The sequence below is a fragment of the Patiria miniata genome, unplaced genomic scaffold, assembly GCF_015706575.1.
Source record: "Patiria miniata isolate m_02_andy unplaced genomic scaffold, ASM1570657v1 HiC_scaffold_22, whole genome shotgun sequence".
NCBI lineage: Eukaryota > Metazoa > Echinodermata > Asteroidea > Valvatida > Asterinidae > Patiria > Patiria miniata.
Window position 1 is genome coordinate 2,417,339 of NW_024037061.1, and position 144,179 is coordinate 2,561,517.

The 144,179-nt window shown below is 40.9% G+C and overlaps 1 protein-coding gene and 1 non-coding gene across 2 annotated transcripts; both read right to left on the minus strand.

Annotated features, from left to right (window-relative positions):
- Positions 1 to 46,676: 46,676 nt before the first annotated feature.
- LOC119730625 (dystrophin-like) lies at positions 46,677 to 119,448 on the minus strand. Its single transcript, XM_038203612.1, has 36 exons — positions 119,332 to 119,448; positions 119,150 to 119,192; positions 109,958 to 110,019; positions 103,231 to 103,326; positions 102,473 to 102,550; positions 99,829 to 99,921; positions 91,270 to 91,364; positions 90,737 to 90,817; positions 87,203 to 87,318; positions 83,888 to 84,060; positions 82,882 to 83,037; positions 81,632 to 81,813; positions 80,392 to 80,536; positions 79,544 to 79,634; positions 78,184 to 78,422; positions 77,035 to 77,217; positions 75,871 to 76,209; positions 74,264 to 74,351; positions 73,003 to 73,244; positions 71,972 to 72,298; positions 70,828 to 71,043; positions 69,968 to 70,081; positions 66,659 to 66,832; positions 65,689 to 65,841; positions 64,832 to 65,140; positions 64,559 to 64,711; positions 63,502 to 63,663; positions 62,190 to 62,318; positions 61,500 to 61,673; positions 58,439 to 58,771; positions 57,574 to 57,756; positions 55,873 to 56,016; positions 54,478 to 54,636; positions 50,606 to 51,601; positions 49,684 to 50,041; positions 46,677 to 46,705 (listed from the first exon to the last, which is right to left on the minus strand). The coding sequence occupies exons 1-36, from the start codon at positions 119,446 to 119,448 to the stop codon at positions 46,677 to 46,679; spliced, it is 6,732 nt and encodes a 2,243-aa protein (XP_038059540.1).
- Positions 83,251 to 83,323, minus strand: Trnaa-agc. Its single transcript has one exon. It is a non-coding gene; the product is annotated as a tRNA-Ala (tRNA).
- Positions 119,449 to 144,179: the final 24,731 nt, after the last annotated feature.

Genomic DNA, 144,179 nt, shown 5'->3' on the forward strand with positions numbered 1-144,179 from the left:
GGACGATATGGACTAATAACGAAACCTTTGTCATCAACTGCATTCAGTCAAACGTTCATCGAAAAATTGGGTTGTTTACTGATCTGTTCAATAATAATCGATGATTGTGAATTTAGACTTGACTTTGTAAGAAGCTTTTGTGACCAGCTCTATAGACGACCACAAGTATTGGCAGAAGAGGAATAAAAACAGCTGTGGGATTCTTGCACTACTTCTCTGTTAGGAGGAACTTTCAGATGCCGCTCACCATGCAGTTACCGAATACGCTGTTCTTTGCACTGGTCATTACAGCAGTGCTCTATCAAGCACGCTGTGAAATGTTCACACTCAATCCAGCCAGCCAGACAGTATATGAGGGAACAAATGTGACACTGACTTGCTGGTCAGACAACATGACTGCAAGTAATTCAAGGAACTGCACTCGACCCAAATTACTTTGGATGAAGACCACTGATTCTGGTGCTACAGAAAACTATGTTGCTCATTGCTATGATGTAGGATACCTTGTCATCCATCGCATGATGGTTGAACTAGATGAAAGAAACAGTAAATATCGTCTCACGATACTTAATGTACAGCCACAGGACAGTGGGAAATACTTCTGTCGAATGTACTATCCTAAGGACGATCATTATAGACAAAGAACATACAATTCTGGCCGGGCAATACTGATAGTCAACAGGTCTCCTTCTCATACTCCTACATGTCAGGTGCAAGCCCAACATTTTTGGGTGGGTACACTTGTTCTATTAAAATGTACACTCTCACCTCAAGATCCTCCGAGCCTTTTAACTTGGTTGGATTCCACTCAAAATCAGCTTGAAAACTCAATGATGACACAACCAGGTTATGTGTTTTCAGTAGAGAGGGTCTTGCAAGAAGCTGACAACATGAAAAACTTTACCTGCGTGGCCGGCCATGATTTAATCAATGGTCCACGCTGCTCGGTGAGGCCTCTCAACATTCCAATAAATGTTACGGTCTCACCAAGTTTACAGACAGTATTTGAAGAAGAAACGGCAGTGTTCACGTGTCAATTAACAGCTATACCCTCGGTGACACCTACTAAATATGTGTGGTTGGTGAACAAAGGTGATCAGACATCAGTGAGAGTTGAGCAAACAACATTAGCAAACCAAAGTGGACTGTACAGCCTCAGTCAAAATGGTCAAACACTGAAAATTCTTCAAGTATCAGCCATGGAATTTAACAACTCTGAAATAAGTTGCTCTGCATTTCTTAGCCAACAATCTTACAGAGGTGTTGCTTCTCTGATGGTTCAACGTGTTTCTGTAACAACAGCAGCCCCAGATCCAGCAGTTACAATGACTGCTTCTGTTAACAATGACATCAGTGACACCACAACCGAGACATTGTCACTGGGTCTCATCAATGGGGTCATTGTAACAACAGCAGCCCCAGATCAAGTTGTAACAATGACTGATTCTGTTAATGATGACATCAGTGAACAAGTAACCAAGAAACTGTCACTTGCAGTCATTATTGGGGTCATTGTGGGGGTCATTTTGCTTGTGATCATCATTAGTCTACTCGCCCTGTATCTGATCAGAAATGCCCGAAAGGATCGCAGACCGAGGAACGTGGAAGGCAGGAGCATGCAGGAATCATCAAGGGATGCTGGCTCCTTAGCCTTAACAGAGACTAATCCAACTGATGAAAACCTTCCACAAGAGACCACAAGTCAACCCGAAGCAACAACAGATCAAACTCTTTTAGATTCATCAGAACCCCAGGGAGACTTGTACGCCATCCCTAACAGGAGAGGAGGCGACATTCGTCACTTCACCATGATGCCCCAAACCAACAAAGCCACGACTCAGCCTGGATTCTTGAGTCTGCCTAGGAACCTGCAGCCCCCATCTTCTGCCAGACAATAACATCCTGAGAGTGCCGGCATGGTCTATGCCAAGCTTAACAAAGACATCCGGAAGCACCCCAAACCTATTCCAGAGCGGTACGCCCCGGAGAGTTCGACATCAACAAGTGATGTCGCAAGTGCCACTGAGATGCTGCAAGGCTCCTTAGCCTTAACAGAGATTAATCCAACTTATGAAAACCTTCCACAAGAGACCACACGTCAACCCGAGGCAACAACCGATCAGACTCTTTTAGATTCATCAGAACCCCAGGGAGACTTGTATGCCATCCCTAACAGGAGAGGAGGCGTCATTCGTCACTTCACCATGATGCCGCGAACCAACAAAGCCACAACTCAGCCCGGATTCGTGAGTCTGCCGAGGAACCTGGAGCCCCCATCTTCTGCCAGACCAAAACATCCTGAGAGTGCCAGCATGGTCTATGCCAAGCTTAACAAAGACATCAGGAAGCACCCCAAACCCATTCCAGAGTGGCACGCCCCGGAGAGTTCGACATCAGCAAGTGATGTCGCAAGTGCCGCTGTGATGCTGCAAGAACGTGGATCACAAGAGGAGGAATCGAGGTACGCACACTTGAACTTTGACCATCCCACTCAAGAAAGAGCTGCTGGAATTGAAGCACTCTATGCCAAAGTCCACAAAGGAGCCCAGAAACTCTCTACTCAAGACATCTAAGGTAGCAACCAATATCTTTGTTTTACATGGGAGTACCCTACATTATTACATTGTATTTCTGCAGTGTTGTAGTCGAGTCCACCACAACCCAATCACAATTTCTTTAATTAGTTAATCACAAATCCAGTCACAAGTCCAGTCACAAGAAACAGGAGATGAACAATAAGAAAGTTGAATACCTTTGCCGAAGCTCATTTGAATATTGTGATGAACTTGACTACATCGCTGGTATTGAGGCAACTTTTAATACTAGGATGCTGACTTTTTAACCCCTTTGAGTTGAGATTTAGAATTTCAAACTTGAAATTTAAATCATGGGTGTTCAGTTTAGGATGTTGCTTTTTTTACGAGCATCTGATCTAATTACAGTGACTGGATGTACATGTAGATCAACACATTTGTTGACCATTTGTGTGAGAGAATGTACGTGTTCTACATAACCCCCGAGGACAGACACACAAAGGGAGAACAACAGATCCTTTCAGTCCTCGGGAGTTGGGTCTTTTGCTCAAAATGGTCCTCTGTAGTAGGTTTGGGTGCTTAGTCTATGGGAGAGTGTTACATTACAGGGACAAAAGGAAACACAAAGGATTGTCCTATGGAGTATATTAAAACAAGAGTGTATGCGCAAGGACTGAAGAGCTGAAATGTGTCTGCGTAACTAAAGCATTATGGGCGGATGCTTTTCTGAGTGATTTTTGCCCTCGATTGACAACCACATGAGACAGTGACATAGAACATTTGTTTTTGCTGTTATTTTCAGAAATGGGTGGATTTGGGGTTAGTATTTTATAACAAATATTGTTACAACTGACTTTTTTAAAGGTTTGTGTTCATAGATGCTGGAAAAACCGAGGAAAAAAATGCTGTTCTTGTAGTCTGGTTCCCTGACGCTAATTCAGATGAAATGGAGCAATTTATAGAAATCAAGCAAATTTCAGGTCAGGGAAACAAACCAGCTGGCCCGCACCTGTTCAAGATTTGTTACCGATTGCAAACAAAATGTGAAATTACTAAATTTGGTAAATTAGGGGCAGTATTTGCAGAAAAAAAGTCCTTTTTCCCAACAATGGTCAGCCGACCAACATTGGAAATTGATACAAAAATTCCACATTTCTTGAAAAAGACAGCACACCAGGTGCCATGATTGCACAGAATGCTTGAGACTATTATTCACTTACAGTCAAGACAGGTATTTCATAATAATTTGGTTTTTTTTTTTGGTTGTTGGATGTTTGCAAATGTTCTATATTGCCTTTAAAACTCACTAGGGGGTGTGCAAAATCATATTAAAATTGGAGGATTCAGGACTGTTAGGGCTATTGTCAGAAACATAAACTCCATTGTTAGATGTCTAAACAAGGAAAGTGAAAATATTATTTTCTGTGGGGAAGTTAAAAAACCAATAACGAAAGGAAAAGTTGTATTTTCTTCTAAGACGTTTTTTTAAAAACAAACAGTGGATTATAAGAGGAAGTAACATTCAATATGTGGTCAATAATATTCACAGTGTGTACGCATTGTGAGCTGTGATTGGTTAGGGAAAAATCATGTGATGGATTATCTTTGTTTCAGGACGCTATGGACTAATAACGAAACCTTTGTCACCAACTGCATTCAGTCAAACGTTTACCGAAAAATTGGGTTGTCTACTGATCTGTTCAAAAATAATCAATGATTGTAAATTTAGACTTGACTTTGTAAGAAACTATTGTGACCAGCAATATAGATGACCACAAGTATTGGCAGAAGAGGAATAAAAACAGCTGTGGGATTCATGCACTACTTGTCTACTTCTCTGTCAGCAGAAACTTTCAGACGCCACTCACCATGCAGTTAACGAATACGCTGTTCTTTGCACTGGTCATTCCAGCAGTGCTCCATCAAGCACGCTGTGAAATGTTCACACTCCATCCAGCCAGCCAGACAGTTTATGAGGGAACAAATGTGACACTGACTTGCTGGTCAATCTACATGACTGCAAGAGATTCAAGACACTGCACTCAACCCAGATTCCGTTGGATGAAGACCACTGAGTCTGGTGCTACAGAAAACTATGTTGCTCATTGCTATAATGTAGGATACCTTTTCAGCCATCGCATGATGGTTGAACTAGATGAAAGAAACACTAAGTATCGTCTCACGATGTTTAATGTACAGCCACAGGACAGCGGGGAATACTTCTGTCGAATGTTCTTTCCTAAGGACGATCATTATAGCCAAAGAACATACAATTCTGGCCGGGCAACACTGATTGTCAACAGGTCTCCTCATACTCCTACATGTCAGGTGCAACCCCAACATTTTTGGGTGGGTACGACTGTTCTATTAAAATGTACTCTCTCACCTGATGATCCTCCGAGCCTTTTAACTTGGTTGGATTCCACACAAAATCAGCTTGAAAACTCATGGATGACACAACCAGGTGGTGTGTTTTTAGCAACGAGGGTCTTGAAAGAATCTGACAACATGAAAAACTTTACCTGCGTGGCCGGTCATGATTTAGTCAATGGTCCACGCTGCTCGGTGAGGCCTCTCAACATTCCAATAAATGTTACGGTCTCACCAAGTTCACAGACAGTCTTTGAAGGAGAAACGGCAGTGTTTACGTGTCATTTAACAGCTATACCCCCAGCGACACCTACTAAATATGTGTGGTTGGTGAACAAAGGTGATCAGACATCAGTGAGAGTTGAGCAAACAACATTAGCAAACCAAAGTGGACTGTACAGCCTCAGTCCAAATGCTGAAACACTGGAGATTCTTCAGGTATCGGCCGTGGAATTTAACAACTCTGAAATAAGTTGCTCTGCATTTCTTGGCCAACAATCTTACAGAGGTGTTGCTTCTCTGATGGTTCAACGTGTTCCTGTTCCAACAGCAGCCCCAGATCCAGCAGTTTCAATGACTGCTTCTGTTAACAATGACATCAGTGACACCACAACTGAGACATTGTCACGGGGACTCATTATTGGGGTCATTGTAACAACAGCAGCCCCAGGTCAAGTTGTAACAATGACTGATTCTGTAAATGATGACATCAGTGAAAAAGTAACCCAGAAATTGTCACTGGCAGTCATCATAGGGGCCGTTGTGGGGGTCATTTTGCTTGTGATCATCATTAGTCTGCTTGCCCTGTATCTGAACAGAAATGCCCGAAAGGATTACAGACCGCGGAACGAGGAAGGCAGAAATGTTCAGGAATTATCTAGCCAGGAGAGAGTTGATGGCTCCTTAGCCTTGGCAGAGACTAACCCAACTGATGAAAATCTTCCAGAAGATACCAGCGGTCAACCCAAACCATCGACAAGTCAGACCCTGGTAGGATCATTGGAACCCCAGGGATACTTGTACGCCATCCCTAACAGGAGAGGAGGAGACACCCGTCACTTCACCTTGACGCCGCGAACAACAAAGCAATGACTCATCCTGGATTTGTGAGTCTGCCTACATGTACGTAGGAACCTGGTGCCCCCATCTTCTGCCAGACAAAAACATCCTGAGAGTGCCGGCATGGTCTATGCCAAGCTTAACAAAGACATCCGGAAGCACCCCAAACCTATTCCAGAGCGGTACGCCCCGGAGAGTTCGACATCAACAAGTGATGTCGCAAGTGCCGCTGAGATGCTGCAAGGCTCCTTAGCCTTAACAGAGACTAATCCAACTTATGAAAACCTTCCACAAGAGACCACACGTCAACCCGAGGCAACAACCGATCAGACTCTTTTAGATTCATCAGAACCCCAGGGAGACTTGTACGCCATCCCTAACAGGAGAGGAGGCGTCATTCGTCACTTCACAATGATGCCGCGAACCAACAAAGCCACAACTCAGCCCGGATTCGTGAGTCTGCCGAGGAACCTGGAGCCCCCATCTTCTGCCAGACCAAAACATCCTGAGAGTGCCAGCATGGTCTATGCCAAGCTTAACAAAGACATCAGGAAGCACCCCAAACCTATTCCAGAGTGGCACGCCCCGGAGAGTTCGACATCAGCAAGTGATGTCGCAAGTGGCGCTGTGATGCTGCAAGAACGTGGATCACAAGAGGAGGAATCGAGGTACGCACACTTGAACTTGGACCATCCCACTCAAGAAAGAGCTGCTGGAATTGAAGCACTCTATGCCAAAGTCCACAAAGGAGCCAAGAAACTCTCTACTCAAGACATCTAAGGTAGCAACCAATATCTTTGTTTTACATGGGAGTACCCTACATTATTACATTGTATAACAATGTATTACATTGTATTTCTGCAGTGTTGTAGTCGAGTCCACCACAAGCCCATCACAATTTCTTTAATTAGTTAATCACAAATCCAGTCACAAGTCCAGTCACAAGAAACAGGAGATGAAAAATAAGAAAGTTGAATACCTTTGCCGAAGCTCATTTAAATATTGTGATGAACTTGACTACATCGCTGGTATTGAGGCAACTTTAAAATACTAGGATGCTGACTTTTTAACCCCTTTGAGTTCAGATTTAGAATTTCAAACTTGAAATTTAAATCATGGGTGTTCAGTTTAGGATGTTGCTTTTTTTACGAGCATCTGATCTAATTATAGTAACTGGATGTAGATAAACACATTTGTTGACCATTTGTGTGAGAGTATGTACGCGTTCTACATAACCCCCAAGGACAGACACACAAAGAGAGAACAACAGATCCTTTCAGTCCTCAGGAGTCGGGTCTTTTGTTCAAAACGGTCCTCTGTAGTAGGTTCGGGTGCTTAGTCTATGGGAGAGTGTTATATTACAGGGACAAAAGGAAACACAAAGCATTGTCCTCGGGAGTATAGTTAAACAAGAGTGTATGCGCAAGGACTGATGAGCTGAAATACAACAGCTGAAATGTTCGGCATATCTGAAGCATTATGGGTGGATGCTTTTCTGAGTGATTTATGCCCTCAATTGACAACCACGTGAGACAGTGACATACAAAATTTGCCTTTGCTGTTATTTTCAGAAATGGATGCATTTGGGGGTTAATTTTGTTACAACTGACTTGTTTAAGGTTTTGTGTTCATAGATGCTGTAAAACCGAGGGAAAAATGCTGTTCTTGTAGTCGGGTTCCCTGACGCTACTTCAGATGAAATGGAGCAATTTATAGAAATCAAGCAAATGTCAGGTCAGGGAAACAAACCAGCTGGCCTGCACCTGTTCAAGGACTTGTTACCGATTGCAAACAAAATGTGAAATTATTAAATTTGGTAAATTAGGGGCAGTATTTGCAGAAAAAAAGTCCTTTTTTTCCAACAATGGTCTGCCGACCAACATTGGAAATTGATACAAAAATTCCACGTTTCTTGAAAAAGACAGCACACCAGGTGCCATGATTGCAAAGAATGCTTGAGACTATTATTCACTTACAGTCAAGACAGGTATTTCATAATAAATTGGTATTTTTTTGTTGATGGATGTTTGCAAATGTTCTATATTACCTTTAAAACTCCCTAGGGGGTGTGCAAAATCATATTAAAATTGGAGGATTCAGGACTGTTAGGGCTATTGTCAAAAACATAAACTCCATTGTTAGATGTCTAAACAAGGAAAATGAAAATAATATTTTCTGTTTGGAAGCTAAAAAACTAATAACGAAAGGAAAAGTTGTATTTTCTAATGCGAAGTTTTTTTTAAAACAAACAGTGGATTATAAGAGGAAGTAACATTCAGTATTGTTTCCATAGTGTGTACGCATTGTGAATTGTGATTGGTTAGGGAAAAATCATGTGATGAATCATCTTTGTTTCAGGATGATATGGATTCATAACGAAACCTTTGTCACCAACTGCATTCAGTCAAACGTTCATCGAAAATAGGGCTGTCTTCTGATGTGTTCAATAATAATCTATGATTGTAAATTTAGACTTGACTTTGTAAGAAGCTATTGTGACCAGCTCTATAGATGACTACAAGTATTGGCAGAAGAGGAATGAAAACAGCTGTGGGATTCATGCACTACTTCTCTGTTTTTAGGAGGAACGTTCAGATGCCGCTCACCATGCAGTTTCCAAATGTGCTGTTCTTTGCATTGGTCATTACAGCAGTACTCCATCAAGCACGCTGTGAAATGTTCGCACTCAATCCAGCCAGCCAGACAGTTCATGAGGGAACAAATGTGACACTGACTTGCTGGTCACACTTCATGACTGCAAACAATTCCAGACGCTGCACTCAACCCAGATTACGTTGGATGAAGTCCACTGAGTCTGGTGGTTTGGAACGCATTGTTGATTGTTACAATGTGGAGGAACCTTTCCACTATCGCATGATAGTTGAACTGGATGAAAGAAACACTAAGTATCGTCTCACGATGTTTAATGTACAGCCACAGGACAGCGGGGAATACTTCTGTCGCATGTACAATTATTATAGCCAAAGAACATATGATTCTGTCCGGGCAATACTGAGAGTCAATAGGTCTCCTTCTCATACTCCTACATGTCAGGTGCAAGCCCAACATTTTTGGGTGGGTACGACTGTTCTATTAAAATGTACACTCTCACCTCAAGATCCTCCGACCCTTTTAACTTGGTTGGATTCCACTCAAAATCAGCTTAAAAACTCATGGATGACAAAACCAGGTAGTGGGTTTTTAGCACCGAGGGTCTTGAAAGAATCCGACAACATGAAAAACTTTACCTGCGTGGCCGGTCATGATTTTGTCAATGGTCCACGCTGCTCGGTGTGGCCTCTCAACATTCCAATAAATGTTACGGTCTCACCAAGTTCACAGACAGTCTTTGAAGGAGAAACGGCAGTGTTCACATGTCATTTAATAGCTATACCCTCGGCGACACCTACTGAATATGTGTGGTTTGTGAACAAAGGTAATCAGACATCAGTGAGAGTTGAGCAAACAACATTAGCAAAACAAGGGGGACTGTACAGCCTCAGTCCAAATGGTGAAACACTGGAAATTCTTCAGGTATCGGCCGTGGAGTTAAACAATTCTGAAATATCTTGCTATGCATCTCTTGGACAAGGTAGTTACAGAGGTGTTGCTTCTCTGATGGTTCAACATGCTCCTGAAACAGCAGCCCCAGGTCAAGTTGAAACAACCACTGCTTCTATTAACGATGACATCAGTGACAAAACATCCCAGAAAATGTCACTGGGACTCATCATTGGGGCCATTGTGGGGATCATTTTGCTTGTGATCATCATTAGTCTGCTCCCCCTGTATCTGATCAGAAACGCCCAAAAGGATCGCAGACCACGGAGAGTGGAAGGCAGAAACAATCAGGAATCATCAAGGCAGGAGGGAGTTGCTGGCTCCTTAGCCTTGGCAGAGACTAACCCAACTTATGAAAATCTTCCAGAAGATACCAGAGGTCAACCCGAACCATCGACAGATCAGGCTCTTGTCGGATCCTCAGAAAACAAGGGAGATTTGTACGCCATCCCTAACAGGAGAGGAGGCGACATTCGTCACTTCACCATGATGTCGCGAGCCAACAAAGCCACGACTCAGCCTGGATTCGTGAGTCTTCCTAGGAACCTGGAGCCCCCATCTTCTGCCAGACCAAAACATCCTGAGCGTGCCAGCATGGTCTATGCCAAGCTTAACAAAGACATCAGGAAGCACCCCAAACCTATTCCAGAGTGGCATGCCCCGGAGAGTTCGACATCAGCAAGTGATGTCGCAAGTGCCACTGTGATGCTGCAAGACCGTGGATCACAAGAGGAGGAATTGAGGTACGCAGACTTGAACTTGGACTGTTCCACTCAAGAAGAAGCTGCTGGAATTGAAGCACTCTATGCCAAAGTCAACAAAGGCGACACCCAGAAACTCTCTACTCAAGACATCTAAGGTAGCAACCAATATCTTTGTTTTATACGAGTGCACATTATTCTTAGTCTGAAGACAAGCTACTGGTTGAGTGACATATGGACACATTGAGGGAAATTTATGTTTACTGTTTACCCCTTCTGAGATTAAATTCTAAATTTCAAATCCAAAATCTACATCTCGACATTTCCCCCTACAATGCCATTTTTTTTAAAGTGCCTTCAATCTGTTCAAGTAAGAATCAATAGGATTCAAGATCAAACAATTTTAATCAATCCTAACCCCTAGGCTCTTTTGGCTGGGCATCATCCTCAATCCTGCAAAATCCTCCAATTGCCACCATGGAAACATTGGAATCAGCTTCAATCCTCCAAAATCATCCATTATTTCTTGAATTTGTTCAGTGGAGGGGTGACCTGGATTGCCTCAATCCTTCAAAATCCTCCAACAATCACTGTTAATGGGTTGCAGCAGTGCCGATGACTTTCAGAAGCAGTTCAGATGATATCGAGCATAAACGCAGGGCTCAGTTATGCATGACTGAACATAAACAATGCTGGGTGCAGCCTACAAACTTGACAAGATGCATCCTCCAAAATCAACCGACACTTTTTGCCATTCAGCCTCAATCCTCCAAAATCGTCCTACACAGAGGGATTTTGAAGGACTGAGGGTTAGTGTTAATATTTGTAATACATTGTATAACAATGTATTAAACTGTATTACATTGTATAACAATGTATTACTTTGTATTTCTGCAGTGTTGTAGTCGAGTCCACCACAAGACCATCACAACTTCTTTAGTAAATCACAAATCCAGTCACAAGTCCAGTCACAAGAAACAGTAGATGAACAATAAGAAAGTTGAATACCTTTGCCAAAGCTCATTTGAATAACTTGTGATTTGAGGTGGGACTGGAGGGGAACTTGTGATGGATTTGCAGGGACTTGTGATGAACTTGACTACATCTCTGGTATTGAGGCAACTTTAAAATACTAGGATGTTGACTTTTTATCCTCTTCGAGTTCAGATTTACAATTTCAATGTTAAAATTTAAATCTTGGGTTTACAGTTTAGGATGCTGAGCATCTGATCTAATTATAGTGACTGGATGTAGATAAACACATTTGTTGACCATTTTTGTGAGAGTATGTACGTGTTCTACATAACCCCCGAGGACAGACACACAAAGGGAGAACAACAGATCCTTTCAGTCCTCGGGAGTTGGGTCTTTTGTAGGAAACTGTCCTCCGTAGTAGGTTCATGTGCTTAGTCTATGGGAGAGTGTTATATTACAGGGACAAAGGGAAACACAAAGCATTGTCCTTGGGAGTATAGTTAAACAAGAGTGTATGCGCAAGGACTGAAGAGCTGAAATGCAACAGCTGAAATGTGTCTGCGTATCTGGAGCATTATAGGCGGATACCTTTCTGAGTGATTTATGCCCTCAATTGACAACCATGTGAGACAGCCTCATACAACATTTGCCTTTGCTGTTATTTTCAGAAATGGATGGATTTGGGGCTAGTACCGGTATTTTATAAAAAATATTGTTACAACTGACTTGTTTAAAGTTCTGTGTTCATAAATGCTGGTAATACAAGGGGGAAAAAAGGCTTTTCTTGTAGTCTGGTTCCCTAACGCTACTTCAGATGAAATGGAGCAATTAATAGAAATCAAGCAAATGTCAGGTCAGGGAAACAGACTAGCTTGCCTGCACCTGTTCAAGATTTGTTACCGATTGCAAACAAAATGTGAAATTATTAAATTTGGTAAATTAGGGGAAGTATTTGCAGGAAAAAAAGTCTTTTTATTCCCAACGATGGTCAGCTGACCAACACTGGAAATTGATACAAGAGCTCAAAATTTCTTGAAAAAGCCAGCACACCAGGTGCCATGATTGCACAGAATGCTTGAGATTATTATTCACTTACAGTCAAGCCAGGAATTCTTAATAATTTGGTATTTTTTCGCTGTTGGACGTTTGCAAATGCTCTACATTACCTTTAATGTCGGAAACATAAACTTCATTGTTAGATGTCTAAACAAGGAAAGTGAAAATATTATTTTCTGTGGGGAAGTTAAAAAACCAATAACGAAAGGAAAAGTTGTATTTTCTTCTAAGACATTTTTTTAAAAACAAACAGTGGATTATAAGAGGAAGTAACATTCAATATGTGGTCAATTGTATTCATAGTGTGTACGCATTGTAAATTGTGATTGGTTAGGGACAAATCATGTGATGGATTATCTTTGTTTCAGGACGATATGGACTAATAACGAAACCTTTGTCACCAACTGCATTCAGTCAAACGTTCATCGAAAATAGGGCTGTCTACTGATGTGTTCAATAATAATCTATGATTGTAAATTTAGACTTGACTTTGTAAGAAGCTATTGTGACCAGCTCTATAGATGACTACAAGTATTGGCAGAAGAGGAATAAAAACAGCTGAGGGATTCTTGCACTACTTCTCTGTTAGGAGGAACTTTCAGATGCCGCTCACCATGCAGTTTCCAAATGTGCTGTTCTTTGCATTGGTCATTACAGCAGTGCTCTATCAAGCACGCTGTGAAATGTTCACACTCAATCCAGTCAGCCAGACAGTATATGAGGGAACAAATGTGACACTGACTTGCTGGTCAGACTCCATGACTGCAAGCAATTCAAGAAACTGCACTCGACCCAGATTACGTTGGATCAAGTCCACTGAGTCCAGTGTTTCAGAAGCACGTCTCGTTCTTTGTAATGATGTGCAGTCCCCTTTCAGCCGTCGCATGACTGTTGAACTGAATGAAAGCAGCAGACAATATCGTCTCACTATCTTTAGAGTACAGCCACAGGACAGTGGGGAATATTTCTGTCGAATGTTTTATCCTAGGAATTATTACCATTATGATTCTGAGCAGGCAGTACTTCAAGTCAACAGATCTCATACTCCTACCTGTCAGGTGCAACCCCAACATTTTTGGGTGGGTACGACTGTTCTATTAAAATGTACTCTCTCACCTCAAGATCCTCAGAGCCTTTTAACTTGGTTGGATTCCACTCAAAATCAGCTTGAAAACCCATGGATGACACAACCAGGTGGGGTGTTTTCAGCAACGAGGGTCTTGAAAGAATCTGACAACATGAAAAACTTTACCTGCGTGGCCGGTCATGATTTGGAGACCGGTCCTCGTTGTTCCATAATACCCCTCAACATTCCAATAAATGTAACGGTCTCACCAAGTTCACAGACAGTCTTTGAAGGAGAAACGGCAGTGTTCACGTGTCATTTAACAGCTATACCCCCCACGACACCAACTGAATATGTGTGGTTTGTGAACAAAGATGATCCCTCATCAGTGACAGTTGAGCAAACAGCATTAGCAAACCAAAGGGGACTGTACAGCCTCAGTCAAAATGGTGAAACGCTGAAAATTCTTCAAGTATCAGCCATGGAATTTAACAACTCTGAAATAAGTTGCTCTGCATTTCTTAGCCAACAATCTTACAGAGGTGTTGCTTCTCTGATGGTTCAACGTGTTCCTGTAACAGCTCCAGGTCAAGCAGTTACAATGACTACTTCTGTTAATGACATTAGTGGAAAACTAACCCAGAAACTGTTACTTGCAGTCATCATTGGGGCCATTGTGGGGGTCATTTTGCTTGTGATCATCATTAGTTTACTTGCCCTGTATCTGATCAGAAACGCCCGAAAGGATTGCAGACCACAGAGCGTGGAAGGCAGAAACAATGAGGAATCATCAAGGGAGGAGGGAGTTGCTGGCTCCTTACCCTTGGCAGAGACTAATCCAACTTATGAAAATCTTCCAGAAGACACCAGAGGTCAACCCGAACCATCGACAGATCAGACTCTTGTTGGATCGTCAGAAAACCAGGGAGACTTGTACACCATCCCTAACAGGAGAGGAGGCGACATCCGCCACTTCACCACGACGCCCCAAACCAACAAAGCCATGACTCAGCCTGGATTCGTGAGCCTGCCTCGCAACTTGGAGCCCCCGTCCTCTGTCAGACCAACAGATCCTGGAAGTACCATCATTGTCCATGCCAAGCCTGACAAAGACATCAGGAAGTACCCCAAACCCATTCCGGAGTGGTATGCCCCGGAGAGCTCATCATCAGCATGTGATGCCGCAAGCGCCGCTGCGACAACCCAAGACCTTGGATCGCAAGAGGAAGAGGACTTGAAGTATGCACACTTGAACCTAAACCATTCCACTCAAGAAGAAGCTGCTGGATTTGACACCCTCTATGCCAAAGTCAACAAAGGCGACACCCAGATAGCCTGTACTCAAGACATCTAAGGTGCCAATATCTTTGTTTAACCTAGGTTTACAGTTTAATTCATTTCAGTCTTATGTCAAGCTACTGGTTAGGTGAGATATGGATATACTGAGGGAAAGTTTAATAATAGATGTTGACTGTTAACCTCCCCTCCCCCTCTTCTGAGATCAAATTCTAAATTTCAATTTCATAATCTATGTCAAGACCATCCCTCCTTCTGCAATGCCATTTTTTAAAAATTGCCTTCATTGTGTGCGGGTCACACAATTATGATTTAACACAGATCAAACCATTTTAATCAAATAATATTTGTATTACACTGTATTACATTGTTTTTCATTGCAGTGGTGTAGTAGAGTCCAACCCAAGTCCAGTCACAAGAAACAGTGGATGAACAAAGGAACGCCTTCGCCAAAGTTCATTTGAATAGCTTGAATTGGGACTGGAGGACTTGTGATGGACTCGACTACATACTTGTTATTGAGAGCAACTTTTAAATATTATGATGTAGACTTTTTAACCCCTAAAATCTAGATTTTGGCTGTAGATTTTAGGATGTTAAAAATTTGAATCTAAATTACAACCACTCCTCCCTGCAGAGTTGTAACAAGTCACTGATTTTTGTGACTCGGGTCGAGTCAAGTCATTAGGTCAAGAAGATCGAGTCGAGTCACAGTGTGTAGTCGAGTGGAGTCGAGTGGAGTGGAGTGGAGTCGAGTCAAGTCAAGTATTTAGCTCGAGTCAATTCGAGTCACAAATATTTAAACACTACATGATAAATAAACACAAGAGAGAAGAAAGTCGTTTTTTTAATTTTTTTATTTTACATTACGGCTACTACATCTGGTGACGCCACATTTGACTCTCAATGAAAATAAAAACGGAGTGCCAGGTGATCGCCATTCAACTAATGTATGTATATGTATACATTCTTCGCGAACACTCTAACATGACATGAACAAAAACCGGCACCAGCGTAGTAAGTCATTGCAAATATTTTTCGCAAGTTTTGCTTTTATTTTTGGGAATCGAGTTGAGTCGAGTCCAGTCCAGTCATTTGCTCGCAGTGACTCGAGTCGAGTTAAGTCATTTGCCCTTAGAGACTCGAGTCGAGTCATTGACTCAAGTCATTACAACTCTGCCTCCCTGATATGTCGTTATTCTAATCAGAGAGACTGGATGTACATTTATTGCTATACTTGTGTGAGGGCATTCACAACGACTGTAGAGCTGAAACACATCAGTTGAATGCATCAGCATATCTGAAGCATAAAAGTGAATGCTATTCTTAGTGAAGTACATATCCCCTCAATTTATGCCCAAGTGAGGCAGAGACCTAATATCTGAAACATAAACTCCATTGTTCACATTACAGACATTTTTCCTGGTTCACAGCGAGCTCTTGCGTAGATTACACAACTATAAGAAAAAGTCAATGTAACAAATCACAGACAAAAGTTATAAATTACGAGTACATTTAGATGATTCACTTGTCCAAACAAGGAAACGGAAATTGATATTTTTTTACAGAGAAGTTTTTTTTTTAAACAAACACTGGATTATTAAGGAGGAAGTAACACTGAATGTGTGGTCAAGTATTGGGAATAGTCATGTAATGGATTGTCTTGATTTGAGGAAGTCGTGGGAAAATAATGAAACATTTATTAGCGACTACATCTGTCAGACGTTTACCAAAAAAACTTTATCTGCTCTGGTGTTCAATTCTCACCAACAAAAATGATTATAATGTGGACTTAGCTGTGTCAAATGTTTTTTGACCAGCTCTTGGGCAAACACTTTGTAGATGACCGCGAGTATAACACAGAGAAGGAATAAAAACAGCTGTGAGATTCATGCGCTACTTTTCTGTTAGGAGGAACTTTCAGACGCCGCTCACCATGCAGTTTCCAAATGTGCTGTTCTTTGCAATGGTCATTACAGCAGTGCTCTATCAAGCACACTGTGAAATTTTCGCACTCAATCCAGCCAACCAGACAGTTAATGAGGGAACAAATGTGACACTGACTTGCTGGTCAGACTACATGACTGCAAGCAGTTCAAGAGACTGCACTTATCCAAAATTACGTTGGATAAAGTCCCCTGAGTCCAGTGCTTCAGAAGCACGCCTTGTTCTTTGTAATGATGTGCAGTCCCCTTTCAGCCATCGCATGACTGTTGAACTGAATGAAAGCAGCAGACAATATCGTCTCACTATCTTTAGTGTACAGCCACAGGACAGCAGGGAATACTTCTGTCGAATGTTCTTTCCTAAGGACAATCAATATAGCCAGTCAAGAACATACGATTCTAACCGGGCAATACTGAGAGTTAACAGGTCTCCTCATACTCCTACATGTCAGGTGCAATCCCAACATTCTTGGGTTGGTACGACTGTTCTATTAAAATGTACTCTCTCACCTCAAGATCCTCCGACCCTTTTAACTTGGTTGGATTCTACCCAAAATCAGCTTGAAAACCCATGGATGACACAACCAGGTGGGGTGTTTTCAGCAACGAGGGTCTTGAAAGAATCTGACAACATGAAAAACTTTACCTGCGTGGCCGGTCATGATTTAGAGACTGGTCCTCGGTGCTCGGTGAGGCCTCTCAACATTCCAATAAATGTTATGATCTCACCAAGTTCACAGACAGTATTTGAAGGAGAAACAGCAGTGTTCACGTGTCATTTAACAGCTATACCCTCGGCGACACCTACTAAATATGTTTGGTTTGTGAACAAAGGTGATCAGACATCAGTGAGAGTTGAGCAAACAACATTAGCAAACCAAAGGGGACTGTACAGCCTCAGTCCAAATGGTGAAACACTGGATATTCTTCAGGTATCGGCCGTGGAATTTGACAACTCTGAAATAAGTTGCTCTGCATTTCTTAGCCAACAATCTTACAGAGGTGTTGCTTCTCTGATGGTTCAACGTGTTCCTGTAACAGCTCCAGGTCAAGCAGTTACAATGACTACTTCTATTAACAATGACATCAGTGACAAAACATCCCAGAAAAAGTCACTGGGACTCATTATTGGGGTCATTGTGGAGGTCATTTTGCTTGTGATCATCATTAGTCTGTTCACCCTGTATCTGATCAGAAACGCCAGCAAGAATTGCAGACAGTGGAGCGTGGAAGAGAGAAACGTTCAGGCATCATCAAGGGAGGAGGGAGTTGCTGGCTCCTTAGCCTTGGCAGAGACTAACTTAACTTCTGAAAATCTTCCAGAAGATACCAGCGGTCAACCCAGACCATCAACAGATCTGATGCTTGTAGATTCATCAGAACCCCAGGGAGACTTGTACGCCATCCCTAACAGGAGAGGAGGAGACACCCGTCACTTCACCTTGACGCCGCGAACCAACAAAGCCACGACTCAGCCTGGATTCGTGAGTCTGCCTAGGAACCTGGAGCCCCCATCTTCTGCCAGACCAAAAGATCCTGAGAGTGCCAGCATGGTCTACGCCAAGCTCAACAAAGACATCAGGAAGCACCCCAAACCTATTCGAGAGTGGCACGCCACGGAGAGCTCAACATCAGCAAGTGATGTCGCAAGTGCCGCTGTGATGCTGCAAGACCGTGGATCACAAGAGGAGGAATTGAGGTACGCAGACCTCGACTTGGACAGTTCCACTCAAGAAGGAGCAGCTGGAATTGAAGCACTCTATGCCAAAGTCAACCAAGGCGACACCCAGAAACTCTCTACTCAAGACATCTAAGGTAGCAACCAATATCTTTGTTTTACATGGGTGTACATTGTTACTCATAGTCTTATGACAAGCTACTGGTTGAGTGACATATTGACACATTGAGGGAAATTTATGTTTACTGTTTACCCCTTCTGAGATTAAATTCTAAATTTCAAATCCAAAATCTACATCTCGACATTTCCCCCTACAATGCCATTTTTTTAAAGTGCCTTCAATCTGTTCAAGTAAGAATCAATAGGATTCAAGATCAACCAATTTTAATCAATCCTAACCCCTAGGCCCTTTTGGCTGGGCATCATCCTCAATCCTGCCAAATCCTGCAATTGCCACCATGGAAACATTGGATTCAGCTTCAATCCTCCAAAATCAACCGTTATTTCTTGAATTTGTTCAGTGGAGGGTGACCTGAATTGCCTCAATCCTTCAAAATCCTCCAATATTAATGAATTGCAGCAGTGCCGATGATTTTCAGAAGCAGTGCAGATGATATTGAGCATAAACGCAGGGCTAAAGTATGCATGACTGAACATAAACAATGCTGGGTGCAACCTACAAACTCGACAAAATGCATCCTCCAAAATCAACTGACACTTTTTGCCATTCAGCCTCAATCCTCTAAAATCGTCCTACACAGGGGGATTTTGAAGGACTGAGGGTTAGTGTTAATATTTGTAATACATAGTATAACAATGTATTACACTGTATTACATTGTATAACAATGTATTACATTGTATTTCTGCATTGTTGTAGTCCAGTCCACCACAAGACCATCACAATTTCTTTAATTAGTAAATCACGAATCCAGTCACAAGTCCAGTCACAAGAAACAGTAGATGAACAATAAAAAAGTTGAATGCCTTTGTCGAAGCTCATTTGAATAACTTGTGAGTTGAGGTGGGACTGGAGGGGAACTTGTGATGGATTTGCAGGGACTTGTGATGAACTTGACTACATCTCTGGTATTGAGGCAACTTTAAAATAGACGCTAATTCAGATGAAATGGAGCAATTTATAGAAATAAAGTAAATGTCAGGTCAGGGAAACAAACCAGCTGGCCTGCACCTGTTCAAGATTTGTTACCGATTGCAAACAAAATATGAAATTATTAAATTTGGTAAATTAGGGGCAGTATTTGCAGAAAAAAGTCTTTTTTTTCCCAACGATGGTCAGCCGACCAACATTGGAAATTGATACAAAAATTCCACATTTCTTGAAAAAGACAGCACACCAGGTGCCATGATTGCAAAGAATGCTTGAGAGAGACTATTATTAGCTTACAGTCAAGACAGGTGTTTCATAATAATTTGGTATTTTTTTGTTGTTGGATGTTTGCAAATGTTCTATATTACCTTTAAAACTCCCAAGGGGGTGTGCAAAATTATATTAAAATTGGAGGATTCAGGACTGTTCGGGCTATTGTCGGAAATACAAACTCCATTGTTAGATGTCTAAACGAGGAAAGTGAAAATAATATTTTTTGTTGGGAAGTTTAAAAAATAAATAACAAAAGGAAAGTTGAATTTTCTACTGAGGTTTTTTTTTTTTTTTAACAAACAGTGGATTATAAGAGGAAGTAACATTCAATATCTGGTCAATTGTATTCAAAGTGTGTACGCATTGTGAGTTGTGATTGGTTAGGGACTAATCATGTGATGGATTATCTTTGTTTCAGGACGATATGGACTAATAACGAAACCTTTGTCACCAACTGCATTCAGTCAAACGTTCATCGAAAATAGGGTTGTCTGCTGATCTGTCCAATTATAATTATTGATTGTAAATTTAGACTTGACTTTGTAAGAAACTTTTGTGACCAGCAATATAGATGACCACAAGTATTGGCAGAAGAGGAATAAAAACAGCTGTGAGATTCATGCACTACTTCTCTGTTAGGAGGAACTTTCAGATGCCGCTCACCATGCAGTTTCCAAATATGCTGTTCTTTGCATTGGTCATTACAGCAGTGCTCTATCAAGCACGCTGTCAAAGTTTCACACTCCATCCAGCCAGCCAGACAGTTTATGAGGGAACAAATGTGACACTGACTTGCTGGTCAGACAACATGACTGCAAGCAATTCAAGGGACTGCACTCGACCCAAATTACGTTGGATGAAGACCACTGAGTCTGAAGCTAGAGAAAAATACGTTGCTTTTTGCTATAATGTAGGATACCTTTTCAGCCATCGCATGATGGTTAAACTGGATGAAAGAAACAGAAAATATTGTCTCACGATGTTTAACGTACAGCCACAGGACAGCGGGGAATACTTCTGTCGAATGTACTTTCCTAAGGACGATCATTATAGGGAAAGAACATACAATTCTAGCCCGGCCATTCTGATAGTCAACAGGTCTCCTTCTCATACTCCAACATGTCAGGTGCAATCCCAACATTTTTGGGTGGGTACGATTGTCCTATTAAAATGTACACTCTCACCTAATGATCCTCCGACCTTTTTAACTTGGTTGGATTCCACTCAAAATCAGCTTGAAAGCCCATGGATGACACAACCAGGTGATGTATTTTCAGCAACGAGGGTCTTGAAAGAATCTGACAACATGAAAAACTTTACCTGTGTGGCTGGTCATGATTTGGAGACCGGTCCTCGTTGTTCCATAATACCCCTCAACATTCCAACAAATGTTACGGTCTCACCAAGTTCACAGACAGTCTTTGAAGGAGAAACAGCAGTTTTCATGTGTCATTTAACAGCTATACCCTCGGCGACACCTACTAAATATGTGTGGTTTGTGAACAAAGATGATCAGACATCAGTGAGAGTTGAGCAAACAACATTAGCAAACCAAAGGGGACTGTACAGCCTCAGTCCAAATGCTGAAACACTGGAGATTCTTCAGGTATCGGCCGTGGAATTTAACAACTCTGAAATAAGTTGCTCTGCATTTCTTAGCCAACAATCTTACAGAGGTGTTGCTTCTCTGATGGTTCAACGTGTTCCTGTAACAACAGCAGCCCCAGATCCAGCAGTTACAATGACTGCTTCTGTTAACAATGTCATCAGTGGGGTCATTGTAACAACAGCAGCCCCAGGTCAAGTTGTAACAATGACTGATTCTGTTAATGATGACATCAGTGAAAAAGTAACCAAGAAACTGTCACTTGCAGTCATCATTGGGGTCATTGTGGGGGTCATTTTGCTTGTGATCATCATTAGTCTACTCGCCCTGTATCTGATCAGAAATGCCCGAAAGGATCGCAGACCGAGGAACGTGGAAGGCAGGAGCATGCAGGAATCATCAAGGGATGCTGGCTCCTTAGCCTTAACAGAGACTAATCCAACTGATGAAAACCTTCCACAAGAGACCACAAGTCAACCCGAAGCAACAACAGATCAAACTCTTTTAGATTCATCAGAACCCCAGGGAGACTTGTACGCCATCCCTAACAGGAGAGGAGGCGACATTCGTCACTTCACCATGATGCCGCAAACCAACAAAGCCACGACTCGGCCTGGATTCTTGAGTCTGCCTAGGAACCTGCAGCCCCCATCTTCTGCCAGACAAAAACATCCTGAGAGTGCCGGCATGGTCTATGCCAAGCTTAACAAAGACATCCGGAAGCACCCCAAACCTATTCCAGAGCGGTACGCCCCGGAGAGTTCGACATCAACAAGTGATGTCGCAAGTGCTGCTGAGATGCTGCAAGGCTCCTTAGCCTTAACAGAGACTAATCCAACTGATGAAAACCTTCCACAAGAGACCACACGTCAACCCGAGGCAACAACCGATCAGACTCTTTTAGATTCATCAGAACCCCAGGGAGACTTGTACGCCATCCCAAACAGGAGAGGAGGCGTCATTCGTCACTTCACAATGATGCCGCGAACCAACAAAGCCACAACTCAGCCCGGATTCGTGAGTCTGCCGAGGAACCTGGAGCCCCCATCTTCTGCCAGACCAAAACATCCTGAGAGTGCCAGCATGGTCTATGCCAAGCTTAACAAAGACATCAGGAAGCACCCCAAACCCATTCCAGAGTGGCACGCCCCGGAGAGTTCGACATCAGCAAGTGATGTCGCAAGTGGCGCTGTGATGCTGCAAGAACGTGGACCACAAGAGGAGGAATCGAGGTACGCACACTTGAACTTGGACCATCCCACTCAAGAAAGAGCTGCTGGAATTGAAGCACTCTATGCCAAAGTCCACAAAGGAGCCCAGAAACTCTCTACTCAAGACATCTAAGGTAGCAACCAATATCTTTGTTTTACATGGGAGTACCCTACATTATTACATTGTATAACAATGTATTACATTGTATTTCTGCAGTGTTGTAGTCGAGTCCACCACAAGCCCATCACAATTTCTTTAATTAGTTAATCACAAATCCAGTCACAAGTCCAGTCACAAGAAACAGGAGATGAACAATAAGAAAGTTGAATACCTTTGCCGAAGCTCATTTGAATATTGTGATGAACTTGACTACATCGCTGGTATTGAGGCAACTTTAAAATACTAGGATGCTGACTTTTTAACCCCTTTGAGTTCAGATTTAGAATTTCAAACTTGAAATTTAAATCATGGGTGTTCAGTTTAGGATGTTGCTTTTTTTACGAGCATCTGATCTAATTATAGTAACTGGATGTAGATAAACACATTTGTTGACCATTTGTGTGAGAGTATGTACGCGTTCTACATAACCCCCGAGGACAGACACACAAAGAGAGAACAACAGATCCTTTCAGTCCTCAGGAGTCGGGTCTTTTGTTCAAAACGGTCCTCTGTAGTAGGTTCGGGTGCTTAGTCTATGGGAGAGTGTTATATTACAGGGACAAAAGGAAACACAAAGCATTGTCCTCGGGAGTATAGTTAAACAAGAGTGTATGCGCAAGGACTGATGAGCTGAAATACAACAGCTGAAATGTTCGGCATATCTGAAGCATTATGGGTGGATGCTTTTCTGAGTGATTTATGCCCTCAATTGACAACCACGTGAGACAGTGACATACAAAATTTGCCTTTGCTGTTATTTTCAGAAATGGATGCATTTGGGGGTTAATTTTGTTACAACTGACTTGTTTAAGGTTTTGTGTTCATAGATGCTGTAAAACCGAGGGAAAAAATGCTGTTCTTGTAGTCGGGTTCCCTGACGCTACTTCAGATGAAATGGAGCAATTTATAGAAATCAAGCAAATGTCAGGTCAGGGAAACAAACCAGCTGGCCTGCACCTGTTCAAGGACTTGTTACCGATTGCAAACAAAATGTGAAATTATTAAATTTGGTAAATTAGGGGCAGTATTTGCAGAAAAAAAGTCCTTTTTTTTCCAACAATGGTCTGCCGACCAACATTGGAAATTGATACAAAAATTCCACGTTTCTTGAAAAAGACAGCACACCAGGTGCCATGATTGCAAAGAATGCTTGAGACTATTATTCACTTACAGTCAAGACAGGTATTTCATAATAATTTGGTATTTTTTTGTTGATGGATGTTTGCAAATGTTCTATATTACCTTTAAAACTCCATAGGGGGTGTGCAAAGTCATATTAAAATTGGAGGATTCAGGACTGTTAGGGCTATTGTCGGAAACACAAACTCCATTGTTAGATGTCTAAACAAGGAAAGTGAAAATAATATTTTTTGTTGGCAAGTTTAAAAAATAAATAACAAAAAGAGTTGTATTTTCTACTGCGAAGTTTTTTTTTAAACAAACAGTGGATAATAATTGAGGAAGTCACATTCAATATGTGGTCAATTGTTTTCATAGTGTGTAGGCATTGTGAATTGTGATTGGTTAGGGAAAAATCTTGTGATGGATTGTCTTTGTTTCAGGACGATATGGACTAATAACGAAACCTTTGTCACCAACTGCATTTAGTCAAACGTTTATGGAAAATAGGGTTATCTGCTGATCTGTTCAATTGTAATTATAATGATTGTAAATTTAGACTTGAATTTGTAAGAAACTATTGTGACCAGCTCTATAGACGAGCACAAGTGTTGGGCAGAAGCGGAATAAAAACAGCTGTGGGATTCATGCACTACTTCTCTGTCAGCAGAAACTTTCAGACGCCGCTCACCATGCAGTTACCGAATACGCTGTTCTTTGCACTGGTCATTACAGCAGTGCTCTATCAAGCACGCTGTCAAAGTTTCACACTCCATCCAGTCAGCCAGACAGTTTATGAGGGAACAAATGTGACACTGACTTGCTGGTCAGACAACATGACTGCAAGCAATTCAAGAAACTGCACTCGACCAAGATTACGTTGGATGAAGACCACCGAGTCTGAAGCTAGAGAAAAATACGTTGCTTTTTGCTATAATGTAGGATACCTTTTCATCCATCGCATGATGGTTGAACTGGATGAAAGAAACACTAAGTATCGTCTCACGATGCTTAATGTACAGCCACAGGACAGCGGGGAATACTTCTGTCGAATGTACTTTCCTAAGGACAATCGTAATAGCCAAAGAACATACGATTCTAGCCGGGCAACACTGAGAGTCAACAGGTCTCCTTCTCACACTCCTACATGTCAGGTTGAACCCCAACATTTTTGGGTGGGTATGACTGTTCTATTAAAATGTACTCTCTCACCTGATCATCCTCCGAGCCTTTTAACTTGGTTGGATTCCACTCAAAATCAGCTTGAAACCCCATGGATGACACAACCAGGTGGTGTGTTTTCAGCAACGAGGGTCTTGAAAGAATCTGACAACATGAAAAACTTTACATGTGTGGCTGGTCCTGATTTAGTCAATGGTCCACGCTGCTCGGTGAGGCCTCTCAACATTCCAACAAATGTAACGGTCTCACCAAGTTCACAGACAGTCTTTGAAGGAGAAACGGCAGTGTTTACGTGTCATTTAACAGCTATACCCCCGGCGACACCTACTGAATATGTGTGGTTTGTGAACAAAGGTGATCAGACATCAGTGAGAGTTGAGCAAACAACATTAGCAAACCAAAGGGGACTGTACAGCCTCAGTCCAAATGGTGAAACGCTGGAGATTCTTCAGGTATCGGCCGTGGAATTTAACAACTCTGAAATAAGTTGCTCTGCATTTCTTAGCCAACAATCTTACAGAGGTGTTGCTTCTCTGATGGTTCAACGTGTTCCTGTAACAGCTCCAGGTCAAGCAGTTACAACGACTACTTCTATTAACAATGACATCAGTGACAAAACATCCCAGAACAAGTCACTGGGACTCATTATTGGGGTCATTGTGGAGGTCATTTTGCTTGTGATCATCATTAGTCTGTTCACCCTGTATCTGATCAGAAACGCCAGCAAGAATTGCAGACAGTGGAGCGTGGAAGAGAGAAACGTTCAGGCATCATCAAGGGAGGAGGGAGTTGCTGGCTCCTTAGCCTTGGCAGAGACTAACTTAACTTCTGAAAATCTTCCAGAAGATACCAGCGGTCAACCCAGACCATCAACAGATCTGATGCTTGAAGATTCATCAGAACCCCAGGGAGACTTGTACGCCATCCCTAACAGGAGAGGAGGAGACACCCGTCACTTCACCTTGACGCCGCGAACCAACAAAGCCACGACTCAGCCTGGATTCGTGAGTCTGCCTAGGAACCTTGAGCCCCCATCTTCTGCCAGACCAAAAGATCCTGAGAGTGCCAGCATGGTCTACGCCAAGCTCAACAAAGACATCAGGAAGCACCCCAAACCTATTCGAGAGTGGCACGCCACGGAGAGTTCGACATCAGCAAGTGATGTCGCAAGTGCCGCTGTGATGCTGCAAGACCGTGGATCACAAGAGGAGGAATTGAGGTACGCAGACCTCGACTTGGACAGTTCCACTCAAGAAGGAGCAGCTGGAATTGAAGCACTCTATGCCAAAGTCAACAAAGGCGACACCCAGAAACTCTCTACTCAAGACATCTAAGGTAGCAACCAATATCTTTGTTTTACATGGGTGTACATTATTACTCATAGTCTTATGACAAGCTACTGGTTGAGTGACATATTGACACATTGAGGGAAATTTATGTTAACTGTTTACCCCTTCTGAGATTAAATTCTTAATTTCAAATCCAAAATCTACATCTCGACATTTCCCCCTACAATGCCATTTTTTTTTAAAGTGCCTTCAATCTGTTCAAGTAAGAATCAATAGGATTCAAGATCAAACAATTTTAATCAATCCTAACCCCTAGGCCCTTTTGGCTGGGTATCATCACCAATCCTGCAAAATCCTGCTATTGCCACCATGGAAACATTGGATTCAGCCTCAATCCAACAAAATCATCCATTTTTTCTTGAATTTGTTCAGTGGAGGGGTGACCTGGATTGCCTAAATCCTTCAAAATCCTCCAATATTAATGGGTTGAGGCAGTGCCGATGACATTCAGAAGCAGTGCAGATGATATCGAGCATAAACGCAGGGCTCAAGTATGCATGGCTGAACATAAACAATGCTGGGTGCAGCCTACAAACTTGATAAGATGCATCCTCCAAAATCAACCGACACTTTTTTGCCATTCAGCCTCAATCCTCCAAAATCGTCCTACACAGGGGGATTTTGAAGGACTGAGGGTTAGTGTTAATATTTGTAATACATTGTTTAACAATGTATTACATTGTATTTCTGCAGTGTTGTAGTCGAGTCCACCACAAGACCATCACAATTTCTTTAATTAGTAAATCACAAATCCAGTCACAAGTCCAGTCACAAGATACAGGAGATGAACAATAAGAAAGTTGAATACCTTTGTCAAAGCTCATTTGAATAACTTGTGATTTGAGGTGGGACTGGAGGGGAACTTGTGATGGATTTGCAGGGACTTGTGATGAACTTGACTACATCTCTGGTATTGAGGCAACTTAAAAATACTAGGATGTTGACTTTTTAACCCCTTCGGAGCTCAGATTTTAAATTTTAAATTTCAAAATTTAAATCATGGGTGTACAGTTTAGGATGTTGCTCTTTTTTACCAGCATCTGATCTAATTATAGTGACTGGATGTAGATAAACACATTTGTTGACCATTTGTGTGAGAGTATGTACATGTTCTACATAACCCCCGAGGACAGACACACAAAGGGAGAACAACAGATCCTTTCAGTCCTTGGGAGTTGGGTCTTTTGTTGAAAATGGTCCTCTGTAGTAGGTTCGTGTGCTTAGTCTATGGGAGAGTGTTATATTACAGGGACAAAAGGAAACACAACGCATTGTCCTCGGGAGTATAGTAAAAACAAGAGTGTATGCCCAAAGACTGAAGAGCTGAACGCATCAGCTGAATTGTGTCGGCGTATCTGAAGCATTATAGGCGGATACTTTCTGAGTGATTTTTGCCCTCGATTGACAGCCATGTGAGACAGCGACATACAACATTTGCCTTTGCTGTTATTTTTAGAAATGGATGAATTTGGGGGTTAATTTTGTTACAACTGACTTGTTTAAAGTTTTGTGTTCATAGATGCTGCAAAACCGAGGGAAAAAATGCTGTTCTTGTAGTCTGGTTCCCTGACGCTACTTCAGATGAAATGGACCAATTTATAGACATCAAGCAAATGTCAGGTCAGGGAAACAGACTAGCTGGCCCGCACCTGTTCAAGAGTTGTTACCGATTGCAAACAAAATGTGAAATTATTAAATTTGGTAAATTAGGGGCAGTATTTGCAGAAAAAAAGTCTTTTTTTTTCCAACAATGGTCTGCCGACGAACATTGGAAATTGATACAAAAATTCCACATTTCTTGAAAAAGACAGCACACCAGGTGCCATGATTGCAAAGAATGCGTGAGACTATTTTATTCACTTACAGTCAAGACAAGTATTTCATAATAATTTGGTATTTTTTTGCTGTTGGATGTTTGCAAATGTTCTATATTACCTTTAAAACTCCATAGGGGGTGTGCAAAGTCATATTAAAATTGGAGGATTCAGGACTGTTAGGGCTATTGTCGGAAACACAAACTCCATTGTTAGATGTCTAAACAAGGAAAGTGAAAATAATATTTTTTGTTGGCAAGTTTAAAAAATAAATAACAAAAAGAGTTGTATTTTCTACTGCGAAGTTTTTTTTTAAACAAACAGTGGATAATAATTGAGGAAGTCACATTCAATATGTGGTCAATTGTTTTCATAGTGTGTAGGCATTGTGAATTGTGATTGGTTAGGGAAAAATCTTGTGATGGATTGTCTTTGTTTCAGGACGATATGGACTAATAACGAAACCTTTGTCACCAACTGCATTTAGTCAAACGTTTATGGAAAATAGGGTTATCTGCTGATCTGTTCAATTGTAATTATAATGATTGTAAATTTAGACTTGAATTTGTAAGAAACTATTGTGACCAGCTCTATAGACGAGCACAAGTGTTGGGCAGAAGCGGAATAAAAACAGCTGTGGGATTCATGCACTACTTCTCTGTCAGCAGAAACTTTCAGACGCCGCTCACCATGCAGTTTCCAAATATGCTGTTCTTTGCATTGGTCATTACAGCAGTGCTCTATCAAGCATGCTGTCGACGTTTCTCACTCCATCCAGCCAGCCAGACAGTTTATGAGGGAACAAATGTGACACTGACTTGCTGGTCAAACTTCATGACTGCAAGCAGTTCAATAAGCTGCACTTATCCAAAATTACGTTGGATAAAGTCCACTGAGTCTGGTGGCTTACAACGCATCGTTGATTGTTACAATGTGGAGGAACCTTTCAACAGTTGCATGACTGTTGAACTGAATGAAAGCAGCAGACAATATCGTCTTACTATCTTTAGTGTACAGCCACAGGACAGCGGCGAATATTTCTGTCGAATGTTTTATCCTGGGATTCATCATCCATATGATTCTGAGCGGGCAATACTGCGAGTCAACAGATCTCCTCCTCCTACATGTCAGGTGCAACCCCAACATTTTTGGGTGGGTACGACTGTTCTATTAAAATGTACTCTCTCACCTCAAGATCCTCCGAACCTTTTAACTTGGTTGGATTCCACCCAAAATCAGCTTGGAAGCTCACAGATGACACAACCAGGAGATGTGTTTTCAGTATGGAGGGTCTTGCAAGAAAGCGACAACATGAAAAACTTTACCTGTGTGGCCGGTCATGATTTTATCAATGGTCCACGCTGCTCGGTGAGGCCTCTCAACATTCCAATAAATGTTACGGTCTCACCAAGTTCACAGACAGTCTTTGAAGGAGAAACGGCAGTGTTCACGTGTCATTTAACAGCTATACCCCCCGCGACACAAACTGAATATGTGTGGTTTGTGAACAAAGATGATCCCTCATCAGTGACAGTTGAGCAAACAGCATTAGCAAACCAAAGTGGACTGTACAGCCTCAGTCAAAATGGTCAAACACTGAAAATTCTTCAAGTATCATCCATGGAATTTAACAACTCTGAAATAAGTTGCTCTGCATTTCTTAGCCAACAATCTTACAGAGGTGTTGCTTCTCTGATGGTTCAAAGTGTTCCTGTAACAGCTCCAGGTCAAGCAGTTACAATGACCACTTCTATTAACGATGACATCAGTGACAAAACATCCCAAAAAATGTCACTGGGACTCATCATTGGGGCCATTGTGGGGGTCATTTTGCTTGTGATCATCATTAGTCTGCTTGCCCTGTATCTGAACAGAAATGCCCGAAAGGATTACAGACCACGTAACGTGGAAGGCAGAAATGTTCAGGAATTATCTAGCCAGCAGAGAGTTGATGGCTCCTTAGCCTTGGCAGAGACTAACCTAACTGCTGAAAATCTTCCAGAAGATACCAGCGGTCAACCCAAACCATCGACAAGTCAGACTCTTGTAGGATCATCAGAACCCCAGGGAGACTTGTACGCCATCCCTAACAGGAGAGGAGGAGACACCCGTCACTTCACCTTGACGCTGCGAACCAACAAAGCCACAACTCAGCCTGGATTCCTGAGTCTACCTAGGAACCTGGAACCCCCACCTTCTGCCAGACCAAAACATCCTGAAAGTGCCTGTAGGTGCTGGCATGGTCTAGCCATCCCTAACAGGAGAGAAGGAGACACCCGTCACTTTACCTTGATGCTGCGAACCAGCAAAGCCATGACTCAGCCTGGATTCCTGAGTCTGCCTAGGAACCTGGAGCCCCCATCTTCTGTCAGACAAAAAGATCCTGAAAGTGCCAGCATGGTCTATGCCAAGCTTAACAAAGACATCAGGAAGCACCCAAAACCCATTCCAGAGTGGCATGCCTCGGAGAGCTCAACATCAGCAAGTGATGTCGCCAGTGCCGCTGTGATGCTGCAAGACCGTGGATCACAAGAGGAGGAATTGAGGTACGCAGACTTGGACTTGGACAGTTCCACTTATGAAGAAGCTGCTGGAGTTGATGCTCTCTATGCCAAAGTCAACAAAGGCAACACTGAGAAAGCCTCCACTCATGAAATCTAAGGTAGCAACCAATATCTTTGTTTTACATGAGTGCATTATTCTTAGTCTTATGACAAGCTACTGGTGGAGTGACATATTGACACATTGAGGGAAATTTAGTACTAGGATGTTTACTGTTTACCCCCTTCAAAGATTAAATTCTCAATTTCAAAATCTATGTCAAGACCATCCCTCCTCCGACAATGGCATTATTTTAATATTGCCGTCAATGTGTTTCAAGTCAATAAATTATGATTCCAAGATCAAAAAATTATAATCAAGTCGAGTCCACCACAAGTCCATCAAAGGTACTAGATCCAGCCACAAGTAACAAGGGGGGGGGGTTGAAAAAAGGGATGCCTTTGTCAAAGCTCATTTCAATAATTTGTGATGTAAATTTGGGACTGGAGTTCTGATAGACTTGCAGGGACTTGAGATGGACTCACAGAGACTTGTAGTGGACTCGCCTACATCCCTGGCATCGAGGGCAACTTTAAAATACTAGGATATTGACTTTTAACCCCTCCCGAGTTTTTTGAATGTCAAATTTGAAAAATCTCTATCTTGGGTGTACAGTTTAGGAAATTAACTTGTAACACCTCCCCCACCTCCGAGTTAAAATTTGAAATTTAAATTACAGCCGACCCTTCCCAACAAGCTCATTATTTTAAAATTGTTCTCAACGTTTTCATGCCATAGTTATAATTTAAAATCAATGATTGAGGTATTTTAATCAATGGGCTCCGTGCACAAGTACCCCCTCAACGGCAAAAAAGAGAGAGTTAGGGGAGACCATCGGGAGAGACATTCGAAAGCAGCGCCAACGATGCATGACGCTTACGATAAGTCAGGGGTACTTCGGGCCATACGCGCCCAAACCAGTACACACTCGCAGTATGCCCCCTCCCACTGGAACTCTCAAAAGTAGTCAAAAAGCGCCCTCTCTTGATGGTGCACAGAGCCCATAACCACTTGTATTGTGTTACCACTAGTATTGTGTTTTATTACACTTGTACATTGTATGGGCTCGTGCGCCAACAAATGAGGGCGCGTTTTTACCACTTTCAAGAGCCCTGTGGACACGACGCACAGCGTGCGCGTACTGTAATGTACTGGTTCGACAATGAAGTAAGCACGATTCCTTGAATGTGCCAAAGCTACTTGGCCACCATGTCTTCGTGTGAGCGTCAGGCGGTGTCGGTGCGCCAATATGTACGTTTAAATTTAACTTGCGATGGTCTCCCAGACTAATCCCCGCCCCCAATAACTTTGGATCATTCGAAATACGCAGTGGGTAGACCTGGAACCAGTCTAGGTCTCCCCCAATTCTCCTTTTCTGGCCGTTGAAGGGGTACTTGTGCACGGAGCCCATTACATAGTATTACATTGTATTACATTGTACTCAATCCCTGGTGCATCCATAAAATGATACAGTGCTTGAGTGGTTTGGGTGGGATAGGGAATAACAGGCAGGGTAGTAGCGGAACTACTGTGATGACAATGCTGAAGAGGAAGTCAAAGTTGTTCCTCACGTCCCTCCCTTGGTCTAAGAATAACCTCTTTTTTTATTACACCCACAAATTCCGTAAGAAAAAAATCAATGACGTCAGTCAAATCAGTAATAGATTCCTTTAAAGTATAAGAGGAAGTTCTGGTATTATAGTCAAATCACTTCCTTCGGTCTATAACAATAACAAAAAATTATATAAACTTGTACGATGACGTCATCATGACGTCACCTCAATTTTTACCTATAACACATCCCAGTCTATCTACATACCGAGTTTCACCCAATCTGGCAGTTCTCTGGATAGGACTTTACAATATGCACATTTAGGATGACGTCACGTGACCCATGATGACGTCATCATGACGTCACCTCAATTTTCATCTATAACACATCCCGGTCAACCTACATACCAAGTATGGAAATGCGGAAAAGCCAAAAAAAATAAAAATAAATAAATTCTTAACAAAAACAAGAGCTGTTTCAGCTGAAGAGCCGAAACAGCTAAAAAAGTTCATGTGATAAATCACAGACAAAAGTTTTATATTAAGACTAGAGTACACTTAGATGTTTCACTTGTCCAAACAAGGAAACGGAAATTGATATTTTTTTACAGAGAAGTTTTTTTTTAAAACAAACACTGGATTATTAAGGAGGAAGTAACACTGAATGTGTGGTCAAGTATTGGGAAGAGTCATGTGATGGATTGTCTTGATTTGAGGAAGTCCTGGGAAACTAATGAAACATTTATTAGCGACTACATCTGTCAGACGTTTACCAAAAAAACTTTATCTGCTCTGGTGTTCAATTCTCACCAACAAAAACGATTATAATGTGGACTTGACTGTGTCAAAATGTTTTGTGACCAGCTCTTGGGCAAACAGTTTGTAGTAGAACGCGAGTATAACACAGAGAAGGAATAAAAACAGCTGTGAGATTCATGCCCTATTTCTCTGTTAAAAGAAACTTCCAGATGCCGCTCACCATGCAGTTTCCAAATGTGCTGTTCTTTGCACTGGTCATTACAGCAGTGCTCTATCAAGCACACTGTCAAAGTTTCGCACTCAATCCAGCCAACCAGACAGTTTATGAGGGAACAAATGTGACACTGACTTGCTGGTCACACTTCATGACTGCAAGCAATTCAAGACGCTGCACTCTACCCAAATTACGTTGGATGAAGTCCACTGAGTCTGGTGATTTGGAACGCATTGTTGGTTGTTACAATGTGGAGGAACCTTTCAACTATCGCATGATGGTTGAACTGGATGAAAGAAACACAAAGTATCGTCTCACGATGTTTAATGTACAGCCACAGGACAGCGGGGAATATTTCTGTCGCATGTACTTTCCCAGGCATTTAAATCCAACAACATATGATTCTAATCAGGCAATACTGATAGTCAACAGGTCTCCTCATACTCCCACCTGTCAGGTGCAACCCCAACATTTTTGGGTGGGTACGACTGTTCTATTAAAATGTACACTCTCACCTCATGATCCTCCGACCCTTTTAACTTGGTTGGATTCTACCCAAAATCAGCTTGAAAACCCATGGATGATACAACCAGGTGGGGTGTTTTCAGCAACGAGGGTCTTGAAAGAATCTGACAACATGAAAAACTTTACCTGCGTGGCCGGTCATGATTTTGTCAATGGTCCACGCTGCTCAGTGAGGCCTCTCAACATTCCAATAAATGTTACGATCTCACCAAGTTCACAGACAGTATTTGAAGGAGAAACAGCAGAGTTCACGTGTCATTTAATAGCTATACCCTCGGCGACACCAACTGAATATGTGTGGTTTGTGAACAAAGGTGATCAGACATCAGTGAGAGTTGAGCAAACAACATCAGCAAACCAAAGGGGACTGTACATCCTCAGTCCAAATGCTGAAACGCTGGAGATTCTTCAGGTATCGGCCGTGGAATTTAACAACTCTGAAATAAGTTGCTCTGCATTTCTTAGCCAACAATCTTACAGAGGTGTTGCTTCTCTGATGGTTCAACATGTTTCTGTAACAACAGCAGCCCCAGATCCAGCAGTTACAATGACTGCTTCTGTTAACAATGACATCAGTGACACCACAACCGAGACATTGTCACTGGGACTCATTATTGGGGTTGTTGTGGGTGTAATTTTTCTTGTGATCATAATTTGTCTTCTCACTGTGTATCTGATCAGAAACACACGGAAGAATCGCAGACCTCAGAGAGTGGAAGTGGAAGGGACTGACTTGACATATCAGAGCCTTCAAAAAGATGTCAGAAATCAGGGAGCCACTGAATTAACGTATATGGACCTTCAACAAGGTGGTCAAAATCAGCACAAACCACAAGGGGAGACGGACTTAACGTACGAAAACCTCCCAAGAAATGACCCAAGTTATCTCAACTCGTCGGCAGGAAGAGAAAGACCTGGAGACATCATAGAGCACGAGACAGTCCTGTATGACACAGTTCCTGAGTAGAGTGGACACAAAGAGGAAAAGAGATCATGGAACTTCCCAATAGACCAATGCATGAAGCCCCACCACCTGATGTGCTGACCAATCACAGTGGTGATTATTGTCCGACATGTGCGCACATAACTCTGATACACATGCATTTGCGTTCAACGCGTGCATTTGCGTTCAACGCGTGCAGCTGGAATATGCAAAGTGGCATTGAAAACAGGTCTAACATGTTGTTACCCACGTCCGCAGTGGGCGGGGCTTAATAGATAGATACCGGTATAGTGATGTCATCAACAGTGCTTTTGCTGTCAGAGTGTTTGAAAATCTTTCTTAAGCTTTAACCCTAACTCCCTAGTGTCTTTTACATACTGGACCAAGTCCGCCAAAAGCCATCACTGACCCTGCTTTACATAATGCTTCAGGACCAAATCCTCTTGAATCCACCACAAGACCACCACTACCAGTACTATACCGGTAGGTGAATTTTGATGGACTTGGTACAGATGGCGTTGGGAAGGTTAGGGTTAAAGGCTGAGTTAGAGGGAAATGGTTTTGTATTGCTGGGATAGACATTCTACGAGTAAACCTTTGTGATTTGTTGTAAATAAATTGAAATTGCTGAGCACCCTCAAAGATACCTGCAATGCATCAGGAACCAATTTCATAGAGCTGCTTAAGCACAAAATTTGCTTAAGCACAAAAACGTCTTGCTTAATAAAATCAGGTTACCGGCCAAAACTCCATGCGATTGTTATGCTAAGTAAACAACAGCTAAATACCAGTCACAAGCAATGTACATCACATGGAGTTTTGGCCGGTAACCTAATTTTACTTAGCAATGTTTTTTTCGTGCTTAAACAAATTTTGTGTTTCAGCAGCTCTATGAAATTGGGCCCAGGTCTAGAAACAGGATAATACAGCAAAAAATGTGATAAGCGTAACTTGTAATTAATGGGAAAATGTAATGAGATACTATTCATGAAAATGTAGCATGATCCCTAACTCCCTACTGTCTTTTACTAAGTACTGGACCAAGTCTGCCAAAATCCATCAATCACACTGCTTCAAATGCATGCTTTGATTTAGGCCTCCAGGCCTTAGTCCATCATACTCCATCAATATTTAGTCAAACCAGGCCTGCAGGACCAAGTCCCTCAAACTCCATCAAAATGGGGGATGGATTTTGATGGAGTTGGGGAAGTTGGGTTAAGGAAAGTAATTAGTTAAAAATCAAATCTCAATAATGACTTGTGAATAGAAACGTCTTATCACCTTGACACAAATCAAAATAGAGTGAAAAAAGGGTACAGGTATGAGGCTAGTTTCAAACTCAAAGATTTGTGACAAAGAAAAGGGAAGCTCTTTGTGGCAGGAAGCAAAAACTTTAAAAATTAAAGTTACAAATTCAAAGAAGGTCATTGTTTTAGAGTGTACATTTTTGGACTTTGTTTAGAAGTATCAAACAAATGAAAATGAGTCAATTAGTCTGGTCGCTTGAACTCTTAATCAGTTTTTAAAAAAATATGTTAGAAGAGGAAATCAAAGTTGTTTTTAGACATTACTTCCCTTTTTTTATATTGTTAAAGAGGAAATTGAAGTTGTTTTGTACAGCAATTTCCTTTTTCTTAAAATACACTTATAAAAAACAGTCAACCTCTTCCTTGATTCCTGATAGGTTGTGATGCCTGATTGGATAAAATATCACACCATGGCTATGATGGGAGGGTCTGTGACAAGGAAGCAGACAACTAAAAAAAATTATATTCAGTCACATCTTCTTCCAGCACTTTAAAGCTTGATGCCTGATAATAGTGGAGGCACATGGATACTGTGAGCACATTTGTCGCCTATTTCAAGCTCTGAGTGAGGGTATGCATTAAGGACAGTGGTGCTGAGATGAATCAGTTGATACTTGCTGCATAAGGTGGATGCTGTTCTTACTGACCAGACAAGCTTGATGTAAATTGCCACTTTCGGTTGTCTACTGAACTGGTTTTCATTTGCAACATCTCTTCAGACTTGTCCTAGGGAGAACAATTTGTTGGAATTACCAGGAAAAGGATGTCTCCGAACGTAATGTATCTGGTTGTCTTGGTTTTTGTGGAGTTTCTCTATCCAGCTTTAGGTCAGATAAACTTGACGCACAGTTCAATAAATCAGACAGTATGTGAAGGGGAAAATGTCAGATTTACTTGTGAATCTGCTTTCATGAATGCATGTAATAGTCCATATTTCAAATGGTTTAGATCTACCACAGGCCATTCATCTTGGCAACACATTTCGGAGTGTAACTACGTGGAATCAAATTTCCAGGAATATATGACTGTTCAACTTGTTGGGAGCGAAAAACAGTTTCACCTGGATATCCAAAACGTGCAGCTTCAGGATGGTGGACAATACTGGTGTCAATTATTCTACGGTCCAAATAGTCCAAACAACAGAAACACTTCAAAAGCGTTACTAACAGTAATTGCACGGGCAAAACCTCCTCCTTCTTGCATGATAACAAGTCCACTAAACCCCAACGTGGGTGAAACTGTTTACTTAAAATGCACTCTCCCAGAGGATGATTCACCAAACATTTTAAATTGGTTTGCAAGTTCACCAACTGGCCTCAATCGTCTTAATCCCTCACATGAAACCCAACCAAGACGTGTGGCATGGGTTATTCAAGAGCTGCAAGCAACTGACAACATGAAGGAGTTTGTTTGTGTGGCTGGTGCAGATTTTAACACTGGCCCAAGATGCTCAGTTACACCACTGCAGATACCAGAAAGGGTCTCCATCTCCCCAACTGTACTATCTGTACATGAGGGAGACAGAGCAGTGTTCACGTGTGAAGCAATGCCCCCACTGACTGTTGATGAGTACAGGTGGCAAATATATCAACTTGACGGCTCAAAGGTGATGGTTAACAGAGACACAATGAATGGTTTTTATGGACAATTTAACATGACAGGGAACACTCTGGAGATCCTTGCAGTGTCAGCTGATTTTCATAACTCCACTATAACATGTACAGCCATTTATCCTCAAGGTTCTTCCAAAAGCATCTACAGATCTCGTCTTACAGTTCTTAGTCTTACAACTATGCTATCCCCTACACCATCCACAGCCGCAACAACAGTTCAAGAAACAGAGGATCCAAGTGTCCCTAAAACTGAAGAAACTCACTTTGGGACGAATATTCCCAACCAACAATCCACTGGCAGTAGCATCATGGCTGCCATTACTCAACATGTACCAAAAGAGGATGATGATACTAAAACTCAAAAGTTACCCATTGGTGTTCTCACTGCAGGAGTGCTGGCAATTCTTTTCCTACTGGTTACCATCATCCTCCTTGTCTGCTTCTTGGTCAGAAAAAAGAAGAATGTCAAGAGACCGAGACAGGTAGTGGCTGGGAGTCCCACACAGGAATCAGCAAGGCAAGACACTGTCACCGCTGGGTCTTCAGTGGAGACTGTTTTGACATCCTTAAACCTTCCAAGAGATGACCAGAGTCACCCAACCCAACTCAACTTGTCGTCTGAAGAGACTACCAAGTGCGAGACGGTCCTGAACGCCATTCCAGACAAGACCGGGAGCAGAGAGGTAAAGCATTTCACCAAGACGCCACCGGCCAACAAGACCAGCACCGGCCACGGGTTAGTCAGTCTTCCCCGCGACTTGGAGCCAGCATCTTCAAAGGGCAAAAACGGACATGATAGCCACGAAATGGTAGTCTACGCTCAGGTGACGAACACAAACATCAAGAGGTACCCCAAACCCAATGCAGACAAGTCTGCATCACAAGATGAGGACACCGAGGAACTGGACTACGCAGACTTGGACTTTAATCCAAGTCCTCAAGGAGCAGCTGGAATCGACGCCATCTACGCCAAACCCCACAAAGGCCCCAAGAAGTAGCCCAAGACTACCTCCACTCCTAATAAGTAAAGGTACTGTACACATAGCATCTTAAATACATCATCACAAAGTAAATCACAAAGATGAAGTCAGAGGGCAATACAAAAAAAACCCAAAAAACCCTTAATAACTGGGATTCGTAAACAGGGATGTATATGGGCTATGACATTTGGAAACTTTTTGAGGTATAGGGCCTACCAGAAGAGAATGTTGATTAAGAAATATTTTAGTATCTACAGTTTAATGAAGGAAAAGATGTCATTACATGTAATTGAGGACATGTGTGTCCTTGAATTGAAAGGGGAAATTCAGAGATCATGCATAATGAGAACGTTCATAACTATAATTCTGAGTTCCTCAATCATTAAGTTCATATTGATAATGTCAACATTTTCTTTCTGTTTAATATCACAATAACCTAAAGAATTGCAAAGATCAAATAGTACGGCAGATAGGTGATGGGATTGTGCCTTTGATGATACAAGCATGAAATTTGGCACACAGTCAGAGGATGTCATGAGAAAGATATCTGGCTACAGGGCCATTGCAGAGTTGTCCTTTAAAAAAATATAGGTAGAATAACAAGCAACGGCAGCCATTTTGAAAATTTTGAAATTGCTTGTTATTCTACCTATATTTTTTTCAAAGGACAAATCTGCGATGGCCCTATAGCCAGATATCTTTCTCATGACATAGTCTGACTGTGTGCCAAATGCCATGCTTGTATCATCAAAGGAACAATTCCCACAAATATTTCCCGTATCTTCCCCACTAAAAATGACAATCCACCAATAACTGCTGATCAGTTTTACAGCAAAGTTCCTCTTATACATGTGTGCAAAATGCACATGTACTTACACAAATGTACATAGTATGTAAACGAAATTGTTCAATTTTTATATCTTTAATACACATCTTATTTTTTTTCTTTTTTCTCTTAAAAGTAAATGTACATACATGCTCAATATTAATGCAATAATTTCATTTTCTTTTCTTTTTTGCAATGTTAGAAACAAATGCATACAAGGAAGTTGATATAAAAAAAATAGATTGACATGTTTTAACAAGAAAATTTATCATAGCCGGATGTGGCAAACTCATGTTCTGGCATATTTACTGGGCTTTTAAAAATCAGACAACAGAGTAACAGTGTAGTTTGTGTGCTGCATGAGGAACTTAAAGCTGTACACATAAAATTGAAAACCTTAATTTCCTTGTTTTTAAACTTGCTTGTTCAGTGGGAAAAAAATGTATTTATTGGTTTAAAAAAATATGTACATAATATGAGGATATTGTGTAGTGTAAATACAGGCCTACATGTACATTGTGGACTTCACAGTGACTTGTTTTCACTTTAAAAGTACATGTATAAAAACGAAACTGTTATTAAATGTATTACTAAACTGAGATCAACTGATTTCAGAGCAAGCTAGTGGTGTGCATTCATGGGTAGTACGGAAACCCTGTACCCTATTGAAGCAAAACACGGATACCCGGGTATCCATCAAAAAATATTGTGAAACCCAAAATCCTAATCCAATTCCGCGAGCATCATCTGTCACGTATTAAAATGCAAATAAAACGTGACATCTGTTTTGGTTTTCCACATAGCCAGGTTTTCATTATGAAAATTCCCCACAAATGGCATCAAAACATTTCTTTTTCATTGTCTGAGAAGCTAGTAATTTGTAAAGTTGGTTACGGGTACCCGACCCCATAATCTGGAAGCTGTTCCTGACATCAGCGGTTGGGTACTTGGGCATCGGGTTCCAATGTACACGCCTAGAATAAGTCACTTTGCTTTGAGACAAAACAAAGTGGGCTCTTTTTGGCAGGAAGCAAGAACTTCAAAAGTTTCAAGTTTGAAGGAGGTTTGTCTTAAGTGCACACATTTGGCCTGCCTTGTAGCATGAGACAGGATGAAAATGTGACAGTTTTTCAGTACAATTTTAACAAGGCTAATTTGTTGATTAAATTCCTTGAATATGTGAACAGAGGAAATCTACATGGTTTCCTGACATCACTTATTACAACGAGTAAAAAAGGGCGTTTCATAAAAATAGTAAACCACTTCCATGATTGTGGGTATTTTGTGATGTACATGTTTGATTGGATAAAATTTTGATAAAAAGGGAGAGACTAGGACAAGGAAACAGACAACTGAAAAAAAAAAAAACATATTCAGTTGTACCTTCCTCTAGCGCTTCAAAACTCAACAAGTAATCGTAGTGGATGTACGGTACATAGATATTGTGAGTACAATTGCCACCTATGTCAAGGTCTGATTGGGGGTAAAGCACAAGGACTGTTGAGCTAAAACATATTGATTCTCCTGCTGCATAAGGTGGGTGCTGTCCTTTGTGATGCACAAGCCTTCCATCACACAAGCTTGACGTGAATTGCCTTTTTCGTTATTCCACTGAACTGGTTTTCGTCTGCAACTGATCTCCTCAGACTAGTTCGAGGGAAACCGATTTGAAGTAATCGTCAGTCAAATGATGTCATCCAACATGCTATATTTGGTTATCTCGGTCTGTGTGGTGCTTCTCTATCAAGCTGAAGGCCAACATTTCACAGAAAGTCCAAGAGGTCAGATAGCATATGTGGGGGGCAATGTCACATTTACTTGTGGATCCAATCACATGACTGGATGTGGGTTAAAATGGTTTACATGTAGATCTACCGCAAGTCACACACAAAACGTTTCTGTTTGCAACCAAGTTAATCCAAATTTACAGAAACGCATGACTACCGGTACTGAGCTGAATATGCAAAGCCAACAGTTTCACCTGAATGTCCACAATTTAATGCTACAGGATGACGGAAAATACTGGTGTCAATTATTTTGTGGAATAAATGACCCAAAAAATATGAACTCTTCAAAAGCGTTACTGAGAGTAATCCCAATACCAAGATCTCGTCCTTCGTGTGTGTCACAACCATCAAACCCCAGTGTGAATGAGACTGTTTCATTAAATTGCACGCTAACAGGTGATGACCAACCAAACATTATAATCTGGTATAAAGATTTGCCCAGTGGAGAGTTTGAACCCCTTCCCCCATATGGAATCCAGAGGCAAAGTGAGGCAAGTTTAACTTATGTGCTGCAAGACAGTGACGAGAATTTTACTTGTGTAGTTGGTCGAGATGCAGCCACTGGCCAGACATGCTCGGTATCATCTCTGCAGAGACAGACACCAACACTGAGGTACATGTATATCTCACCACCTTCAGTGACTGTGATGTCCCCTACATCATCCACGGCCACCGCCTTGGCAACAGTTCAAGAGGACGGCGATACACCTCAGAAATTACCCATTGGTACACCGAGGTATATCTCACCACCTTCAGTGACTGTGATGTCCCCTACATCATCCACGACCACGGCCTTGGCAACAGTTCAAGAGGACGGTGATACATCTCAGAAATTACCCATTAGTGTTATCTTTGGAGGAGCATTGGCAATTCTTCTCCTACTGGTTGCCATCTTCATCCTCATCTGCTTCTTGGTCGGGAGAAAGAGGGAGGTAAAGAGACCACGTCAGGTCCAGGGAGGAAACCCAGTGCAGGAATCCAGAAGGCAAGACAGGGTCATTGCTGGATCCTCAGTGGAGGATGATGTGTCATACTTAAACCTTCCACGAGATGACCAGAGTCACTTAACCCAACCCAACCTGTCTGGAGAGACTACCGAGTGCGAGACGGTCCTGTGCGCCATTCCAGACAAGACTGGGAGCGGAGAGGTGAAGCATTTCACCATGCCGCCACCAGCTAACAAGATCAACAGCAGCCACAGGCTTGGCAGTCTTCCCAGCGACTTGGAGCCAACATCTTCACAGGGCAAAAATGGACATGGTAGCCACGAAATGGTAGTCTATGCTGAGGTAAACGAAAACATCTTGAGGTACCCCAAACTATCTGCAGACAACCGAGAGATGGCATCATCATTCCAAGATCAAGCATCACAAGGTGAGCACACCGAGGAAAATGAGTACGCAGACATGAGCTTTAATCAAGTTTCTCAAGGAGCAGCGGGAATCGACCCCAAACTATCTGCAGACACCCGAGAGATGGCATCATCACTCCAAGATCAAGCATCACAAGGTGAGCACACCGAGGAAAATGAGTACGCAGACATGAGCTTTAACTAATCAAGTTTCTCAAGGAGCAGCGGGAATCGACGCCATCTACGCCACACCCAACAAAAGCCCAAAGAAGTAGTGTCTGTCTCTACTCCTATTGACTAAGATAACATATACACACAAGGCAACACTTACACATTACAAAATGAATCAGACAGATGAAGTCAGGTTGAAACAGATTATCCACACAATTTGATCAACCCTTACGCTGCTAAATGCAACGGATAGCAACAAAGGTAAAAAGCTGTTGCTTTCTTGCATCTTCTTGCATTTAGCAGGGTGTTTGGTCATATTTTCAAGGCGATACAACATAATCCACTGTTGCATTTGGTTGCAAAATAGTAGGGCAACAGCGCGGTGCCAAGGCTGGTGGCTACTGTGTTCACCTTACAATGCAACAGAATCCACTGTTGCAGTTTGTTGCATTTAGCATGGTTCTTACATTTGTATTTCAGTTGTGTTAGATAATGTTGCATTTCACAGGGTACCTGAAGAAAACCTAACAGAGGTTAGGGTTAATACACAGAGATGTAAATGGGCTCTTACTTTTCGTAGAATATTTGAGGCATGCCAGAAAGTGTAAATACACGCCACTAGAAATGATTTTGTCAATATTAAAAAGCTTCAAATCCTGTAATTTGGCAACTTGTACATTCCCTGAAAAAAAAAACACTGGAGAATATTCAGAATATGTACATAAAAAGTATAGATGTACATGTAACTAAAATTTGTAAACTGTACATGTAAGTTTATAAACATGACGTAGGAAAGATTCTTGTGAGTATACTGTCTATTGCCGTAAAGCAAGTATTGCCGTAAGTCACTAATTCAGCGGCAGCAATTTTCTGAGGTGGCACCAGGCTCGATCGCGCAAACTGGCGTTCAGGTAGCAAGCACGCACTCCGGGCTCCTTCGACCAATAGGATTACCAAAATGCGCGCGCCTCGTCTGTAAGAAAACGTGCATGTATCCACCTAAAAAGTAGCTTCTATCTGTATTGGCTGTGTTAGTCCTATACAGGTTATTTCATATAGAAAACACCACGTAAATGAGATTGTTTTGTTAAAAATACTAATTTAATTAGCACAAAGACAAAAGATTTGAATGTAAGAATCAAATTTGTACTCAAAACAAAAGTGTTTGCGAGTTCAGAAGAACTTCTCAACTCTGACCACACTGATTTTTAGAAATCCCAAAACCTGATTTTCTGAGAAAAAATGTGATTTTACAAAGATAAACAAAAAACATTTGATACCGGTATTTCTTACTAAGAATTGCAAAGATCAAATGACACTGTTTTAACCGCAGATCAGGTTTTAAGCCAAGTTCCTGTTAAACATGTACTATGTATGGTACATGTAGATGAGATTGTTCACCTGTAATGCCTTTTACCCTAACAATCCCCATCCAGTCAAACTCCAACACCAGAGTTTGTTGGCATCTGTTGGAGTGAGTACTGCACTCGTAAATTGATTATGCTTTCCATGGGGTTAGGCATACCATCATAATCAGAGTCCAACACTTTGGGTGTTGAGTTTACAATACGGTGTTGAGATTTGCAGGAGTGAGGAAGGTTCCTAGTAAATCACTCAAGGGGGATAGAGTCATAACAAATTTTCCTGGATTTTAATTTTAAAAAATTCTTCATTTAACCCTTTAGTTACTGTAGCGCCTGAAACCGCCCTACATGTACCTATTACTCACTGTAGTGCCCTAAACTACCTGAGCACTCAATTGTTTTATTGATTTTTCAGTGACTAAAAACAATGTAATACAATGACATTCTGGGGCCAATTTCACCGTGCTGCTAAGCACAAAAACTTGCTAATCACCAAAAAAATTTACTTTATTAAAGCGGGTAACTAGCCCAAACTCTGCATGATGTATAGGCCTATTGCTTGTGATTAGAATTCAGCTGTTGTTAACCCTAACAGTCCTCAATCCTCCAAATTCAATACGATTTTGCACACACCCTAGGGAGTTAGCATGAAATCACACAGAGTTTTGGCTGATAACCTGTTTTTATAAGCCAGACTTTTCTTGTGCTAAGCAAATTTGCGTGCTTAGCAACACTGTGAAATTGGGCAATGCAGGTGCTTATGGGTAACATGTTATATTGATGCAATGATTTCATAGTGTGTTTTTTTTCAATGCATGTATGTACAAGGAAGTTGATGTTTAAAAAATAGTTGATGTAAAAAAAAAAAAAAGTTTTGACAAAGAAAAATCATTTCCTCAAGATTGTTATCTGTCTGGCTAGCCAGATATGGCAAACCATTATTATTGCCTTTTTAAACGGAGAAAAGAATAACATTAGTTGTTTTGCTAAGTAAATACGTACAAATGTATGTCATTGAGTGTATGAAATATTTGTGCGCTCTAAGAGATACTTGCAGCTGTAAAAAAAAATTAAAACCTTCATTTCCTTGTATTTCAAACTTAACTTGCCATGTAATGGTAAAAATATGTACATAACTGATGTGTGGATAAACAGAAATGAAATGTGCAGCATATTTTCTGTACTAGTATTTTGCTTTTTAATGTACACATTGAATGTAGACACAAAGAGGTACATGTACTTGTTAATATTAATCTTATTTTTGAACTAAAATCTAAATTTTAAGAGAGATTGACTTTTGTTTTGTTAAACATTGTACAGGTCTTTCCACATCAGAGGGGTACAAAAGTGTGTCATTGGATTGGAAAATGAAGCAGGATAATAATATCAAGCTGTTTGTCCTCTGTTCCCCTTGTACATTGCCATCAAATTGTTGAGGATTGTGCTCACCAAGAATTTACACATGCAAGACTTTCGAGACAGATGTTACAAGATGCTGATTATGTCCATACTTAAGTAATGATGTATGATGACCCCTGTATTAAATTGAGTACACAGAAAGTTTTCTGTATTTTTTTGTACGCATAATCATTAATGGGCCAATGTCATGTAATATTTTTAATGCAATCCTTAAAAGTAGACCTTTTCGTCCCATTTAACCTTACTTTCAATTTTCATTTTGCCATTTTTAAGGGTATTTTGGTGCCTTTTTGGTTTTTATGCTAATGAAAATTTGCAAATTCATGAGCAAAAGTGTGATGTCATTTCAGGCAGAAACCTCAATGTTACGGCTATTTCAGCACCAACATTTGCCAGAATATTGGATACTTTGCTGTTGTAAATTTTCTTTTATTTGGTGATTCGTTGTTCTTTCAGTACATGGCAGTACGCCAATGAGCAAAGTTTTCTCAAAAATGGTTTCAATGAGCAAATATTGGGTTAACAATTTGAACAGAAAACCTATCAATTGAAGAGTGTCTTCCTGAAATGACATCACAGCAATAATGCCCTCATTTGTCAGGATACTTTCCACTAAAATTGACCAAAACGGGCTGTCAACTAGATTTCATACATTTAAGAATAGCAGGGTGCACAAATTATGTTTCCAAGTAAAATTCAAGTCATGGCCCCTTTAAGGCCTTAGGAATGTACCCAAAAAAATGAACACAATGTATTTGTTTTGCTGGACCCTTCAATGTCCCACTCTTAAATCCCAACTTTGCAGCCAGTAGTGAGGAAAGACCCACATGTAAGACCAAGAATGGCAGAGTATGTGTACAAATTCAATAGAACAGCCTGTAAATAATTGCAGCTCGTAATTAAATGCTAATTGCCTTGTATTTTTATACGTTTTTGTATGTACTTATATATGGAAAATATTAATGTGCCAATTGTAATATACTTTTTTGGGATGGCAATTGTAACAAGTGTATTACACATTGGCAGTCTATGGGTCATTCTATTAATTTGTGGTCAACTACATAATTTGTACAAATTTGGGGTCCCTGTTACATCTGACGTCTAAGAGTTTGATGCACTCCTTACTTAACGCAGTTGTGATTATGAATAATGATAAACCACCTACCCAAGAAATGTAAAAAAAAAAGTTGGAAGTCATTCTTAACGATCCTTGAATGACAACTTACAAACTACAGAGGTGACAGGGACAGAAAAAAGGTCACACTTTGGACCCTTAATAGGGCTTGTTCAATGACGGCCATCTCTGTAGGAGAACTGCAACTGCGTATTTTAAGCAATCAAGTACGCATTGCGCAGTGTTGGAAAATGTTCCAAACACGCAGGCTTGTTGCTCGAGATGTGTTCGAAATACCACGCAGCTGATGCGCGTTATGCAAGTTGACGCTCAAAATGCCGATGCACGTGGATGTCTGTCGGAAATGACATCATTTGAACGAGACCTATTAAGGAACGACCCATACCATGCATACAAGCTGATTTGTGCCAGATACATAAGTTACATGTTCCTTTATTTCGTTCACATTGTATTTACAATGTCATTAATCTGTAAATTATACAATTTGTTGACTGACAATGTATGTTGTTCTGTCTGCTCAACTGTAGCACGCATATACATGTACTATATTCGATAATTTGCTGTTAACGGTCGTCAAGATTTGTCTTTCTGCTCTGTGCTATAGGTGAGGTATTAAACCTATGTTGTTGTTTATTGTACAAATTTCAACCATACATGGACAGTTGGGAAAGACTTCCATACCTGGACATCACTTGACACCCTGTGCACAAACCCTATGTGACTGGTCTGAAAAATTTAAGTGTTTTCTCAGTAAATGCTTCAAGATTGTCCCTGCTAAATTTGACTTTTTAGGACATGTCATCGCTTACAGATGGATGATAGGTCACTGCAGGGAAAACTAGTGATGTTCATGTATGGAATTTTTTCTGAAAGTTGCATCGTTACTTTTATCTGGTTGTATATTGACTATGAGGCAATGATTTTCCACAACCCTTGTGTTTTATGTTTCAAAATTAATGAATCTTCGTAGCCATATTTACTAAATCTACCCTATCACAGAGGGCAAAATTTGACACAGTTTTTTTGTTCCTAAAATGAAATATCAAAATCAAGTTTGAGATGTCAGGTTCTGAATGTCAAATGCTTTCACAGACTAGAATGCAGAAAATTTGAGATGAGCACTCTTTTTTAGCCCTGACAAATACCGGTAGGGTACATATAAAAAAATCTGTCTTCTGACCACAACTTCACCCTATGTAAACATGCCAGGCCACAAACTTCAGAAATAATTGTAAGAAAATATTATTATCTATATCACCAAGTTTATACCCTACTGCTTGTATGCACATGTTCATGTGGTATGGAAAAAAAAAGAGAAGAACAAGTTCACAAATGCCATATTTTGCGGAAAAAAAATTCTTGGGGGCTTTTATTTCGCAGAGCTCCTCAAGTTTCCCGGGCAATAAAAACACAACCAGTGGAATGGTGCGTAATTCAATTACGCAATCTCCTCGGGATATTTTATTAACTTTTTGAAGAAGTTGAGAGGACAGATTTTCGGGGCATGTACTTGATTCAGGGGAAAGATTTCCATATACGAAGTTCACTCAACACCCTGTGTACAAACCCTATTAGATTGGACTGAAAAATTTTAAGTGTTTTCTAAGAAAATGCTTGTATTTTCTCACTGCTCAAATTGACTTTGATGACATGAAATTGCTATCTGGGGGCTTGTTAGTCAATACAGAGGAAAATTAGTGAACTTCGTATATGGAAATCTTTCCGATTCAGGTTTCACTTTTCATTGAAAGCAAAATGTAATAAGGAATGTAGGGAGCATTGATGAAAAAATTTAAAAAAAAAAAAAAAATTTAAATCACAGAATTTTCTGATTAAAATTAAGAAATTTGTCATCTGTAATAGTTAATTTAGCTTCCTTTTGTAGTTGGCATTTTGGAAAGAATGTTGCAACCTGACGCCACTTTTTTCATCATATATTATCTCAATCAAGGTCAGTCATTGCAAAAATGTTGAAAAGGCATGAATTTAGGACTGAGAAACATTACCAATGTTGTTAGAAAATACTCTGAAAATGCACTCAACTGTCCATAGACTTGGTATACAACCACAAAAGTGGCGTCTGGATACTGCATTCTTTCTGGCATTTATTAGCATAAGGTACTTGGACATTACTAGGAAATGCACATAAGGATGCAAGAAAAAAGCTCACAATTTGTGGTGCAATGCTTTGATAAAATAAAAGAATGCATGAAAAAAACCTTGTTTACATTGAGATTTTTATGCAAGAATTTGCGTATGAAGTTGAAGAAACTTTCTTTTCACTTGAGAATCAATGGGGTTAGTGGTTCAGTACTAAATTTGAAACCCCTGAGATTTTTTTTGTTAAAGATATAGTCCATCATTTGTAATTTGTGCATTTTGTTCGTTTGAAGCAACAAAAGTGTTCAAAATCTAATGAAGGATACTGAACAACTAACCTGATGAAGTTTCAGCTCAGCTTCAGCTGTATATTCCGAGAAAAACAGCATTCTAGGATCTCAATTTCAAATCAAAAGTTGCTGAATCATGTTTTGAATTGTTTTGAATTGCAGCTATATGCGATGTCGCGCACTGATCCAACGAATTATAGCAACCGTGCGCGCCTGTGCGTCATGCCAATGCTTGCGCGCGCTGCGCCGAATAACAAAAAGAACTACCAATTTAAATTTTACTACGGTGCGTCTTAAGATGCACCGTTGGAAAGGCCTTCTTTCGTTGATTACTTCAAAATTACAGCTTGCCAGAAAGAATAATTTCACAGGGAGTTTAGTCCACTTACTATCTTTCAACCAAGTATGTTTTTCAACAATAATACGCCAGTTACTTTTTCGGATGGCTGCAAATGATGGACTATAGCTTTAACCAGTTCACATCGGAGGACGTGATAACACGCACTGGCTGTTTTTATACACAGGCACGGCTGATGGGTTAAGACGTCCAGATTGCCTCGACTCGCCTCCGGGTGACGTCTAAACATGCTAATCCCTCGTGCCTTTTGTACACGCACACAATATCTGTGGAGGCGGACCGTGTGTTGATCTTGAATTGGCCGTTGTGCACGGCCTATTGTACAATTTGTTCTGTAAAATTGGCCAACGGTTGTAAACAAAAATGTTTGTCTTACCTTGATGGTGTCTTCATCTTCCTTCCCCTCATCCGCCCTCCGCCCCAGTTCCTCTAGCCACGCCCCCATCTCGCTGACCTCCTTCTCGTAAGCGGTCCACCGAGGCACGACCTCCCTCAGCGCGTCGTTGCGCTGCTCGGCGTCGCCCTGCAGCGTGTTCCAGCGATTGCGCAGTGTGCCCAGCCTGGCCTCCAGGTGTCGCGACTGTCTCGGGTCGCGTTCCTGGACCTCGCTGATCAGGGCCTCGCCTTGCGATATGAGGTTCTCTACGTCGGGCTGCAGGGCACCGATTGCCTCATCGGTATCCTGAATAATTACAATAGAATAATTAACCTTGAAGTCACAAGCCTGAGCACTAAATTAACGAACATGCGTTGTCACTCAATTCGATGTAATAGTTAAAACGCAGTCATTGTGACGTCATGCATATTAAAATAAAATGCTGCCGCCAACTACTAGCTGATCGGAAAGTAGCATGGAACTAGAAATTAGAAAGCCTGACTCTTTAATCCTATCATTCTCAATGGCAAAATAACATGGGAACCGTAACCAAAAAAATACTAGTATTGAATCATTAGACTCTGTTACTTTTACAATTTACGATATTATTTATTGTTTTAAAACAAGAAACACAAAGTTTCCAGGTTAATTCACAGAAACCGTAAATCTGTTCAATTGAGAGCTAAAGAATCCTTTTCAAAAGAACACACATTTGGCGATGGCATTTCTTTTGATATTTTACGATGTCACAAAAGGACAAGAAAGCCAATAATATTTTTACTTAACAATCACTCTCTAATATGCTAAGGATTGTTGCATACATTTTGTGATATTCACAAAGCCATCTATAAATGAAACAATGAATCCTACCTGCACACTCTGCTCGGCATCCTGGTCAAAGTCCTCCGGTCGCAGGTCCATCCCGTCCACCAGTCTATGATCACACAGGTCAATGGCTTGGTAGGTCTGCTCCAAGACCACGTGGAACTCTGCAACGTGCCTCTCCGCCTCCTCATCTTTAACTTCCTCATCGTCCTTTCCAGCGAACATCTCGTCAAAATTGACGGCTGCTTCGACGGTCTCCACGATCTGCTGCTCACACTGCTCTTCGATCAGAGAGTTGGTCTTGTCAGAGTTTTCCTGCACCTCCTGGGCCAGCAACTCGCCGGGGGTGACCCACTGCAAGGATGAAAGGTCGGGCTGAGTTTCCAGCTCGTCGATGGACTCGCACTGCACCGCCTCGTCAATGATGTCTTCCGAGATTTGCGCAGAGGTCTCTGTGTCGTCAGGGACGTCCATGTGATCGGGGGATGACTGCACAACGACTTCAGTTTCCATGGCTACCAGATGCTCATCTTCCTCCTTGGGCATTGCTTCCACAGCAGCAGCAGCCTGGCGTTCCTCCTCTTCCCGTTTCAATCTCTCTTGTTCTCTTTCTGCCTCAAGTCTTTCTTGTTCTTCCTTCAATTCTTGTTCTTCCTTCAATCGTTGTTCCTCCCTGAGTCTTTCCTCCTTCAATCGCTCTTCCTTCAACCGCTCTTCCTCCTTTAGTTGCTCTTCCTTCAATCGTTCTTCCTCCCTTAGTCTTTCCTCCATCAATTGCTCTTCCCTCAACTGTTCTGCCTCCTTCAATTGCTCTTCCTGCAATCGCTCCTCCTCCCTCAGTCTTTCCTCCTTCAAGCGTTCTTCCTTCAATCGCTCTTCCTCCTTCAATCGCACCTCCTCCTTTAGCCGCTCTTCCTTCAATCTTTCCTCCTGCTCTTTCCTCTTCTCCTCTTCCTCAGCGCGCCTCCGCTCTGCCTCCTCTAGTTGCCGTGCCGCCTCGTCCATCTCAGCAACGATAGTCTTCTGCTCCAGCTGCTTCTCCTAAATAACAGAACCAAAGGCATCGGTGGAATGTTACTGCCCCTCGACCCTAATCACGGAATCCTCAGAGGACTTTTTCTTTTTTCGTATTTAGCAACCTCCTCTTCCAGGGCACCTCGGTATTATTTACATTTTTAGAAATTCATAGTGTTGAAATATCACTGAGGCCTGCATCAAACTTGTCAACGTTTCTCAAACCATTACAGGCTTGTTTTTTGGCATCCTAAATTTTTATATTATTTTCACCAAAAGGGAGAGCAATTACATTGTTTAAATTCAGAGTAAACGTCAACTCTTCCGTAGTTAAAGAAATTTAATCGCAAACCATCCACTTGCAAGTCGAGTGGCAAGCCTTTCAAGAAAGCACATTTTTGACGAGCAAACTTGAGAAACAATTCTTTCTTGACTGTTTGTAAATATTTTGCCTGTGGTTATAATAACCAACCGGTTACATCTGGCTGCGGAAAGGGTCGTTCATCATCGCGCACCGCAGACAGAATTCTGACATAAGAGGCGGGCGTGTTTAGATTCCCACTACACACAATAACATCTGGTCGTCAAGACCCTCGCGCCCTAAATGAGGCCATAGACATTCACTTCAATGTGTTCACTCTGTAAATTCTTCGGCACTTTATCTTCACCGCATTCTTTCAATGATAACACATTCCAGAGATAGCGACATGGGCGGTTTCTGATTTCATTACGTTCTGGAAAATAGTTGACAATCTGTGTGTTGTTGGTTCCGTGCATTCTGTCAATGATTTCACTCACAAACTTCAATTCGACCTTTTTTTTCACAGTTCAACAAAACTTCATCAAATAGGGGCGTGATTAACATTTACACTTATTGTACGTTGCCAATATATCTGGGGGGTTTTCTCTAGATCTTATACTTCTTAGATAAAAAACATTTCAAGAGTTGAACTTTGAAAATTAAAGAGGTTGTGGAATGCTCGAAGACACTTCCGTCATTTTTCGGGTATATGTAGCCTAAGGTGTGATGAAATAAAAACGACTATTGTGTCTGTCATGAAATGAGTACAAAAGGTACTTTTGAGGCTGTTTTTCAGGTCCTGTTTCGACGCGAACGTGCAATTTGTGTAAAAGTTGTTGTTGGGGGCAGCAAACAAAATAGTAAATCGTGACGTAATAAACAGGACTCCCGATGCAGCCTAGTATAAACGAGTCCTGTTTATTACGTCATGATTTACTATGTTTTGTTTGCTGCCCCCAACGACGACTTTTACACAGATTGCACGTTCGCGTCGAAACAGGACCTGAAAAACAGCCTCAAAAGTACCTTTTGTACTCATTTCATGACAGACACAATAGTCGTTTTAAATTTCATCACACCTTAGGCTACATATACCCGAAAAATGACGGAAATGTCTTCGAGCATTCCACAACCTCTTTAAGCCAAAATTGTCAATATTCAAAGCCGCTAACAATTCGAAGGAGCAAAAATCAAAAATTCAAGCACTTTTCTCTGGAACTTATAAATCTGTCTGTTTTTTCTTTTTTTTAAATCGTTCACAAAATTACTTGCTCAATATTTCCATTTGTTTAATTTCTTGTACACTTAAGTGTCTTCAGATAACTGGTTTCCCTCTTTGTAATGCAAAACTGTTTTCTCTGTTCATGAGCTATTACTTACAAAAAAATTACTCACCAAACAAAAGGCTTAATGTATCAAATTACAAACAACTTAGTGAGCCTAAGTGTATGCATTTTAATCGACTACTAAAAAAATGTTACGAGTTGACTTCTAGCAAAACATTTGCACTTTAACTTAAACCCTCCAAAGAAACTTCAAGGTATATACAACATTTGCTTTTGCTGCAATTTTCAGAAATGGACAGATTTGGGGGTTAGTATTTCATTTATAGTAAATATTGTTACACTGACCTGTTTACAGTTTTGTGATCATAGATGCTGGAAAAACCAAGGGGAAAAAATGCTGTTCTTGTAGTCTGGTTCCCTGACCTTACACTTCAGACGAAATGGAGCAATTTATAGATGTCGGGGAATTGTCAGGTCAGGGAGCAAGACTAGCTGACTTGCACCCACTCACGGATGTGTAAGCGATTGCAAACAAAATGTGGACTAGCCAAATTTGGTAAATTGGGGGCAGTATTTGAAAGAAAAAAAAAAATCAATTTGTTTTCAACGATGGTTGGCCAACCATCGTTGGAAATTGGTACACAAATTCTACTTTTCTTGAAAATGACAGCACACCAGGTGCCATGATTTCACAGGATGCTTGAGACTTTTAGTCACCTACAGTCAAATAAGGTATTTCCTAATAATTTGGTAGTTTTGTTTTTTGATATTTGCAAGTGTTGCATATTGCCTTTAAGGCCAAAAAAAAAAATAAGTCGGTCTCTGGTCAGCGCGCGCGTCGATTTTAATCATGCGCGTCGATCTTTTTTTTTTCCAAAATGTTCCATGGTAGCTCCAACAGCGCCCTCTATTTCCACACATCCTCAATGTTTTTTACCAAAGAGCACCAAGGAATGGGAAATTGCACCAAGGCAAATGATCGAAAGCACCAAGGTAAATTATGGAGGACACCAATGTACATGAGGACACCAAAAAAGCAAAATAGTACCCACCTTGTCTGTACAATCCAAGCTTGAAGAAAGAAAAAAAAAAAGCCAAAAAAAAAAAAAAAGCCGCGTGGCCGCGTCAATTCCGGAACTTTGGTCTAACCAGAGACCGAATATTTTTTTTTTTTTGGCCTAAGGTTGAGGGTTTATTGACATATATTTTTTTTTCCAAATTCATCTGGCATCTATGCCATCTTTTATCCGAGGTTATGTCCTAGTATGGAAATGAAATGTCATTCAAGCATTTTCTTGGGAATTTATGTCCTTTACCTTAGCCCTTTGGCAGACGTCCTCCCATCTCTGATTCAGGCTGATGAGGTCCGGCTCGGTTGAGCGCCGGCAATCACCGCCCAGGCGTAAGAGCTCCAAGGCCTGGTCACGGATCTCCTCCACCCTGGTGGCTAGGTCCTCCGATTCCTCTTGTAGTTTCTTCAAAAAAAAGAAGGAAATGAGTGTCACATAAAGAAGATGACTAAGAAGTTAAATCATCAAGTCAGGTTAGGTTGGCAGTACTTTTCTTACTGTCCACCATTGTGTCCAGGATTCAAATCTCGACCATTCTGGAACAATTCATAATATGGAATTTTGCGTCGGGGTGATGTAAATCAAATTAGGTTTTGCCCTTCAAAAGAGTGGTGAGACGTCTGCACTAGAAAGCAGGAGGTTGTGGGTTCGAGTCCCACCCGAGTGATTTTTTCCAACTTTCACTCGGGAGGTAACACACTGAGTATACAGTGTTTATACGTCGGTGAAGGGCAAAAACCTAATTTGATTTACATTAAAGAACAAGTTGATGATTTTGGGGCCCTGCCTGATTTATTCTGGAATGTTATGCCGAGGTTTCTTCGTGGTTTCATTGTTGCATTATTCTTTTTTTCTAAATTTTTTCCCCATTTTTTTTTTATCTTCAGACAATTATTAAAGTCCATCTCAAAACAAAAATTGTCCTGGCCTAGCTAGAAGTTTGTTAAAACTGTCATCAAACTTCTGTCAACTTGGGACAATTTTTCTGTTTAATGGATTTTTAATAATTGTTCAAAGATATACAGATAAAAAAAAATAATTTCTTCAGGCTTACACATGAACACACATTTGGTGGACCATAAAATACAAAAACTGTTTTATAGTACAGAAAATGAAAGAAAACACATGCTCCAAAAGTATTTTAAAATGCCAAATTGAACGGGTTAAAGAATAGCTGCACTAAGCAATTAAAGTAGCAAACAATGCAATAACATATGACAAGAATTTGGAAAAAGGGAATAAAATCAGTAAATATCTGGAAGAAAAACGTAGAACTCGGATTATGCAAAAATGTACTTGGAAGGTCTCCGAAGAGAATTTCACAACATTTGAGTCAATCCGCTCCGTTCACAAGTACCCCCTCACCGGCAAAGGAAGTACAGTTGGGGGTGACCGATTGACACCATCTTGCCTGACTGCAATTCATTTGCCACGAAGCGCGACCACTGCATGTACATAGTAAAAATCCCCTGGTGTACGTGCCTCACACACAAGTAACGGTGCGCGTCAACCAGCGAAATGTCCCGCCCATGGGACGTCGTTGCTAGGTAAAAGGCCGCCCTCTTTTGTCGGCGCACGGAGCCCATAACCTGAAGAGTCTAAAATGTCCTCAAGGTTCTAGGATCAGAGGTAGATACTCACCATGCATCTAGCCACCTCCTCCTCACTGACTTTCTCCTCTCTGGGAAGTTTGTCCGAGGCGTCTAAGATCTTCTCAGCTTCGCTAAGCCACGGCTTCACCTCGCTAAGACTTCTACGGAACTCTGCTATCTGATCTAAGTATTTCTGGGGAAAAAGGGGGGAAGAATCATCAAAAGGCATTTAAAAAAGATCAAAAATAGAAATATAAAAGTTTTAGCATCTCACGAGGAGATTGTCTCCTGATTGGCCGAGAATGTGTCACATGAAATTTGGTATCGGCCAAAACGACTATACTACATTGTACAATACTCAGCGCGAACGCGAACGCGAACGCGAACGCGAATTTGCGAAGTCAGGGCAAGTTTTCACACTGCAAATTCGTAAAAGTTGAACACATTTCAACTTCGGCGAATTTCGCAGCGAATGCTTCGTGATGTCAAATTCGCATCACATTTGCATGAAGTATGAACCGGCCTTCACTCTGGAAAAAGTATGACACACATTGCAACCAACGCAGTTAACAGATGTCTATGAGAACATGCTTACGGAGTGTGTTGCATGTGCTTTTTCCATGGGTTACAAATTTGGGTGCAAAGACTTCATTTTGGGTTAGATTGGAAAAGTCTATGCAAATTTCCAACTACTTTTAAATCGAAATAGAATTCCGTTCGAATTGGATTTTGGTTAAATCAATAATTTATCTGTCAAACTAAGCAGAATCTGTGAGTGAGGCACTATGAAACAAATATTTACTGCTTAACAAATGCAGACAAATGGGACAATCATGACAAGGATCCACTACGCGCCTACATCAGTTCGTCCAGGACCACACCAACATCATTGGAATGGGTCTAACACGCAAGGCCTGGACAAGACTAAACCGCCTTCGAACTGGCGTGGGGCGCTTCAGAGCCAACAAATGGGGCCTCGCGGACAGTACCACCTGTGAATGCAGGACTGCAGACCAAACTGCAGACCATATTCTATCCCACTGCCTCATCTACCAATCTCCACATGGTGCAGACGGTCTAACTAACTTGGACCAGGAGACCAAACTATGGTTGACCCAACTGCAAGCTGATATCTGAACTGTCTACCCGACAAACGATAGAAGACTGCTTAACCCTTTAGTCACTGTAGCGTCCAAAACCGCCCTGCATATTACTTACTACAGCACCCGAAAGCGCACAAGCACTCCATGGTTTTAGTGCTTCTTCAGTGAATAAACACAATGTAATACAATGTAGTACAGGTGCTAATGGGTTACCTAGCCTCATTAAGTGATCCATGGAGCGTTCCAATTCCCTCAGCTTTGCCTCGGGAAAACAAAACGCTCCATATATATATGGGTCACCTGAATAAATACAATGTAATACAATGTAGTACAATGTAGTAAAATGTAGTACAATGTAGTACAATGTAGTACAATGTAGTACAATGTAGTACAATGTAGTAAAATGTTGTACAATGTAGTACAATGTAGTAAAATGTAGTACAATGTAGTAAAGGTGCTAATGGGTTACCTAGCCTCATTAAGTGATACATGGAGCGTCCATTTCCCTCAGCTTCGCCTTCGGAAAACAGAATGCTCCATGGGTCACCTCAGGAAGCTAGTTTTACTACACCCCTTATGGCAGTCAACATTTGTATATTTGAACGGTTTCCTCAGAATTTGACCAGTTCATCAGCTACTCCACTCACCTTGAGTTGTATGTGCCTGTCCCTGATCTGGCCGGACAGCTTGGCCAGCCGTCCCTCGATGTCTTCGCAGTCGTCCTTGATGGCGCCCAGGCTGCCTTCCTCAGCTAGGCCAATCAGCTTGTCGGCAAGCTTCTTGCACTCGCCCATGGAGGTCTGGTGCTTCTTGATGTCATGCTCTAGTTTCTGTTGACATGTATTGCCAAAAAAACAAGCCTTCTAAATTTTCTTCACAAATCCCTTAAAACGACTTTACAATTTTTTCGAGGCGCTTTTGGAGATTCTCTGGATTCTAAATAGATGAAGGACCTTTTTTCTTCTACACTTCCTGATTTCGTTCTCCAGTTTTTGATGATAAGTGTCGCAAAAACAACCTTTGAACTTTTCATTTTCGATCTCTAAATTTTTAGGATCTTTTCCTCACGGCACATACCGGTAGGAAAGTCGACGAATAAAGACCTAATCACACAGAAGCATGGTACCTCAATCCTCCAAAATCCTCATGTGCTTCAACACCATTCATCCTCAATCCTCCAAGATCCTCATTTGCTTCAACACCATTCATCCTCAAACCTCCAAAATCCTCATGTTTCTCAAACACCATTCATCCCCAATCCTCCAAAATCTTACAAAACCACCATGAGGATTTTGAAGATTGAGGTGGGTTAGGGTTAATGTTCACTAACCCATGATATGTTGCTTTTGATTACTGAGCAGGACACAGTAGATGCTGCACGCCAGAGAGGAAAGGATTCACATTGAGACCCCCAACCACCCCCTCAACAACCCCCCCCCCCCCCCCCCTCCTTTACCCCCTCACCCCCTACCTCTTAAGTCTCAGGTCAGAAAACAGACCCAAGCCACTCACCTTGCACCACTCGATCTCCTGGTTCAAGCTCTGCGGCGTCCCCTCCTTGTCCTCCTCGCACCGCCGGCCCAGCTCCGTCTCCTTAGTCTGGCACCATTCTCCCTGGCTCACCAGCTCCTTCTTGACCTTGCGACTCAGCGACAGGGCCTTCTCAAGCTCGTCCCGGCCCTCCGTCACCCGCTTGCCGAGCTGGTTGTACAGGAGCTTCAAGGTGTTCAGGCGTTCGGTCAGGTCGGCCGGGTTGTCTAGCTGATGGCGCTCGACCACGCTGCGGCCGGTCTTGATGACGTACTCTACTTCGTGCTTGATCTCACTCAGTGTCTTGTAGAAGCCCTAAAAAAAATTTAAAATTCATCAATATTAGAAGAGAGACGATGTTAAAGGCTCGGCAAATTGTTACACCTAGTTTTTAGACTCATTATGTAACCAGTTTCAAGTGGCCCTGACTAGATCTAATCTACCAGTCAACAAACCATGCCAGACAGAACTGGTTTAAACTGGTTCAAGCCAACAATGCTATCACAACCAAACCAGATAAACTAAGCCAGTTCTTGAGGGTCCTGACTACATCCAATGCCAAACGCACCCAAATGGGGTGAAACCTGTTCTGACCAGTTCCGGCTGGATCCAAAACTACCAAGCATGCATCCTGCATGCTTGTCTTTAGGACCACAGACCCTCTGAGGCCAATTTCACAGCGCTGCTAAGCAAAAAAAATTTGCTTAGCACAAAAAAAGTATGGCTTATAAAAGCAGGTTACCAGCCAAAACTCCATGTGATGTTTATTGCTCGTGATTGGTATTCAACTGTTGTTTGCTTAGCATGAAAACCACATGGAGTTTTGGCTGATAACCTGCGTTTATAAGCCAGTCTTTTTTTGTGCTAAGCAGCTCCATGACATTGGCCCCTGTTCTTGATCAAATGGGGTGAAACCTGTTCTGACCAGTTCCGGCTGGATCCAAATCTACCAAGCATGCATCCTGCTCTGTCTTTATGACCACGGACCCTCTGTTCTTGATCACCAACACGAACATCTCAAAACAAGTTCCAACCAGTACTGACTGTATCAATGCCAACAATGCTATTACTATCAAACTGGTCTAAACAAGATTCAACCAGTCCCGACTGGATGCAGCTCACCATGCATGCATCCTGCTGTGTCTTAATGACCACCGACCCTCTGTTCTTGATCACCAACATGAAGGTATCAGTCAAAACCAGTTCCAACCAGTACTGACTGGATCCAATGCCAACAATGCTATTTCTATCAAACTGGTCTAAAGAAGGTTCAACCAGTCCCGACTGGATGCAGCTCACCATGCATGCATCCTGCTGTGTCTTGATAACCACCGACCTCTATGTTCTTGATCACCAACACGAACATATCAGTCAAAGCCAGTTTCAACCAGTACTGACTGGATCCAATGCCAATGATGCTATTACTATCAAACTGGTCTAAACAAGATTCAACCAGTCCCGACTGGATGCAGCTCACCATGCATGCATCCTGCCTTGTCTTTATGACCACCGACCCTCTGTTTTTGATCACCAACACGAACACATCAGTCAAAACCAGTTCCAACCAGTACTGACTGGATCAATGCCAACAATGCTATTACTATCAAACTGGTCTAAACAAGATTCAACCAGTCCCGACTGGATGCAGCTCACCATGCATGCGTCCTGCTGTGTCATTATGACCACAGACCCTCTGTTCTTGATCACCAACACGCACATCCCAAAACCAGTTCCAACCAGTACTGACTGGATCAATGCCAACGATACTATTACTATCAAACTGGTCTAAACAAGGTTCAACCAGTCCTGACTGGATGCAGCTCACCATGCATGCATCCTGCTGTGTCATTATGACCACGGACCCTCTGTTCTTGATCACCAACACGCACATCCCAAAACCAGTTCCAACCAGTACTGACTGGATCAATGCCAACAATGCTATTACTATCAAACTGGTCTAAACAAGGTTCAACCAGTCCCGACTGGATGCAGCTCACCATGCACGCATCCTGCCCTGTTTTTATGACCACCGACCCCCTGTTCTGGATCACCAACATGAAGGTATCAGTCAGAACCAGTTTCAACCAGTACTGACTGTATCAATGCCAACGATACTATTACTATCAAACTGGTCTAAACAAGGTTCAACCAGTCCCGACTGGATGCAGCTCACCATGCATGCATCCTGCTGTCTTGATGACCACCGACCTCTAAGTTCTTGATCACCAACACGCACATCCCAAAACCAGTTCCAACCAGTACTGACTGGATCAATGCCAACGATACTATTACTATCAAACTGGTCTAAACAAGGTTCAACCAGTCCTGACTGGATGCAGCTCACCATGCATGCATCCTGCTGTGTCATTATGACCACAGACCCTCTGTTCTTGATCACCAACACGCACATCCCAAAACCAGTTCCAACCAGTACTGACTGGATCAATGCCAACAATGCTATTACTATCAAACTGGTCTAAACAAGGTTCAACCAGTCTTGACTGGATCCAGCTCACCATGCATGCATCCTGCCCTGTCTTTATGACCACCGACCCTCTGTTCTTGATCACCAACATGAATATATCAGTCAAAGCCAGTTCCAACCAGTACTGACTGGATCCAATGCCAACAATGCTATTACTATCAAACTGGTCTAAACAAGGTTCAACCAGTCCCGACTGGATGCAGCTCACCATGCATGCATCCTGCCCAGTCTTTATGACCACGGACCCTCTGTTCTTGATCACCAACACGAACATCTCAAAACCAGTTCCAACCAGTACTGACTGGATCCAATACCAACAATGCTATTACTATCAAACTGGTCTAAACGAGGTTCAACCAGTCCCGACTGGATGCAACTCACCATGCATGCATCCTGCTGTGTCTTGATGACCACCGACCTCTATGTTCTTGATCACCAACACGAACATATCAGTCAAAGCCAGTTCAAACCAGTACTGACTGTATCAATGCCAACAATACTATTACTATCACACTGGTCTAAACAAGTTTCAACCAGTCCCGACTGGATGCAGCTCACCATGCACGCGTCCTGCTGTGTCTTGATGACCTCCGGCTCTCTGTTCTTGACCACCAGGACCCCGATGCCTTCCTGTACGTTGTCCAGGATCCCCTTGACGTGGGCCATCTTGGGCTCAAAGTCCGACGGCTTCTGGAACTTGCGGAACTTGTGCTGCAGCTCGTCCATATTTTTCTGTGATAACCAAGACACAAAATTTACATTAAAAGCAATCCCAACAGGTCACAGATGTAGCTTTTCTTAGGATCAGGCATGCAACTGGGAAATCACAAAAAAAAGAGGAAATTCAAATTTTTCCCAGACTTTGAACAGTGTTTTCTATTTTCAATGGCACACATGGGAAGTAACAAAAGAGGAAATCAGCTGATCCGAGGAAAAGTTGCATGTCTGTAGGATGTTATGAAAAGAATGCCACACAGAAGGCAATATTGACTACTTGAGAATTTTCAGAATTTGAAAAAGAGGTCAAACTTGGGGGAAAAAATGTAAAACCTCAATCTCCAATCAATATCGAAATGAATCTCAAACCTAACAACTCGTCCCAACCATCTTGTTTCATATTTAGCCGGTGGGCTCAACACTGAGTTTTTGAGTAGGGCAGAAAAGTCGATTTCTGTTTCAGCCCTCACAGCCCAACTGTAAATCTTGTAATTGTTTTCTTCTTGGTTCTGATTCAACCAATCAGCTCACCCGTAGTATCTCCACTTGCTGGTGGAGTCTCTGATTGGCCGTGCTGCTGGTCTGTTCCATCAGGGCCGTGGCTCTGTTGTTGATGTTGGACAGCACGGTCTCGTGGGCTTCAAACTCTGACTTCATTTGCTGTTACAAAAATAAGAAATTAGATAGCTAGGGGACAGTCAGAGTAAGATATCCTGCCTAAGGACACAATTCTCCGTGTTGCGACACAAGACACTGTTGAAGGAGAGCAAAGCAATATTTTGTCTTAATTTTCTGGAGTGCTGTGGCCTCGTGGTTAAGGGCACTGATTCGTGGTCTGTGGGTAAAGCTGCAGGTCGTGGGTTCGAGTCCTGGCGGGGTCATGGTGCGTGTGCCCTTGAGCAAGGCACTTTGTCACTCATTGCTTCTCTCCACCCAGGAGTAAATGGGTACCTATGAGGGCAGTGATGGTTATTGTGATTGAATTAGCTTCCTTGCGCCTAACAGGCAGCATCGAGCTGTATACTCCCCAGGGAGCTGAGATGGTATATGGAATGTTTAATTGGCCCAATGATTAGGGGTAATAATAATGTAAAGCGCTTTGATCTTAGTTAAAAGCGCTATATAAGAACCTGTTATTATTATTATTATTATAATGGCAAGTCCATCTTTAAAAATGTCCAGATACAAGTGAAGATTGCCCCAATACAAACAGTTCATCGACAGCTGAATAATAGGCCCAAACGATCAGCAAAGCATTTGAGCCTCGACTTGCCATTGTTAACCAGTTCGCGCCAGGATTTTTTATTGACATCGACCGGACCCAGGCGCGGGATTGTTTTTCACGAACCTCGATGCCATACAAATTCAATTCGTCATCTGTGGATAGCACACCCTGATTTTTCCGGCCTCTCTCACTGCGAACAGGTCGCTGACAGATATTTCCAACCTCGCTGGTTGGTGTACATCCGTCACCCGTTCCGAATACCACAAAACACTTGCGTGTATACACGTCATCTGACGTGAACTGGTTAAAGTCCCCAAAATGATGGTCTTTTTCTCTTTCAAGCTAGGTCAAGTCTTGAAAAAAAGGAGTACATTTTAGCCCAATTATCTACAGCTGGTTATATTTTTCTCTGAACTGCGAAGCAGTGCTCTTCATTTTCAACCGATCATTTGGTAGTTCTACTTACCATTAACAATCCAAAATCTTCCACAGTTAAAAGCACTTCTGATGTCAGCACAGACAGCAACGCCAAAAATAAACAGTCAAAAGGTTTCCAATACACTACCAAGAGATTACAAAGAAACTAGAGAAACTTGAAACTAGAGATTCAAAGCCTACCTCAAATTCACTAGGGACATCTAGAGCCGAGACCCGCGATGCCAGCCGGTTGTTGAGTGTCCTGTCCACCACAGTGATCCAGCTCTGTAGCACCAGCATGTCCTTCTCAAGTTGCTGCAAGAGCTGGACGTTGTTCTCCAGACGCTGCTGGCATTCTTTAGCCTGTGTTGGGAATGAAAAGGGAAAAAAAACAATCAGTTTTTACAAAGTTTTCCTTCAGTTTCAATTTACTCAACTGAACAAGCACATGAATGTCCATACTTCCCCATTTCCTTCTTCCCAAAAAACAAAAACACGACACAAAAATAATCCCTTCAAACAAGGGATTTTATTTATTTTTAAATTTTTTTGCAGTCTGTTTGTCATAATTTTTCAATTACTCTAAAATTTCTGCGTCAAAACAAAAATTCTATTTCACAAGTTCCTCATTCAAACATACCGTTAGGTAAATAACATGTGCGAGCCCCTTTAAAATCAACTGAACCATTGATCCAGAATTTCCTAGCCAAACACCAGCCCCACTTTCAAGAACCATCTGTTTAATGTTCGTTGCTCCCTGTCCTGTCTTCAACCTTAGCTCCCTAGACATTTTTGCTAGGATGCAACCTCAATCCTGCAAAATCCTCCAACTGCCTCCATGTCAAAATTGCATACAGCCTCAATCCTCCAAAATCATCCATTATTTCTTGAATGCGGTCCTTGGAGGGCTGACCCCTGCCTCAATCCTGCAAAATCCTCCAGCAATCACTGTCAGTATGTTGAGGCAGAGCCAGTGACATCCTGGAGCAGTGCGGAGGATTTCAAGTATAATCTAGGCCTAAATTCATGCATGGCTGAGCATAAACAACACAAGATCCGGCCCAAGACCTTGACACAGTGCATCCTTCAAAATCAGCCACACTGTTTTGCCACAGAGCCTCTACTTTGCAAAGAACGTTTTTGAGGATTTGGGAAGGTTGGATTAATTGATTTAGTTGGCTCATTTGGGGGTAACCGTGTAGGGAGGAATGAGCCTTTACATGTTTATTTTCTCCAATTTAGCATTTATATCCGTTACCTGAGTAACAATTTCCTTAGCTTTCTGGTTGTACATCTTGGTTTCGCGTTCCACAGCAGACACCATGATGTCATTGGAGATCAGACTCTGGCTTAGCTTATTGATCTTCGCGGAGTTGTCTACGGCGTGTTTCTGAACAGCCAGCTCCAAAGTCTGTATAGAAGAGAGAGAAAAGGGGTTTCACAAAGACTTAACAGGAATGCTTAACGCAGCTAACACGTGAAATTTTTAAAACAATGTTAAATAAAATATAGAAGTATTCCCGAGACTAACATCAATCTCTTCCGAAATTTCCTCCGCATCCAGGCTCAGTGATGGATTCTTCAGTTTCTTCTCGAACCCTTCCATCCACATAGTCTCCTCCTCCAGCAGCACCTTGAGCTGCCGCCAGTTGTCGGCGGCTTCAGTCAGCGTCTTGTGGGCAGAGGCTAGCTTGTCCTGGTGGGTTGTCCAGCGAGCGAGGAGGGTCGTGTACTCGGAGGAGAGGGTGGAGTCTTGGGGCGATTTGGCGGTCAGGGCTGTGTGGCCTTTGGTTGCTGAGGTCACGATGGGCTCTTTGGCTGTAGTGTCTTCCTGGACTTTCTGCAAATTATTAAAAAATCATCTTGAATATTGGAAATCAAGCCGAGTTTTAAGCATCAGTGTTGTATAGAGACATTATGCATTAGAGACAATGGTTTTGTATTGCGTGGATAGGCATGAGTAAAGCTTGTGTGCATTCATTGTTACTCAAATAAAATCACAAAGACCAGCCTCTGAGATACCTGCAATGCATATGGTCTGCTGCAAAAGTTAGAGGGCGTGATAATCCTATTTGAAGCTTTCTTTTTTCTTTTGAGAATAATATCAGTCTTGCCTACTTAGTGTCATATACCCAAGGGGTCAATATGAAATGGGTGGTATGCATATTAATTAACAACATAAATTTGCATAGCAGATTCAGGATACCAGCCAAAATATATATGACGTCTGCATCATTTTGACTGGTTCTCCTTTTTTTTTAATGAGTATGCTTAGTAATAATTTTCTGTTTGGCAGTTTCATGGAAATTGGACCAAGAAGCAGCAATAAGACTCTGTCTGAAGCATATTATCATCATATAGAATTTCTAATTGAAACACCCCACTGACCTTGACTTTCTTGAGTTTGTTCTGTATATCGGCGGGGTCTTGGATGGACGCGTCTTTGCTGATGTAGTCCGTCTCCGTCACGTCCAGCCAGTCGTTCAGTTCTTGCATCTCGCCTTTCAGTTTCTTGCAGATGCCGTGGGCCGTCTCCAGACTCTGAACAGGAAGGAAGCACGGCCAAAAAAAAAATTCACCTTTTTATCCCTAAGGATGTTTGAGCAAGGAATTGACTTCTGACTAAGACTGTTGCTTTCATGTCCATCTGAAGCCTATTCACAAGTTAATCACAAGTCCATTCTTTGCTCTTTGCTTGTGGCAGAGTTCTTTTGAATAACTTGCGATGACTTGGGACTGGATGATTGACTTGTGATTGACATGTGATTGACTTGTGATTGGCTTGTGGTGGACTTGTGATTGACTTGTGATGGACTTGTGATTGGCTTGTGATTGACATGTGATAGACATGTGATGGACTTGTGATTGGCTTGTGATAGACTTGTGATTGGCTTGTGACTGACTTGTGATTGGCTTGTGATTGACATGTGATTGGCTTGTGATGGACTTGTGATGGGCTTGTGATGGACTTGTGATTGACATGTGATTGACATGTGATTGGCTTGTGATGGACTTGTGATTGACTTGTGATTGGCTTGTGATAGACTTGTGATAGACTTGTGATCGACTTGTGATTGACTTGTGATTGACATGTGATTGACTTGTGATTGACATGTGATTGACTTGTGATGGACTTGTGATTGACTTGTGATTGACTTGTGATTGACTCGTGATGGACTTGTGATGAACTTGTGATGGACTTATGATGAACTTGTGATTGACTTGTGATTGACATGTGATTGACTTGTGATTGACTTGTGATTGGCTTGTGATAGACTTAAGATTGACTTGTGATTAACTTGTGACCCATCACAAATACATGGACTACAATACTGAAGATACAAGCCACTTCACAGACCTGTCTCTGTTCCTGAGCCAGCTTGGTGACCCGTGTCCACTTGGTCTGCAGCTGCTTCAGCTCGGCGGTGATGCGGGCCGCAAACGGCGGGTCGCCCTCTTTGGCCAGCTTCTGTCCAGTCTCGGTGATGTTGTCCATGTTCTGCTGCAGGGTCTGAATGTCGTCGGTCAGGGCCTGGGAACATCACAAGACAAATGGGTTGTGGGTTGAAAGAAGTCATTACAGGATCGGACTTGTCCGTTTTCAATCATCTAGTTGGTCGAAAATAATTTAAAGGGAAGATACAACATTTGCAAACATCACAAAACGAAATGGTCAAATTATCACGGCATACCTAACTGGATTGTTAGGGAATGACAGCCTAAATCATCCTGTAAAATCGTTTTTCCTGGTGTGCTGACATTTTGAAGAAAATGGTATTTTTCCAACGCTGGTCGGCCGACCAGCGTTGGAGAAAACTGGTTTATTTTCTTCAAAAACTGCTCCTATTTTTTTCTAATTCCGCATTTTCTTTGCAGTTGATTACACACCTGTGAAGGGGTACAAGCCTTCTAGACTGATTCTCTGACCTTACAATTCCCCAAAGTCTATAAATTGCTCCAATTCATCTTAAGTTGGGTCAGGGAACCAGACTACAAGAACATGATTGGTTTTCCTGGTTTTTCCAGCATCTTCAAGCCCAAAATGTGAAACAAGTCGTTTTAACAATATTTGCTATAACATACTAATCCTCCAAATCCATTTATTTCTGAAAATTGCAGCAAAAGCAAATGTTGTACATTCCCTTTAAGAGGATCATTTGCATTTATCCAACAAGTAACCTACATGTACCAGTTGTTTTTATCAAAAAGCTTACTTGGAGTAAAGATCGCACTGGTACTTAACACCCTATGAAATTATTCCGTCTGTTCAGGTTTACCCATTTTGGGTTAACCTGTTTTACCTGAGAAACTATCTCTTTCTTTAAACACACTGAACCATCTTCAAGGCACTACAAACAATCGTCATGCATTCCCTAACTGACAGTACCACGTATTATAATAATAATCGGCATTTACCCGGTAAGAACGCTCTTATTAGTGAACTAAATCACTGCGCTTACAGTATTATTATTACCCCTGATCATTGGGCCAATTAAACATTCCAAATACCATCTCAGCTCCCTGGGGAGTATACAGCTGGATGCTGCCTGTTAGCACAAGCAAGCTTATTCTATCACAACAACCATCTCTGCCCTCACAGGTACCCATTTACTGGGTGGAGAGAAGCAATGAGTGACAAAGTGCCTTGCTTAAGGGCACACGCGCCATGACCCCGGCTGGACTCGAACCCACAACCCGCAGCTTTACCCAAAGACCACGAATCCAGTGCCCTTAACCACGAGGCCACAGCACTCCACACAGATGTATTATGACAGAGACAGACAGAGTTTTCATTTTTGTCGTGCTGTAATCAAAACCCAGAATTACGCACACAGGAGCATTTACTCCATCAACAGCTGTCACAAAAAGCCGAGTGCAATCAGTCAAAATGTTCAAGTACAAAATGTGAAATGCCTCTTTTCTAATTTCCTGTTTTCTTAGCAGGGTTCATATATCAGTTTTTCTGTACGGTGACATAAATTACTCAACAACACGAGAGAGAGAGCATTTCAAGCTGTTTTTGTAAATGAATCGTAAGTTGTTTGCACGCAAGTTGTGGGGACTGAAACAATGATTTACAGATTGAATTTTCCATAATTTACTGAGCGTTTAAAGCTATAGTCCATCATTTGCAGCTATCCGAAAAGTAACTGGCATAATTATTGTTGAAAAACATACTTGGTTGAAAGATAGTAAGGAGACTAAACTCCCTGTGAAATTATTCTTTCTGGCAAGCTGTCATTTTGAAGTAATCAACGAAAGAAGGCCTTTCCAACGGTGCTTCTTAAGACGCACCGTAGGAAAATTTTAATTAGTAGTTCGTTTTGTTATTCGGCGAAGCGCATGCAAGCATTCGCACGACGCACACGCGGTTGCTATAAATCGTTGGATCAGTGCGCGACATCGCGTAGCTGCAATCGGCTCAGCGAGAACGTGTCTCGGACGCTGAATTCAGGCGCAATTCAAAACACGATTCAGCAACTTTTGATTTGAAATTGAAATCCTGGAATGCTGTTTTTCTTGGAATGATACAGCTGAAGCTGAGCTGAAACTTCATCAGGCTAGTTGTTCAGTACCCTTCTTTAGATTTTGAGCACTTTTGTTGCTTCAAACGAACAAAATGCACAAATTACAAATGATGGACTATATCTTTAAAAGGCAGATTAAATACCTTTAGTTCACTGACAAAAAGGCTGGAGTTTTTAATCAATTTTTGAGGTGTTGTTAACTGGAGGTGCTCACTGATATGCTATTTGTTTTTCTAAGCTCAATTCACTCTTTCAATCAATTTCTAGATTTAGCAACCATCTGCTGTGAACCAGTGAATAGCAATAGGCATCGCACGACGTTCCGACCGGTAACCTGCTTTCGCTTAGCATAATTCTTAGCATAGCAGCTTCAAGGAATGCACCCATTGTTTCTCTTTGTGGTTACTGAAGATAAAAGTTGTTGAAATAACAAAATAACTTAACCGTCAAAAAACCATCCCTAATGTTATCCCCCAAATCACCAACCTCGTCCCCAGTGCTTACTTTATTTCCAACCTGGTTTCCAATAGTAAACCCAGGATAGGAAACTTTCTTCCTGTATCCTGATTGGATACCGCAATTGGCTAGTAATGGATTTTTATCGTGTACTTGGTGCTATTATTCACAACGTGCAGTACGTATTTTCGCGATCATTCGTCCACGCCTTCTCGAAAATACTAATTTCCTTGCCAATTTGCTCATATTAATATGAAATATGATACTGCATGTTGTCTCGATAAGATCGTAACAGTTTGATTTCAAAAATCGTGTTTTCGTAACTCACGCCGTGCTCGCGCTGCTACGAATCGACTCTGTTTTCACCCCAGACACCGCATACAAAAGCAAAATCCAGGCACCAGACTGTTCCTCATTTGCATACGTGTGTAAAATCTTGCACATGCAAATGATCCAATACCAGGGTGAGAGAGCAGGTAGTGGTGGGCGCGTTCTGCTCGACACCCTGGGGACGAGGTTGCCAAATCACCCAACTGTATGGTTTTCTAGATTCATATAGAAACAAATACACTGTAATAAAAAATACTACAGGTTCTAATGGGATTAAAAAAATTATAGATTATATGTCAGGAAAATTTCAGTCGAACCGCCTTTAATGATTTTTAGAATTTTGAAAATCTTACCTGTCCCTGCTCGAGCTGGGCCTGTAGTACTTCCATGTCGCCTAAGGCAATTTCCTCAGCCGACAGGAACGTGTCAACTTCGGCCATCCAGCTCTTCAGACCGTTCACTTCATCCTGCGATAATCAAAAGTTGTCAATAGAATATATCGAAATATTTTTGTTTCCACCTTGAGAACAGTATGAAGCTGATGGGATACCCTGCTAGAATTATGGCAAATTTGAATGAGCCATGTTGTCCCCTCACCGTAATAGAATTGAATCGATGAAATTTCGACTCCCCTCCCCCCAAAAAATACTGATGAGGGACTTATCCCAGGTTATTCATTATGAATATGCCTTTATTGAGTAGTTTTTTAAAATCTTTTAGGTAAAGAAATCAAGGTCCTCAGCGGTACTGTAGGCTTTGGAGTCTGAAAAAATCTAACGACAGCGGCCATGGAAGAATTGTTTGGTTTTAAGGGATGGAGGAAAAACCCTGGAATCACATTCTGGGGGGGGGAAACCCATAGAATTACATTAGGACGCAAAAACACCGTCATCTTTTTGCTTACGAAACACAGGCACAGAGTCAAGTCAAAGTTACAATTAATTTTATCAATTTATCCGTAAAACTGAGATAACTAACACTGGTTTCAGATCAGCGTTGCCAAGTCACACTGAATCAAATAATTGCCAGGAGTGACTTAGGCCGACCCAATCAGATTTTAGTTCCAAAAAACTGCAACAATTGACCTTTTGACGTACATGAAGTCACTTCCATTTTTTTCTGACGTCAAAGTTTCACACTCTTAAATCAGATCTTTAGAATAAATTGTTTCAGAACGATTCAGGAATGCCAGATTGAAACTGGTGTGACTGACCTGCCAGAGTTTGAGTTCGCTGAGCGCCCTCTCCAGTTGACCTTGCCGCTCTTCTACTAAAAAGGTCACCTCGCTCCAGCCCTGGTTCATCTTGCTCAGGTCGCGCTGCAGGGTCTCCGACTGTGCGGGAGACGGGGCGCCAGACACCAGGTCCTTCCCAGTCTTGTTGACAAAGTCGTAGTTGGGCCGCTGCTGCTGTATGGTGGTCTGAAGTTCCTGAAGAGAAAAAACAAAATTGCAATTTTCAGAGTTTTTGGAGTGAAATTTCCTCTTTTATTATTAACCCTATCAATAGGAAGACCTTATTCAATCAACTCATTTTCCAATATCTCAGAGTCTAAAGGCTGGTTTAATGGCACGAAAAATGAACGTGTCACAAATTTGTAACATCACGACAGGTGTTAACGCTGTGGATTTTGCAAAATTTGAACACATTTCAACTCCAGGAAATTTCACTGCGGTTTTGTAAAGTCAAATTCCCTTCGCATTCCCATTCGTGTGAAGTATGAACCCGCCTTAAGACTGGTTAAAATCGGCTCAAGCTCAAAGCGCCCCCTATTGACCATGAGGAAATATGATCATGTGACCTTACATAGCTGCTCATACCCAAGGCCAATTTTCTCAGAACAAAAAAAATGCTAAGCACGAAAATATTTGCTTAGCAAAACCGCTTACCAGCCAAAATGTTAAGCAAAATATACTGCTCGTGATTGATGCTCAGCAGATATTTCAATTTGCTAAATAAAATTTTTGAAATTTCGCCCTGGCAACAATTGTTTTCATAAACTTCTAAGGGATTTGAAAAAATCTTCCTGATCATTTATTTTAAAATGTTAAGCTGTGTTTGTTTCTGTGCCACTATCATTTGCCTTTAAGAAAAGGTCCTGCTTTGGATCAAACCGTCAGGCCTTGTAACAACTCACCTGGCATTCGAACCTTCATTGTTTTCCTTACCTTGTATTTTTGCAGCTGGTCTTCCGAGGGATTTGAAAAACTCGTCCTGATAATCTTTTTTTAAAATGTTAAGCGAGTTTGTTTCTGTGCCACTTTCATTTGCCTTTCAAGAAAAGGTCCTGCTATGGATCGCACAGTCAGGCCTTGTAACTACTCACCTGGGATTCGAACCTTAATTTTTTTTTCTTACCTTGTATTTTTGCAGCTGGTCTTCCAGCTCGTCCACCTCTGTCACACAGAACTCCTCGGAGCGCAGCACGGCCTCTACGCTCTGCAGCCACTGCGTCAGCGCCCTCATGGCCTCGATGTAGCGCTGGGGCGGCGCGCAGTCCAACGCTTTTCCCAGGAGCTTCTCTCTGTCCTTCAGGGCGGTGGAGGCGGCCTCCCAGGACTGCTTGAAGGCCCTGATGTCGCGCTGCGCGGTGCGGGAGATGGTGGCGTCGCCGGTCAGGTCCCGGGCGGTGGCGGTCAGGCGCTCGATGCGGTGGCTGTTGATGGTCATCTCCTTCTGCTTGGCCTGGACAACAGCAATGTTCAGACGAATGATATTAAGAACCCGTGCCTTTTGAGGAAAACTTCCGGCTAGCACTTACTCTTTTTTTAAATACTTACAGTGTTTAGATTTATTGTTGGGACTGGTTGCTTATGGTATAAAAAAAACGAAAAAAGGAGCTTTGTTTTTTAGTACAGCAGAACTTTTTTGTTAAACTTTCAACCCAAATTATTGGATTTCCATTATGTTCTTGGTGTTATGCAGGGCTCAAACGTCAGGTTAAAAAAAACATACAGAGGTAGTTCCTTTAAAAAATTACCAGAAACGAACTATCTTTAGAGACCAGTGCAAAATTGAGAATTAAATTAATTATTGGACCTGTATGTTTGAAAAGGATTTAAGTCATGTCATATAACAAAAACATGCCTGTTGTAAATTGTAAATACAAAAAAAAAACTTAATAAATACAACCATGACTTCACGTAGAATAACAAATGACTTGGTCAAATTGAACCCTTATAAACTATTTAACAAAAAGCAATGATCAGATATTTCACAAAAACTACCAGACCACAGTCACGCTCAGTTGAGAGCAGCAGACGATTCCCTCTCAAATATGGGTTACTTAAGAAAAACAAAATCACCATGAGCTTCATTTGGGAATAAAACAACTTAAGAAGCCAAAATAAAAAGAATGCTGAGATTTAACGGCTACATTAGTGCCTTACCCTGCACTGATCTAGCTGTGCCTGTATCCCCTGTACGCTATCAGCCACCGTGGCTTGCTCGTCCAGCCATCCCTGGACCGACTGCACCACCTCCTGTAGTCTCTTCAGCTCGTCGGTGAACTGCTTCCTCTGAGAGGACTGGTCCAGGTTGCGCTTGCGGCCGTCCACCATGACCCGGACGTCCTGCCAGCGCTCCTGGAGGTTCTCTAAGGAGTGTCGGATGGGCTCGGTCGAGGTGCCCTCTGAAGGAGCGACAAAGAACGATAACAAAGGCAGTCAGGTTGGCGTAGCGGTACTTTCCTCGCCTTCCACCGCTGTGACCCGGGTTTGATTCCCGCCCGGGCCAATATGTGGATTGGGTTTTCAGTCCCTGCCTGATTCTGTGGGTTTTATCCAGAATATTCTTCTGGTGTTTTCCTCCCACCTCTAAAACTGTAATTGCTTTCTGTAAAACTGTAAAAAGTTTCTTCAGGCTTGCGAGCTACAGTGCCTAGGGCGCTTTTGAGGAATCCTTGGTTTCATTACCAGAAATAATTAATAATAATAAATACTCAAGTAAGCAGTTTGTATTTCAAAGCTATACACTCTTATTTTGGTCAAAGTTCCTAGCGCCCCAGGCAGCACACAAAGCTGACTACCAAACGTGCTTGTACTAACACCCTGCCTGCCGGTAGTGCAATGCAGTCAGTAGATCCCTGGAAATATCGGTGAAATCCTAGACTCTGAATTCTGGAACGGTAACTATCATAGGTTGCTTTATTAACCCTAACTGCCTAGCATGATTTACGAGGAACCATACCCATCCTGGCAAATTCTAACACCATATGGGAAACTGAACACACATATTTCTGACTTTGTTTCTGGAGGTGTGCCAACCCAATGTAAAAGACTGTCAGTTTAGGGGTACTGTACCCATCCTGACAGATTCCAACAAAACATGCTGTTGGGGTTTGATGGGGTAAGTTCTGTTAGGGTCAATGGGAAAATACTTTGACTCTCACCAAAGATTTGATTTAACTGTAAGGTATTCTATTTACTATGCTTGCATCCTCCAGGATGTATATAATGTGCTCAGCTGAAAATGTTGTTAATCAGATTTTCTTGATCAGCAAAAATCAGCTAAGAAGATGTAACAAATGATATTCACCACAGGAAAGTTTGGCTAGCAACTTGTTCCTGCAGGGGCAAGCTTCCCTGTGCTAAGCAAATATGTGTGCTTAGCCACTAAGCAGATTGGGTCAATGAGACAAAGCAGTCTTACCTAAGCGGGTTTGAGTGATCAGCTTGTTGCCAAGCTCCGATACATTCTTCACCCGGGCTTTCCTCTCGTTCAGGTCTCGCTCCAAAGTCTGCAACGGAACAAAATGAAGTCAAACAGAAAATCATTCTACAGCTATTCTGTCACTTAAAGGGAATGTACATCATTGGCCTTTGCTGTAATTTTCAGAAATTAACTACATGTATTTGAGGGGTTAGTATAACAGATCAAATATAAGTTTTGTGTTCAAAACTGCTGGAAAACCAAGAAAAACTAAAAGGTTCAAGTAGTCTGGTTCCCTGACTCCACTAAGGATGAATTGGATCAATTTATAGATGCCAGAAAATTGTAAGGTAAGGGAACCAGTCTAGCTGGCCTGCACCCGTTTATGAACATGTAACCAATAAGCAAAGAAAATTTGGACTGAAAAAATGGTAAATTTGGAGCAGTAGTTGCAAAAAAATAGGTTTTTCACACCAGGTGCCATAATTTTACAGGATGCTTTAGACTGTCATTTATCAATATCCTAGTTAGGTATTTCGTAAAAATGTGTTAGTTTTGTTTTTCAATGATTGCAAATGTTGTATATTCCCTTTAAATCTGTGCAAAGTTGTAATATTTTTTTGAGTGCCATTTTGAAAGAGTGCGCACACTCGGTTGAAATACGCTCCTTTATTGAAGCAATTTAAAACCACCCGTTAACAGTCGATGGAAATATGTGATTGCTCGTGATCACTCAGTTCATGGGAGCCATCCTTTGCATGCATAAATCAAAGAGAACATGTATGTATGTTTGCATGAACTCAGTGTTAACAAGATATGAAAAGAATTGATAAGGACTGAGCAATTTGAATCAGATACGCACAGGGGTCATGCTATAAATTTGGGGTCCACTTTCTTTCTTGTCCCTGTTACATCTCACATCTATGATTTCACAATTCTGATGCACTTTTTAATGCAGTCGTCCTCCCAGAGTGCTTATGAATAGCAAACTACCTACCCAACAACAGATATCGTTTGAGGTCATTCTTAATGATACTAGAGTGGAAAAGTACGAAGGTACCAAGGTAACAGGGACGGGAAAAATGTCACACTTTGGAACCTAAAATTATAAAATGACTCTTATAAGAAGGAATTTTGGGTCGGGGTGATATAAATCAAATTAGGTTTTGCCCTTTCACCGACGTTTAAACACTTTATACTCAGTGTCTTACCTCCCGAGTGAAAGTTGGAAAAAATCACTCGGGTGGGATTCGAATTCACGACCGATCCCGTTAGCTCGGTGGTCGAGTGGTAAGACATCTGCACTAGAAAGCAGGAGGTCGTGGGTTCGAGTCCCACCCGAGTGATTTTTTCCAACTTTCACTCGGGAGGTAACACACTGAGTATACAGTGTTTAAACGTCGGTGAAAGGGCAAAACCTAATTTGATAAAATGACTCACAAACCAATAGTGCCTCCACATGAGCACCAAGCTTATGTTGGTGTCCAATCGCTTTCAGTCATCACTGCGGGGATGCTTGTGAACTTGTCCATAAGTTTGTGCAATTCAACTCAAAAATGGTCACGTATAAAATTAACCCATGATGGGCAAGTGTTTTTGTCACTTACACTGTAAAATTTTCTCTGTTCGTCCAAGTTTGGATCCTCAGGCGACGGCTCGTTGGAAGTCATCAACTTCTGCTCCGTGTCCTCCATCCACGACACCAGGCTGCCCAGCTCGCCGTCAAACTGCCTCTTGAGCTGGCTGTCCTCGTGGGGGCGCTTGTGCGGCTCGCTGGCGGCTGACGACGGTGACGGGGCGACGTGGACGGTTTGGGTGATGGTCTTGGTGACTTGGGTCTCGGTGACGGTGTTGCCCGAGTCGCCGCGGTAGGTCTTTGTTGTGGTGGTGGTGTTGATGGAGTCTGTGATGGGGATGGCATCCAGGTTGATGCCGCTCTCGGCGATCTGACGGACGGCAAACACAGAAATGGTTCAAGTTCAGAGTCGTATTTCTGACTCCGCTTACCATCAGCATAGAATACTTGCTAACTTTACAAGGAAACTGTGTGTTCAGAGTAGTATACTTCGTAAGGAATTTTGGCTCGTGGGCATCTGTACAGACACTTGAAAGCAATCATTGGCGCAGAATTTTCTGCTAAAGTAAGCAAAATTCTTCACTACGATTCTTCACAAATTGTAAGCAGATTTGGGCCTTGGCCTCACTTTTTGTTAATTACAGTCATGATGATATTCACTTTTTTCCCTAGGTGCTATTCTTAAGAGCATTATTATTTGGAATGTAAACCCAATGCAGGCTTTGCTCAGACAAAGATGATTGGTACAATACAGGAAATATGCGCAACAATAATACAGATATTTATTTAGGGAAATTAAAGTATTACTACTGTGCAAAGAAAAAACAGTTTGCATTTCCAACGGCAAATGACACCATGGGTGGCACAGTGCGTCAAGCACTTGCCTCTCTCCGCTGTGGCCCAGGTTCGATTCCCAGCTCAGGTCATATGTGAGTAGAGTTGTTCGTTGATTCTCTCCTGTGCCATGAGGGTTTTTCTCTGGGTTCTCTAGTTTTCCTCCTTCAGAAAATATCAACACTTTCGTTCTGGCTGTGCAACGTGGTAAGACATGGGTCATATGGCAGCTACCTAAGGCACCTTAAGATGCTTTTGGCTCGACCACGTTGAAGCTGCGTCCTTTGCAATTCAGCTTCTGCTGCAAGTGTCCAAGACCTCAACTACAGCCCAAGACAAGAGATTCAGGACTAGGCCTTACCCATTTGGAGTGCATCTCCATCTGCTGGACGACGCTGTCCCATCGCTGAGAGAACTCGTCCAGGACCAGCTGGATGTCTTCCACGGCCCGGTTGTTCTCGTCGAGATGCTCCACGATGTTCTCGGCGCTCCGGTTCAGCTTGTCAAACTGGTTGCGCTGGATCTCCAACTCCTGCTCCAGAATCTGGAATGATCACAATGATGTAGATAGAAGTCTCACAAGGAATATTCACTCGGTGCTGGGGAGATTAGAAATGGCGGCTTAGACAAAATTGCGGGTGGGAGAGTTTTTCTGTAAGGGTGAGGGAGGTAAAACAATTTATAATAACAATAATGTATCCACCGGTATTGGTGCTCAAGGCGCTACATCATTATTACCCTTCTTATTGAGCCAACAAAACCTTCCAAAGACAATCTCGGCTCCCTGGGGAGTATACAGCTCCATGCTGCCATTTCGGCTCAGACGGCTAAAATCAATCACAATAACCATCTCTGCCCTCACAGGTACCCAATTTGGTGGGAAGAAGCAAAGAGTGACAAAGTGCCTTGCCCAAGGGCACACGCACCATAAACCCCTGGCTGGACTCGAACCCACAACCTGCAGAATTACCCACAGACCACGAATTCAATGCTTCAGACCACGAGGCTACGGCAAGAATGACAACAGGTATCCAAGAACGAATAGACGTATCCAATTGCAAATACGAGAATGACTAGTGTTTGAGACTGCCTCACAAGTACTTCTTCCCTCTGAGTATTAGAGTGGAGTGTCATGGCCTAGCGGTTAAGAGCACCGGACTCATGCTCTGGTGTTTCAGAGGCAACAGCGGCGTGGGTTCGAGCCCGGGTCTGGACACTTGTGCCCTTAAGCAAGGCACTTAACCATTATTGCTTCGTCCTTCGGATGGGACGTTAAGCCAGAGGTCCTGTGTGTTTTGTAATACAATGCACGTAAAAGAAACAGTAACACTTACCGCTAAGAGAAGGGGTTTGCCCCGGTGTTTCTGGCCTCCTGGTTATACCCCCTTGCGGAGTCCTTAGGAGAACCAACCAACCAAACATTTGCCCCGGTGTTTCTGGCCTCCTGGTTATACTCCCTTGCGGAGTCCTTAGGAGAACCAACCAACCAAACATTTGCGACGTGACTCACCTTGAGTATCTTGACCCTCTCGATAGCCCCCTTGACGTCCTGCACATCTGCCAGTCTCATACGGGCTAGCGTGGACTCCTTGTCGCTCAGCCAGTCGCTGAACTGCCGCTGTTCCTCCACGAAGCGCTGCCAGTGGGCCGAGACCTCCTGCAGGATGGCCCAGCGCTGCTCGGTCCACTGGCAGACCCGGGCCCAGCGCTCTCCCAGGCTGGTCAGCTGCTCCTCCAGCAAGGCCGTGGCTGGTGGGGAGAGAAGTGGGAGTTGCTACATTCATATCGAGGCATCGACAGGAAAAGGCTTTACAAACGAGTTGAGTGTTAAGAGGCCTTACTGGATTTTAAAAAACAGCAGGGGTGTGAGTGACCTCTGATAAAAATAGCTGAAAACAGCTGAAAAAGGTGTAAAAAAGCTGAACTTTGGAAATCTCCTATACTTTTGTACACGGCAAGTGAGGGGAAAAAAGCTGAAATCCAAAACAAAAGAAGCTGAAATCAGTTTTAAAGCTGAGATCTCACACCCCTGAAACAGGATGCATCTACGCGACTTTTTTTTAAATATTTTTTGAGGAATAAATAGCTTTTTGATAACTTTTTACAAATACTAATTGATGTAATATGAACAAGGATTACACAGAAATGTGAATGCAAAAGTTTGGTCACCGTTATATGGTCTTCCACAAACTTAAGTGCAGTAAGCGAAAAATGATGCCATTGTGTTGTTTGTTTCAGAGCTACATTTTGAAACTTCCACTGTTAGAGAGTCTGTGTGCATGGAGCGGATACAGTATTTAACCAGTTCGTGCCGGAGGCCCTGAATACACACAAAAGTTTTGCGGTATTCAGAACGGATGACAGATAAACATTCAGGGAGCGAGGCCGGAAATATCTGTCAGAGACCAGCTCGCAGCGAGCGGGTCCGGAAATATGAGTGTGCTGCCCGAGGGTGATGGCTTCAACCCGCCGGGCTTGAGGTCAAGTGAAAAGTAATCCCGCACCTCGTTTTCGTTCTTGTCAAAATAATCCCGGCGTGAACTGGTTAAAGGTTTAGCAATGAAACGATTGTGACCCAACTCAACAAACGAGAGCTACTCTTCAGTAAAAGGCCTCATATTTTAAACCGCATCTTGCACGATGGACATCTGTAGAACAGTCAGCATGTTTGCATATCAAAATAGGTGATATTTTTTCCCTGATTTTTTTATCAAATTCAGAGTATGCATTTGAACAACAAACCAGTGAAACAATATTTTAAGACCGTTTTGTGGAATCTGTTTTTTTTTCTAATTTCCAAACAAGCAGACAGACAGGCAGATAGTTGACTGACGAAATAGACAAACAGAAGCAAGTCCACATACATGTACCATTTTCTGGACTGCTCTCGTCCACCACCACCACCATGTGGGTCAGGGAGTTGACCTGCATCTGTTGCTCCTCCAGGGATTCTTGAAGCATCTACGGTAAAATTGGGCAAAAATAACCAAAACACAGTGATAAGCAAACTGCTTCTTGATAACAAGTTTAACTTTGAGTCAATGCGGGGCGTGCGGTCTCCTGGTTAGGGTTCGTGACTCATGATCAGAGGATCAGGGGTTCGAATCCAGCTGCTGGACATATGTTGTGTCCTTGGACAAGCCACTTCACCTCACTTGCCTCTCTCCACCCAGGAGTATAAATGGGTACTGGCACGAGCTGGGAGTAACCTGCGATGGACTAGCGTCCCATCCAGGGGGAATAGAAATAATTTCAGTCCTTTCATGCCAAGGGAACTGGAAATGAACACCGGCCTGGTGTTTTTACCACTTGAGAGCCCCTTGGAGGGGACACCCCGTGTGAGTACTGTTCTGGTTCGCACCCAAAGTACGCACGACTTGTTTATCCTGCATATGCACAAAGCTAAGCCATAGCGTCTTCACGCGTGAGAGTCAGACGTCGTCAGCGCGCGAATAAGTTCAAATTTAACTTGCGATGGTCTCCCAGAATAATCCCTGCCCCCAATAACTTTGGATCATTCGAAATACACTGGATGGATCGGGAACCAATTTAGCTCTCCCCAACTCTCTCTTTTTTGGCCGTTGCAGGGTACTTGTGCACGGAGCCCGTAGCGACCATCGGCAGTGCGTTTGGATTTCGCTTCCTACTGGTCTCCCCCAACTTTCTCTTTGGAACCGCTGAGGGGGTACTTGTGCACTGAGTCCCTGGACTGACTCACCCTGTGTTCCTCCACCTGCTGGCTGACCTGGTCCAGGTTGCTGCCCAACCCTTCCTGTCTGCTGATGACCTCCTCCGTGCGGTCCAGCCAGGCAGCTAGGTCGTCCAGCTGCTTCTGCTGCAACTCCATCAACACTTCATGCAATCTGGAATTAAAAACAAAGGCAAAAATTCTTTTTCCACGAAATCTCAACCATCAAACTCCAACCATATCACTTTGCAAACACTATTTCGTCGTAATCTATTTCACTTTTTCGTCGTTTCGTCGTAACACTATCTCGTAAAATGGCGTGTGACGTCATAAGTTTTCAATTTCAAAAGGCCGTATCTCACTTAAAATAACCCGGATGAACACTTAAAGTCAACTGATGTCGCGATATGCGCGATACGACCTTCTTGCACGGAGCGTATTTGCGCAAGATATGGCTTTGTTGCAGAATTCTGAGGTTTTTCAAAACTGAACTCCAAACTCAAAACTACATCAAGTGTAACAGGGCTGGGTTGTTTCTTAAACACAAGAACCCTCTTGGAAGAATTTCACAGGGTGTTCGGTACGATCCCTATCTTCACTTTAATTGAGCAAGGTTTTCTCATTAAATAATTTGCAGTTCCCTTTCCAGGTAATAATGTGTATCAATAAAGCTCAAGGCGCACGGCGCTACATCATTATTACCCTGCTCATTGGGCCAATGAAACATTCCAAATACCATCTCAGCTCCCTGGTGAGTATACAGCTCAATGCTGACACTTTGGTGCAAGGCAGCTTAAATCAACCACAATAACCATCTGCCCTCATAGGTACCCATTAACTCCTGGGTGGAGAGAAGCAATGAGTGACAAAGTGCCTTGCCCAAGGGCACACGCACAACAACCCCAGGCTGGACTCGAACCCACAACCTGCAGAATTACCCGAAGACCCCGAATTCAATGCTCCAGACTGCAGGGCCAAGGCACTCCACAATAACCAATGTTCCTACGTTCCTTTAACCCTAACTCCCTAGCATGATTTATTTAGGAACCACACCCATCCTGGCAAATTCCAACATTATGGGAAACTGCACACACATATTTCTCACTTTGATTCTGGAGGTATGCCAACCCAATGTAAATGACCGTCAGTTTAGGGGTACTGTACCCATCCTGACAGATTCCAACAAAACATGCCGTTGGGCTTTAATGGGTTGAGACCTGTTGGGGTTAGGCAACTATGTTTCTTCAGATTTCATGATCGCCCAACTTACTTGGTCTGCCTCTCCATAGCTGATATCCTAAGGTTCTCCCAGCGGCTGTTGAGTAGGCTCATCTGCTCCCTAATCTCATTCTCCTCGTCCTCGGTCACCTTGTTCTCTAAGATGAGATGGTTGCCTTCCTGGAGGGCATTGCCGACGCTGTTCTGGTGGGACGTCAGCTCCATCATAAACTCCTGTTCATTAAACAATTGGTTATTAAAGACAACAAGATTTACACTAACTAAGGGCAATTTTGAAGCTGTTTATGGATCAGTTTTGTCACCCATATTCTTTACCTAGCTTCAGTGACTTTCAAACAGTAGACATCTTGAGGGCTATTCACTTTGTTAATACTTGGATGACAGTTAAAAGCATTTGTGATGCGATCACGCTAAATGAGTCGTTTGTCGACCCCGGTCAAATTTTTTTGTATTACAGATTTGAAAAGAGCACAATCTCAGCATTACTGCTGTGAAAACTGCATGCTGATACCATTTTTAGTTCAAAAATTATGGAAGTCGGAACACCAAGAGATGTGATGAAGTGATGTGATGAAGTGGCCCTATTTTGGCCTGTATCTCCAAATGAAAATTCCCGACAAACGACTCATGCAGCTTGATCGTATCACATATAGGATCATTTGCTTTTCATGCAGTTTGCTCGTTTGCAATAGATCTCTCTCAAATGACCTCACTTCCTGCAGACTGTCACATGCATCGACATCTTGGGCGTCAAATTTTCATGACGCGCATCAGCTACGCCATATTTCGAAGAAATTTCGCGCGACTTGCGCAAGTGTTTAGAACATTTTGCAGACTGCACACACACGCACCTGGTGGCATTGAATACACAGTTGTAATTTTCCTACAACGATGGTTGTCTGTGAGAGAATCTATAATAACACCACTCAAAATCCAAGGACAAAAGTTCAAAGCCTAACCTGTTGAAGTTTCAGCTCAGTGGATATTTCACTTTCGGGAAAAGCAGTGAAACACAAAACACCATTTTGATCACGAAAAACGATTTCGTTGACGGCACTCTATATTTCCAAAAATCAGTAAACTGGACGATCATTGGAAATCACCTACACTTTTATTTCTTTTAAATGACAGCTAGCCAGACGGAATAATTTCACGGGGTGTTTAGTACCAGTACAATCTTTAATCCAGGTAAGCTTTTTGATAATAATTCATGGTTGAGTGGATACATATGCACAGATTTTATATAACTTTTTTTTTTATTTTTCTTTCTAGTTTCCTCACCTCGTGTGTGTGGAATTGATCCTTGACTTTATCCACGTTGTCGGAGATGGCGCCCTGGTGGCCGAGATGGTCCTCGGCTTCCAGGAGCCAGGCCAGGACGTTCTCCATGTTGCCTTGGTAACTCTCCAGATCCACCTCGCTCATGTCGGAAAAGGACTGTCGGAGAAAAACAAGCCAGAAACATTCTTTGAATATAGTTGAAATTAGCTCAAACTCCATGTAAATGTGCACAAAACAAAAATTCTTTGACTTGACTAACCTGATCTCACTGTAGCAAACTTTGATTTACTTCTTATTTTTTTTAAGAAACCACAAAGGGAAACTGACTAGGCGCATACTAACAATTTTTTCAAAGTTGAACAAAGAAATTGACAGGAGCAGGGTTCGAACCTGCGACCTCCGGATTGCTGTTCCGGTGCTCTACCAACTGAGCTATCCAGCCCTATGTTGGCGGTTCCCTAATTTGACTTTGTTCTAGGGGCGCTAGTCAGAAGCCATAAACCCCTAAATGCAATGCAGCCAGGGATCATGCCCAAAGTTATGGTGCCAGCAACATCAGCAATGCTGCAAACCCGGGAAATAGCAAACGGGGATCAATCAAAGAGGATACGGCATTGTAATTGCCATCTCCCAAATCAATTCTGTCAAACTGTTAGGTTTTTCTCGACTTTTCGAAGACCTACAAAATGGATTTATTTCCCATCAGAAAATTCATTCTATCCGATGAACTAAAATCTCAAAATTGATTTGGACACAGCTTTCACTTTGCGGTTAGAAGTTGTACATCATTCAATGTTCTATCCACTGAGCTGAAAGTTCAACAGGATATGTTTTGAACATTCTTCTTTGGATTCTGAGTGTGTTATTATTGGAAACGAACAGAATGCATGAAAAAGCAAAGGATGCTACATGTATACACCTTTAACAGAATCAGACATGTTAAAATCTCGACTGCCAATCTCAAAAGGACACCAAGCGAGGGCGTATGCACAATTAATGAACTCACCGTTTCTGATGAGGGAGTAACTGGGGTGTGCTCTGACGAAGAGGTCTTGCCGACCCCTGACCTCGCGTGACCCGATCTACTCGAAATGACCTCGGTTTGCTGCGACAGGATTTTGTACATATCGATCACGTAGATCATGATAGATTTCTTGTCGGGGAGCTCAACATTGATATCTGAAGTTAAAAGGAAATTTGTTAAGAATGTAAAATAAAAGACACAACTTCTTTTATATGCGTTATGGCCACCTAAGAGGGAGTCTTTTGTTCTTTTGAATCAGTAGCAATGATTGTTATACCTCTGTCTTGAATACTGTATTTTCACTGGCCTAGAACGATCACGTGTTCAGTTTATAAAAAGTCATGGCACACTTCCTGTGGGATATCACATACGTGATATCCCACAGGGAGTGTGCTATGACTTTGTACGTACGTACGGTCGCGGTACGTACGGTGTGAAACGCTTATATCGTTGGTACCCACGCTTTTTTCACAATGTTTTCACACATGAGTGGGAGCAAGGAACTAGCAGACGATCAGCTGTTTCGAGCACGCGACATGCAGTTGGCATTTGATTGTCATGATTGTTGTGTTAACTGATGTTTGTTTTCGTGATTTTTACATCTAAATCCAAAGAATCCAAGACAGAGGTTTGCCTCAGGTGCTATGCGCCCCTCGGGTGTTCTAAACGTCATATCCCACATCACAGCAGTCAACCATTGTTAAATGTACAAAAGGTTCACTCATGCATACATCCCAGCAAAAAAAAGGCATTGCCCTCTAAGACTGCTGCTACGCTAAGGTCTGTTAAACCAAATGCCAAAAAAATGTTGACTTCTACTCAGCCCCAGCCACCCCCTCCCACCACCCCCCCCCCCACCCCAAAAAATGAAGCCAAGAAAATATTTCCTCAGATTGTTCTTGTTTCTTCAGAGATGTTTTTGTTTTTTAATTTGGCTCCGCTCGGCTTTAATAAAATATCGGTGCGCCAGGAAACATCATGGCTTTTAATGGCGATGAACTTGGGGACATTGATGCAGTAGGAGGGATTACATTGCAGACACATGATCCCTGCCCTGTCTGGGTTATCAGCACAACAAATCAATCAACGACGCCGGGTAATTTGTCGAGAGACTCCCGGCCAATTCTGTGAAACTCTTAAGCAGGGAAATCTGCTAACTACGGAAAGTATTCGCTTAGCAAAAACAGATTTTAAGCAGCCAACGTGTCACGCATGATCCCCTTACTGTCTGGGTTATCAGCACAACAAATCAATTAACGACGCCGGGTAATTTGTCGAGAGACTCCCGGCCAATTCAGTGAAGCTCTTAAGTAGGGAAATCTGCTAACTACGGAAAATACGTGCTGAGCAAAAACAGATTTTAAGCAGCCAGCGTGTCACGCATGATCCCATACTTTCTGGGTTATCACCACAACAAATCAATCAACGATGCCGGGCAATTTGTCAAGGGATTCCCGGCCAATTCCGTGAAGCTCTTTTGCACAGAAATTTATCGGGCACAGAAAACATTTGCTTAGCCTCCAGGCTACAGTTTTGGAGGATTTTAGAGGATTTAGGCTGAAAGGCCAAAAGGTGTCAGTTGATTTGGAGAATGCATTGTGTCGAGTTCGTCGGTGTACCAAGCATTGTTTATGTTCAGCCGTGCATAATTGAGCCCTGCATTATGCTTGATATCATCCGCACTGCTTCTGAATGTCATTGGCACTGCCTCAACCAATTAACACAATAACAGTGATTGTTGGAGGATTTTGAAAGATTGAGGCAATGGTCACCCCTCCACTAAACAAAATTCAAGAAACAATGGATGATTGTGGAGGATTGAGGTTGAAACCAATTTTTACATGGTGGCTATTGGAGGATTTTGCAGGAGGAATTGGGGCAATGTTACGGACGTTACATTCAGAGCCTAAGACCAATGTGAAACAACGTAAAATATTTGTAGGGGGAGTTATTTTTATATACATTTGATACAACTCTAGCTTAGGCCTTAAACTGGTTCCCTGCACAGTTTTGCTCAGCACGGAAATTACATTGTAGTAAGCAACATTTTCTTGAAAGGCAGACTACGAAATTGGACCCTTATAACGAGTTCACCTTGCTGACTCCCAGAACCCACCATAAAAAAAAAAATCTTTAATAAAAAAGAATATTCCAATATCATCTCGGGTTTCTTACTTCCAAGTCTTAAAAAAAACTGTGTAGGCGGACTGCCTCGTTAATTTGATCATAAAAAAAATTGGTCTCCCTTGGTATGAAGTGAAACTGGGCCAACTTTTTTATTCTTTAATAGTCTCCCTCAGGATTCTGGACTTTGAGAAATGGATACAGGACAAAGTTTTGGCGATCGAAATGTCTCTGTAGAGAGGTCGGAAGGTGGGGATGTCATTCGAGATCCGCATTTTTTTTATACCAGGATATTGCCTGACATAAAAAAAAGAACATGAAACTGTGTGATTCCGCTTAGCCCATGGGATAAAAATGTTATGCGACTTGTGCCGAGTGGAAAGTGCATTTGGGTCAAACCATGCTTCTCAAAATAAAAATTGTGAATTATTTCAAATCAATTTTTTGGAAAAGGTTATAAATAAGTGTGTATTTGACTTTCAGAACTACACTCTCCACAACATATTACAATTAAGGAACAAAGTGAACTTCAGAAAATTATTAAAAAAAAAAAATCACCAATTTTTTTTTTGGGGGGGGGGGAGGGGTGGGGTGGGGTTGGGAGGGTGGCCAATTGGTGTCAGTTGATTTGGGGAATGCATTTTGTCGAGTTCGTAGGTGTACCCAGCATTGTTTAGCAATTTCTTTTGGGGGGGGGAGTAGGGTGGAGGGTGGTGGGTAGGGTGGCCATTCCTTGAAGATTTACCTTTTGTGCTAAACCATTACACACTTAATCTTAGGTAATCTCTAAAGAAATCTGAAAACTAAGGCAAGTCAGCAGGTAAACTTCGCTAAGCAGATTTTATCTGCTTAACCAAAAAACAGCCGGGAAACAGTCGCAAACACTACATATTGCATGAACTTTTAGCTGGTAACCGGTTTTCAATAAGCAGTTTCTGTGCTTAACAAATTACTGTACTTAACAGCTCAAAGAAAGTAGCCTCTTTCTCAATCTAAACAAACTTTTTAGCGGCTGTAACAACAAAAACATATAAAATACTGCAGGACCGACGTCTTTTTTTCTCAGAAATGTTTCTCCCGTTGCCTCTTACTTGGAGTGGCTTTTAGCCTGGTAATGGGGACATTCCTTTTAGTAATGCGTACATTCTGTTTGTATCGTGATAATCTACTTACCCTCGGGTTCCAGATATCGGTGGACGTTGAACTCCTCGTGAGCGATGCGGAATGCATGCTCCAGTCGGGCCTCGGGGTCGAGCTTCAGGAGGCCGTCATAGTCAAAGAGGTTAGGCCTGGGCGGGGAGAATAAATGAGGATCTTTCAATGAAACCGAACGGATAAGATCTAGATGAGAGAATGTTAGGGAGAGTTTCAAACAAAAATACATGTAGAGTCTGTAGAGTCCTTTATTAAAGGTACAGTCCATCATTTGTAATTTGTGCGTTTCGTTTGTTTGAAGCAACAAACGTGCTCAAAATCTAAAGAAGGGTGCTGAACAACTAACTTGATGAAGTTGCAGCTCGGTGAATGCTGTATATTTTGAGAAAAACAACATTCTAGGATCTCGATTGCAAATCAAAAGTTGCGGAATCATGTTTTGAATTGGGCCTGAATTCAGCATCCGAGACCCGTTCTCACATGAGACAAGTTACCTACGCAATGTCGCGCACTGATCCAAAGAATTACACGTATAGCAACCGCGCGTGTATGCATCGTGTCAACGCTTGCGCGCACTTCGCCGAATAAAAAAAAAAACTACTAACGGAAATTTTTAACGGTGCGTATTTAGACGCATCATTGGAAAGGTCTTCTTTCGTTGATTTCTTCAAAATGACAGCTTGCCAGAAAGAATAATTTCATAGGGAGTTTAGTCCCCTTACTATTTTTCAACCAAGTATACATGTACTTTTAAACACTAATTACGTCAGTTACTTTTTGGACAGCTGCAAATGATAAGACTGTAGCTTTAACCACTGAGCTTGGGAAGTAGGTCAAGATGATGCACATTTTGGGCAGGCTTCAATGTTGACCTGATATTGACCCTACGTTGACCCTACATTGACCCTACTGGGTATGCTAGGAGAAACTTTCACATTTACTTACATGTATGCTTACCATACTGTGTGCAAATTTTTAGATCAATCTGACAACATATTTTTTAAAGGTAGAGTAGATCATTTGCAGCTATCCAAAAAGTAACTGATTAAATTATTGTTGAAAAGCTGACTTGGTTTAAAGATAGCAATGGCACTAAACTCCCTGTGAAATTATTCTTTCTGGCATGCTCTCATTTTGAAGAAAACAATGAAAGAAGGCCATTTCCAATAATGTGTCAAGTGACACATCGTTGGAAATTTTGGTAAGTAGTTGGTTTTGTAATTCGACGCAACCGTGAATGGGTGCGCGCAAGTGTTGACACGACGCACACTCACGCACGGTTGCTATTATTGGTCAGTTCAGCATGTCACATCACATTCGGCTGAATGAGAACGTATCCCAGACGCTAATTACGGGCGCAATTTGAAACATGACTCAGCATATTTTGAATTGAAAACGAGACCCTAAAAATATTGTTTTTCTCGGAATGTACAGCATTCACAGAGCTAATACTTCGCCAGGTTAGTTGTTAAGCACCCGTCTATAAATTTTGAGCACTTTTAAAGCTTCAAACAAAAAAAATGCACAAATGACAAATGATCTTCCCTACCTTTAAATCATGGGTTATTGTCACTTCAAGCTAGGGTCTGTGCATGAGCACGTTTTCGACACAGCTTTATGAAAAAGGCAAGAGTCCGTCTGTAATCCGTTCGAAATCTTCCTTTTTTTTCTACAACTAGTTAAAACCTCCCAAAGGTTCAGCATGGAAAAAATGTGGGGCAATGATATTGGAAAAAAATTAACATCAAATTTCTCTTTCAGGGTTAAAGTTTTACGGTAAAATAAATGGGCTTCAGTTTTCTGGCAAAGTACGAAAACAAGTAATCAAATTCCTTCTTTTCATGGCAGAACAGCACATTTCGATTCAAGGCAAGCCAAACTCACAATCAGCGCAATTCTTTTCTTCTATGAAGAAAAAAGACCAATTCTTTTCTTCTATGAAGAAAAAAAGACCGAGTCCCGTTGCACTATCAAAACGGATCAGTTTACATGTATCAGTTCATTCCCCTCCTCCAGAGGAATTTGATTTCATTAGCGTGGCCAAGGACTGCAGAGTGTCCTCGTTATCAAAACCCTGGCCGTGCCTGTCAGTAACTTGATATCGTTATTACTACATGCCAGGAATTTTAGTCGTAGAACGGTGTTGCAGTCGGGATACTTGTGCAGGACATCGCAAGGACATCGCAAGGACATCACAAGGACATCGTAAGTCTAGTCACAAGTCATTAACCCTAAAGGGGGGCGGAATCATAAAACATAAAAATCGGACCACAGGTTGCTGCACAGCGAAAAAAATTCCGGCGCTTTTTGTCACTCAATGGCCGAGATTTTAGGGGGGGGGGCGGAATCCCCCCCCCCCCCCCCAGAGATGGTCAAAATAACCTGGCCCTTTTAGGGTTAACAGAGCAGTGGATGTTGTAGTGAAGCTTCTTATAATGGGTCGTAAGTGCATCACAAGACAATCACAAAACCATCACAAGTTGTATAGTGCAAGTCAAGTCACACGCTATTCATAGAGCAGTTTTGTAGTGGAGATAATTGCATTGCATCGGAAGTGCACTTACATCTTACATGTAAGTCCATTGCAAGTCAGTTAAGAGTCGTCTAATCCCAAGTCAGGTCACATGTTATCAAAAGAGCAGTTTTGTAGTTGGATCGTAGGTACGTCACAAGTCCAACAAAAGTCAATCGCAAGTCCTCACAAGTCACCCAGTCCCAAGTCAAGTCAAGAGCTACTCAAATGAACTGTGACAAAGGGATTCCTTTGTTGTTCTGTGATGGAATTGTGACTGGACTTATGACTGGACTTGTGATGGACTTGTGACTGGACTTATGACTGGACTTGTGATGGGCATGTGAGTGGACTTCTGATGGACTTGTGACTGGACTTGTGGATGGACTTGTGATGAACGTGACTACAACAATGCTTGTGGTGAATCACAAGTACATCACAAGTGCATCACAAGTACATCACAAGTGCATCACAAGTACATCACAAGTGCATCACAAGTACATCACAAGTGCATCACAAGTGCATCACAAGTACATCACAAGTGCATCACACGTACATCACAAGTACATGACAAGTGCATCACAAGTACATCACAAGTGCATCACAAGTGCATCACAAGTACATCACAAGTGCATCACAAGTGCATCACAAGTACACCACAAGTCCATCACAAGTACATAACAAGTACATCACAAGTCCATCACAAGTACATCACAAGTGCATTGCAAGTACATCACAAGTCCATCACAAGTGCATCACAAGTGCATCACAAGTGCATCGCAAGTACATCACAAGTGCATCACAAGTACATCGCAAGTGCATCGCAAGTGCATCACAAGTACATCACAAGTACATCACAAGTGCATCACAAGTCAATTCATAATCTACTCAAATGAACTGTGTCAAAGGCAGTCCCTTGTAATGTTCATCCCTTGTCACTTGTGACTGGACTTGCGATTGACTTGTGATCGGTCTTATGATCTACCTATGATCTATCACAAGAACCTGGATTACACTGTCATACAATGTAGATGACTTACCTGTACTTGTGCAGTAAGGCATTGAAGGCGAGGCCGTCACGCCAACTGGTTGTGAAGTTCCGGATGTCTACATTTCTATACCTGTATAGAGGCAGATCCGAAAGATGTTTGCAGTTTGGTGATGTGGTCAACTTATTGTCAAATTGACATACTAGTACTCAAAGGCAGCTGCACGGCATAACCCCCTCAAAAATGTATCTAGCTCCCCTTTTCCTTCACCGGCTTTGCCCCTCCCACCCCTCTGCCCTACTGACCCTCCCCCCATTCCCAACCCTCTCCTCCAACCCAACCCCAACAGGGCCCCCCCAAAAAAAAAAATCTAAAAACGAAAACTGTTTGGTTGTAACAATTATCTTAATTATTTCAAGGCTGGCAAAACTACCAACTGCTTAGAAATAAATGTTGCATAGGCAGATTTTCTTTTTTAAATTCGACTTCATCTCGAGATCATTTAGAAACCTTTCAACGAAACTTAAGTTCACCAATCTTTCGCCTCAAACTAGGATTTGGTTGACCCCGCTATTCTGTCTTACCCCTGGGTTGTCTCCCGACACCAGTTCAGGACCGTCTTCTCGGTGCTGGTTTCCCTGCTGCTGTCACTCATCTCTGTGTTCAAAAGTTCTTGTGCCTGCCAAGCCAAGCAAATCATTGCGAACATTAAAGCACACAATGTTATCAGTGAAACACAAGTATCATTTTCCACTGATAAAGGACGGCAAAATTGTGAGGTGGTCTGGCAACATGAGACGGAGCTGGGGAGAGGTCGAAATGACGGTTCGCCGGTATTAGGAAAGAGAACAAATTTTCCTTGCACTTCACTCAAACATTTTGTTGACAAGTTATGGCTGTTTAAAGTTTGCATGTATTGATATGCCCCAAAAAAGTTAAAATGCTGAGAACAAGGCCTTTCAGGTTTCAAATTTTGTAGTTGTGAAAATAATAGATGCCAATTGTTCTTATTTAAAGAGGTTGTGGAATGCTCGAAGACATCCGTCATTTTTTGGGTATATGTAGCCTAAGGTGTGATGAAATAAAAACGACTATTGTTTCTGTCATGAAATGAGTGCAAAAGGTACTTTTGAGAGCTGTTTTTCAGGTCCTGTTTCGACCCGAACGTGCAATTTGTGTAAAAGTCGTCGTTGCGGGCAGCAAACAAAACACAGTAAATCGTGACGAAATAAACAGGTCTCGTATATGCTACTCTACATCGGGAGTCCTGTTTATTACGTCACGATTTACTGTGTTTTGTTTGCTGCCCGCAACAACGACTTTTACACAAATTGCACGTTCGGGTCGAAACAGGCATGACAGGACTTGAAAAACAGCTCTCAAAAGTACCTTTGTACTCATTTTATGACAGAAACAATAGTCGTTTTTATTTCATCACACCTTAGGCTACATATACCCGAAAATGACGGAAATGTCTTCGAGCATTCCACAACTTCTTTAAAAACATGTTTACTTCGCGATTTTTATACAGTTTCTTTAAAATATGTGTCAGGGATAGTCAGGCTGCCAGTCAGACAGACAGACAGACACCACGACAGACAGAAAGACATACAGTGAGTCTGTCAGGGGCTCAGTCAGTCAATTAGTCGGGGAGCCAGTCAGTCGGGGAGTCAGTCAATCAGTCAATCAGTCAGACAGACAGTGATGAGTCTGTCAGGGACTCAGTCCCTCAGAGTACAAGACTGTCCCTTCCCGTCCAGCAAAAACAAGGAAAACAGTGCATGTATTTATTATATATTGATTTAATTTTGAAAGAAAAATTGAAAGACTGTAAAGGAGTACTTCCACATAAGCGCAGTTCATCTACTACCTGCAGAGTCAAAACCATGCAATTTACATCAAGTACAAATAAAGATTAACCCATACAATACGCAAAGAAATTATCTCATCTGAAAAATAAAAGGTCGGCCCGTGCCTTTAAAGATACAGAAAGTAATATTTCACTGCAGGAGATCCTACTGGTTTTGCCTTGTGGGAGCGTCCCGGGGAATGGGAGGAATGCAAGGATGAGAGATTCACCGCTGACCCGGCGAGGATGTCAACCGCGCCGAGGAAAATTAATATCCCCGTTGAGATCTTAAGGAGAGAAATAGTGCGTGACTTGATCCGTGTTCCCAATATTAAGACTGATATCACTTTTGATTGAGATGTTTTAGTGTTATACTTGAAGGCGGTTACATTACTTCTCGTAAAAAAATGTGTTGTGGAAAGTTAATATCCACGTCCAGATATTCAGGAAAAAACTGGTTCATGTCTTGATATGAGTTAGGGATGGGTCGGATGTTAAGATTGCGTTGTTTACATTGTTGATGTTTTGGATGTTAGAGTTAAGGAGAGTTACTTAAAGGCAATATGCAACATTTGCTTTTGCAGTAATTTTCAGGAATGGATGGATTTGGGCGTAAGTACGGTATGTTATTGCAAATATGGTACCAGTAACACTGACCTGTTAAAAGTTTTGTGTTCATAGATGTTGAAAAAAACCAAGACAAAAATGCTGTTCTTGTAGTCTGGTTCCCTGACACTACTTGAGACGAAACGGAGCAATTTATAGACGTTGGGGAATTGTCAGGTCAGGGAACCAGACTAGCTGGCTTGCACCCATTCACGTTTGTGTTTATTGCAAGCAAAATGAGGTCAAACTAAATTTGGTAAATTGGGGGCAGTATTTGAAAAAAGTCAGTCAGCTGACCATCGTTGGAAATTGACACAAAACTCCACTTTTTTTGGAAATGACGGCACACCAGGTGCCAGGATTTCACAGGATGCTTGAGACTATTAATCACTTACAGTCAAGTAAGGTATTTCATAAATAATTTGGTAGTTTTGCTTTTTGATGTTTGCAAATGTTGTATATATTACCGGACCTTGTGTTGTTTATGCTCAACCGTGCTTAAGTTTATGCCCAGATTACGATGTACGTGTATACTTGAAATCTTCACACTGCTCAGGGATGTCACTGGCTCTGCCTCAACATATTGACAGTGATTGCCGGAGGATTTTGCAGGATTGAGGCAGTGTTCACCCCTCCGAGGACCTCATTCACGAAATAATGGGTTCTTTTGCAGGATTGCGGCTGTATGCAATTTTTACATGGAGGCAGTTGGAGGATTTTGCAGGATTGAGGTTGCATCCTAGCAAAAATGCCTAGGGAGTTAGGGTTTAATTTAATGTCTAGAAAAGAAATAGCGTGTGACTTGATACCTGTTCCACACGGTTGGACATGAAATCTGCTGTCGTTTATGTTTGGGATGTCATGGAGATCGAGGGAGGTTTTGTAGTGTACCCAGAGGAGTCATTTGAGATGTTGTCAAAATATCAACATGCCAGTCAAGTTACTGTCAGAGTTTGGAAAAATAAAAGGATCGGGTTTGTGTTAATCTTTGTTTAGAAGAGGGCGGTGACAGCAACTGCTTGTCATTTGGTGTTTGGTTTTATACAGAGATGGATGCCGACCTTTATGAGATGTCACGTCAGAACATCAGGGGGTAATGGGATCAGTGTTGAGAAAAATGAAGTCACTCACGTGTCACTCATTTGGAACATTATTGATGTCTTTAATCAGAATGTAGGGTGCATTTATGCGCATTGTGATGTCACCAGAAACGATAGGCTACTATTAATTATGGCTATTATAGGCTTTCCTATTCAATTTAATCAAATTATCACCCAAATCAGCTTCAGAGTAATCCACTTTAGCGCGAATTTTAATGCTATTTAAGATTAACTAAAAGGAAAATTCAATTTAGTTTTTCAAGCACGTAATCGGTAAAATATGTCCATCAAATTTATGTCCATCAAATTTAACAGTACTAGGCTCATTCAAATCAATTGAAATTATCAGCGAAGAGCATTCAAATTAGCCGAAGCCATTAGCCAAGAACAAATGATCAACTGAATTCATGAATGGGCAAACAATATTGACATTTCGGTACTGGAATTCAAACACACCACTTGCACCTTTTTCGAGAACAATCACACAAAATTTTAAAGAAATTTACATAAAACTACAAGTACTGATATATCGGTAATTCCAACAAGATATATGTATAGATTTAAAAATGGATAAAGAAATTAATCGAAACTGAAATGTACCGGTAACAAAATAACAACTTTCGAGGTAAATTATGGAAAAGTTCAATGATGTACATGTATTCATCACATCTGTATTTGAACAAGTGAGATAATTTGTAATTTACATTATGTGTAAATCAACTCCATCTTCTTGCAAATTGCATTATGAATCTGAATACGTGTCCTCCACATCCTCTGTAAACACTGGTCTGTGGAAATTCATACTTAGTACATCCCCCGGTGTGCGGGCGGAGGATTTCCAGTAATGTCACGCTAGATCCCGAGTGACGCTGCAAGAATTCGCTGCGGCATTCACAATGAAGTCGCGCCGGAAATCAACAAAATCGTGTCAATAATCCCACACCGAGAAACGAAGATTATTAATGAGTTAACTGAGGCCAGAGATTTTTTTCTTCTTTGTTTCTTCTTTTTTTTTCCCCCAAGGAAAAAAATATTTTAATTGTTTGCAGGGGCAGGTTCGTGTAAATAATTGACTTGAGATCTGCAGGGATGTTGTTGATTTGGAGATGTTTTTGCGGAGCGATTCGGGCTTTCATTTGTAATTTACATGTAATGGAAAATGAGGCTTCTGAAAATTCAAACTATTATTTTGTGACTTGAGGGCTTCAGTTTAGATTGAAATAATAAGCTTTTGGAAACTTTGTTTTCACGAAGAAAGCACTTTCCAGAATTTGTCGTGATTTTTTAGCTTCAAATTTTGATGATTTCCATTCAACTTTGGCTGGCAAATTTCAACAAGGCCAGCCCAGCAGTCAAAATAAATCAAGTGACTGTTTTTAACAGTTCAGTGCTCCCTGCCTTCATAAAGCAGGATTGACTGGCTGTGATTGTTATGAAACCTGATATAGTTTTTGGCACAGCGTTCGCGAAGAGATATTCGCGCTAAATCGATCGCGAAAAGTGCCCGTATATTTTAGCGGTACAGTAGCTGTGCTTTGACTGTAGGAGATTGATAAGTCAGCTGTGCCCATCGTTTATTGTCTGTTGATGGAATTTGACTTGTCACAGTGCCTGCAAGAAATATGATCTGACTGTTGGTGACTAGCCTGTGTAAAAGGCACAGCAGAGGAACAGGATTGAATTTTTGACTGTCTGTGTCTGATGAAACAAAAGGGGGGTTGTGTCAATACTGCTCTGTTCATACTTATCTTTTCTCTTTTAATCTCATACCTTTCAATTGTTTCCAATCATTTTCATATTAGTGCAATCATCAGCCTTATTGTAATGTCAATAGTAGATTTTGTTACTTTTCTATTTTATAATTTTGTAAACCCTTCTTTCTCCTAAACCAGATTCTGTAATGGGCCTCGATTATTTTCACATCATCAAGTCATTACTAAAACCTAATTCTCTCTTTCATCTTTTTTTCTTTCTTAAATTTCATTGAGAAACACTTAACCTCTCTCACAGTTAAATGTCACCGACAGTGAGAGACGAAGAAAAAAAAACCTGGATCTGAGACTATTCACACACTGCAATGACACACTGATCGCCCTTAGGCCGCCAGCGTCTTCAAGTGCAAGACGAGACGTTTAGTCTTGACAGATTCAAGAACATTCCTGGACCGACCCGTTTCCCTGCCATTTACTGCCGAGATATCGCGCCTATCGGCCCAGTTTTCAATTTCTAGAGCTCGACAGCTTCGGATTTTTTTTTTTTTCCCTAGGTTGGGTACAAAAAAGAAATTGGCGATAAGCCGTGTCGTGTTTCTTGAATTGCAAAAGGTTAATGTTCTGGTCTTGTCAATGTGTTATCTGTGTGGGAGTGCAGTGTTACAGAGCACAGACCTACGGGATTCCTATGACACTAGGGAATTTTTTTCTGCACAAGTGGCTAAAGATATGTGGTAGAGCCGACTCTGCGCGAAGCCGAGGCAAAATTTGCGATGAAATGGCAAGTTTTCACACAGCAAATTCGCAAAAGTTGAACACATTCCAGCTCTGGCCAAATTTCACCGAGAATGTTTCGTAAAGTCAAATTTGATTAATTGTATTTGCATGGAATACAACCGGCCTGAACACTTCATTAAAGGAATATAAACCGGTTGTATCATTTGCTTTTATCCCAACATAACCTACCAAATTATTATCAAAAAGTTTTAATTGGATTAAAGATCGTGCTGGTACTAACACCCCCCCCCCCCCCCCCCCCCCCCCCCCCCCCCCCCCCCCCGTGAAATTATTCTGTTTAGCTTGCTGGTTTCTGGTATGGAGCTTGCCCCAAAAGGTGTGCTGCAACGCAGCTTTTCTTTTTTTAAACTTTTTTTCTTCAAATGTTGACTGATGACTGCAAATGGTGCCCGACTAAATGTAGTGCAAAATATATGGGGGTCCAGAGAGGCCACATAAAGCTTATACTTGACCGTAACCCCATCTAAAAACACATTGAAATTGTGAAGCAGCAAGATTCCAGTCAAACCAGTGAGTTTGGCAGTTTTGAGACATCATCTTACACTGGAAAAAAAAAACTTTTTCATTTTGCCGACGCGCATGGCTACGGCGAGGCGCTCGCATACCAAAAACTGGAGACTTTTTTTTGGCTTTAAGTTAGGATTTTTGTACACAAGTCTATTGGAATGTCTCACTAAGGTTTGCTTTAATACATATGTGTCGTGCCCCTCAGTGCAGTGTATGTAATTAATCTCAATATGCAGATGAAGTGAATGCACGTCCGTGTGCGAATGAATGCAACGTCAACGTAATTTGATGAAGTGTAACAGAGACCCATGCATAATTGAAAAAAATTTGCCCGTGTGCGTACCAGGAATGTGGGTTATCGTATATCAAGGAATGCTGCAGGCAAAACAGCCAGCGTAAAAAAAAATATGTAATTATGAGGTAATATAAACCTTTGGCTGCTGATAATTTTCATAAAACTTAGACTGAACTACGTGTGTGGAGGACGATAAAGCACATACCAAAACATGTATAGGTACCGGGCATGTCACATAAAGATGTGTGCCGTGTGCTCTTCAAACCCTTTTTCCCCTCCCCTAATGAAATTTCAATTTGATTTATTTTAGTTACGAAGAAACTCTTTTGTTTCCGGTTTTGGATTTGTAACCCTCCAAAGGGGCTTTTATTTTGTGCCTCCAAAAAAGAAAGAAGCTTCTTCTTCACAAGCTTTAAATATTTACTTTTTTAATGAAAAACCTTTCTTTTTTTCATTTTGTGCGTCTGGCATGCAAGCATTGCGACCAATGTGTATTTTTATTTTGAGCACAAATAAACCCAAGAGTAGAGCTATGGCCGTTTTGCAAATGATTTCACATTTTGTAAAGAATTATTCGGTATTAACTAAACATCAGTGGACTTTTTTGTTCGATGTCTCATTCAGAGGTGAATAACTTATTAAAAAAAAGCAACTGAAAAAAAAAACAAATGTATTATTCGGGGTCAAACTCAAAAAGGGGTAAAAGTCTTTAAGCAAGAGGTTTGTGAGTATATGTGCACCAATTTGGGGAGTGTTGGTTCACATATGCAATGGTCCAACAGCCAGAACAAAACATGCCTTGTACTGTACAATGCATACATGTACATGTAGTTTTGCAGCATACCAAAATGTACGCAGGCAAACAGTATGTCCAATCCTCTTCATTGAATTTTATGTATGGCATTTTTTTTCTTCATTTCATTCTGTTTGTCAGTTCTCCAATATACTCTCTCATTCAACACATTACCGGCAATTCCATCTTTTTCTATACACTACAGAAATCTTTAAAACCGCAGAAATCTTTAGAAATACTTCACAGTCACACAGGATGTTTTTGGAAATTTTGTTTCTTCAGAATTCACAAAGGCACATCAGCCCAATGCGCAGGCCTCATATATCACCGTCATACACTGATACACAATACCACTTGCGGGTCGAGTTATTTGAACTTTTGACCCCAGCTTCTCGGATGGTATTCTAAGTACCAGTGTCACGGAGATAAAAAGTCAACAAACTGAAGGCATTATTACAGGGGAAGGGTTGAACCCCAGAGTGCGAGAGAGGAGTTAAAAGTCGGAATGGTTATGTTGGTGTTCAAGTCAGTTGATATGAGGAAAGTGCTGAAGGAAATGTGTTGAAGGGGGATAAGATTTCCAGCCCTAGTTTTTTCCGGTTTATTCATGCAATTTTTTGGGGCTCGTTGTGTAAAACTTGATATTACGCTGGCCTAGTTATTTTTGGCACCGATTTCACGAAATGCCCTTATCTTGCAAGTCATCTTAAGACTTAAGATGAGTCCCCAATCTAAGAATGATCTCAGTTACAATGTATGACGCGTCCTAAGACCGATTTCACTAAACCCGTTTTATGCAAGACGCATCTAAACTACCTATTTGATGGCTGTTTCATGTTTGTTTTTACCGCTTTACTGTTGGAACAAGGTGGATTATTGAGACGCGGAGGTCGGCTATCGATGACAACGGAACAGCCCAGACATGACAGACGGTCTCGAAGGGGACGCTGGTTTTGGGGGTTTTTCCCCCTTCTTCTTGTATTTTTTTTAATCGAAAACTGAATTTCAATTTTCAGTTATTTCCTTTGACCCACCAACCCACAATTTCTAAAAAAAGAACGGCATTTTTTAACATTGACTATTCTGAATGGCCCCTAACAATGGCTGTCTTTGTTTTTACGTTACCATTCACAAAGTTGTTTTGGTTTATGATATGGTATATGAAGTAGTCAACTGATAATTCTGCGGGTCTATTTTGTAGAAATGTACATGCACAAATGCATGTGCTGGTATAGTGTAAATTTGTTTTTGATCTATGCAAAGGAGTATTCGGTAATAAACTACAATTCCTGCGGTTCTATACTCCAGAATTCTAGTTCTTTTACAAAGTGCAATGTACCACGCCTGTATCAGTTGAATGCCAAATAACTTAACATGAAAAGCAAACATATCAGTGGCTCTGTCTGAGTAGGCCATCGCGTGCAACCGATCTCGCCAAGTATCGATTGGATGAAAAAGAGAAGTAGGGAAACGTGAGCCTTACCTGCCAATGTGAAATAATACTCCAGACCAGCCCCAACGTCAGCTTAGGGTTGCCGTCCACGATGTCATTGTTACTGATGTTGACAAGACGAACCTGGAGAAGGAAAGGAAGAATAGGAGTTCAGATGCTGTCGGAGTTGAAGCGCAGGGGAACAGACGGCGCCAACCTGGTTTAAAATTCGGAGGACATTTGGTCGGTTTCACAAGTCAATCAAAAAGTTTGCTTTCTGGTCATGTTTTGTCACATGAAAGCTAAGCTTTGCAGTTTGTATAGGTGTAATACATGTACATGTATCTGGGTCATTCTATGATTTTGGGTTCCACTTTTTTTTCTGTCCCTGATAAATCTGACATTGTGTAATTCTGGATGTACTCCTTAAAGGGAATGTACAGCATTTTGCTTTTGCTGCAATGTTCAGAAATAAATGGATTTGGAGGATCAGTTATGTTTAGCAAATATTGCTACACTGACTTGTTTCATGTTTATGGCTTGTAGATGCTGGAAAAACCAAGACAAACTAATCATGTTCTTGTAGTCTGGTTCCCTGACCCCACTTGAGATGAATCAGAGCAATTTATAGACTTTAGATAATTGTAAGGTCAGAGAATCAGTCTAGAAGGCTTGTACCGGCCCCTTCACAGGTGTGCAATCAATTGCAAAGAAAATGTGGAATAACTAATTAGATAAAATTACGAGCACTTTTTTTTTTTAAAGCCAGTTTTCTCCAAAAGTACATTTTTCCTTGAAAATGTCAGCACACCAGAAGTCACTATTTTAGGATGCTTTAGACTGTCATTCCCTAACAAAGCAGTAAGGTATTTTGTTATAATTTGATCATCTTGTTTTGTGATATTTGCAGATGTTGTATCTTCCCTTTAATGCAGCTATCGTCCAAGAGTGATTATGAATAGCAAACTACATACCCAATAAATCAAAAATCTTTTGAAGTCATTCTTAATGATACTTGAAAGGTCTACTTACAAAGTACCAAGGTAACAGGGACAGGAAAAATGTCACACTTTGGACCCTGAATTTAAAGAATGACCCATCTGCCTTGAAGCACTGATTATCAGTCTTTTTGAGGTTGGGATGAAATAACAGAGTTTCAATCTCCTCATAAAAATGTTGGCACTGTGCCAAAATCATTGCCTTGCCTACCCATGACGCACTGTGCCAGCATCTGAATAACATAAATGATGTCCCATAAATAGCAAACTTGACAGGTGACCATTCTAAACCAATGAAATCCCAGTACTCAGGAAACAATTCAGCAATATATATATTTTTTTTTTCCTACTCCAGGGTCTTCGTGTGAAAATCCCATAAGATCTCTAAGGCCTGCAAGCAAAGATAACAATCGCTATTCCCTTCCTAACGGAATTCACTCAAGAAGTCGTTGATTTAACAAATTTCCTGTATTCAGCAAGCACAGATGCGGAAAGTTCAATGCATACAACGCTGCCTACCCTTCCCCACTACCCCCCCCCCCCAGGAACCCATAACCCCGTCCCCAATGAACCCACCCCCCCCCCACCCCCGACCCCCCCCCCACCCCCGACCCCCCCCCCCCCACCCCACCCTCCATACCCAACCCTACAATGCCCTTTTTTTCCATAATGGTATTGTCACATTGGATTACACATCCCACTTATGATTACAACCAAAACATCACCCACAGCTATGAAATATTGCCCCTGTCGGACACTTAACAGCTCACTGGGAAACCGGCCAAGTTTCGGGGCAAGGTTTTGACTCAGTGTAATACAATCAAGCTCAAAATGGTCTCAGAAGCTGCGGCCGAACTGTAGACCTGCTATAGCCTATAAGTAATGATGTAAATGTCTGTTCCAAAACCATCCCAGCACTCAATGGTCTTATGGATTCATCAAGAAGTACGAACACAATGTAACACAATGTAATACAATGTAATACAATGTACATGTAATACAATGTAACACAATGTAATACAATGTAATACAATGTAACACAATGTAATACAATTTCAAGGCAGGTTCATACCTGTACTTCACTGTATGCATAAGAAATGCCCTAACTCAGAGCCACTTACATAGTACCATGTAGTAGGACTTCCTTATACATGTTTACAATGAAAAAAAAAAATTGTGAAGTTGGGCATTTCTTCACAATTTATTCCATTTTGTAGTTTATTCTCCGTTCAACTCTACACGTCAACAATGCAAAACATCAACAAACATTTCTCCAAATGGTGTATTTTTTTATCCTCCCACTTGAAACAGATTATAGTTACGCAGTTCTAAGATGATGGTACTTTGCAAGTTAATCTGAATGGCATTTCTGGGCCCCCCCCCCCCCCAAAATGATTGCATAGATTCTATGCACGGATCAGATGAGGGTAGCTTGCCAATCTGAATGATATTCGTTCCCCCACCCCTTCCAAATTGATTGCAGAGATCAGATGAGGGTGGCTTTGCAAAGTTCAAGCCGGGGTGACTGGGTATGGAGGGTCAAAGGTTATCTCAGGTGGTTGCACTGTGCAGTTGAGAATTCGCAAGAAATTCAAGTTGATGTTTTGGGAAGATTGCATCTCGTGCAATGGAATCCGTCGTGGGGATAAAGTCCTTCCCGGCTTATCTTACGAATTTTTACTGCTTGTAACATTTACCTGTTGTTGACTTAGAATCTGAAGAGCTCTGTTGACATTGTTCAGGTGATGTAATCGCATATGACCTTTCTCTCTTTTCTGTAAACAAAAAAAAACGAACACATGAGAAGTTTCAGAGAAATGTTGGATAGTGTACTTGTTAAGCTGATATTTTGGTTGTCTAAATGTTGTAAACTCAATGACCTAATCCTGACTTTTCAGGAGTTGAAAAGTTACATAGCCTGACATTTTGATCCTAGCAGAATCTTCTCTTTTTTTTTTAAGGGAACAATGCCATGGGTTTGATAGTTTCCAATAATAGCACCACTCAAAATCTAAAGAAGGAGTTTTGTTCAAAATCTAATCTGTTGAAGTTTGGGCTCAGTGGACACTTCTTCGAGAAAACAGTTTAAATCAAATCAAATTCGAGTTTATTATCCACACTAAAATGTAGAGATTCAGCTTCCACTGGCATTTCTGAACAATGGCATTTCAAAATCCATGCACAACCTTTTGATCACGAAACACGACTTCATCCGTAGCACTCTTGTGTTTTTCCAAAAACAGTCAATTGAATGATCGTAGGAAATAATCCACTTTTCTTGTTTTCTTCTAAATGACAGCAAGACAGACAGAATCATTTCACGGGGTGTTTAGTACCAGAACAATCTTTAATCCAAGTAAGCTTTTTGATAAAAATTCGGTAGGTTACTTAAACGATTCCATATGCCTAAACCCTTAAACCGTTAGATTTTGGAGGGGGAAAAAAATAAACTTACTAGTTTTTGTCCGCACAGGACCTCGAGAAGAGACAGAAGATGGTTGCCGTCCCTGAGGTCAAGGAAGAGGTCGTTTACAACGTCGCTCTTCTTGTCCTGAAACAAAAATCATTCACAGTCATATTTTTTTTTTCTGAAATGTGGTTTTGATGTTATTATTTCAGATAAAATTAAATTACAATTTAAAGGGAATTGTCTTCATGGGCTGTACATATTTTAATAATTTAGTATTCGATTATTCTCACTCGGACTTGATCGAATATTCAAGTATCTGAAACGTGCTGCACATGTTTAACACACACCAGCCTAAACTGGTTGCATCCGGGCAATCTCCTGTTGTCCTCCTGTTGTCACAGATCTTAAAGAAGAGGTAGTTGAACGGCTGTTATTTGACGCATTCAAAGAAGAAATTCCAGCTAAAAGTCTTCATGGAATCTGTCAAATCATGCCCAAAGTTGATGTCGAGACCCCTCTCACATTTTTCAAATATTTTATTGAAATTTAATTGATGATCGAAAAATATTCATATTCTGCATTACTCGGTTCAGAACTATTGTCTTCTGAAAAATTTAAATGGTGCTGGAAATATTGCTTAAGATTCTTTGATTATTACATGTACATGCACGTATACAAAGTCGTGTAACTATTGAACTTGGTGATCCATGAACAAAAAGTGCTGTTGAATTGCAGGTTGAGAACTTGTACCGGTATATGATACACTTGTACACATTGTTTACAAGAACATACCATACTGCATACATGTACAATGTAGATACATGGCCATAAAGATAAGGCATGCATGAACATGAGCAAGCAATATACTCAGTAAGGAATTTTATGTACATTACAGATGTACATGTACACAAGTATTACTAGTACCGGTACATGTAGGTATAATACACTTTGAATGAATGTAATCGTGCACGTTCAATGTAGGGTACCGTACATGTACATTGTACATGCATAAAAATACATCAAGGCCAGTAGGTTATTTCCATCTTTTAAAAGGTGAAATATGAAATTGTAATGCGCACAATGGGACTGTGCCCATTAAAATTTCATCTAAATTTCACCAATTTTTTTTTGGGGGGGGGGGGGTTTAACAAAAAAACAAACTTTTGTGCTTTTTAAATACTTTTGCCACAGACTATGCCCATGTACAGTATACATGTACATGAATGAGAGTGCATAATATCTGTGGGGCAATTATGCAGTAGACTGTGCCATAACCATCAGCTATTATGTATGTTAATAGGCCATGTGAATCTGTGTCACCAGACAAATTGAGGCTATTCCTTATCATCATCTCCAGCCGCATGGGGCTAAAACTGCAAGGAAATCCCATGTGAATGCTGTGACTTGACAAACAGATGACTTCCCATCAATAAAATCACTGTGTGCTACTCTCAAGAGGATCCTGTATTTTCCTCCTTTTTTCCCTGTTCGTTCTTTCTTTTTCTCTCTTCTGTTTTTTGTTTGCACCAGTGCACAGGCATCTATCAGTACAATCTTTGTCCTTGAGAAAACCTGCTTGCATAATTTGTCATAAAAATAAAAAATCCCCTAGGCAGAGCCAAAATATACAACCCTGGATACTGCTATGGAATCTGCGATGGTAAATAGCCACTAGCGTATGGCCCTGTTAAAGCTGTGAACTGGGCTGTCCCACTTTAAACATACAGGCTATAAAAGGGACGCATTCCTTTATTTATGATGTGGGCCTGAAATCCAGGTGTGCAGCGAAACAAACAAGGGATGTGGATGTTTTACAAGCAGTCTCACGATTATCCAGCACATTCCACAATTCTTTTTACTGAACTCTTTCACAGAATTATTTTACAGATTTTTTTTTTGGTTTAATATTTATCAATGATAGAAGTAAACCTAAATATAGACCAGGACTCTGACATTTTGGGTGATCGTGAAGTGTAGGGCCCCTCTTTAGTTTTGATCAAATCAGAGTCAAGGATGTTTTTAATCATTCAAAAATGACCTTTTTAACCTAATGCAGACTTCTCTCAATTCCAATGACACCTTTTTTGTAATTTTGAACAGTTTCTTGGGGTGGAAATTGCAATTTTTCGAACGCGGTTTACAGTTGGTGCCTTGCCAATTAGCGCATTGTCATTGCGCGTTCACGGTACATCTCGGTGATCACCATCATTATTTCTGTGTTGCGTTTTGTCGTTGTCGTCATTTCATCCCCGAATTTCCCTCAAAAATTCAAAACCCTCCTCTCAATCTACATGTATGATATAACTTCTTGTCGCCAACTAGTTTAGTGAATCAAATAAAATAGAAGTAGATTTTGATATCTTATAGGGAACAGGGCCCTACATTACAAAACATGATCGCAACATATTTGGGTATGACATTTGAGGTATAGGCCTAAAGCAATTCTAAGCATTCCTACATTTATGGTGGAAATATGCCATTTACAATTTGAAAGAGCCAGAAATCAGGCAATGGACCGATCCAGTAAGCCCCGCCCACTACGCCCTGGCCAAATTAACACGTGCTCCTCTCCAATGCCACACTGCATTTTCCTGCCGCGCGCATCATACGCATGTGCACGCATGTCGGACTTTTGTGCACACACGTCGGACATAAATCACGGCTGTGATTGGTCAGAACACCATGGGGCGGTGTTTACTGGATCGGTCCATTGCAAAAGGACTGATATCACTGAATAGACTAGATTTTTATACAAGGGAAGGGAATGTTGACAGGTAATCCCAAGACACACAATGCATTGCACATTTCCTTTTCTGTCCACAAATGTTTAGACCATTTTAAAGTTCCTTTAGGCCAACATACTGGGTATGTACCGGTATTTCACGTACACAAGTAAACACACTGTACATGTACGTATATTCTGCCAACACAACATGTTTAGGCAAAAAAAAATAATAAGTCGGTCTCTGGTCAGCGCGCGTGTCGATTTTAATCATGCGCGTCAATCTTTTTTTTTTCCAAAATGTTCCACGGTAGCTCCAACAGCGCCCTCTATTTCCGCAACTCCTCAATTTTTTTTACCAAAGAGCACGAAGGAATGGGAAATTGCACCAAGGCAAATGATCGAAAGCACCAAGGCAAATTCTGGAGGACACCAATGTACATGAGGACACCCAAAAAAAAGTAAAATAGTACCCCACCTTGTCTGTACAATCCAAGCTTGAAAAAAAAAAAAGCAAAAAAAAAAAAACAACAAAAGGCCGCGTCGCCCGCATCAATTCCCGGAACTTTGGTCTGACCAGAGACCAAGTATTTTTTTTTTGGCCTTAGTTTAGTACTATGTACAGCACATGTGTATGGGTATCGGCTGAGAGATGCAAGTGATGCATGTCTTCAGGCTTTGTCTGCTTAATTTGACAGTGCGTTCTGAATCCTTGGTTGTCATGGAAACCTTGGATAATCTAATATTGGAAGAAAAATTAATGCTAGAATTCTTCATCACTTTGTATTCTTATACGGTATCTGGGTTAAATACATGGTACATTTTCCCGTCATCCTTAAAGGTACGGTAGATCATTTGTGATTTGTGCCTTTTTTTTTTCGTTTGAAGCAACAAAAGTGCTCAAAGTCTAAAGAAGGGTGCTTAACAACTACCGGTACATTGTAAACCTGATGAAGTTTTAGCTCAGTGAATGCTGTATATTATCAGAAAACACTATTCTAGGATCTTGATTTCAATTCAAAAGTTGCAGGGTCATGTTTTGAATTGCGCCCTAAGACAGGGACACGTTCTCATTGCAGCGGTACGTGTCATATACAGAACCAACGAATATTAGCAACCGCACACGCATGTGCATTTTGTTAAAGCTCGCATGCACCAGTTCAAGGATTCGCCGAATTGCCAACCAACTACTAACGGAAATTTCCAAAAATGTGTCACTTGACACATCTTTGGAAATTGCCTTCTTTATTATTTTTTTTTTAAGATGACAGCATGCCAGAAAGAATCATTTCACATGGAGTTCATTTCCATTACTATCTTTAAACCAAGTAAGCTTTTCAAGAATACTTTTGTTAGTCACTTTTTGGTTAGTTGCAAATTATCTACTCTGCCTTTAAATTGTAAAAGAAAGAAACACTTTTAATGAGGTCCATAAGGCCACAGTTAGGCCCGTTATGCAAATTATCCTATTTTAATCTCTAATGTGAGATGGCACAAAATGTTTTAGAAAAAGATGACGATATATATGTACAAGTGTCCTTCACCAAGACAGATTCGGCCACTTTAAGGATAGCTCCGCATCCCGTTGTTGCTATGGCAACCGGCAAAGGAGACGAAGATTGCTCCTTGATGAGAACTACATCGCTCGTGAATCCTTGGGGTTTCTTCGTCTTCGTCTCCACACCGGTAACCTTGTCAGCTTTGTCACTATCAATCACTGCACATCACTTGCTGGGTACCGGGCTATGTATTGATTTGCGTCCCGGGGGGACAATGCGTGCGGCGCGTGACGGTAATCGCGTCAGTATTTTGTGGAGGGTTCGATTCAGTGAGGATGCGTTTGATGTCTTGACTACTCCCAAATGCGTGATCGTAAAAACTGCTTGCATGCATTGTGGTGTTTTCACAGTATCCTAACGATGATCTCTTGACAATTGTGACCAGCGTGACTAGGAGGATTTTATTTCAATCATTCATGCGGTACAAAAAAATGTAGGCCACTATCATGTGCTATAATGTGTAGGGCAACAGGCACTGTCTGTTTTTGGCAACTTTTGTGTACTGTTTACTATAGTTTGATCGTTAACAGACAGTCAAAATTATTTCTCTCTTCTCTTGCCATGCATTGTTTTTACAGGCAAGGAAAAAACGGTTAGATCACATTCATGTAAACACTGTGATTAGTCAAATTCCATCAACAGACAAAAGCGGTAACCACATCTGGCATATCAATCATCTCCAGTCAAAGCATGGTTGTATCAAATTAACAAGGGAACTCGTAACTACCCTAACCGCCCTGAATCCTTCAATGTGTCCTCTTTGCCAAAGTGGAGGAATTAGGAGGATTGAGGTTACATGGCAAATGTGCCTTACTGATTTTGTAGGATGCACTTTGTCAAGGTCTTGGGCTGGACCTTGTGTTGTTTTTGCTCAGCCATGCATAAATATAGGCCTGGATTATGCTTGAAATCCTCCGTACTGGCCAAGCCTCAACATATTGACAGTCACTGCCACAGGATTTTGCAGGATTCAGGCAGTGGTCACCCCTCCACGGACCGTATTATAGAAACACAAAATGAATTCCTGCAGGAATTTGCAGGATTGAGGCCATATGCTATTTTTCCATGAGGCCAATTGCAGGATTTTGCAGGATTGAGGCTACATCCTAGCAAAAAGGCCTAGGGAGTAAGGGTTTTTGAGTCACTTGATTGATTTGGACTGCTGTGATGGTGCAACTGATTTTTGCCATCCAGAGAGCAAGGGGTGTTATGATGAAGTAACTAATGGTAACAATAACAGTCAAACTTCAGATTCCTGGCAGTATTTTTCAACTCTGCACCTCAAATGTTACAAGTACCCGTTGTTTATAGCTACCCATGTACACCTTCACTCATGATGTACCTGTACGTAGATGAGCACGCTGTACATGTGCGCTGACCCAGATGGTGACCCACTTTTAGGCAGGACAATAAACCATTCAACCTAGCCTAGATTTTTCCCTATTAACTGAGAGGCTACCCATGGGATTGACAAGAGGTGGCTGCAAGGGGCTACAGCATTTTTTTTGTTCGGAGGCGTCAAAGGCCAAGCAAACTGGAGAAAAGCCTTTTTGACAAGGTCCTTGTATTTATGGGACTGACTGCTTCCATCTGACACAACAATCTAGGTACATTGTAGATTTTTAGATATTTATAACTGACACAGCAAAAGACAACTTTCAAATGAGCACCCAAGCAACACTGTACATGACAATGAGTACAGTATAATGTTGGCAAAAATTAGCTGATTTAGGATCATTTGCTTTACTTGCATTCGGTTCGTTCTCCAATAAATAACACCACTCAAAATCCAAAGAATGTTCAAAACATAACTCGTTGAAGTTTCAGCTTAGTGGACATTACACTTTTTGAGGGAATGCACAGCCTTTTGATGTTATTTCCAAAAATCAGTCAATTGAAAATCACCTACATTTCTTGATTTCTTCGAAATGAAAGCAAGCCAGCTAAAATTTCACGAGATGTTAAGTACCAGCACGATCCTTTAGCCCTCCATTGCAAACATACATTTTGTGCCAAGTTGTCCTTTCACTTTTTCAGTCAAAATCAAACAAGTGACTGTTTTCAACAGTTCGGAATTCCCAGCCCACATAAAGCAGGATTGACTGGCTGGGACTGTTTAAGTAACTTGACACGGTTATGCCTTGACTCTGGGTGAGTGGTAAAACAGCTGTGACCACAACTTGCCTGCTTTGTCTGTTGACCCAGTTTGACCAGTCACAGTGCTTGCTTGACATATGATCTGACTGCTGGTGACTAGCCTTTGTTAAAAGTATAGCAAGGGAAGTGGAAGTGAATTTTGACTGTCTGTGACTGTTTAAATAGTAGAAGGGTTAATCCAAGCAAGTTTTTGATAATACTTTGGTAGGTTACTTTTGAGATAAATACAAATGGTCCTTTATGACTTTAATGTGTCTTTCTAACATCCTCCACCTCCCCCTATCTTTTGCTTGCTAGGTCCGCCCACAAAGTGGTTTCTTTTTTAATCACTTACCCTGGATAGCTGTGAGTTAAGCCACTTGGTGAAGGTCCTCTTCTGTATGTCCTCCCTTTGATCTGTGCACACACAAACAAAAGAATGTTGCCGTCGTCAGTGAGAGAGGAAATTCTTCAAACCTCAATCAGGCAAATTTCAGTCCCAACACTGAAGACCTTTTATTTTTTAATCTTAGGAAATTGCGAGGTTCACTTTGTCGAGACTGAGCCTTGGCCGTGAATGCATGGATGAGTGATATGTGGATGAATTCTAAAGGCTGTGACCGCATTTCATGGCTGCGGCTGCCGGTAACACACATGTCTATGAGATATGGATTCAGCTGTTTCCATTGGCGCGTGTGTATTCCAAGTCGTAGCCGAGTGAATCGGACACGGCTCTGACTCATTCCTTTGTGCTCTCAAGCCTTGAATTACCGTCTTCTGAGTCAAGGAGTCCAATGTGCAAGACGTATACATACAATGCATGTAATTACATTAACATAATTACATACAATGTATGTGGATATCTCTACAGTGTACCAATTTCATCAAGTGCATTTTCTGTAAACTGTCCCATATTTTTGTCAATTTTCGATTAAGGCCAAATAAAAAAATATACCAGGTTCTCGTCCCCCCGCATCCCTTTTTTTCTGTTTTATTTTAATCAAAATTTCACTTTTTTGACAGCAAATCCTGTACTTTCTGATACATGTATTTTCACCATCAGAAATTTCTTGTGCCTTAAAATTTGTTTCCAACATGAAAGAGTAAATAGAGGTTAAAAAGCTAGTCTTAGGGGGAAAAAAAAAGAAAAACAGGGTCTGCTATCTTGGAAAAAATCTCGCAAAACCGGTGGATGTTTTTAAAAAAAATTAAAAGGCCATCCGGCACCTTGGATCCGTCATTCACCGCCAAAAAAAGTGTCCACATCCTAACCTTTTTCTCAAAAAGTTCGGATGAGAAACTTTCTTTTTTTTTTTTATCTGGTTTAATTTGTGAGGGATAGAAATACATATTACGTTTGCTTGTTTTTTTTTTCTTTGGAAAACCGGAAAAACTATTGCTAACATGCAAGGCAATTTTTTTTAATGCAAAAAACTTTAATATTTTTGTATCCGGAGAGAGATTGGTAGCTTTTCCAATCATGCTTATTTTTTTTTAAGGTACTGAAATAGGCCCGAGGCACAATGACTTTATGTTTTGTTTACAACTTTTGTTTTGTTTTGCTGTGTTTGTAAACGAGCGACACTAAGCACCCACAAGAAAATGTATCAATGTAAACAACTCATGACATTATTATCTAGGTCTATTCTTGTGGAAACCAATATGAATGTAAACAAGAAATCAGTTAGCGCATGGATAAAATACTACGTGTCAAAACAACATGTCCTACTTTTCATCCAAAATAACTCTGTTGTTTACCAACGGAATTAAACCAAAATTTCAGATCATGTAAACAAGGCATGATCAATTTTATGGAGCGAGTTTCATCAGCTTTGTGCAAGAGAGTAAGATTTAAACGCCATAAGGAAAAAAATAATCACTTTCAGAATCTTCCACTTTTGAATTGGGGTTCTCCAATGTTGATACAGTGCTGGAGACGGTGGCGGAAGTTGGTTCTACAGCCGAAAGCTTCTGAAGGAGTGCAGGATCACCCCTGATGTCATTGCACACCTCCTCGATCGTTCGGCGCAACACACGATCGAGGAGCTGTGCAATGACATCAGGGGTGATCCTGCATTCCTTCAGAAGCTTTCGGCCGCAGCACGCCCCTTCCGCCACCCTCTCCAGTGCTGTATCAACATTCTGAAAAAGAGTATTTTTTTTTTGTATGGTGCTTAAATCTCACCCTCTTGCAAAAAGTTGATGAAAATCGCTCCATACAAGTTGTCATGCCTTTTTTACAAAATCTGAAATTTTGGTTTAATTCCACTGGTAAACAACAGAGTTATTTAGAATCAAAAGTAGGACTTTTGCATACTTACTCCCTGTACATTCATGCAATGCAACCCGATAATAAAATGAAAGTGAAATGTACTGCCAAAATAGAAGTCTACCCTCAAGGCAGACTCTGTAGTTAAATATGACCACAGCACATGATTTATTTTCGCAAAACAATCACCCTTCCAAATATATCCACTGGACCTCAGGTGCTTTCGAATATCAGTGCAAATTCACCAAAATGAGGTTTGTCAACTTTCTCAGAGTTGCCCTGGAGGGTCTCACACTTTTATCAAAGCGGGACAGACTGGTTAAATGTTTTTGCCCTTGTTTCCCCCCTGAACAGAAAATAGCGGAGTATTTGAAAAGAGTAGGCCCTATAAGTAGACGTCCCTTACAGAACGGCAAATTCCCCCCACAGGGTTGGGAAGCACTATAATAAGAATTCCCTGGGACAATCGACAGAGGCTGATCCCCCCATGCGAAAAGGCCTTGTGTGGGCCACAACAAAAACATCTTTAGAGAATGTGACGGGTTGCTTTATATCTCCCCCACGGCTCTGTTTCTTTTTCTTCTTTTTCTTCTTCTTCTTCTTCCTCGGCGTCTTTATTTGGCACTGTTTTGGTTGTTTGTTTGAAGCGAACGGACAACCTACATGTGACTGACTGTCTCAGCGATAGTATAATAGGACAGATGCAAGACCAGACAACTGCGCCTCAGGAACAGGCGGGAAGCGCTAATGCAGAACGGAAGCAGGAATTCACAAAAGTCTTAACGGGAAATTATTTTTACAAATTATTCAAAGTGAGTCCAATCAAAATGTGAACTAGAGTTGTTGTGATTTCAGGGGGATAAAGTCTAGGGAATAAATGCACATAACACGCTGATTTGATGACATCAGAACTTTCCTGTTATCATTCCGCAGTTTCATAGACAAGTGACCAAAACTACGAGCAATTCGACCATGAAGAGCCAGAGAAGGCCTTGGAATTCTTTCAAGACAGAGGAAATCTTGACTGGTTAGAAAGGACATCAGAACAATTCCTTGCACCAGTGTCCAAAACGTTTACCATGAATAAACAAGGGCCTGGCCCTATCAGTACAAGGATAATACTAGCTTGTCTAAGAAAACGGAAACAGATTCACAATTCTCAACTTTGACAATGTATGCAGAAACCTACATGTACAACTGTAGCTGTCCAAAGATATGACAGAAGGTGTGAAAACTCTTTATTCTTTATATGGCAAAAGTGTGTGGCTGATTTTGGAGGATGCACTGTGTCAAGGTCTTGGGCCAGACCTTGTGTTGTTAATATGCTCAGCTGTGCATACATTTAGGCCTAGAAGTTGAAATCCCCCACACTGCTCCAGGATGTCACTGGCTCTGCCTCAACATATTGACAGTTATTGTCAGATGATTTTGAAGGATTGAGGCAGTGGTCAGATGATTTTGCAGGATTGAGGCAGTGGTCGCCCCTCCAAGGACCAAATTCAAGAAATAACGGAGAATTTTGGCGAATTGAGGCTGTATGCAATTTTTACATGGACGCAGTTGGAGGATTTTACAGTGAGGTTACATGTACATCCTAGCAGGGAGTTAGGATTAAAAAGAAAATGATACACCAAGGATGCATACCAGCAAACATACATGTATATTGGCAATAAATTATGTAAAACAGTCAAAACAATTCTTGTTCATACATGTAACATGTATGGTACCAGTACAACAAATTTCGGCACCAACTTCATTAAAAATACTTTAATGGCTATAAATACTGCTTTCGCAACTGTGCTGGTATTGAAAAGGTTGAAACTATGGTCTGCCAGATCTCACACTACCGGTATTTTAAACTGTTTGTATCAGGAAAAATGTGCTGTCAAATTTTGAACTAAAATTTGCATTTAGGAATTTAACACTCTGCATGAAAATCGGTTATTTCCTTAACCTAGCGTCTTTTTCTAGGAACTGGACCAAGTCCATCAAAATCCATCAATCACTGGGTGTCCAATACAAAACTGTACATGACATGATGGAATCCACCACTGACACACTGGTTGACATTCATGGACTTGCTACACATGGCTGTTATCACATAAAATCAATCTGATACCCCTAGCACTGCTTCAGGCCATTAGGCCCATCATACTCCATCAATATTTAGTCACGCCAGGCCTTCTGGAGCAAGTCCCCCGAAACCCACCAAAATGGAAGGATGGATTTTGATGGAGTTGGGGTGGTTAGGGTTAAGGTCCACTGTGCCAGGAGCACTTTTTGTGTGGAATTTTACTTGCTGATGAGTATTGCGTTCCGTCTTCACTGCAGTGTTATCACTCGTAAATTCCTCTGTATCTAAGCCTGCTGTTTACATGTAGTTTACAAGCACACGACCTGCATATTTGATGGTTCTACTTCATGTACATGAACAGTATGTTTGTGTGCACACTCTTTATGTTCAACTTCACAAGTGTGGTTGTGGGTCATTCCAAATTTGGGACCAATTTTTTTCTTTTCGTGTTCCTGTTACATGTACATGTACATCCGATATAAGATTTTGTAAATTCAGGGCACATTCTTTAATCCTAACCTTCCCAAATCCTCTTTGCAAAATGGAGGATTTTGCAGGATGGAGACTACATGCATATGGCAAAAATGTGTGGCTGATTTTGGAGGATGCACTGTGTTAAGGTCTTGGGCCAGACCTTGTGTTGTTTATGCTCAGTCGTGCATAAATTTAGGCATAGATTATACTTGAAATCCTCAGCACTGCTCCAGGATGTCAATGGCTCTGCCTCAACATATTGACAGTGATTGCTGGAGGATTTTGCAGGATTGAGGCAGTGGTCACCCCTCCAAGGACCATATTCAAGAAATAACAGAGGAATTTGCAGAATTGAGGTTGTATGCAATTTTTACATGGAGGCAGTTGAAGGATTCTGCAGGATTAGGTTACATCCTACATGTAACAAAAATGCCTGAGTTAGTGTCTTCAATCTCCAAGAGTGATTATGAAAAGCAAACTACTTGCCACACAAATAAAAAAATTAGCTATGAGACTTGCATGGCAAATTTCACAGGTCAGGTGAATAATGGGGACACAGACATTATCTTGTTCCATAGTTGTGGGTACATACAATTGTCTGTACGAGGCATTTGTGGGGGCCAAACCTGCTGTGCGGACAGCAGAAAGTCCCCATAACTTGGTCCTAATTTGCCGAACAATAAAAAACTTCCCCATAACGCGGTGTACCGGTAGGCTAGGGCACAAAATATCACAGTTTTGGACCCCAAATGTATGGAATGACCCTTGTTTTGTTGGTGCATGCATAATCAGCGATCACATGGAAGAATAAAAAAAACTATTTTCCCTCGGTTATCACAAATAAATTCCTCTGTATCTAGACCTACCGGTACCCTACCTGATCAGCGTGGGTAGCTGTGTTGTGAATGGAGTTGTGGGCTGGGTTTGCAGGCCGCGTATTTATCAATCACATAAATCTGTGTTTGCCCACTCCAGTTAGGCTCACAAACCCCAACAATGCAAATCAATAATCGTTACAAGCGGATATCCTCGCATAAGTCAACAACCTGTGAACAATGGGTCCTCGGCATTCCATCAACGGTCTAACAACCTGTGGGATGCCTCCCACAAAACACTTGTTATATTGCAATCTAGCTCTGCTGGGGGTGGGGGGGGGGTGACTGAGTGACCTTTAGCCTGTTGAGATGTAACCTCTGCCATGCAATGATTGCAGAGCGAGAAATAATCTTTATGCACTTCCCAGATTTACACATGAACATTCACATGTACAATGCTATCTTTTGAGGCATGTGCTAAATTTCATGGCCTGCTAACCACCGCATTCCGGGCTTATGATCACCTTTCTGTGCTAAAAGCGCTAGCAGAAGAATCTGTATTTTTAGAACCAAAATTTCAAAAAAAAATCTGTTAAAAAAAATGGATAACAAATTCTCTAGAACTTTTCAAACACACAAAAATACGGCAACAATTTGAAAACACCATTAACTCTATTTTTTTTTGCTAGGATGCAACCTCAATCATGCAAAATCCTCCAACTGCCTCCATGTAAAAATTGCATACTGTCTCAATCCTGTGTTATTTCTGGAATGTGGTCCTTGGAGGGGTGACCACTGCCTCAATCCTGCAAAATCCTCCAGCAATCGCTGTCAATATGTTGAGGCAGATCAGCGACATCTTGGGGTAGTGTGGAGGATTTCAAGTACATGTACACTGTATAATATACCGGGGGTAGGCCTAAATTTATGCACGGCTGAGAGTAAACAACACAAGGTCTGGCCAAAGACTTTGACACAAAATTCTGCTTCTTCCAAATCAGCCACACATTTTTGCCATAAAGCCTCAATCCTGCAATTAATAAGTCCTCCAATTTGCAAAGAAGATTTTGGAGGATTTGGGAAGATGAGAATTAATGGAGACGGCAAAAAGTACACTCTGGCATTTTTTTTTTTTCCAAGGAGTACTTTGCATCCAATCTAGAAACCTCGCAAACCCCACAATTTATAAGCAATCAACTTGAACTCACTTCAAATGGACACAGCTATGTTTTATCCAAGTTGTACTTTCCATCCAAGCATTAAAAGATTCAGATCTCTACTTAAAAAAATTCCCCCATATCTGAAAATCAATTCTGAAGGAAAATTCTTTCAGCTAAGAATTGATTGCCAGCCCCGTAACCATGGCAACTGGGCAAGGGAATTCTTGTGGTCAGGTCAGTGAACTATTGAGCATGACTCATGGGTGCTTTTACCAGGGCTGACTGACTGAACTATTTGGTTCACCCCGGCATCCCGCATTGTACCTCCTGCAGAGATAAAAACAACCTCTAACTAAAGAGAGTCTCCGAAATCACTCCCGAAAAAGTTCACTTCGGGTTTTTCTTAGATCCGTTTTGGTCATATGTGATGAATGTGATGAATGTGGATGGGACTTTGCGTTTAATTTTGCAAACGTTTAGCAAACCCAGTAAGCACATAATTTATAAGGCTGTGCATTTGAACCGGGTACCCGACTACAGCACCGTTGATGTTAGAAACCGTTTCCCGAATATGTGGCCAACTTTACAAATTACTTAGTAACTTCTCCGACAACGAGAGAGACAGGTTTTGAATGTCATTTGTGGGGAATTTTTAGGGCATTTTGGGGAAGGCCAGGAAAACAAAGCATTTTTCGCAAATACGTGGCGCTCGCACAAGTTACAATTTACATCGTAACAAAGCTCACTGTACACATTTGTATCTTCTGTATTTATGCACAGATGTGGCAGTATTATTGTGCAGACATACATGTATACGAACAATCTTAATAGCTACTTCCGAGATTTGAATTATAAGATTGGGTTTCTTTAACGGGTAATTGGGTACTCATGTTTTTAATCGGGTACCTAGAAATGCACATCCCTAAGGCCAAAAAAAAAAAAATAGTTCTGCTTCCCGTTACCCTAGGGTACCTACCCTATTTTGACAGCCCCTACCCTAATTTCTTTTTTGGGAAAAATGAGGGAAAAAAAACAAAACCATCAAATACTACCTTTTACCCTTTACTACACGCAGACACCTCCATATGATCGTACCGGTACACACACAAAAATGCAACAACAACAAAAATCCCTACGTACCTATGTACCCTATTTTCAAATGCCATGTAATCAGAAGCAGAACAATTTGGGGGGGGGGGGCCTAAACATTTAAACGTTTAAACACAGTTTCACAAAGGCTGAAGCCTGCACCAGTGTGTTTGCACTCCTGTTAAAAGAATTCGTAATTTTATTCCTAATAGCATATTGAAACATATTACACAATAAATTGTATATATTGTATACATTGTATACATTTAATTGACACAATAGACAGCTGGCAGTCATTGGAAATGAAAAGACTTAACTGACTGTAATGTGATCAATTACTGTCCTGCTTGTAATTAATGCTTTGTACCGGTACATTAAATCTTTAAAGGAACCCGGCTCTATTCTTTGTGAAATGCATCGAGTAAAAGTAATTTAGCGTTTTCAAAAAGTTCCAGGCTTCATTTAAATGTTTCGGAAAATTTGTGAACAGATTTAGAGTTTTTGTTTCGTTTAAACGGTTAAATGTATTTGTCCATGTATCCTTAGTGAAGAAGGCATTAATCTGGTACTTTCTTCATTTTTTTTCCAAATGGCACAGCACATGGACTTGTTTGACATGCAATGCGAAAGAAAGGCAAATTTGACATCACGAAGCACTCCCAGCAAAATTTGCACGAGCTGAAATGTGGTCAACTGCTGCAAATTTGCAGTGCGAAAACTTACTGTGATATATCACAAATTCATGTTAGCATTCACTTTCACACACGGTATAAACCAGCCTTTACGACTTAGAGGTAATGTACTTGTCATATTAAACTCAACGTGGCCAAACTAATTTCTGTTGAGCAACTCCTAGGAAATTGGCCTAGATGGACTTATAACCGACACTGTAGTCAGTGTAGTGTGATATTACACTACTCAATACGGTAAAAGTAGGCCGGTTAACTTAATCATGTTAATCACATGGTAATCTTGTTTTCGCTAGCCAGGATTATTTTTCAGTACTACACCTCCACAGACTGTATGTGAACACACAATTTTGTACATAGATCTTGACAGGTACACAAATTAAAGGGAATACAACATTTCCTTTTTGTTGTAATTTTTAGAAATGGATGGATTTGGGGGTGAATATTTTATAGCAAATATTGTTACACTGACCTGATTAAAGATTCGAGTTCATAGATGCTGGAAAAACCACCAAAAAAAACCATGTTCTTGAAGTCTGGGTACCTGACCCCACTGCAGATGAAACAGATCAATTTAAAGACGTCGGGAATTGTAAGGTCAGGGAACCAGTCTAGCTTGCTTGTAGTACCCGTTCACCAATGTGTAACCGATTGCAAACAAATGTGATCTAACTAAATTTTGTAAATTGGGGCAGTTTTGAAGGGAAAAAACAGGGTTGTTTTTTTCCAATGATGGTTGGCAGACCATCGTTGGAAATTGATACAAAAATTCCAGTTTTCTTGAAAATGACAGCACACCAGGTGCCATGATTTTACTTGAATTTAGACTGCCACTCAACAGTCCAGTACGGTATTTCATAATAATTTGGTACATTTGTTTTTTGATGTTTGCCAATGTTGTATATTGCCTTTAATTAAGGATGTGTACATTACTTGATGCAACGAGCACCTCTATCAAAGTTGGAGAAAAAACTTACCAAGAAAACAACCAGATCGTAAACAATCCAAGATGCAGTACACCTACATGTATACACCAAACAGACAGAGATTATGAAATCCTTGGTCTTGCTCAACGGCTCCTTGTGGCTTTCAATCAAGGAATGGCCCAACGCTTCCAGATCCTGCCACTGGAAATCACACTCACAAATCAGCATCCGACCAGACAAGCTATGCCTGCAACATCTGCTACAGATCCTTCATTCAGTCTTCCAGTAGAATCTAAAAATTCCTCTCCACAGTATTCCTGTCCAGTTGGGAGGGCAAGATCATTACGCATCATCTATATATATAAGAGAGAGTTTAACTTGGCCTCCGAGACGATGTTTGCTCATGAAAGGATCCGAGACCGCGGGCTCCCGCTGCGCGAAAATTGCTCCACGTCCGTGGAAAAATACGGAGGGTGTCTTCCGCCGGGTCGGACGCTTCGGGTCGTCCTGATTTTCCCGTACGGACCGGCGATCCTTTTCGTCTATTTTTCGTGACTGCGTTTTTCGCAGGAATTTGCCGTCGTGTGCGCTTTCACGTTGACTGCCTGACCGCCCCCTGTGCTGGCTTCTCTGCGTGTCTAGACTGTGCGAGGTCAGCGAGGTCAACGTAGGGGTTCCGTTTACGTGTTCTACTCAGCCGTTCTGCAAAAGCGTTCACCAAATTGTGTTATGGGGTGACCTTGGTAAAATATTTTTTCTCCATGGTGCGTGGCCACCAAGTGCCCCTATTCTTTCATAGGCTTCGCTTGCCGCCCCTGCGCCGAGTGCAACGAATACTCAGAAGGACTACACATTAAGTATGCCTTGCGCGGTCTGACCAATCGAAAGTCTACACTGCGTAGTATTTCCGGGCTATGCAAAACTTTCGATGGCAACGCGTACTGCAGCCTGCTCCACACCCTGGAAACGAGGTTGGGTCTACGGTGCTCGCTATTTGCATGATTTGAAGCACAAGCATGTGACGTGTATAGTGCTCTGTTGCTTCCATCGTGTGTTAATACAGCTCCATGCTTCCACCAAGGCTGAGCGTTGTGAGTTCGCTGCCCGCCACAGTGTTGCGTTATAATTTCGGGGGCCTGTCTGGGATCAACGAAGGATCGATGCATTGCTTCAAACATCGCGATCTTAAACGAAGTCACAAAAAAAAAATCAACGAAAATGTGTCCGATCCGGCGGAAGACACCCTCCACATTTTTCCACGGACGTGGAGCGATTTTGGCGTCGCGAAAGACCGCGGTCTCAGATCGTTTCAGGAGCAAACATTTCTCGGAGGCCGAGTAAAATTTGCTCTTATATAGATGGTTGACCCAAGTTGAATAACAGTTGACTCGACTTTTTCCTCGCAGACAGTCTCGCAAATTGTAAGAAGTTCAAGTTTACGTTTGTTGAAGAGTCCAATATACTGAAACTTAATTATGACCTTCCTAATCAGCCTTCGCCTGTGTACTACGGCAAGCCTTTCCAGTACGTTTTCTCACAAATGCCACTGCCTCACAAAATGCCAATTTAACAGACCAACGGGAACATTTACAGACTGTTGCCATGGTACATAATTATCATGGGCGTCAATCGGTGGGGGACGGGGAACCCCTCCACCCCCCCCCCCCCATTTTAAAGCGGTGGACACTGTTTTGGTCCCCTCCCCCCACTTTTCTACCCCGAATAAAAATTGTAGCTACTACATGTATAATGATTCTATTACTCAGAATAGCTGATTCAATGACACCAAACTCGAAAATGATGTTTAAAAGATGATCTTTTGCAAACGAAAAATTGTTTTAGTGGTCAGAAATTGCCTCAGATCGCACCACAGAAATTGCTTTTCTATAACTGCATGTCTTCTCAACTAAATCCCCCAATTACATTCATCTCCCCACATTTTCATCCCCAACTCTACGCCCTACCTGATCAATGATCGGGTAAATCAACGAGGGATCGATGCATTGCTTCAAATATTGTGCTCTTTGAACTATGTTGGGTTGGAATAACGAAGAGTGCATAAATAATAATATTGGCGGTTGTTGGCTGTTTGGCCCGCTTATATTATGGTTGAACCATGCCAACTTGAATAAAATAGTTAAATCGACTTTTTCCTCGCAGGTCTCGCAAATTGTAAGAAGTTCAAGTTTACGTTTGTTGAAGAGTCCAATACTGTACCTTCATAATGACCTTCCTCCATGATTCAGACTATGTAATTTTATTATCATGGGCGCGGCGTCAATCAGTGGGGGACGGGGGACCCCCACCCCAACATTTTAAAGCGGGCAATATCGTTTGGTTCCCTACCCCCACTTTTTCTTCCCCGAATAAAAATTGTAGCCTACTATAATATTCTTTTGCTCAGAACAGCTGATTCAATGACTCCGAACTCGAAAATGATGTTTAAAAGATGATCTTTTGTTTTACTATCGTACGTGGTCAGAAATTGCCTCAGATCGCGTCACCGTAAATTGCTTTTCTATAGCTACATGTCTTCTCAACTAAATCCCCCATTTACATTTAACTCCCCACACTTTCAACCCCAACACAAATACGCCCTACCCGATCTATGATCGGGTAAATCAGCTTGTCATTCATACATGCATGTGCAAACTGGACAGAAAGACCTCACACTCCTTATGCACATACATTGTAAAGTGGTCTGTCACTGAGTGGCCCCGGACCATGAGTCATTTGACAGTCATCCTGATGAATGCTGACTGCTGGCTGGAGATGAGAGCCCACAGCCCAATCCCACTAGTGGCCACTGAACATGAATACATGGTAGACTTGATCCAAATAATTGGAATTGTAAATTAAAAAAAAAGATTTTGTAAAAAGATTAACAATTACCTCACCTAAAGCTACAAAATACTAGTAGTAGTATACTGTAGTATGCTACATGTACATGTACATGTACATGTATACTACTTCAGTATAAGTGAGCACATCATTCGTAATACATTTGGGTACCTGCATTTACAAAATGTACATAATATTTTTAGTACATTGTAGTATTTTTGAATTATTTTGTAGTACATGTATGTGATACTGTATTCCAAATGAACTCTTACTCTTAGGAGTTAGGGAAAAATGCATTTTGAACACATGAGAGGACCATTTCAAATTTTATTGACCAAAAAAAATAATGATCCATCAAAAATGGTACACAAAAATTCAAAAGAAATTAGGAGCAATTGTCCTTCAATTTAACATTATTTTGCTGCTTTCATGATTATGCATCAATTGATACAATTGTTTATAATCTCGTGCATGGATACATGCAGAGAAAGTACAGCTTGATCAAGTGTGGAGTACCAGCTGCAAAGAAATGAACAGCACTATAAATTACATCGTGACAAATGGTCACAGTTGCATGCACCGTAAAGCTGGAATCTCAACTGATGAACCTTAACAAACTGGGACAATTCCAGAGGTGACCATTATTTTGAAATACGGATCATCTCCACCCAGGAGTAAATGGGTACCTGTGAGCCCAGCGTTGATTAAATTGTGATTGATTGTAGATCTGCTTTGTGGCCAAATGACAGCATCAAGCTGTATACTCCCCAGGGAGATGAGATTGTATTGGGAATGTTTCAATGGCCCAATGAGCAGGGGTAATAATGATGTAAAGCGCTTTGATCTTATAGTTAAAGGGAAAATACAACATTTGCAAACATCAAAAAATAAAACTACCGAATCATTTTGAAATACCTTGCTGGACTGTTAGTGAATGACAGTGTAAAGCATCCTGTAAAATCATGGCACCTGGTATACTGTCATTTTCAAGAAAAGTGGTATTTTTGTATCAATTTCCAACGCTGATCGGCCGATCAGCGTTGGAAAAAAACTGGCTTTTTTTCAAATACTGGCCCCAGTTGACCATCGCACTTGTTTGCAATCGATTACACGCCTATGAACGGGTACAAGCCAGCTAGACTGGTTCCCTGACCTTACAATTCCCCAATGTATGTAAACTGCTCTGTTTCTTCTTCAATGGAGTCAGGGAACCAGACTCCCGGAAAATGATTGTTTTTCTTGGTTTTTATAGCATTTTTGAACCCAAAACCTCAAAAAAGTCAGTGTAACTATATCTGCTATATATTTCCAACCCCCCAATTCCATCCATTTCTGAAAATTACAGCAAAAGCAAATGATGTATATTCCCTTTAAAAGAGCTATAAAAGGCCAAGTAAAAAAAAGGAACAGTTGATCGTCCCAATCCACATCTTTTTTTTATCACCTCAAAAAGCTGAATATTTCTTGTATTTCCCTTAGGCCAAAAAAAAAGTCTCCGGTTTCTGGTATGGAGCTTGCCCAAAAAGTGGTGCGGCGACACAGCTTTTTTTTTTTTTTTTACCTGTTTTTTTTGCTTCAAATGTCGGCTGATGACTGCAAATGGTGCCCGACTAAACTTAGTGCAAATATATGGGAGTCCAGAGAGGCCACATAAAGCTTATTCTCGATCATAACCCCATCTAAAAACACGTTAAAATTGTGCAGCAGCAGGATTCCAGTCAAACCAGTGAGTTTGGCGGTTTTGAGACATCATCTTTTATTGAAAAAAAAACTTTTTCATTTTGCCGACGCGCATGGCTACGGCGACGCGCGCGCATACCAGAAACCGGAGACTTTTTTTTTTTGGCCTTATGTTTAAAACGAATATTTTGACTCTACTGTACTTACTACAGTCGAATCTCGTTAGTACAAACTCTGTTAATACAAAATTCTGGTTATAACAAACAAATAGCCTCAGTCCCGACTGTGCATTTATATGCACAATGAATGGGGCTGATGTTCCTCTTAATACAAAATTCTGATATAACAAACAATTTGGGTAGGTCCGAACGAGTTTGTATTAACGAGACTCGACTGTATTAGGATAGCTAATTAAAAACTGGAGGTTATTTTGAACCGAAGTGTTGGCAACCAGTTTGAATTTACATACTATTACTAGGCGACCATCTCAGAAAAAAATTATAATACAAAAACACAAAGGCCTCATCCTCTTCTTTTTGAAAAAAAAAACAGACGATCAACTGGGTTTTTTTTCACTTGGCCTAAGAACCCATTATTATTATTATTTATTATAAAAGTTCATGCTGGTGCCATGTATGTATGTACTAGCATGTACACAGTCCTGATTTGTTTTCACTTAACACCTCAAGTTCAAGCTTCTAGATAAATTCCCTTTTTTAATTCCATTGGATTCTGTAGTTCATTCCTATCATGTCTGATGCAATGTTGCTATGGCAACTCCATCAACACTAGCCACTCACGCCACCAGCAGCTGACCAGACCAGAGACCGGGCGATTTAATTTGGAAAATGTGAGTAATCTGTAAGGACATTCCTTGCGGCTGTCTGTCAATGGCCTGAACTTCTCCAGGTCAGAATGAATGAATGTCCACTGCTTGTGGAATCAGCTCCAATGTCTCTCACAAATACGCTAGGCCTATCTTGATTAATCCTAACCTTCCTCAATCCTCCAAAATCCTCCAGGCAGTTTTGGAGGATATTGGAGGATTGAGGCTGAATGGCAAAAAGTATCGGTTGATTGCGGAGGATGTATTATGTCACAACCCCCCCCCCCCCCCCCCGGCCTAGCATCAAGACCCACATTTCACAGAACACCAAAGAAATTTCATACATGTAGTGACAAATTAATACAGTGCTAGTTGCATCCGCGGAAGTGCTCGGATATCTCTGAAAATATCTAATATCCTGTATGACCCAATATTACTTCCTCCATTGCCGGAGTGTCTTCCGTTCAAATTGTTGATGCTCTGCCATGTATAACAAATGTAAGCATGTGTCTTCATGTACCGGTACATGCATGTCTGCTAGTGCTACATCGTGCACATAATAAAAGCTTCATGATATCGGCTATTTATGTTTCGATTGATGGAAGTAATGATGGATCCCTTTTCCAACTCCTGTGGGCCAACCCCATCCATTTATAGGCCTTCCATTTTCCAAGGAAGGAAGCGGCGTTTTTCTCTCTCGCTTTTCCCCCCAAGATAGCAGATTTTCTAAGATGGCAGATGGATTCTTCCATCTCCTCACTCTTTTGCTGATATACAAAATTGTGTCTAAAGGAGCCGTAACCCTTTCTACATACAGCTAAATTTTTGTTTGAAACAAATAAAAACACATGCGAAATATATTGCAAATGTAGTAATTTTTGAAAAATGAAAATAAAAAGAAGAAGGCGGGCTTAGGAAGGAGGCAGCAAGGAAGAAGGAACAAGTAAATGTTTATTTTTTTTACCTGGCCAAACATGACAATTGTTGGCCTTCAATACTGTAATAGTGATTGAGGCAGAAGTGTTTCTATCTTTCGAGAGAGAAGAACACTTCACTCAACAAATCAAAATGTCTTGGAAAATATTGAGAATGACCAAGGCAAAAGGTGGTCCCTTCAGAAATGCTTTAACCAGGACTTTCATATTAGGATCCGAGCTCCTATTGTGGCAATTGAACAGAGAATATAGTGAGAAAAACACTATGAACAAAGTTATTGACAAAATATTAAGACACCATCAACGTTGTTTTTTATTAACCCCGAACTCCCAGGCCATTTTTGCAAGAAACCTTCAAAATATAAAACCTAAATCCTCAACAAAAACTACTGTACATGTACAAGAACCCAACCATGCATTCTTTGGACTTCAACTTCCCGTGGGACATCAAACTCCACAGAGAGGAAAAGTTGCAAGGCTTTACCTTTCTTCTAAATGTTGGAGGACCAAGAAACTTAGCCTTGTACTATGTACATGAACGTAATGTTTCAAAGGCTCAGACAACGCTCTGGATGATAGATTCTGAGTGACAGGGTTTAGTGTCATTATATACTGGTATTTGTAGCCATCTAGAGGTTGCGGGTTCAAGTCCCACTTGAGACAATCCTAAATGTTTACTCTCATAAAAAGCTGTAAAGATTACCAAACAAATCTTCACAGGTTGCAAGTTCCTCCAGAATCATAAAAGTAACTGCAAAGATCTGATCCACAACTACAAGTGGCAAGGGTCAGGTGTAATCATTCTGATCTAACATGCTGCCGTTTATTGAGAAGCCTAAACAAATTCACACTCAATTGAAAATTGCACTCCGAATTACATGTGAAGCTACTGAGGATGTCAACACCAGATGACCCCAGTGCTACAGTAGCAGGCCGAGTTGTAAACAAAATCAAATAAACATTGGATCCGGTGTTTATAAATAAAATATTTTATACAAAAATCATGGCCTTACTTGAGGTCAGGTCAACTGATTAAGCATTAGTTTCTCAAGCAAAACGGTGTACACGTCATGCAGTATGGGTGTGGGGAAAGGGGTAGAAAAAGAACCTTGGAACTGCCACTTTTGGAAGTTGCCTATCAGTACAAATAAAAGTTGGGTTTTTTTAAATTAAAACACACTAGATCTGGGGCTAATACCATATACCGGTAGGTGCCAAACACAGAAATTTTCTTTGAAATCATAAAAGATCTTCCAATTTTCCAATGCATAGGCCTACATGTACATGTACATGTAGCTCAACTAAACACTAAACTCTATACACATTTCAGTGCATTTCAATTCCGAATCTTTGGAACAAAAATCAACACAGCACACCCCACTGCAAAATATAAATTTTCCTTGGACCAAACCCTTTGACTACCGGCCACGTAAATTATACAGATTCCAAGCATAGCTCCACTGGGCTTTCTGGCCTCCCACCAGCTGCCACACTACACCAATGGTACGCTGGAACACGTGCGGTTTCCTATGCCCCTTCCCACACTGCGGGATACCAGAAATCATAAGTCCAGTGTGACCTCGCAATCTCCAGCCCATAAATCATTGCAATGGGGTTAGGCTTGTCATATTCAGACCGACCTCCTTCCCAGGGTTTTGTACTTGCAACCTCACAGTAGACCCTGGCAGGGTTACTTGCTTCAGACTGTATTCTGATTCGATTCTGCAATTTAGCACGTAACGGACTCGTATCATGTGTACTACATGTGAAATGTACTTGGTGACTTTATTTCTAACGTGTACTACATAAACGTGTTGTTTACATTCACTGTGAGTTATCATCTCCGATCCCAACCTTGTTCCCAGGGTTTTTACTTCAACCTCAGTCAATAGTAGACCCGGCAGGTAACTTTCTTCCTGTATACATTCTGATTCGGTCCCGCATTATAGCAAGTAATGGATTCATATCTTGTACTTGGCAATTTTATTTCTAACGTGTATTGCATGTTTCACATTCACTGTGAATTATGTCCGATCCCAACCTTGTTCCCAGGGTCTACTTGCAACCTCAGCCAATAGTAGACCCCGGCAGGGTAACTTGCTTCTTGTAAACATTCTGTATCGATCCTGCAATGGCCAGTGATGGATTTATATCATGTATATGTACGTGTACATGGTGATTTTATTTCTAACGTGTATTGCGTGTATTGTGTGTTTTACATGTTTTACATTCACTGTGAGTTATCATGTCCAATCCTAACCTTGTTCCCAGGTCTACTTGAAACCTCAGCCGATAGGTTACTTGGTTCCTGCATTCGCATTGTATTCAATCCCGCAATGGCAAGGATTTATATCGTGTACTTGGTGATTTTATTTCTAACGTGTAATACCCAACACAAGACTTTGTACAGTGTTTTTCAATTTGTAATGGCATTCACGAGAAGTAAAAAACGAGGAAATCAGCGGATCCGAGGAAAAGTTGCATGCCTGTATTTAGTATGTTGGAACTTGGATGGGGAAGGTTATCGGATGTGAACTTTGACAAAAATGTTCTTTTTATTTAATCTGATGCTACACGTACACCATGCATGAAGAATTGATTCAAAACAAATTTGCATACAAAACAAATATTGACTCACAGAGTTATAAAGCCACCAGACTATTCTGAACCTACAGGTATAATGTGCAAGCTTTTTGAACATATGCAGACAATGCAGTACCATGGAAGGAGAGCAGCTAGTGGGAGCATACTGCTTGACGCCTTGGGGACAAGGTTGATTCAGACCATTGTGAGAAGGTTGTGCTATTAACGGTAATTAAGAGTGGATTAGTTTCAATTCAGCGGGCATTTACGTCCTGTAATGGAGGGGATGTTGGTAGAGTGTGACGGTAATTAAGCCAACATGTTCAACACTGATGCGGGAATATTGAATGGAATATTTTATTCTTGTGTGTGCATTTTACTGTAGGACTCAATGTCTTTTAACACTGTACATGTAGGCCTATTAAGTTTTATACCGATTCCATTAATTAATCCCGAAATTATTATCTCTTCATGCACACTTTCTGTACATGATTTCAGATTTTCAAAAAATGTCACACAGCTATCACAAGGATTCTGCACAGTGTCTTGTGCGACCTTTGAATCTGAAAGGCTTCATTCCAGGGAAGACAACACAAACAACATTAAAAACAAACCAACAAAAGATGTATGTAGGACTACTGATCAATAAATTCTGGATTTTGTTGAACAAAATGCTTTTCCAACCAAACATGAACAATTTTTTATTGATGCTTTTCAAAAGGACACAATAAATATATGTTCATGTATTGAGCAATGTAAGGAGGACTCTTGTAACAATAGTACTCGATTTGTGTATGAATGTAAAATACTTTCTTTATCATAAACCTGCTAATTCCTTATCCAAATCAAAACTCAGTAATGATTTTTTTTGGTGGGATAATTGTAAAAAAAAATGTTGGTTCCTGCTAACCCTCCTCAATCCTCCAAAATCCTCGTGGCGGTTTTGGAGGATTTAGAGGATTGAGGGATGATTGGTGTTTGAGAAACATGATGATTTTGAAGGATTGAGGATAAATGGTGTTTTAGCACATGAGGATTTTGGAAGATTGAGGATGAATGGTGTTTGAAGAAGAGGAGGATTTTGGAGGATTGAGGATGAATGCATTTTTTTGAGGCAGGGCTGATAGAGGATTTTGAAGGATTGAGGCGCTGGGTATCCTTCATTTGAACATAAGTGCAAAATTTTGGAGGATTTTGGAGGATGGTTCCTAACAAACAGGCCGTAGGGGTTTAGGGACCTGACACAGTTGTTGTTGGATTCTGTTGGATTACGCCAAGGATAGATAACTACATGTACAATGTACATGTACACTGTATATTCATCTTATCAGTATAGTTTGAATTCAATTATGTATGTAAATCACATGAACTGTCCCAGTATGTTCATGCACATATGTACATGTAGGCCTATGTCTGTGCATGTACTTTCCTAGCTCCATGGTCTGTGATATGTACACGTACATGTACATTATGCATCATGTGCAACCAGCGTTAAATACATTCCTATACGCATGTTTTATTCATCAGCTACTGTGATACAATTCACTAAGCTGTCTCATTACCACCTATTGCACAGACAATACAACAATGTCCCCAGTCGTCAAGATCATTCAATTCCAACTTGTCTGCTTTTCTTTACAACCAGACCCGTCCCCCAACGGAATAAGCCGCCCAGCACAATAGAGTTGTCTGGCACTAAAGGTTGACAACCTGGTATTCAAGTCAGGGCAAAGCCTTGGGACGGGATTATGTTACAGCAGAACTGTTGAAACATGGACAGCGGTTTCCTCACACAGCTGAAGGGAATTGCAAGATGAATAAAGAAAGAAAACTCAAGGGATATGTCCTTTTTACTTGTTGTGTCCAAATACACTTAGCATAAAGGACTGGCAAAACCATTGGGGAGTTGATATCTGTCAAAGATGTTTTTTTTTCTCTTCAGGACACTGTTGTCCAGACGTTTATTTAATATTGCCAAAGGATCACTAAATGTATTTTGCAATTTGTTAATTTGATTGTTGGAACAATTGGCACTTATTGGCTAAATAATTACCAAAATATTTCAATTATTGGCTGAAGTTGTTAATTTCAGTTGGCATAATTTGAATCTATCCACAAAATGCTAAGTTTAATACACAAACCAATTGTATATAAAGGCAACTGCACTCATTGTATATAGGCTTTCCTTTGTAATTAAAATGGTGTTTCTTTGGGAAACAAATTAAGAATCTCACCTGAATCATTAAAATTTTCTAACAAAATCTGAAATAATTCTCAGTCACAAATTCTGATTGTTTTGAATACTCTCATGCTTTCAATTTCACAAGTGCTTTGGTTGACAAAACTCAACAGTAGGAAAAGAATGTTGCAACCTGACGGCATTTTTTTCTTCATATCATCTCAATAAAGGTCAGTCATTGCACAAATGTTGAAAAGACATGGGTCTTGTAGGACTGAGAAACATTTCCAATTTTGTTCGGAGATACTTCAAAAAATTGTCTTGACTCTCCATAGACTTTGTACACGCCACTGAAGTGGCGCGTCTAGTATTACATTTTACCAAAATTTTTCCGTTCTTAATTTTGGGCATATGTGGTGTCTGCAGACATTTATTTCACGATTTTTAAGATGTTTAACAACATCACAAATCTGTGATGCACACGACTGGCTGCTCTCACAGACTGAGCCTGAAATAAAATGACACTCTTTCTAAGGAAAAAATGTTGCAACCTGATGCCACTTTTTCTGTATATATCATCTCAATGAACGTCAGTCATTGCAAAAATGATAAGACATGAATCTGGGACTGAGAAACATTTCCAATCTTGTTAGAACATTTTCTTGACTCTCCATACATACTTTGTACACACCCGCTGAAGTGGCGTCAGGTTGCAACATTTTTTGCTTTTCAAATTCTAGCAATGAAAAGGTTAGCATAAACATTACAAATCCAAAATAAGTTAGGCAAAGTTTGGCCTATCTGCCTACAACTGAATGTGCCTCCTTGTTTTCCTTGCATGATAAATACCACCACTGACTACAACCTCCACACTGAGTCACATACCATCATGATTTGGAAACCTTGAAATGCTTTTACTACCACGTCGACCAGTTCAGTACACGACGCAAAACCCCCAAAACAAGCTAGTCTCAAAGTGCACAAACTTACCTTTACTTTATGAACTAACATACAACTTCAGTCAGTCAATGATTCACTCAATGCAAAAGATGGTGCTAAAAAAGCACAGAAGAAACCTCTTAAATCCTCACAAGACAAGGAAGCTGACAGTGACACCCGTATCCTGGTCTTAGGTCTTCGTGATGCACATAATGTCTTGTTTCAAACGCATGCATATAAAGTGCAGGGTTTTTTTGCCTGCATGCTGGCGAGACGATCTTGTCGGCTTGATTTACTGCACACAGGTGACTTTTTCATCAAGATTTCTGGAGGGTTGGTATGAACAGCGCCCTCAAGAGTTGATAATTGTCAAAGAATTCAAAGACATCCCCCCCCCCAAAAAAAACTATTTAAAATGTTATTAAATTCATATGTCAAAGACTACTTCGATTAAAAGAATTCATGCTATTTAAAAGGACATCCATCTGTCAGATATGCACCAAAAATACATTTTACTTCTTAAAAGTTGTTATTGCAATTTGAAGTTGAAGGTGTATAAAAAAATCTTAGAATTTTATATTTCCCCATTCAGCAGAATTGTTAAAGTTGGTTTGTTCGTGGTTTTCCAAATTTTCGTTTTCTTTTTCAAATGAAATTTACAGGAATATAATGTCCTGCAACAAATAAATGCGCTTGTTTATTTTTGCAAGCCTTTATACAGTTTTAAAAAGTGGTTTTAAATGGCGCGCTCCAGTTCAGAACTTGTGCACACTATTCAGAATGAATTAGGAGCATCCTCCTCTTAATTCAAAAGTTGAAATAAATTTTTTGATTACTTGTCATGGGCTGCTTTTTTCTTGCGATGTCTCATTGGAAAACACATAACTAATGTAATGCTAGAAAATTATCAATTCAATTTGAACTTGAAGACTATTTTTCAAGGTGCCACACCCAACTTTAAGTGGTATGGTATGTAAAAATTAAGACAAAGCACACCATTCCAAATTCTTCCTTTAAAGGCAGACTTGTCAGATTGAAAGGAGTAAAAATAAGTCAGTCAATCAATTAAATCATTCTATAATAAATACATTTATCAATTAAAATCAATCAACCTCAATCCGGCAAAAGAAGAGCTACAAGTACAACAATTCAGCACATACTTTCGAACCCTTATGAATAAAATATATAATATTTTTAGGGTTTTTGGTTTTGTAGAATTTTTGTTGTATTTTTTAATTTCAACCAGTTTTTTAGGGTTTTATGTTGTACTAGCTACCCAACCAAATGTAACTCATGATTTTTTTTTACTTTAATCATTTTTTTTATTATTATTTTATTTTGTCTTTGTATATAAAACATATGTAAAACTCTATATTCATTTTTGCATTGTATTTTTACTTTTGAAAACTCCCAACTTTTTTTCCTAAAAAGAAGAGAAACTATCCATCTCACAAGCTTCATTATAGTCCAGGCATTCACGAAATTATGAAAGACAAGTTTGTGATCTGTTATTTCTGTTCAAAGAACATTGCTAATTGTACATTGTAATTAATGATGTCATGTCTGGACAATACATGTACTTCTTTAAACCCGTGTAAACAGTGTAGCCAACCAGAAGTGAGAACATATGCCAAAGGCACATACTGGATGGAATGATCCACAATATAACACCAGTGTATTAAAAATGGGTTAAATTTTTTAAAGGCTCTTATTTTTCTTGTTAAATCTGTGATTTCTTTTTACTTTTACATGACTTTTGATTTTTTTTTGTAATGATACATTATATTTTTGATTTTTTTCTAGTGATTAAATCGTGATCTAAATCAATGATTTAAATCAAATGATTGAAATCAAACAACCCTGGCAAAACTAACAAATTTGAAATTTGACCTTTGCTTTTTTTTCTTAGGATTTTATCTTGCTTGTTAATGCCCAATGTTACTGCTTTAATTAATAGACGATTTAATTAATTGGGGGGTGTACATATTTTGGCAGTATTTTAAAAATAATTTTGTAATTTTTTAATGCTACCCTAGCAGATTTTATTTTTCTTGTTCATGCATAATGTGACTGCTTTCATAGACAATTCAATCTTTGGGGGGTTTGGGGGCGGGTGGGCGGGTGTACATATTTTTTGGTATTTTAAAAACGATTATTTTTTTGTATGCTGCCTAGCTACCCTTTCATATGTGGTTTATATTACATACACAGCTTATTACATTTCAAACTTAACATTTTTTTTTTTAAATTTAACTTGACATTAATTTGTTTATTTTGGGGTTGGTTATTTTTGGTTTTTGTAGATATCTTTTTGGTATTTTTAAAACAATTTTGCAGGTTTTTTTTATGCTGCCGTAGCTACCCTTTCATATGATGTTGATGTTACATACACAGCTAATAAATTTCAAACTTGACATTTGCCATTTTGTCTTATCTCAGATTTATATCTAGCTTGTTGGCAATGACATTGAAATAAAATGCATCTGGGATAATTGAGACGAACCGAGCTAACTCAATTTGTCCTTCGTCTTGTTCATTTCACGCATCCCTGTCCTTCCACCGGTACTACTCACCCTCAGTGCATTCCACACCGTCATCCTCCGCATCGCGCCTCGCAAACCGCGATCCCGCTTGCACCGCTTTAATCCTATTAGAAGGCGCGAGGCGTGCCACGCCAACGTGGACGCGTCTCCGGGACGAGGAAGCTCGGAAGGCCGACATGACAAAATCCCACTGACGAGACACGCAACGCAACAGAGAAAATCCTCAAGTGAGAAGCAAATCCCTAAGTTGGCACTCTCAGATGCGGTAACCTTCAAGGCCATAAAAATGAGGGCAGAATCTCCAATAAATTGATGAAGCCATAGTCGCTCAGATGCTCTGAGATCCTCACATTACATATGCTGTCGCAATCTCATAAACCTCTCAATTCGGTGAACATTTCCAAAGAAATCTCTCCTCCAAAAGCATCTTTTTTCCTTAACTCCTGAGCAGCTTGGCCAAATGCATTGAACGACCCCGAGTCCCACCTCACACACTACATAGAGTAAATCTAATGTTCTAATTTGCGAACGGACAGGCCTGATGCTGCAGTTTTAGCATCTGTCGAGTGATCGAAGACAGATCAACGGGATGGTATAAAAAAAATTCTGCGTTCTATCCAAACTGACTTCCCTCAACTTGACAAAGTGCCGACTGCTTAAAAATGCGACCAATTCTAAACAGTATCCACTCATCCAACTGCCCCCCTCCCCCTCCCCCCCCCCCCCCCCCCCCAATCACTGGCTACATATACCCAAAAAATGGTCGGTATTCCGAATATAGCTCCGCATTTCTAAGACGGCAAACCAAAATAAACAAAAGACTCTCTGACTGTCAAAACAAATGATTGAGTTGGTCGGAGTAACTTGGCACCCTTTGAAAATTTGTGGATTTTGTGTTATGTTTGGACAGGGGAATTATGATCACGAATTGGAATTTCTTCAAACATGGCCGGATAATTATTTGTATTTATTATCCAGATACAGTTTAAAAACAATTGGGATAATGTGCAAATAGGCATTTATTTAGTTTGTTTTGAAAAGAAATTGCCTTTGAGAAAATTTCCATCAATACCATTCTTTTTTTATTTCATTATGTTTTGATTTTTGTACGTATTTCTTAAAAATTTGTTTACTGCATATAATGCACATAAAACACTAGATAAGAAATATGTATGTCTTATCTTATTTATCAATGACTGTGTGCGTGGTCTCTGATGCTCTCTAAATGTGAAAAAAAAATATGTGTGTGAAAGGTAAAAACCAAGTACAGAAATGTAAGTTTATTCATATTATGGCAACGGTGTCATTAAACTGATCAGTCCGAAAAAAAATACTCCGGATCAAATCTGGCATTATCTGATACAAATTATTTATTTTTAACAGCCATATAACAGCCATTGTGCTGATCACTACTGATTTTGTCGATCTTTATTATATTTATATCAGATGGACTTTAAATACAGAAACAGATGATTTTTTTATATTTTCAGCTGCCATATATAGCAGATAATGAGCACTAATGCTCATTTCACCTTCACTAGCTCAGGAATAAATTGTATCATCATGAAGTCAGCCACAGCCGGGCTCAAAAAGTAAATTGTAGGGGGACTAAAAATTTATCTGAAATAGAGGTTTATTTTTGGCAGTCATAAAACTGATGATGCTGTCCAACACCTGCCTCAGGAAAACATTGCAGAGGGACAAACTATCTTTTTAAAAATGATGAATTTCAGAAACCATAGAACACAGCAATTCTCTCATTGATTCTTTCTGCTAAGTTGCTACCGAAGGAGAACACTGCAGAGGAAGTAACTGTTGGAAGAAGATGATCATTTTCAGCATCCAGAAGGCACATTTTGGGATGAACTCTAGTTTTCTGTTCAAATACAGTCCTCACATTCGCTACTTCAGATATTGCAGAGGGACCACAATTATCTAAAATGGAGGATTTTTTTTTCAGTGGCCAAATCCCCAGAACTACTTTAATAATTCAGTTTACAATGCCTTTGCTACCCCGTTTACATACTAAATGGATGAATATAATCTGAAATAGACAAGCTTTTTTACAGTAGCCATATAGCCAATTGTCTGAATGGTTCTTCCTGCCAACATCTTCACAACATTTGGACAATATTGCACACATTCTTTCCTGGATCTGAAGTAGATGATTATTTCCAGCAGACATATAACCACTTTGTGTGTGTAATCACCAACATCTCAACTACATGTACCTAAGGACAGCACTGCAGCAGATGTATTATTTTCCCGCAAACATATAGCAGCCATTGTGCGAGTGCTAATAATTATGTCCACTAACACCTTCGCTGCGCCATCTCTGGAGTTCTCTTGAGAATATTCATCAAGCCCTCATCATCTTGGGTTTCCCGCCTCCAAACGAAAGGCATTTCCTCCAACTGTCTTCTCCTATGGCCTTGAATTATTGATTAGTCTCCGTGTATGAGTAGAGAGAGAGTCAGCTTTTGGCTTCAGCTCCCGGTTTGACGCAAGGGAAGGTTCGGGTTTGGGATCACGCTCGGGTGAGTGGAAAATCGGATTTCAGGAGGAAGAACATAAAACTTCCCTTTGATGGAAATCATGTTCTTATTTCACCCTAAACCATCCAAGCTCTGTATTATTTTTTACAGACTCATCAGAGTAAATACAATGTAATAAAATGTAATACAATGTAATAGTATTTGTAATACAATGAAATACAATGTAATGAGATATAATGTAATACAATGAAATATTGATGCTAATGGATCAAATTCATAAGAAAGTCAATTTGAAGAGTTTAATTCCTAATATCTATTACCAAAACAAAAAAAACATGAAAAGGGTGCCAGTTATGAATTAATTTTTTTTGGGGGGGGGGGAGGGGGTGGGGGAGCCTTTGTGTAAAATGTTAATCGTTTTTGTTAAGAATATGAACAGGTTTTTAACCCATATAAAAAAATGTAAAGAATATTAATAAAGAACATCTGAGAAACATTCCCTTGATCAGTTATGCTTTGCTTGACATCAAGTTACTTGTTAAGTACTGAAAACTTGCAAGGAAATTCGTCAACAGTTCGATGATCACTTTTCCAATCATTTGCACAAATCCTTATTTTTCTTAATTCTAAATATTTTGCATAAATACTGCAATCACAAATGAACACCCCAAACAAAATCCATTGTTTCACAATAATTAGCAAGTTTTCCCCCAAAACTTACGATATCTCCAAAAATAATTTTAAAAATACATAATTGTCCCCTCAATTTTTTTCTAATCAATAGTGGAACTGTCCCTCTATGCCGAAAGATATTTTCCTTCACACCAAAAAATATAGACCACCAAAACAGATAGAAAAGTTGTATCTTGTTCCACTATTATAATAGTTGGAGTAGTCTAGCAGGACTATAGTGCTAACAACCTGAAATCAGGACACAGCTATAGTCTGGCCCTGCAAGGTGTTTATTGTAATCCCCACTCCACAGCCACCTGCTGTGTAATTGTTAATTCAGTTATGTTACCTCCAGGGGCTTGTGGTCAATTAGGAAGGGACAGACAGCTACATGCAAATTAGGACAAGTTGTTGACCAATCAGATGGTATGTTTCCTCCAGGCTGGTGGTTATAGGGGGACAGACAGCTACATGCAAATTAGGTCAAGTTGTTGTCCAATCATATGGTGTGTTTCATACAGGGTTTGTGGTTAATTAGGGGGAACAGATACTATATGCAAATTAGGTAAGGTCACTGACCTATAAGATGGTCTGTTTCCTGCTGGGTTTGTGATTAATAAGAGGGGACAGCCAGCTACATGCAAATTAGGTCAGGTTATTGACCAATCAGATGGTATGATTCCTCTGGGTTTGTAATAAATAAGAGGGGACAGACAGCTACATGCAAATTAGGTCCAGTTGTTGACCAATCAGATGGAATGTTTCCTCCAGGGCTGGTGGTTAATAAGGGGGGGAACAGACTATGCAAATTAGGTGAGGTCACTGACCAATCAGACGGTATGTTTTCTCCAGGGCTTGCCCTCGATCATGGGGGAAAGACAGCTACATGCAAATTAGTTCAGGTCACTGACCAATCACTGACCAATGGTGAGAGTGCAAAATAAACTGCCTCTTGGGGCATGGCTCAATTATTGGAAGACTTGATTGGTGTCTGGCAAGTGACAAGTTGTTTAAGATGGGAAGGAATTTTAAAAACAAATCCAAAGAGAAAAACTAAAGGTGAAAAAATTCAGGTCACACTTTCTTGCTTTTTTGTCTACGCTGTGGTGTTTGGTAATTAAAGCTGCACACTTATCGGTACTTTCTATTAATACAAAATTTAAAAATCTATTATTAATTTTTATAATCCTTCCACTTTTAATAACATCTGTATCATTTTTCTCTTCTTTTTTTTTAGGGAGGGGGACTTGAATAAGGGTTATACAAATGCTTTAAGAATTAATATACTACTGTTGCCAAAAAAAACCCATTTTTTTAAACAATATTTTATGAAGAGGAAAAACCAAGGTTTCCCAATGTAGTAATTATTATCATTTTTTGTTGTTTCTACTTACTTTACATTTGGTTTCAATGTTGAATGTTGCCATAGCGACTGATAATAAGCTTGTAAAAAAAAAAGCTATCACCCGTTATCGGAAAGGGCACATTAAGTTTGCCCGGTTGATGTCAGTTGCTGAATGATTACGGCTTAAATCCGATCTACGTGTAAGCTTGCCAAATGATTATGCATGGTTTAACTGCAAGTCAACCCTGCATGGGTGAAGTGAACTCACGAACCCGTGCATTACAGACATCCACGAACCCGTGCATTAAAGGGAATATACATCATTTGCTTTTGCTGTAATTTTCAGAAATGGATGGAATTGGGGGGTTGGAAATATATAGCAAATATAGTTACACTGACTTTTTTGAGGTTTTGGGTTCGAAAATGCTATAAAAACCAAGAAAAACAATCATTTTCCTGTAGTCTGGTTCCCTGACTCCATATAAGAAGAAACAGAGCAGTTTACATACATTGGGGAATTGTAAGGTCAGGGAACCAGTCTAGCTGGCTCGTACCCGTTCATAGGTTTGTAATCGATTGCAAACAAGTGCGATTGTCAATTGGGGCCAGTATTTGAAAAAAAGCCAGTTTTTTCCAACGCTGATCGGCCGATCAGCGTTGGAAATTGATACAAAAATACCACTTTTCTTGAAAATGACAGTATACCAGGTGCCATGATTTTACAGGATGCTTTACACTGTCATTCACTAACAGTCCAGCAAGGTATTTCAAAATGATTTGGTAGTTTTATTTTTTGATGTTTGCAAATGTTGTATTTTCCCTTTAAAGTGTGGAGTATAACGGACCGTTAGGCAAAGCCCCTAAATAACCTGTGACAAAAGCAGCAAGGAACTAAACAGCAAATGTCACAGAAAGGAAAGTCCTTGCATTTAAAGGTCTCTGTACTGTGCAAAATCAGTGAGAAAACTATTCAAAGGAAACGTTTCTCACCAAACTCTCAGATTAAAAAGCGTTGATGTGTTTAATACATGCATTAATGCATACATGAGATTTCCCATGTGTTATTTGTGCTTTGGGATACTCCATGCGTGTTTTGTGCAATTAAAGATATGAGGTGAGCATGCATAATGCATGATGGAAGATGAACTTATAGATGACACTCAGGGGAGGTAAATGCCAAGAAACATATACCTTGCTGCATCAACTACATGCACAAAAAATATACATCAAAGCAATTAATAGCAATAGGACAATTTCCTTAAGCCACTTGCAGTACCGGATAGCAAACTAATACACCCTTATAAACTAGACCTACTCATTTAAAGACCCATTTATAACAACGTGTTCCATTATCAGAAGAGGAAAAACTGGATGAATCTATTTATAAAAAAAATATTTCTTGGTGTTAAGATAGTGACGTTACTAAACACCTCGAAAACGATATTCCACGAAGCAGAAAAAATGACAGGAAATTTCACAAGAGGTTGTTCAAGCTGTAACGATACTCAGTTGATGAATCATTAGTTACAGAGATAAGGGCACATAAGAAAGTTATTAAAATTGCCTCAAAAATTTTACACAAAAAAAACAAGAAGTCAAAGAGCACGTTGTTGCAGCTACAAGTAATAACACTCACACTGTCTTAACAAAGAGGATGATTTTTGTTTAATCAACGTATTTTTATGAAAGCAAAACGACAGATACATCTGAATTCACAATGCCCAGGATCTGGTCAAGGTCTTAAGAAAGATGGCGTTTAATTCAACATATTTTTTATTTCAGTAGAAACTAGTGAAGCCTCTGAGTTCACATTGTCAAGGATCTTAGCTTGCAAAAGAACCACATTTCCTCATTGATTGGCCACAGGACAAATGCATGGCCGCGTCCTTCATAATACATCCACGCTGGGTGATAATTTCCCTCCATTGACATTAAATCAGCCGTAGCGCTACGCCTTGGCGCGAGGTTCAAGCTCATGCGCATTTGCATGACGGGTATCGATCGGATTCGTTGCCGGGCAAGTCGTAACCTTCCGTTTTCATCACGGTCCAGTAGTAACCAAAGCGCCTGCGGCCAGCTTAAGAAAATAATGCTAGGGCTGGATTTTTTTTCCCTTCTTTCTTATGAAGGAAATCATATTGTTGAGTGCTCTATGGAAAATAAATATCTACAGGTTATGGATTTGTGCTTTCCGAATCTGTAACCAGGATAAATCTTGAAATGGTCATGCACAACCATGGACAGAAATTCTGCAAACGTAAGGACACAAATTTGACCTCATTTTACAAATTTCCCACATCAAAGTATAGGTGTTATTTAAAGCTATAGTCCATCATTTGTAATTAGTGCATTTTGTTCGTTTGAAGCAACAAAAGTGTTCAAAATCTAATGAAGGATACTGAGCAACCTGATGAAGTTTCAGCTAAGCTTCAGCTGTACATTCCGAGAAAAGCAGCATTCTAAGATCTCAATTTCAAATCAAAAGTTACTGAATCATGTTTTGAATTGTTTTGAATTGCAGCTATACGCGGCGTCGCGCACTGATCCAACGAATTATAACAACCGTGCGCGCGTGTGCGTCGTTCCAATACTTGTGCGCGCTGCGATGAGTAACAAAACGAACTACTATTTTAAATTTTCCTACGGTGCTTCTTAAGAATCACCGTTGGAAATGCCTTCTTTCGTTGATTTCTTCAAAATGACAGCTTCCCAGAAAGAATAATTTCACAGGGAGTTTAGTTCCCTTACTATCTTTCAACCAAGTTTGTTTTTCAACAGTAATTACGCCAGTTACTTTTCAGATGGCTGCAAATGATGGACTATAGCTTTAAATAAAACCACATCAGCACGTATCTATGAATATTATTCTTTAGCCTTACGCATTAAAGTTTCCATATTCAATTCTCTTGATGGATTTTGAAATGAACCCCACCACGCTGACACACAAATGCGAGTGTACCTTTCTACGATTCAAACACTACAAAGCGCGAGTGATGCTCGTATAAAAGAACATAATTCTGAACGCATGTTTATTCTCAAGTCACATGTAAATTGACAGGTGTAACATTGGCACACAAAAATTGACAGGTGTAACACAGGCACAAAAAAATCACCATTTACAATCACATAAACATACACGCGGCACCAACAATTGTTGAGAATGAATTCACGGCACAGAATTATGCACCTGTACAGAGAGAAGTTCATTGTGAACTTTCTCGCTCTTAAAAGCGAAGGCAAGCCAGCTGTGAATAGCAATTGAAGGATTTCTGCAGTGGCAGGTGCTCAGTCAAAGACACCTCAATTTTCAACCCTTCAATTTGCAAGTGGCTGTCATTTGTAAGTGTATAGCAAGTCTTGCAAGACATCTTGCTGTCCTCCTTCCAGGTACAATATTGATGGGGATGTACAGGCAGTAAACCCTCCCCTCCCCCCCCCCAAAAAAAAAAAACAGGTGAAGCCCACAACATAACTATTATGCTTCATTACACTCCTTGTCAAACTCAAACCCTCCCTTCCCCCCACCAAAAAAAACAACCAACAAACCAAAAAAATAAAAATAAAAACATTTCAAAAAGTCAAAAAAGAAAACTGATTTTTTTTTTTTAACTGATAATAAAATAACATAACTGACATGTTTCATCATCTTCTTACCACTCACAAGGGCGGATCCAGGGGGGGGGGCCAAAGGGGGCCATGGCCCCCCCCCAAAAACGAAATCAATTTTTTTTTTTTTATGTGACATCGCAATAACGGCAGTCAATGAGTACACCACCATCTTTTCCTCAAAAAAAAAACATTGGTTAAAGTGGTCAGAAATTGCCTCAGATCGCACCACAGAGCATCTAGAATCCAAAAATTTTTCGGGGCCCTTAAGCGGGCCCCGAACCCCACGCCGTAATTTTTTTGACCCACTTTTTGGGGGGACCAACACTTTTTTTTGGCCCCCCCAAAAATTGTGTTCTGGATCCGCCCTTGACCACTCACACATTTCAAATATTCTATTTGGTAAAATACTATTTAGATATTTGTCGGATAACCAAATATTCGGATATTAGGTATATTCAGCACAGCCTTACATGATATGTATGCCACATCAACATGTCCCTGTTTGGCTCTATCTAGCTTGATTGCACATAACAAGCTTTATAATTGGAAAGCAATATGTAATCCAATCCAGCTATCTAGACTCTGTAGAGAGAACATCTTCCCAGCACAGTTCATCCGATAACACAGAAAACGCACGTTGCCCTGGACAATATGCCACTGATCAAGACAATTTCGTTTAATTTCATCAACGGTCGACTTGTCGTAGGACCTTGTATGCAACCAGAATCTGTAATAATGCTCAGGCTCGGCAGAGCTGGCTAAACCGCTAAGACTTTATGGAATAACAAATGACATTGAAGACGACAAGAAGACGTCGGCTGAGAGAGAGAGGCAGTAAGAGAAGGGGATCGTGACTGACGAGTTATCTCCATCAGCGGAGGCAGGGATATGTCGGATAAGAGCAGCACTCGTCAGATCTCGGCAGGGCACTCGCTCGCACCGTAAAAGCGGCAGCGTGCTTGCGAGGACCGACGTGCTAATTGACTGGCTTCATTATTGGGATTGAAGAACGGACAAGAGTGTAAAAGAAAAAGCCCGAAGGGGCTGCGGGTCGCGATGCGCATTCTCAGCACTAAGGCTCTGCATTGACTAAACGGGAATTCTTCGCCCTCACCTCCATCACGTATATTCAACCAAGTGCTCCAAATTAAAGCTGTCTAATTTTATCTATTTGGAGGTTAAAGCTTTCCAATGTAGAACCCTACTCCGCTTTCACCTACAATTTCTGCCTGCCTTAATTTGTAATTCTGAATAATTGGGTTGAAAGCTACAGCTTGTGCTTAATTTGGAAGGTTTCTGCCCCAGATTTTCAGGGTCATATCAGTCCAAATATTAAAAGTGACATTTGGGGGTTTTTTGGTTCTCTTTCTGGGGTCTTGCTTACGTGTTTAAAAAAGTCATGAATCTTGAAAGAATATGTGGATTTTTTTAGTATTTTGGTTTGCCTTTCAACATCAAATGAGGTACAATTTTAGGCACTATATGAGCAGTGTTCTTCAGACAGCTTGTGCGAAAAGCAATGCCACAAGTTCACGTGAATGGGACTCGAACCCCTGACCTCTTTCATAATGGTGCATAAATCTTAAAGGTTCGTCCACACCATTTGCCATTCAAGGAAAAACAATACAATAAATCAGACGCAGGTTATTAAAAGAACTAACCTGTCGAAATTTATCAGCTCAGTAGAAATTTCAGCTCAATAGATATTTTTGAGAAAACTGTGAAACTTCTATCTTCTTTTTTCTCTACCAAAGCATGTAAGTTTCTGTAAAAAGCATAATGTTTTTCTTCGATACTATCACAAAGAAATGATGGTAATTCCTTGTTTCTCGAAAATGACAGCATACTAGGTGCAATGATTTCACAGGATGTTTGATGCTATTATTTATTTACTTACAATCAATTAGGATATTTTGTGATTTTGTTAATGGTGTCCATGACCTTTAAAACTGACCATTAATTGAACCTGCTGGGTCATCAAAAAGTCATGATCGTTATTGATTCCCAGTTGATGTATTACAAAAATAATAAACTAATGAAACAATAAACACAAGCCCTTTTTTATGCAGGATGCAGGATTAGTTTTGCTAAGTATAATTTAGCTCAACCTTGACAGTCTGAGGATTTTTTCTTCATCTTTTAAGAATTGTGGTTTTATATTGCACGACACAGTTTTCAACCCAAAAAAAATTTGAAAGCAATTATTTCACATTTATTCAAACAAACATGTCATAGAAGCCATTTGTGAGGCACTGATGATTTCCTACATGAGTTTTTGGGATTTTTTCTTCATCTTTTAAAAATTATGGTTTTATTGCACGACACAGTTTTCAACCCCAAACAATTTTGAAAGCAATTATTTCACATTTATTCAAGCAAACATGTCATAGAAGCCATTTGTGAGGCACTGATGATTTCCTACATGAGTTTTCTC

Coding starts and splice junctions, on each gene's coding strand:
- LOC119730625 (XM_038203612.1), bottom strand. CDS start 119,448: ATGCGTAATGATCTTGCCCTCCCAACTGGACAGGAATACTGTGGAGAG. Junction 74,352..75,870: donor AACAGAGAAAATTTTACAGT/GTAAGTGACAAA, acceptor GTTCCGTTGCAG/ACTTTGGAGCGAGACCTGAA. Junction 64,712..64,831: donor AAATTTCGGAAGAGATTGAT/GTTAGTCTCGGG, acceptor TCTTCTATACAG/ACTTTGGAGCTGGCTGTTCA.